The sequence below is a fragment of the Schistocerca americana genome, chromosome 5, assembly GCF_021461395.2.
Source record: "Schistocerca americana isolate TAMUIC-IGC-003095 chromosome 5, iqSchAmer2.1, whole genome shotgun sequence".
Classification (NCBI taxonomy): domain Eukaryota; kingdom Metazoa; phylum Arthropoda; class Insecta; order Orthoptera; family Acrididae; genus Schistocerca; species Schistocerca americana.
Window position 1 is genome coordinate 559,247,776 of NC_060123.1, and position 122,895 is coordinate 559,370,670.

The 122,895-nt window shown below is 44.2% G+C and overlaps 1 protein-coding gene across 1 annotated transcript; it reads left to right on the forward strand.

Annotated features, from left to right (window-relative positions):
- The first annotated feature begins 45,748 nt into the window (after nt 1-45,748).
- LOC124616527 (probable cytochrome P450 6a13) lies at nt 45,749-106,240 on the forward strand. Its single transcript, XM_047144842.1, has 7 exons — nt 45,749-45,971; nt 46,114-46,352; nt 59,559-59,821; nt 64,016-64,209; nt 82,113-82,334; nt 96,929-97,180; nt 105,965-106,240. The coding sequence occupies exons 1-7, from the start codon at nt 45,749-45,751 to the stop codon at nt 106,132-106,134; spliced, it is 1,563 nt and encodes a 520-aa protein (XP_047000798.1). The 3' UTR covers nt 106,135-106,240.
- Nucleotides 106,241-122,895: the final 16,655 nt, after the last annotated feature.

Below are 122,895 nucleotides of genomic sequence, written 5' to 3' on the forward strand. Positions count from 1 at the left end.
CCATTGCCACGTTTACATTTCTCCAAAATCAGCAACCCATGTGCCCATCAGCACCAAACAGCGGCCCAAGACGTGTGACCCTCACAGCTAGTGGCTATCGAATCAGCACAGCAGAGTGGCCCAAAGGAGAAACGCACAGAATCTTATTTTACGGCCCTCAGCCACCTAACTTTCAAAAATACTACATGTAGGGGACGAGTTATTGCTGTTGCCAATGTGATGGAAGAGAATGTCGCTTATTTAATGAAGGAAATTGGGAGATGCTGCAGAAACCTCCAACTTACGGCGTATAAAACGCACCTCAACAAATGATAGAGGTTGGTACTGCGATGGAGCAGTGTTTCATCGATTGGTTGGCTTCTTCAGGCCGAACACAGTGGTCGGCCAACTGAACTCGACTGGGTACAGCAAATTTTGGAGCGAAAGCAGTACGCTGGTCGGGCGGCGTTTTGATGTCTTGTTCTTTGATGTCCAAACAGAACAGACACAAACGTCATTCTCAGTTACTCCTTGGGGATGGCAGTGGCAGCACCGTATCTTCCACTCAGGACTATGAGGCGCCGGTTCTGCCAGCAGAGGCACGAAGCAGCTCGCAAGTTTACCTCTGCGGAAACTGCCCACTCCCAGGGGACTTTCGCCCTTCCTAACGAGATTCACTGATTGCCTCCTTCCGACGAAGAAGACCCAGAAGCCACACCAGGAGAACATCTTCTTAGTGAGAAAAGCAAAACTTTCCTCCTAGCAAATGTGCACAGTACTCTCCAAATAAAATTAACTGTGAAAAGGTGGCAAAAATGAATCAATATCATGCAGCACGACAGTAATATCACAACATAATTTTTCATAATGTAGACACACATTACCCCATTCAAAACTGCACATGAAACCGAATAAACACATTCAGGATTCACTGTAACAGTGAAGAAACATCATAAGAACATAAAAGATAACAGAGCAATGCAATTATGACGCTCTTCCACAAATTTTCAAATGTGTGTGAATGTGTGAATTCCTATGGGACCAAACTGCTAAGGTCATCGGTCCCTAGACTTACACACTATTTAAACTAACTTAACCTAACTTAAGCAACTTACACACACACACACACACACACACACACACACACACACACACACACACACAGTTACAAAAAGGTACGGCCAAACTTTCAGGAAACATTCCTCACACACAAATAAAGAAAAGATGTTATGTGGACATGTGTCCGGAAACGCTTAATTTCCATGTTAGAACTCATTTTAGTTTCGTCAGTATGTACTGTACTTCCTCGATTCACCGCCAGTTGGCCCAATTGAAGGAAGGTAATGTTGACTTCGGTGCTTGTGTTGACATTCGACTCATTGTTTGGTCAGGCATTGTTGGTGATGTCTTGATTGGGCCCCATGTTCTTCCACGTACGCTCAATGGAGCGCGTTATCATGATTTCATGCGGGATACTCTACCTGTGCTGCTAGAACATGTGCCTTTACAAGTACGACACAACATGTGGTTCATGCACGATGGAGCTCCTGCACATTTCAGTCGAAGTGTTCGTACGCTTCTCAACAACAGATTCGGTGACCGATGGATTGGTAGAGGCGGACCAATTCCATGGCCTCCACGCTCTCCTGAGTTCAACCCTCTTGACTTTCATTTATGGGGGCATTTGAAAGCTCTTGTCTACGCAACCCCGCTACCAAATGTAGAGACTCTTCGTGCTCGTATTGTGGACGGCTGTGATACAATACGCCATTCTCCAGGGCTGCATCAGCGCATCAGGGATTCCATGCGACGGAGGGTGGATGAATGTATCCTCGCTAACGGAGGACATTTTGAACATTTCCTGAACAAAGTGTTTGAAGTCACGCTGGTACGTTCTGTTGCTGTGTGTTTCCATTCCATGATTAATGTGATTTGAAGAGAAGTAATAAAATGAGCTCTAACATGGAAAGTAAGCGTTTCCGGACACATGTCCACATAACATATTTTCTTTCTTTGTGTGTGAGGAATGATTCCTGAAAGTTTGGCCGTACCTTATATATATATATATATATGCCCGAGGGAGGACTCGAACCTCTGGCGGGAGGGGCCGCGCAGTCCGTGACATGGCGCCTCAAACCTCGCGACACCTCCGCGCGGCGCTCTACCTCAATGCTGCCGTATCTTAATATGCCGATCAGTTTTCGTACAACTCAAAAAGAGAAAAATTAAATGCACTCATTCAGTCATATCAGCACATACATTCCAAAACCGCAGAGATATGCTCCTTCGTACACATTAATCGCTAATTTACAGAGACAAGGAAACACTTTTCATAATTGTGCAATGTGCCTTTCGGGCAAGGACTCAAAATGCTGCTTTGTGCACTGCAGATCGAAACAGTTTGTAGATTTTAGGTAAACGCTTTGAGTTTCATTAATGAAATACTGCATTAATAAATACTGTACTGTTCGGTGTCTTGTACATATTTGCTTGGACGAATCTCACACAGGCGCAATTGATAGCAGCTACCTGACAACTCGATTTAAACCAGCACGTTTGGCAAAGTTTTTACATAAGTGACACAACAAGTTTACTACTGATCTAATAAGAAACAGTTTGACTGACTAGGCTACACAAAATACCGATTTTTTTGTTGTATTTTAAAGTCAAATATGACTTACAGATAGAAGTTGAAGGGACTGCTAATATCTATAATCACTGCAACGATTATTTTTGCGTTAATTTACTATAGAAAGAAGTCCGTAGATACCGGATATCTTTGTGCTACACTATGTGTGGAGAACAAGGGGGCATGTGCCTTCCAACAGGATCACGTGTAGCAAAACACTGTAATGTTAAAACCAACCGTCGGGTCGATGACTGCCTTACTATCAGACAGGACAATTCTAGCCAGCATCCACTTACATTTTACGAATAGAGTTCGATGCTAGCTTAACATCCACTTCTGTCTTCTAAAGTTATTTACGGATTTATAATCTGTCATGGGCGTTGGTGTCATCAAGTAAGTTACCTTGTTCAAACTAAAGTACAACGAAGGCCAACAGTTAATGATTATTCTACAACATTTGTTCATTATTGTTCTTAATTACTCGGTGTCAGTCGTTACCTAGGTTATTTTCCTGTAATGAGACACAGCAAAATGGATCAATAATCCTAAATAAGTCCTAGGAGTGAACAACACTTGTTCAAATTCGTTTTGAGGTAAGTCACAATCTTTTCCGGTACCTCTAGCTGTTGACGAAACTCACAGATCACGTATTTACTATCACATTAGCTAACAAAAATATTTCCTAAGGCTTTTAATTTTTTCAGAGATCACTAAGTCGAAATTCAGTGCGCTGTGAATAATTAACCTACATCGAAACAAGTAAGGCAGATTATCTCGCCAGTTATAAAGATTAGATATTTTTTGCGTGCAGAAAAATTAGAATGAAGGTCGCATTTCTGTAATTATCTTTGATGTGTTTAGATAACGGTCCCTCTAGTGTATCAGACAAACCTAGATCGTTTATATCATACACAGATCGAATAAATCAAATGATCCCCTCACGATAACGTTTTGTGATGCATAAAGAGTAGGTAGAAAAGCACAAAGATCGAAAGTTACAAATACAAGATTAGGTTACAAAAGAAACGGTCGGCGTAAAATTCCATGTGTAAAATCAACGATTGTATTTGTCCCTGATAACGAATAGTAGTAGTTGTATCACAATTAATTGCGACAACTGACGCAATCGAAAGAGGCAAAACCGTTCAAGTAAATAAACAAAGAACCTTTTTGAGAGATATCTGTGAATGTGTGGCACACACTGACTTAAGTAGGAAATATTCTCCTCTTTACATGAAATAAATTTGAAACGTGAACTTTTCGATTAAGTTCTCATACAATTGAGCTCACATTTCGCTCACGACCTACATCACAGAAAATAGAACTTTGCGTCGGTTCGTTAAATGTTACAGTTTTCTGTTCACTGGTATCGACATCTGTGTAGATACTCTGCAAGCCACCGTACGGTGCGTGGCGGAGGGTACCCTGTACCACTACTTGTCATTTCCTTTCCTGTTCCACTCGCAAATAGAGCGAGGGAAAAAACGACTGTCTATATGCTCTCATATGAGCGCTAATGTCTCGTATCTCATTTTCGTGGTCTTTACGCTCAATGTATGTTGGCGGCAGTAGAATCGTTCGGCCGTCAGCCTCAAATACCGGTTCTTTCATCTGTTGTATGAGGTTCCTTTTTGTCGTCCTTCCATTTGGATGAAACACTCCTCTCGTCTCTGCTTTCAGACACAACTGACTCATCTGTCAAAGCTCGACAAGGCTGTGAAATCTACTGATTTACGGGAGTTCTATAGATTTTTGAGAAGACCAGAGGATTGAAGTCAGGTGATCTAGGTGGCCAACGTACAGGTTGTGGTCGACCTGTCCGTTTTGGACCATATTGGATGGTTAGATGTCGCCATATATCGGCGACAAAATATGTCGGAGCCCCATCATACTTGTACCGCATTCCTCAGCTATGCGCGAGGGGAACATCCTCGAGGAATCCTAGAAGATTCCGCCACCAAAAACGAAGCTACTCTCGTATATGAATGTGTGGCTCAGTGCGACGATCACTTTCTACCCATAACCGCACACAGAAAGAGATACGTTGCTGGTCGAGAGATTCATGAAAAGTATGTGGGTTTACGTCAGATTTGATGCAGACTGAAAAAGTTAACATTATCGAGTAGATTTGTGCCGACTAGAAAAACACTTCGGCATTATCGCAGTTGTAACACCGGTTCCGGTCAGATCACTGAAGTTAAGTGGTGTTGGGCTTGGCTACCACTAGGATGGGGGCCGTCTGATCTGCCGAGCCCTGTTGGCACGCGAGTTTCATTCAGCCCTCGTGAGGCCAGTTGGGGAGCTACTTGATTCAACAGTAGAGGCTTTGGTCGCGAAAAGTTCCTTTAATATGACCTGGTGGGGATACGAAACGCTCGAGCAGTAGTCAAGAATGGCTCGCAATAGTGTTCTGTACGAAGTCTCCTTCATAGATGAACTGCACTTCCCTGACACGCTCGAAACAAACCGAAGTCGACTGTTCGCCTCCACTATTGCCGTTCTTACGTGCTCGTTCGACTTCATATCGCTTTGCGGCTTTACACCTAGGTATTTAGCCGACGAGACTGTGTCAAGCGGCAAGTTGTTAATGCTGTATCCGAACATTGAAGTATTGTTTTTCCTGCTCATCTGCATTAACATAACATTTTTCTACAATTAGAGCAAGCCACCGTTCATTACACCAACTAGAAATTTTGTACATCCTCATACAGTCGCTCTCCACCTCTCAACGACGTGAGGAGTCGCCAGAAAAGAGACGTGCTTCAAATTCCATATTAAACTGTAGGTTCTCTTTCCTCGTATGGATAACTGGGATCGTTAGGGACACGCAAGTCACCGCAGCGGCGTCCAATTGAAAGACTTGCCCCAGGCCGTTGAGCCACACGAAATTATTTCTATACAGTCACTGAACGACGGCATCTACCCGTACTCCACACGGTGATCAGCAAACAGCCGCATAACTCGTCTGTCAGATCATTTATGTATACGAGATTAGCGCCCGCTGCTTCGCTCGCGTATACTGTCTGACCTGCAGAGATCTTTCCTTTTATTTAATTGAATTTTTGTGTTGTTCACATATTGCAACACCTAAGGATTTCGTGTTAATTAACGCCATGTAAGTAAGGTTTTCTTCCGAATGTACTTTGACGAAAAAGCGATGCCTTTTGCTTTCTTGTGGTGATACACTACTGGCCATTAAAATTGCTACACCAAGAATAAATGCAGATGATAAACTGGTATTCATTGGACAAATATATTATACTAGAACTGACATGTGATTACTTTTTCACAGAATTTGGGTGCATAGATCCCAAGAAATCAGTAACCAAAACAACAAACGTTTTCAATTGGTGAGAGATCTGGAGAATGTGCTGGCCAGGGCAGCAGTCGAACATTTTCTGTATCCAGAAAGGCAAGTACAGGACCTGCAACATGCGGTCGTGCATTATCCTGCTGAAATGTAGGGTTTCGAAGGGATCGAATGAAGGGTAGAGCCACGGGTCGTAACACATCTGAAATGTATCAGAGGTGACTGAGACGTGTAACCTCTGGCACCCCATACCATCACGCCGGGTGATACGCCAGTATGGCGATGACGAATACACGCTTCCAATGTGCGTTCACCACGATGTCGCCAAACACGGATGCGACCATCACGATGCTATAAACAGAACTTGGATTCATCCGAAAAAAGGACGTTTTGGCATTCGTGCGCCCAGGTTCGTCGTTGAGTACACCTTCGCAGGCGCTCCTGTCTGTGATGCAACGTCAAGGGTAACCGCAGCCATGGTCTCCGAACTGATAGTCCATGCTGCTGCATACGTCGTCGAACTGTTGGTGCAGATGGTTTGCTGTCTTGCAAACGTCCGCATCTGTTGACTCAGGGATCGAGACGAGGCTGCACGATCCGTTACAGCCATCGGATAAGATGCCTGTCATCTCGACTGCTAGTGATACGAGGCCGTTGGGATCCAGTACGGGGTTCCGTATTACCCTCCTGAACCCACCGATTCCACACTCTGCTAACAGTCATTGGATCTCAACCAAGGCGAGCAGCAATGTCGCGATACGATAAACCGCAATCGCGATAGGCTACAATCCGACCTTTATCAAACGTGATGGTACGGATTTCTCCTCGCTATATGAGGCATCACAACACCGTTTCACCAGGCAATGCCGGTCAACTGCTGTTTGTGTATGAGAAATCGGTTGGAAACTTTCCTCATGTCATCATGTTGTAGGTATCGCCACCGGCGCTAACCTTGTGTGAATGCTCTGAAAAGCTAATCATTTGCATATCACAGCATCTTCTTCGTGTCGCTTAAATTTCGCGTCTGTAGCACGTCATCTTCGTGGTGTATCAATTTTAATGGCCAGTAGCGTATTTCCGTAGCAATTTTAATCCCCTAACAAATGTTTGTTTATATCTAACCTAGAAGTGAAATACCAGTTTTCAGGAGTTAAACTTTAAAATTTTTTAATGCAACTAAGTATTTTCATAAAATTTTTGATCCCCTATTGTGCACCTTTAGGGGTTGAATTTCCAGAAACACTGAAACACGTATTTTTTTATTTCTAACTGAGAAGTCAAACTTAAATTTTCATAGATTTAGATTTAAAAATACGTTCATAATAAAATATTTTCACAAAAATCTCATCCGCTATTTCACTCGCTTAGGGGTTTAATTTCCAAAAAACAGTGAAACACCTATTTTTAATTTGTAGCTGAGAAGTCAAATAACATTGTTCAGAGATGTAGCTTTAAAAATATTTTAGTAGTTCTTTAATAATCATATGTTTTCAATGAAAGCTTTCACCCAGTATTTCACCCCCCGATAGGGCAAAATTTCTAAAAATGCTGAAACACGTATTTCTTTATTTCTGACCGAGAAACGAAATACCAATTTTCGTAGGTCTAGCTTCAAAACTGCTTTAGTAGCTACATTTTCCAAAACAATTCCATCCCCTGTTTCACCCCCTTAGGGTTGGAATATCGAAAAATCGCTTATAAACGAAGCCTATAGTATAAGGTCCACATCTTCGCCAAATTTCAAGTTTCTGTCCGTAGCGTTCTGGGCTGGGCGATGTTGAGTCAGTCAGTCACTCAGGACACTGCCTTTCATACAGTATATATAGATAGAGAACAAGAGTGATCATGCCACAATACCCCGGGCACACCTGACGAACCCTTGTCTGTGACGAACATTCGCCGTCGAGGATAACATACTGCGCTCTGTTACATAAAAAAGTCTTCGAGTTACATTTCTGGGAACCCATTCCGTATCCTCGTTAACATTATGCAGTGTGGCACCGTGTCAAATGCTTTCCGGAAATTAAATATGGAATTTCCCTGTTGCCCTTGTAACGCCGGAAATGCATATCCTCCTATTTCCATCTATTGTACTATAAACTTTTTTTCCTTATTTTATAACCTGAAGATATGACATTTCGGTGTCTTTATATATTGTATTTGTTTTACAATTTATATATATATATATATATATATATATATATATATATATATATGCATTTACGTCGATGTATAATTGGTTTGTTGTGTGAATATTATTTGTATTTTTACGCTGAGTCTGGCCTAGGGAAAACAATGTTATCGAACGATTACATCGATAGGTAGTGTGAAGTACCAAAGTGTTTAGGATCTTTGGTAGTGTTAACTATGCCGCAGCCGCCCGCGGTGGTCTCGCGGTTCTAGGCGCGCAGTCCGGAACCGTGCGACTGCTACGGTCGCAGGTTCGAATCCTGCCTCGGGCATGGATGTTTGTGATGTCCTTAGGTTAGTTAGGTTTAAGTAGTTCTAAGTTCTAGGGGACTAATGACCACAGCAGTTGAGTCCCATAGTGCTCAGAGCCAACTATGCCGCATGGAGCGCGGCCAGGGGGAGTCTGGCTGGAGTAGGGCGGTGGAGCAGGTGTGTTGCGTGACGCTCCCGCGAGTTGCCGCGCTTTCGGGGTTTGGCAGCACGTAATTGCGCTCGACTTGCTATGATGGTTTCTGACACGGTGTCGCGGACGGGAAGCATTAGCTGGCGCACATCAAGAGCCCGTTTCGCCTGGTGACCGTGTCGAGAAGAAGGCGCGCCAGCATCCAGCTTCTGCAACAGCGACGGCCGGCAATGAGTGACTGTCGCCACCTCCTCGATCGACAACTTCAAACCTTCAATCAACCAACAAGGAAGACTGGAAGCACGTAAAGTTTTAGAACTGTATGGCAGACCTCAGCTTTTCAAACTGTTAAATTTTTCTCACTAAATTACAGTAACGCAGCATGAACCTTTGTTGCTCATTGTCCCAATTGCATTACCAAGCAGGGTTCCTTCCTTTTCCGCAATGAACCCGAGCGTCGTTGAAATTCAAACGCCAGTATTAAAGTAATATCATTCCATTTCACTGCTTTAATTTCAAAGTTCAGTTAAAGTATTCATAGCTGGCTACAATATTTAGATTACGCAAGCACAAATTAAGAGTGCGAGCTTTGTTACCATATTTTAGCTTACCTGTGACTGCAGCTCAGCTTAGTACATACTAAATTTTACTATTGTTAATTGTTCAGAATCATTTAATTCAAGTTCAAAGATAAATCTCTTATTTCTAAATTGCGTAGATTCAAGTAGCTTTTGAAATGATTGTTGAGGTAGCCCAAGACTAACCTTATTTTATTGAATTTCGTAGTGCTTCAGAAACAAAGTTCACTATTAATTTCAGTCACTAAATTAACTTTCAGTTTTCCAGTTTTATTAATTCTTTTGCTAAATTGAGTCAGAGTGTAACGAAATTTATTACTTCTGACAAACATTCAATTTTCACACAACACGTGTCAACCTTCAGTTGCCACGCTTTTAGTGCTAATTATATGTTCATTAATCTTTCATTTTCAGTTATTATAGTAGTTGTCCATAGGACTGGCGACCGTAATTTTCCGCAAATCTCAAATATCTAATTAACGCCAATTAATTGTTAACGTAACGACCGCACATTTACTTTCTTTATTAACTTTACCCCTTTTCAAAATTAATTTCCACCAATTTCATTTGCCGGCCGAAGTGGCCGTGCGGTTAAAGGCGCTGCAGTCTGGAACCGCAAGACCGCTACGGTCGCAGGTTCGAATCCTGCCTCAGGCATGGATGTTTGTGATGTCCTTAGGTTAGTTAGGTTTAACTAGTTCTAAGTTCTAGGGGACTAATGACCTCAGCAGTTGAGTCCCATAGTGCTCAGAGCCATTTGAACCAACCAATTTCATTTGCATTTTTCCTTTCATTTAGATGTAACCCTTTCCTCCCTCTTTACCGACAGATTAACTTCGGTGACGATTGCTTTTCCCAAATTTCCATTAGGTACACGCGGTTTAATTTTTCACTGTCATTAAGGTCGATAAGTGAGGGGGAGGTTACACCCTTCATCCATGGTTCGCAGGATACCGTGCGGGAAAAGGGCGAGCTGACATTCGCACGAGCGAAGCTTTCTGAGTCCATACTGATTTGTGAACATGAGCTTTTCCGTATCACGAAACTGAACTGGCAACACGATCAAGGACTCTGCAGCAAACCGATGTCAAGGACAGTAGTCTATAATTTAGCGGGTCTGTTCTTTTATCCTTCATATATAAGGAAGTCGCCTACGTTCTTTTCCAGTCGCTTGGGACTTTGCGCTGGGCAAAAGATTCGCGATAAATGTAATCTAGCCTTAGAGTAATCACTGTGAAACCGATATGAGATTCCAGAATTTGAGAGTTATTTGTTTTCAGCTCTTGAGATGCTTCGCTACACCAAGGGTGGCAATTACTATCCTCTCCGTAAGAGAGTCTGTGGGACGGTCAAACGACCGTATGTTTGTACGCTCTTCCTGTGTGAATGAGTTCTTAAGTGCGAAATTTAATACTTCAACTTTCCTTTAGCTGTCTTCTTTTGCCACATTAGACTGGTCAACGAGTGACTAGGTAGAAGCCTTCACTTAGTGATTTTACTAGGACCAAATTTTTTTGGGTTCTCAGCAATCTTTTTCTAAGATTTGACAGTGGCAGTTGTATGCTTCGTGCGTCGATCGTTTTACTGACGTACGAATTTCTACTAACCTTTGGTCTGTCGACATTTGCACGTTCTTTTTTGAACCGGGAGTGCTAGTGTCTGCTTCCTCAACATTTTATGAATTTTGTGTTCAATTTTAATGGCTTCATCAGCTTGCCTATGCTGCTTATTGTCGTTGTTAACAAATTTCCCATTTCGTGAAAAGCTTTTCTTGCTATTGCCAGTCTATATTTCATGTCCTCTCTTGTTCTCTCACTTACTTCCATACAACATTATCAAAAGCTTTCTCCGAACCAATGAATGCTATAAACATCTACATCTACATCGATACCCCGCAAGTCACCTGACGGTGTGTGGCGGAGGGTACCTCTCCCCCATTTCCTGTTCCATTCACGCACGGGATGAATGATTGTCGGTAAACCGCTGTATTAGCTTTAATTTCTCAAATTTTCTCGTTGTGGCCGTTTCGCAAAACATATGTGGGAGGAAGTAATATGTTGACCGACTCTTTCCGGAACGTATTCTCTGGGAATTTCAGTAGTAGCTCTTCAAAGAAAAAAATGGTTCAAATGGCTCTAAGCACTATGGGACTTACCATCTAAGGTAATCAGTCCCCTAGACTTAGAACTACTTAAACGTAACTAACCTAAGAACATCACACTCATCCATGCCCGAGGCAGGATTCGAACCTGCGGCCGTAGCAGCAGAGCGGTTCCGGAGTGAAGCGTCTAGAACCGCTCGGCTACAACGGCCGGCAGTAGCGCTTCTCTTGCATAGTCTGCCACTGGAGTTTGTTGAGCATCTTTGTAACGTTCGTGCTCTAACTAAATAATCCAATAACGAAACGTTCTGCTCTTCGTTGGATCCTCCCTATGTCTTCTATTAATCCTACCTGGTAAGGTAGCAACCACATTTCGCAGGAAGCTACATTCATCCTCTCCCATTTCGGCTTTAACCAATCGTTCCATCATTTTGTACAGAATAGTGAACAGTCCCCAGGAATCGGTGATACAAGTGTTATGCAAGCCATTTATTTCGTGGATGACCTACATTTCTTAAAGGTTCTTCCTATGAATCTCATTCTGGCATCTGTTTCTCCTACTGTTTGTTTTATGTGGTCATTCAACTTCAGCTCGCTCCGGATGGTAACTCCTAGATCTTTTATCGTGGATACTGCATCCAGCAGCTGTTCTACAGCAGTGGATTTTTCTCCCATGTCCGTATATTATTTTACATTTACGAGGGTCGTCCACAAAGTAAGTTCCGTTTCTATTTCTATACGCGGCAGCGCTACGATCGTAGTTCCGAGCATTCGCGGCAGTTACTCTGACTCAAGGAGAATACATGTACGCCATTTTCAGACCGCTGCTGCCGACGCGTGCTTTGTAGTGCTTTTTTATAATGTCAGCCGTAATTGAAAATGCCACCGCGTGTGAAATAAGATCTGTGTATCGTTTTCTAAATGCAAAGAAAGGTAAAAAAAAGGAAATTCATCGGCAAATCTGCGAGGTTTATGGACAAAATACTATGAGTGATTCAATGATTAGAAGATGGGTCAGAATGTTTAATGATGGACGTGATCAAGTGCATGATGAAGAACGAAGTGGACGCCCGTCTGTGGTTACTGACGGGGTGCGTTTGATCATCCTCCGTACAGATCGGACCTCGCTCATACCGACTTTTAATCTCTTCTTACACCTAAAATCTGTCGTTGGTGGTCAGCACTTCAACGATGATGAGCTGAAAGAACATGTTACCACATGGTTGAATGCACAGGCGGCAACCGTATATGAAGAAGGCATACAAAAACTTGTGCCACGCTATGACAAGTGCCTACAAAATTTCGCAAGCTATGAAGAAAAGTAGTTTGACAGTTGTAGATTTTTGTGCAATAAATATTTTTTCTGTATCTGTACATGTTTTATATAACCAAACGGAACTTACTTTGTGGACATACCTCGTATTTACGTTCAGAGTCAACTGCCAGTCCATGCACTATTGATCAGTTCTCTGCAGGTCCTTCTGCAAAATCGACACACTGCTCTGGCGTTGCTACCTTCTTACAGACAACTGCATCATCTGCTAACAGTCTTATGGGGCTTCAAATGCTTTCTTCTAGACGATTTATATACATTGTAAGCAATAACAATCTTGTCACTCTTCCTTGGGGTGCTCTTGAAATTACCTTTAAATCTGTCGATTTTTTTCCGTTCATTTTTATTCACACTATCTTGTAAGGTAAGTCATCAAGTCATTATTGCCTCGAATGTTTATACAATTCTCAGGAAGTCAGTTCCACCTTCTCCCAGTTCGACTGCACATAATTCGTGTTTAGTATTTCTCAAGCATGGTTTGGAAATACACCTATCAGTACCTGCCTTCTCGCAATTTTGTGTTGTTATTACATTCTTCTTGAAGTCTTTGGCTGTTTAACGAGTGTCATGTACACTGAGCTGACGAAAGTCATGAGACACCTGCTAATACCGCGTAGGACCTGCTTTTGCCTGGTATAGCCAGCAGCTCTACGTGGTATGGAGTCAACAAGTCGTTGGATGTCCGATGCAGAAATTTTGAGCCATGCTGCCTCTATGTTGTTGTTGTCGTGGTCTTCAGTCCAGAGACTGGTTTGATGCAGGTCTCCATGCTACTCTATCCTGTGCAAGCTTTATCATCTCCCAGTACCTACTGCAACCTACATCCTTCTCAATCTGTTTAGTGTGTTCATCTCTTGGTCTCCCTCTACTATTTTTACCCTCCACGCTGCCCTCTAATACCAAATTGGTGATCCCTTGATGCCTCAGAATATGGCCTACCAACCGATCCCTTCTTCAACTGCCTCTATAGCCGTCCATAATTGCGAAAGTGTTTTCGGTGCAAGATTTTGTGCACGAACTGCTCTCTCAATTATGTCTCACAAATGTTCTATGGGCAGCCAGATCCTTCACTCGAATTATTCAGAATGTTCCTCAATCCAATCGCGAAAAATTGTGGCCCGGTGACACGGCGCATTGCCATCCATAAAAATTCCATCGTTGTTTGGACAAATGAAGTTCATGAATGGCTGCAAATGGTCTTCAAGTAGCGCGACATTCAGAGGACCCAGTGCATTTCATGTGAACACAGGCCACAGCATTATGGAGCCAGCACTAGTTTGCACAGTGACTTGTTGACAACTCGGGTCTACATCTACATCTACATTCATACTCCGCAAGCCACCTGACGGTGCGTGGCGGAGGGTACCTTGAGTACCTCTATCGGTTCTCCCTTCTATTCCAGTCTCGTATTGTTCGTGGAAAGAAGGATTGTCGGTGTGCCTCTGTGTGGGCTCCAATATCTCTGATTTTATCCTCATGGTCTCTTCGCGAGGTATACGTAGGAGGTAGCAATATACTGCTTGACTCCTCGGTGAAGGTATGTTCTCGAAACTTCAACAAAAGCCCGTACCGAGCTACTGAGCGTCTCTCCTGCAGATTCTTCCACTGGAGTTTATCTATCATCTCCGTAACGCTTTCGCGATTACTAAATGATCCTGTAACGAAGCGCGCTGCTCTCCATTGGATCTTCTCTATCTCTTCTATCAACCGTATCTGGTACGGATCCCACACTACTGAGCAGTATTCAAGCAGTGGGCGAACAAGCGTACTGTAACCTACTTCCTTTGTTTTCGGATTGCATTTCCTTACGATTCTTCCAATGAATCTCCGTCTGGCATCTGCTTTACCGACGATCAACTTTATATGATCATTCCATTTTAAATCACTCCTAATGCGTACTCCCAGATAATTTATGGAATTAACTGCTTTCAGTTGCTGACCTGCTATATTGCAGCTAAAAGATAAGCGATCTTTCTTTCTATGTATTCGCAGCACGTTACACTTGTCTACATTGAGATTCAATTGCCATTCCCTGCACCATGCGTCAATTCGCTGCAGATCCTCCTGAATTTCAGTACAAATTTCCATTGTTACAACCTCTCGATACACCACAGCATCGTCTGCAAAAAGCCTCAGTGAACTTCCGGTGTCATCCACAAGGTCATTTATGTATATTGTGAATAGCAACGGTCCTACGACACTCCCCTGCGCCAAACCTGAAATCACTCTTACTTCGGAAGGCTTTTCTCCTTTGAGAATGACATGCTGCGTTCTGTTATCTAGGAACTCTTCAATCCTATCACACAATTTGTCTGATAGTCCACATGCTCTTACTTTGTTCATTAAACGACTGTGGGGAACTGTATCGAACGCCTTGCGGAAGTCAAGAAACACGGCATCTACGTGTGAACACGTGTCTATGGCCCTCTGAGTCTCGTGGACGAATAGCGCGTGCTGGGTTTCACACGATCGTCTTTTTCGAAACCCATGCTAATTCCTACAGAGTAGATTTCTAGTCTCCAGAAAAGTCATTATACTCGAACATAATACGTGTTCCAAAATTCTACAACTGATAGACGTTAGAGATATAGGGCTATAGTTCTGCACATCTGTTCGACGTCCCTTCTTGAAAACGGGGATGACCTATGCCCTTTTCCATCGCTTTGTGGGGTTTGCGCCACTCGAACCCTACCATCAGGTCTTACTAACAAGGGGAGGCCGCCAATTGTGAAATTCAGATTCGATTCATACAGCGCATAATAAAAGCTCATGGCCAGAGGTGTAATGTGGCAAAGCACCAAGATGCACTTCTCAGCCGTTGTCGAGAAAATCGACAGTTAAAAGAAACCGTTGCGGTGAAATATTCTCTACGATTAATAGTTTTCTACAGCGTCGTGGCGCAGCGGTAAGCGCTTGGGTTTGTAATCCGAAGGTCGCCGGATCGAATGTCGCACCATGCAACTTTTTTTTAGTATTTGTTTCTTGTAATTCAAATATATATATTATTATTATTGGTGTTTTGCCCTTAAAGAGCGCATTTGGACTAAACTACATGGCCAGTTCCTTTTGCTGCCTTCCTTGCTGCCCAAACTTCCCTCATTCGCTCGCTGTGTTTCTGTTTCCGGTCCTCTGTCCATGCTTCTTGTCGGCTTCGTGTCTTCGGCTTCATCTTGATTGCCTTTTTGGTTGCCCATATTTCTTTCATCTGGCTGTGATCTTGCTTTCGTTCTTCGGTCCATTTTATGCCTGTTCGTTTGTCGCATTGTATCTCATGTAGTTTACTTTTCTTAATGATGTTTCTGAACTTTATTCTGTCGTTTATTGTGTCTGCTGTTATGTTGAGCTGGTTCAGGTCGTTTTCTACCTCTGCCACCCATTTGTTGTTTCTAGTGGTTACCCAGTCAAAGATCTGTTTGGTCAGCCTGTGTGATGGCATTCTGTATAGGTGTCCATAGAATTGTAGTCTGCGTTTTCTAATCTTTTCTGTGATTGTCTCCGTATGTTTGTACAGTTCCTCTGTAGGTTTCTTGATCCATATTCCATTGTTGTTAGTTGCGCCAAATATTTTCCTAAGTATTTTCCGTTCTACTTTTTCTAATTGTCTGATACGTGTATGCCCTCGGATTAGTGTGGTCTCTGCTGCATATAGTGCCTCAGGGAGCACCACCGTGTCGTAATGGCGTAATTTGGCTTTTTGTGAGATAGACTTCTTGTTGTAATGATTCCACACTACTTTGTATGCCTTGTCCAGTTTAGTCTTTCTTTCTTCATTTGAGTCTCTGTTATGTCCACTCATTTGTAGTGTTTCACCGAGGTATTTGAAGTTTGCTGTTTTGTAAATCGTGCTATACTTTGTGTTCAGAGATGAGAGTTTCTTTGTGCTCATAAACTGTGTCTTTTCGTAAGAGATCTGTAGTCCAGTTTTGGAAGCGATTTCGTGCAGTTTTTCAATAGCGTCTTTTGTTTCCTTTATACCTTTCGTGACAATTGCCAAATCGTCTGCAAAAGCCAGGCATTTAATCTGTAGGTTTTCTAAGGTTATCCCCTGTTGTGATGTTTCCCATTCTTTTATGACCTTATCTAACACCAGATTGAAAAGGAGAGGTGAGAGGCCATCGCCTTGTCGGACACCTGTGCGAATTTCGAAGGGCTGTGATAGTTCCCCACAGAACTTTACTTTGGAGGTCGTGTTGGTTAAAGTTTGCTCTATGATAGCCCGTGTTTTGTTGTCTACTTTGTATTCTGCTAGAATTTTGAAGAGAGTTTTCCGGTCGATAGAGTCGTACGCCTTTTTGAAGTCAACAAAGGTAATGATCAGGTTCTGTTTGTGTTGTAAAATCATTTTCAGGTTCCAAATTTGTTCCGCACAAGACCGCCCTTTACGGAAGCCTGCTTGGTATTCCCCAATCAAGTGGTCGGTTTGGTATTCTAGTCTGTTCAGTAAAGCTTTAGAGAGCATCTTGTATGTGACCGGTAGTAGGGATATTCCTCTGTAGTTGTTCGGGTTAGTCTTGTCACCTTTTTTGTGTAGTGGGTGTATCAGGGCAGTTTTCCAGTCGTCAGGAATTTTCATGGTCTTCCAGATGTCTTCCAAGATCCTGTGGATGTCTTTGGTGAGTTCTGGGTCTTGTAACTTCCAGATTTCCGCGATGATGCCATCTTCTCCTGGTGCTCTACGATTCTTGAGTGACTTTATTATTTCTTTAACTTCTTCTAGAGTTGGAGGTTCACTATCTGGATTGTATGTGCTCGTTTCTGTCATCATTTCTTCCATGGGGGGGTCTGTGTTGAGCAGTTTTTCAAAGTACTTTGCCAGAATGTCACAATTGTTTTTAGTATTGGTTTCTAGGGTTCCATCCGGTCTTCTGAAGCACAAGTTGGGTGGTTGATATCCAGTCATATTTTCTCTGAACGTTCTGTAGAAGTTTCTTGTATTGTTCTTCATGAAGTCCGATTCGATCTCTGTCAGTCGCCGTTTGTCATACTGTCGTTTTTCACTGCGAATGATTTTGCTTGATTGCTTCTGTGTTTTCAAGAAGTTCATCCAATTCTCTTGGGATTTATGGCAACTAAATTTTTTCCATGCACTGATTCGTTGGTCAATAGCTTGGTCACATGTGTGGTTCCACCAACGGTGTTTCCGTGTTCGTGGTGCTTGTGCTAGTTTCATGGCCTCTCGGATTCTTCGTGAAAGTTGTGTCCAGTCTGTCGTTTTCTCCATTTTAATTTTGTGTAATATTTGTGTCTGGTTTAAAGTAACGTATTCTGGATCTGGTCTAACAATTTTGTTCTTCTGGAGCTTTTTCTTGGGCAAAAGACGAATCCTGATCTGTAGTAGGTGGTGGTCTGAGTCGAAGTAGCCTTTACGGGTGTCTATGTTCAAAATTTCTTTTTGTGAGTCTTTCTGCACTATTACGTGGTCGATTTGTAGTTCTTGCTTTCCGCTGGGGAATTTCCATGTGGTAAGTTTTCGTGTTGGTTTCTTAAATTTTGTTGACATAATGGCGAGGTCGTGGCTTTTGCAAAAGTCTATCAGATGTTTTCCGTTTTTGTTGGTGTCCTTGTGTGGAGTATGTTTTCCTGTGATATGTCTGTATATCTTTTCTTTTCCGAGTTTGGCGTTGAAGTCTCCCAGTATTATTTTGACTCTATGTGCAGGAATTTTTCTGATAGTTTCTTCCATTGTCGTCCAGAAGTCATCAATTTCGTCAGGGTTTTTCCTGTTGTAGTCATTAGTTGGTGCATGTGCGTTGATTATTGTGTAGGATTTATTGGCTGATTTCACTGTGATGGTGCTGATTCTTTCGTTTGGTGACGAAAAGTCGATTATGCTGTCCGTGATGGACCTGTGTACTGCAAATCCTGTGCCAAAAAGCCTTAGGTTTTTCAGTTGTCTCGATGGTTTTCCTTTGTATATTCTGAAATTCTCCGTGTTGAAATGGTCTTCGTCTGTGAATCGTGTTTCTTGCAGTGCACATATTTTGATTTGAAATTTTTCGAGAGTGTCTGTCAGTTGTTTCATCTTTCCTGTCTTCATCAGTGTGTTCACGTTGAGTGTGCCGATGTAGTGTTTGCGTTTGGTCTTGAGGGAGTTTGAGAAGCTCCGATTCTTCTCATGATGTCCGTGAGCCCCCGGAATCCGATGCTCACGACAATCCCAGTCTATTGACTGGGGCCCGGGGTAATGAGATTTTTCTCGTTGTACCATCATGATGTTTAGTAGTTGGATGTATGGCATGCTGCCGAGTACAACCTGACTTTCCAGATCAGGAGGTTGGTTGAGGCCGCCACTGACATGTGGAGCAGACGCCTTTTGTAGCCGCCCACTGTGGGAACAGACGCTACTAGTAGTTTTGGTCCGCCCCGAGTATTTCATTTCCTCGGTACCACCTATATCTAGGAGGCATTCCCCTATCCGCCACCTGGGGAGGCGCTCGGTTGCGGGTCTACTAACCGCCCCGACAAATATATATATATATATATATATATATATATATATATATATATATATATATATATATATATATATCAGTTGCAACAATTATGCATATAATAAGTTGTTGAAAGTCGTTTGTCGTGGAAAAACTGGCGACTTCGAACATCATTATGTTTTCCGCAAACAAAGTTGTATTTCACAAATGTTATTAATTGTCTTCATAATGTTAACCACGTATAGTTAACGGAAGACGTAGTAACAATATTCCGAAACGAATAGGTATAGCGTACGTCAAACGTTCGAATTGGAATAGAGACCCCACTAACACAAATTCGCTGTGGCAGGTATGAAATATAAACTCCGTTACTCGCTCGTTACACTTGAAGGACAGATGTTGAATGGGCCGAAACGAGCCGCCGCATAACAGCGTAGTTGCGTGCTAACTTCGAAAGAAGGTAGATGCGGTCCCTAGCGCAACTTATAACATCGTCGAAAATCAGTGCGGACGGGAGAGCTTTGGTACACCCAGTTGAAAAAACGGAAAAATGGAGGCGGTACAATTGGAGAGCGATCCGCCTTCACCAACATGCATAAGCAATTCATTAATAGTTTATATATATATATATATATATATATATATATATATATATATATATATATATATATAATTACAAAAAACTAATAATAAAAATTTGCTCGGCGCGAGATTCGATCCGGCGACCTTCGGATTACGAACCCGAGCGCTTACCGCTGCGCCACGACGCTGTAGAAAACTGTTAATCGTAGAGAGTATTTCACCGCAACGGTTTCTTTTAACTGTCGATTTTCTCGACAACGGCTGAGAAGTGCATCTTGGTGCTTTGCCACATTACACCTCTGGCCATGAGCTTTTATTATGCGCAGTATGAATCGAATCTGAATTTCACAATTGGCGGCCTCCCCTTGTAAGTGAAATCAGAACTCATCTGACCAGGCTACTCGTTTTCGAGTCGTCTAGGGCACAAGCGATATGGTCACGAGCGGAGGGGAGGCGCTGCCGGTGATGTCGCGCTTTTAGCAAGGGCACACTGCTGCCGTAGTCCATCAACACCAAATTTAGCCGTTCGTCGTACGTCCCACACTGATTTATTCACACACTGTTGCTTGTCTCTACGCGAACGTCGGGGCTCTCGGTCGTCAAGTGAACGCCATGGGTCACTGCATTGTCAGTGGTGAGAAGTAATGCCTGAAATGTGGTATTCTCGGCACACTCTTGACGTTATGGATCTCGGACTATTGAATACCCTAACGTTTTCCAAAATGGAACGTCACAGGCGTCTAGCTTCAACTACCATTTCATGTTCAAAGTCTGTTGATTCCCGTTGTTCGGCCTTAATCACTTGGGAAACTTTCTCACATGAATCACCTGAGTGAAAATGACAGCTCTGCCAACGTACTGCCCTATTTACCTTTTGTGTACGCGACACTGCCGCCATCTGCATACGTCCATAACGCTATCCCATGACTTCTGCCCCTCAGTATATGTCGTATACCTAGGTGGAACAGTTTTTTCATCGTTGATTTTCCAAAGTATCGTCTGCTCCACGAGCCTTGTTTTGACTTAGTCTTTCAGCACTTTGTTAGATTTTTTTCTGTGATGATGGTGATTCGCTTATTTTCAAACCAGACTCCAACCAGCAATATTCGTGAACCAATAAAGCATGTATACTATTGGCCATTAAAATTGCTACACCACGAAGATGACGTGCTACACACGCGAAATTTAACCGACAGGAAGAAGATGCAGTGATATGCAAATTATTAGCTTTTCAGGGCATTCACACGAGGTTGGCGCCGGTGGCGACACCTACAACGTGCCGACATGAGGAAAGTTTCCAACCGATTTCTCATACACCAACAGCAGTTGACCGGCGTTGCCTGGTGAAACGCTGTTGTGATGCCTCGTGTAAGGAGAAGAAATGCGTACCATCACGTTTCCGACTTTGATAATGGTCGGATTCTAGCCTATCGCGATTGCTGTTTATCGTATCGCGACGTTGCTGCTCGCGCTGGTCGAGATCCAATGACCGTTCCCAGAATATGGAATCGGTGGCTTCAGGAGGGTAATACGGAACGCCGTGCTGAATCCCAATGGCCTCGTATCACTAGCAGTCGAGATGACAGGCACCTTATCAGCATGGCTGTAACGGATCGTGCAGCCGTGACTCGATCCCTGAGTCAACAGATGCGGACGTTTGCAAGACAACAACCATCTGCAAGAATAGTTGGACGACGTTTGCAGCAGCATGGACTGTCAGCTCGGAGACCATGGCTGCGGTTACCCTTGACGCTGCATCACAGACAGGAGCGCCTGCGATGGTGTAGTCAACGACGAACCTGGGTGCACGAATGGCAAAACGTCAGTTTTTCGGATGAATCCAGGTTATGTTTACAGCATCGTGATGGTCGCATCCGTGTTTGGCGACATCGCGGTGAACGCACATTGGAAGCATGTATTCGTCATCGCCATACTGGCCATACTGGCGACACCCGGCGTGATGGTATGGGGGCCATTGGTTACACGTCTCGGTCACCTCTTGTTCGCATTGACGGTACTTTGAACAGTGGACGTCACATTTCAGGTGTATTACGACCCGTGGCTCTATACTTCATTCGATCCCTGCGAAACCCTACATTTCAGCAGGATGATGCACGACCGCATATCGCAGGTCCTGTACGGGCCTTTCTGGATACGGAAAATGGTTGACTGCTGTCCTTGCCAGCACATTCTCCAGATCTCTCACCAATTGAAAACGTCTGGTCAATGATGCCCAAGTAAGTGGCTCGTCACAATACGCCAGTCACTACTCTTGATGAACTGTGGTATGATGTTGAAGCTGCATGGGCAATTGTACCTGTACATGCCATCCAAGCTCTGTTTGACTCAATGCCCAGGCGTATCAAGGCCATTATTACGGCCAGAGGTGGTTGTTCTGGGTACTGATTTCTCAGGATCTATTCACCCAAATTGCGTGAAAATGTAATCACATGTCAGTTCTAGTATAATATATTTGTCCAATGAATACCCGTTTATCATCTGCATTTCTTCTTCGTGTAGCAATTTTATTGCCCAGTAGTGTAGATGTAGATATGTCAACACGCAAGTATTACAGAAAAGCAACGTGAACTCAAATGGAAGTCGCTGGAGGAAGTTTTTTTTCATTTTTTTTTATTTTTATTTTTTTAACGGAACAATAGTGAGAAATGAGTTTCCTCGTTTGTGTGTTACGACCCGAGACAGGTCGCGATATTATCAAGAGGTCGAACGGAGAATGGGGGTGAATGGTGCTTTAGAGCGTGAGGTTGCTAGCCGACCGTTTTGGCCGAGCGGTTCTAGGCGCTACAGTCTCGAACCGCGCGACCGCTACGGTAGCAGGTTCGAATCCTGCCTCGGGCATTGGTGTGTGTGATGTCCTTAGGTTATTTAGGTTTAAGAAGTTACAAGTTGTAGGGGACTGATGACCTCAGAAGTTAAGTCCCATAGTGCTCAGAGCCATTTGCACCATTTGACGTCGCTAACGAAACATAATTCAATTAACAATGATTTATCGTGGGTGTGGACGTCCGCCACAGCCTCAGCACTCTCGATGAGTGAAGCTACACTTAGGCTTGGCCCCAGATATCTGCATGCCCTGTTATCGGTTGCCGAGATGTCGCTTAGGCGGAAGTCCCGGCAGCAACAGGAAGCACCTGAGTGACGGTGCCAGTATGCAGCCGCTAACGCGGTACTTGTACTCCCCAAAAAGCGGTGACAAAGGTGCTCAGCGTCTAACAAAGAACGTCTTGAGTGCGAGGTCGCAGGTTCAGTCTTTAGTGAGGTTCATTTGAAAGCATCGTGTTGGTAATTATGACACGACAGCTGCTAATGACTAACCCTGTGCACCAGGACGACAGAAAGTGAGTCTCCGGGAGTGCAGATGGTTCAAATGGCTCTGAGCACTATGGGACTCAACTGCTGAGGTCATTAGTCCCCTAGAACTTAGAACTAGTTAAACCTAACTAACCTAAGGACATCACAAACATCCATGCCCGAGGCAGGATTCGAACCTGCGACCGTAGCGGTCTTGCGGTTCCAGACTGCAGCGCCTTTAACTGCACGGCCACTTCGGCCGGCGGGAGTGCAGAGATCAGCCTCCTATGGGATGTATGTATTACACGCCGATGGACATCGCCGACATTCAAAAAAATGTTCAGAACAGACCAAACCGTGCTCCATGAACACCGAATGAAACATTGCGCGCCACAGTGATCACAAAGGTTCACACCATAAAGATCGAAGGCGGGCTCCTAGGGAGTCACAAACTCCGCACAACATTCAGCTAGGTATCCACATTTAAGGATGCGTATACACGCTGTTTCCGTAAGAGCGAGCAAAAATTTAAGACATCATACAGGATGCTACACTGAACAATTTGAGGTAGGGAAACTGGGGTCGGAAAAGCCAGCTTATGGGGGTAATAGGAATAAAATCACGTTACTATGTACTTTGTTATTTACATTAGATACAGTTAACTGCAAATATCATCACTGACACAATGAACGTGCCATTGTCTCTTACAAAACGTGCTGAAACTAATGTCGATCAACATCAATGCAGGCATGACATCGGCGAAGAAGATACTGACGCACCTTGACAAATATCCCTGGTGTGTTTCGAATCACATCAGAGGCAGATACAATTCTGGCAACTAATTCCATCTCCGTATCCACTGCGGGCTCATACACAAATGAGTTTACATATCCGCATAGGAGACAATCAAGGAATCAAGGAGATTCAGGTTAGGTGACCTCTCGGGCCATGGAATAGGACCTACCCCTCCAATCCGGAGACCAGGAAATACAGTATTGAGGTGACTGCGGGCATCCACACTGAAGTGAGGCGATGCACCGTCGTGTTGTATCCACATCCTCTCACGAACAGCCAACGGTACGTTCTCCAACAACTCAGGCACAGCTCTTTGCAAGAAACCTCAAGTATGGGTGGCCTTTCAGGCGGCCTGGTAGAGGATATGGACCAATGAGATTGTCACCTATGATGGTACCCCAGATATTCACAGTAAAACGTACTTGATCTTGTGACTCTACTACAGCGTGAGGTTTTCCCTCATCACACATATGGCTATTCTTGCTGTTCGAAATACCATCACGACCAAATGAGGCCTCGTCAGTAAACAGCACAATTTTGAGGAAATCTGGACGATCAATCCATTATTGGGGCAATCACGGACAGAATGCGACCCTTGGCGCAAAGTCAGTCACAAGCATTGCGTTGACTCGTTGTGGATGATATGGGTGTAATGTAATTGTTGTTCGTGGAGTACTCGCCACACAATCTTATGTGCAGCGCCCATTTCACGTGCAAAACGACGAGTACTTGTACTGGGTCCACTGCAACAAGTTCCAGCACTTGCTCTTCAAAATCGGGTGTGCGAGTGTTCCTCATGTTGCCAGGTCCCTCGTTTCTTCTTTCCAATGAACCAACCTCCCGCATTCGTCAATCGATAGAAATGAACGTCGTGACGGATTGTGACTGTTAGGAAATCGTTTCCTGTACAGCCTTTCAGGAGTGAGAGCATTGCAACGTACTTCCCCACACACAAGGTGCATGTCAGTGAGTTCTGCCAAACTGTACCAGTACTGCTCCATAGTATTGCACTGTACTTCTCTGAATAGAACTGAGTAATGAATGGGCCTGTCATTGATTCATAGCACGTTCTGTCTTGGGACAATGTAAATACAACAGAGCCACCTTGTGTTCAAATGTGTGTGAAATTTTATGGGACTTAACTGCTAAGGTCATTAGTCCATAAGCTTACACACTACTTAACGTAAATTATCCTAAGGACAAACACACACACTCATGCCCGAGGGAGGACTCGAACCTCCTCTGGGACCAGCCGCACAGTCCATGACTGCAGCGCCTTACACCGCTCGGGCCACCTTATGGACAAGTAACGTAAACAAAGCCTGCATCATGAATGCTTAGCAATCAGGCTGGTCTCCTTGTTTCTTTGCAGGAAATAAAGAATGTACATGTAAATAAACAGCACAACCCATGTAAACCTGTACGGACGTTAATTGTAAATATTCTGGAAAACAGCTGTAGACAAGTTTAATTCCGTATCTCCTTAAGCTGCGTTCTCCGACCACAGATTCCCTACCTCAATTTGTTCAGTGGAGCGTTCTCTATGTCCTGTTACATTTTTGCACGCGCTTCCGAAAACACCCTGTGGAATCATATTGGTGGAACGGGATGATGAGAACTGATGGAATGTGATTGCACGAAAACGAATGCGAAACAGTTTGTTGTGGGGCTTATCGTGAAACTGGCTATCCTTTAAGGCGTTGCTGCACATAGTGCTATAGTATGCTTTATAGGCACAGAGGAAACAACTTCCAGAGGCTGAATTTGACCAGTGGTTCTGGGTGGTTGCAGTTGTCATGTCACACTTTTCAAGAGGGACAGTTTGCGTGAAAGGAGTATGATTTTATACGCAGACTAGTAATCAAGCAAAATCATGTTATTTTGACCAGCTATTAGACAAAGGCAGTGCACATACCATAGCCGGCCGCGGTGGCCGTGCGGTTCGAGGCGCTCCAGTCCGGAGCCGCGCTGCTGCTACGGTCGCAGGTTCGAATCCTGCCTCGGGCATGGCTGTGTGTGATGTCCTTAGGTTAGTTAGGTTTAAGTAGTTCTAAGTTCTAGGGGACTGATGACCACAGCAGTTGAGTCCCATAGTGCTCAGAGCCATTTTTTTGCACATACCATAGTTGTAGTTCTCGTATTTTCATTTTCCCTCTCTTGCTGCTGTGACGTAAATGTTCTCTTCCGCCCTTGCAAGATCACGCACACGAGAAAAAATCATAAGTAGCAGAGCAACTCCAACTTCTCGCAACACAATAAGTAACTTTACAGCCAATTTCTCATCCAGATTAACAGTGGGCATTATGGTATACGAATGTGTTAAGCCATTGATGTTAGTTGATCTTGATACATCTTTCTTGGTGTCTCTAATTTCCTGTTCCTTTCATATGCATTTCCTTTCCAAATCCAGATTGGTCGGAGTTGAAAACAAATTCCTTACTCAACGATGGGATACGTTTATTTACCTCACCTACAAATTTTTTGGCGGATTCCGCAGTTTGCTGTGCTTCGTCAAGTTGACACTTTGCTTGAAATTTCGTTATCTTACGTCTCCCAGTTTTGTAGAACTGTTTGAAGTTATGCAACCGTCCACTACCTCTCTTGAATCAGTATAGTCTACGTCGCTCGTAATTTGATGCACGTAACGTAGTAGGTCACTATCATGCATTTCCTGCAACTTTTATTGGGCATCCTTGAAATGCACAAACACCAGTTTTTGTAACAAGTGCGCCTTGTCCTCACTTGAATATCTGCAGTTTTTCTTATGCACTACACCTTCCTTCACATTGCTGCTGAAATCTGTTCATAATTGTTTTTTTGCTACGCTCCGTATGATCTTTCACGCAAGGAATTACGTTTCGAACCAGACCCTTGGACAACGTTTGTCCTTTACTGGAGACGGAATATGCGGCTTCCTGTGCGACAAGGATGATGAATTACGTGCTGCTGTTTTAATATCATTTTCACTTGTTAAGCACGTATCGTTATCATTGTACTTCTCATGTCCATTGTCCGCACAGTCGAACGTATACGACACCACACATTCCACTGACTCTCTTGCAGAAATCCTAATATTTCACCAGCCACTTCTTGGGTTCCTTTCTGACCAAATGTCAACTTCGACAACTGTTGTAGTAGAGTTAATACAATGTTGGCTCTATTTATCGTTCCAGTGCTCTGTTTTGCATCAGCATCACCAGTACTGTAGCACTGTTGTGAGTTACTCGTCGACTAAGCATTTCAACAATGCTCCATAGCCTCATGTTGTGTTCACAGTTGGATACCTCCAATCCCGGCCCCTGTTGCTATTACCTGCCGATAACATTATTGCGTGGTAGACAATATGTGGGACATCAAATACCGTAAACATCATTGGCCTTTGGCGACATCGCACTCAAGGTGTTCCTTGTAAGTCGAACAGCTTGCAGACGGGCAGAGCAACTCTTCATCCAAGGACGATCGGCCCGGTCCCCATCCTCAGTCAGTCACCGTTGTGTCCGGCAGAATTGCGGCTTGCAGATCAGAAGACTCCTTCACTGCCAGATGGCTGTGGAGTTGCAGCAGTTGACTGAAAGTTGGCGAGAGCATGTAGACACTTGTTGATTTCACCAGAACATCCTGCAACCGAACAGAGCTGTCTTCTATCGGTATCCGTAATGCAGATGAAATGGCCTTGAGAAGGGCGGATGTTTTATAGCAGGCGAAGAAGTAATCCCCACCCACAATGGTGACCGAATCTGCCCTCGATTTCTGAGCCTGTTAGCGGTCTGGCTGCTCTAGTGTCTAACTGAAGTGCTGAATCAGTTGTTCTTGGCTTCTCCCTCGCATAGTCTGATGAAATCAGCTCATAACTATCTTGCACTTAGGGTCACACGTGTGGATATTCAGTTACCGTTGCATAGCCGGCAGACGCGCCCTACCTAGCCGTCTCCATCGGTACCGTACTTCACAAAATATACTTTTTGAAAGGAATCATTGCCGCGATGAGACTTTAAGTGTTTATTATCTATTTATTTCACTATCGTGATTTCGGCTGTCGAAAGTTTAGAGAACCGGCGTTTTCGACGGACTGCATATCGATCCTAAATTCGACAACTTACAGAATACGTACTTAACTGTCATAGTTACTCTTTTCAAAAACCGTACTTGAGTGGTCTGCTGACTTTTCAATGTCGTGGTACACTATGTTAGGTTTGAACGATATCTATAACCGTAATGAACACACGTGCACGACAGTAGCGCACCTTTGGAGTTAGATAAGCTTTTGAATGTCTTCTCGTGTGGGAAGTCCTTGATGTGAGAGTAATTCGTGATACCTGTAGAACCGTGATTGATAAGAATACAAAAACTGAAACTGACGTTTTCATATCAGATAGATTCGGCGATACGCACGTAAAACACAAGTGATTCCGCCCGCGAAGTTGCTGAGCGGTGCCGTCTGAGGCCTGGTCGTCGCCAATCCAGTGGTGAGTACATGCTGCTGGAATACCTTTCCTGGGCGACACATTCCTCTTCTCCGTCGCACTACTAGTTTGATTCTGACACACTGCCTTGAATCCATTGTCTTTACTTTTCTTTTGCTGAACTAAAGCGAAAAATTGATATAAATGGACACCCTTTCCTATACATATTTCTATCGTTTTGGCGGTTGAGACGAGTACGCGAAGAGCTCGGTGTCATATACTTAAATATGACATACATATACTTCTGTTGAGGAAAGAGAAGGGCAGAGTCATACCCGGTACTGGAACAAGGTATATTCCTCTCGAGTAGTAGTAAGAGGTTTGGCTAGTTTACTGAGACCTACTTGAAAGCAAGCCTGCACCTGCCTCTAGTGACGTCACAGCCTGAATGCTATGCGCAGGTACGGGCGCATCTGTGGTGGCACTTCTAGTTGCTATTTCCAGTATGAAATTATGGTGCTTAAGTATGAACCGTTATATATTGACCATTTCATGCATATTATATTGCGATGTAAAGCAACTGAGAAGGGGGAACAAAACTATAAACACTTCAGATAAATTAATTTAGGCACAAGTTACCCTCGCGGCGATTGTCATTTTCGTACCGGACGTATATAAAGTGCAGCTCTCACGGAGGTCCAATGTAGGCTGCAATCATCGTATGGCAGCGAAACTTGGTTAATATGCTAATACTTCAACGCGGAACCGATTTTCGCTGGAGAACAAATTAGTTCCATTTCTGACAAGCAGGTGAAAATCTGGTTATGTATTCGTATGACGGTATGATATAGTTCCATTTCCGACCACAAGGTGAAAATTTGACTCGTACCCTATTCGTATGACAGTATGATATCCACGTTCTCATTTGACAAGCAATAATGCGAGCGGACAGTATGGTTGTCGAGAAGAGAGTCCGTGATCTGTTTCATGTGAACGGCAGCACAATTACAGTACTGCATTGCTAGGGTATCGTCGAGTGAAAGGTCTGAGGAGAGTCCCGATGTCATTAAAAAAGTCAAAGAAGATGATAATGGTATTCGAAAACACGAGTGGGCTTGGTATGGCATCTGGAAGAGGCGTTCTATCCCGGTGGAAGTTACTGACGATGTTGCTGTTGCTGTAACTGACCATTCAGCACGTGCCCCGAGTAGTACCACTGCTTGTGCAGTGCCACGAGAGTTGTCCATCTCACGGACAACAGTAGGGGAAGTTTTGCGGTCTATTTTACACTGGTACCCGTGCAAGATCCAGACGGTGCAGTAACTGGAACCTTATGGTCCGCACCAACGTTCTATGCTCATCGGTTTCTGACACTGATCAAAGTTGATGACATGTGACCGAGTAAAATACTATGGAGTGGCGAGGCACTACAGGCTGCAGGCACCACACACTGCAGTGAATACACTGAACTGCCGAATATGTGGTATTGTTAAACCGCCTGTTGTGCTATAAGAGCCATTGCAATCGCCGTATGTGCCAATATAGTGTGGATTCACATGCAGCTTCATTCTCTATCCATTCTTGTGTTTCTCCAGCCAGTAGTCTAGCTAGCACAACTGTGAGTAGGGAGTTAAAAAGAATATGGTACAGTAGTCGAGCCACACATTTTTCTAGATAAAGCTAAGCGAAGCTGAAGGTGGTGTAAAAAGCGACGGCAGTGGACAGAGAATGACTAGGAATACGTGATTTGGAGCGATGAATTATGCTATAGCTCGTGGGAATACGATGAGGGTTTGGGTTTGACGAATGCCTGAAGAATGTTACCTGCCATCATTTGTAGTGCTGACAGTTAAGTACGGAGAAGGCGGTGTTATGGTCTGAGTCTGTTTTCCGTTGGTAGGGTGTGTCCCCTTATATTGCGCTTACGGAAACGTTACTGCGTACAGTAGAGGAACAGCTCGGAGAGGATGATTAATTGTATCAGCACGACAATGCAGCCTGTCATAAAGCAGCGGCTGACAGACAATCGTTTGGGGCAAAAACATTCCTGAGATTTATTGGCCTGCACGAAGTTCCGACCTGATCCCAATGGAACATCTCTGAGGTGAGCTAGAAAGTCGACTTCGTTTCAGACCTCAGCATCCACCATAACAACATCTATAATGGCTGACGCGCTGTTCATTGTAAGTGGGGACTCCAGAAGAATGATGGGAGATAATATAATGCAGCACTCCACGAGCTTGAAGGATGACGCAGATGTGTCAAGTTGTCACTGGCACCTCACACATCCATGTATACTATGTGGTTAAAAGTATCCGGACATCCCGAAAAACATACGATTTTCATATTAGGTGCATTGTGCTGCCACCTACTGCCAGGTACTCCATACCAGCGACCTCAGTAGTCATTAGACATCGTGAGAGAGCAGAATGGGGCGCTCCTCGGAACTCACAGACTTCGAATGTGGTCAGGTGACTGGGTGTCACTTGTGTCATACGTCTGTACGCGAGATTTCCACACTCCTAAACGTCCCTAAGTCCACTGTTTCCGATTTGATGGTGAAGTGGAAACGTGAAGGGACATGTACAGCTCAAAAGCGTACAGGCCGACCTCGTCTGTTGACTGACAGAGACCGCCGACAGTTGAAGAGGGTCGTAATATGTAATAGGCAGACATCTATCCACACCGTCACACAGGAATTCCAGCCTGCATCACGATCCACTGCAAGTACTATGACAGTTAGGCGGGAGGTGAGAAAACTTGGATTTCATGCTCATAATCCACACATCACGCCGCTAAATGCCAAACGACGCTTCGCTTGGTGTAAGGAGCGTAAACATTGGAAGATTGAACAGTGGAAAAAACGTTGTGTGGGGTGACGAATCACGGTACACAATGTGGCGATCCCATGGCAGGGTGTGGGTTTGGCGAACGTCCGGTGAACTTCATCTGCCAGCGTGTGTAGTGACAATAGTAAAATTCGGAGGCTGTGGTGTTATGGTGTGGTCGTGTTTTTCGTGGAGGGGGCTCGCACCCCTTGTTGTTTTGCGTGGCACTATCACAGCACAGGCCTACACTGATGTTTTAAGCACCTTCTTGCTTCCCACTGTTGAAGAGCAATTCGGGGATGGCGATTGCATCTCTCAACACGATCGAGCACCTGTTCATAATGCACGGTCTGTGGCGGAGTGGTTGCACGAGAATAACATCCCTGTAATAAAGTGGCCTTCACAGACTCCTGACCTGAATTCTATAAAACACCTTTGGGATGTTTTGGAACGCCGACTACGTGCCATGCCTCACCGACCGACATCGATACCTCTCCTCACTGCAGCACTGCGTGAGGAATGGGCTGCCATTCTCCAAGAAACCTTCCAGCACCTGATTGAACGTATGTCTGCGAGAGTGGAAGCTGTCAGCAAGGCTAAGGGTGGGTCAAGACCATATTGAATTCCAGCATTACCAATGGAGGGTGCCACGAACTTGTATGTCATTTTCAGCCAGGTGTCCGGATACTTTTGATCACATAGTGTATCTCTTGCTGAAGTGGAACCTAGCAAGAAATCCTTAGATAAAATAATTAAACGATGCAGCTACTAGAAGAAGCGCAGTGACGAGATATCTAGGGGTCTCGTGGACGAACGTCGTTACTTTGCACATGACAGAGGAGGCAGGCAGAAAAGGCACTAACACAATGAACAGAACTGTAGCCATCGGAAATGGGCGATTTCGACTTCCCTTGTACATAATCAGAGCATACCGCCAATCTATAAATAGCATCAGTCGTAGGATATGACGCGAGGATTTGGACTCACAGATTTCAGGATGTGAAGTCAGCCTCATTAGTCAGAAAAGTTAAAGGAGGAGCGCTACTAAGATTAACGGGCGCCTACTGCAGTACCCCAAACCATGCACTGTTAGTAACTCTACGAATATGGCACTGGATTTGGAAATTAGGAAAAGGGGAGCACTTTATTCGTTAAAGAACGGCAATCAGATAGAAGTACGAAGGATACTTTGAACTGCGATTAGTACAGAAATGTTAATACAAGATAGTATATTGCGACTGTGGCAAAATGAATGGGACCCGTTAGGCAGGGGAAGGAGGACATACGAACTTTTCCCAACATGAGGGAGGGACTGAACATGTGATTTCTTCAGCCATCGAGTGGACTGATACATTACCTGACTGGTCATGGCCCGTACACTACGTACCTTTATAAAATTTTAAAAAGGCAAACTAATGATAGTTGTGCCTGCAACAATGTGGGCACTCCAGAGCCAGCATTGCGGGATTGTGCGCTCTGAGAAGACGCAGCCGGTAATGGTCGTCAGGCATTAAGAACGCTGGATCCCCAGACCAGCACTGAGGAGCGAGTCAACCTGGCGCATCTTGGACGGTACTGCACCCGCAGTATCCAGGAAAGCCAAGGAAGACTTCACATGGTACTCAATCGCACGGCTGTACGCTGCCATTCCGGCTGGACTAGACAGATGGAGAGAAGAGAGCTGAAGTCGGCGACCACTGAAGAATCTACATCGCTTTCACAAGCTGCGACATCGTCGCGAAAAAACACAGTGACCCGTATATGTAATAAGTTTCCATTAATTTACGTCTATGGTCACAATCTTTTCTGTTTAACAGATTACCGGTTTCGGTCTCATAAAAACAAAGTCCTAATGCACTGCAGCCATAGTGGCATTGCCAAATGTTAAATGCGGAATCAGCACCAGCATCGTCAAATACATATAAATCACATCACATGCACGAGTCATGTTGTCAGTAAAACTACTGTTTAAAACAAGTAGTGGCATTGTCAAATGCTAAATGCGGAATCAGCACCAGCATCGTCAAATACATATAAATCACATTGTAAGTAGGCTGTTTATGTTTTCTTATTGGCAACGTTACATAGCGCTCTGTGTGAGAATCACTGGCTGTGCTGTGTGCAGTCTGTGGCTGGTTTGCATTGTTGTCTGCCATTGTAGTGTTGGGCAGCGGCAGCTGGATGTGAACAGCGCGTAGCGTTGCGCAGTTGGAGGTGAGCCGCCAGCAGTGGTGGATGTGGGGAGAGAGATGGCGGAGTTTTGTAATTTGTCATGAACTGCTATATATATTATGACTATCAAGGTAAATACATTGTTTGTTCTATATTAATATCTTTCATTTGCTAACTATCCCTATCAGTAGTTAGTGCCTTCCGTAGTTTGAATCTTTTATTTAGCTGGCAGTAGTGGCGCTCGCTGTACTGCAGTAGTTCGAGTAATGAAGATTTTTCTGAGGTAAGTGATTTCTGAAAGGTATAGTTTAATGTTACTCAGGGCCATTGTTTTGCAGGGATTTTTGAAAGTGAGATTGCGTTGCGCTAAAAATATTGTATGTCAGTTTCAGCACAGTCATATATAAATTGTTCTAAGGGGACGTTTCAACATCACATGCACGAGTCATGTTGTCAGTAAAACTACTGTTTAAAACAAGCTTGTTTTAAACAGTAGTTTTACTGACAACATGACTCGTGCATGTGGTGTGATTTATATGTATTTGACGATGCTGGTGCTGATTCCGCATTTAACACTTGACAATGCCACTAAGGCCGCAGTGCATTAGGACTTTGTTTTTATGAGACAGATCTGATGATGGTCATTAAAGACCGAAACCGGTAATCTGCTAAACAGAAAAGATTGTGACCATAGACGTAAATTAAAGGAAACTTATTAAATCTACATTGCGCTGATGCAAGTGAATACGGGACTCTGAATTCTAAGACGTGGCAGTGGGGCACGGTAACGTTGCTGACGCTGCCCTAAGCCCAAGGAATCCGGCAGCCAATGCTGTTGACCGGGGCATTATGAGGGGGGTCCAGCAGCGGAAACAAATTCGAACACTTTAGATACATCCTAAGAAATGAACAGAACAGAATCTGTACTACTTAAGTAGCGATAATAGCTGGATAAATGTAGCCTTACAGTGGTAGAGAATAATTGGTAGTAGTAAGTAGCATTTTTGTATAATTACAGTTGTTTAAAATATTTATAGGTACTAGAAGCAAATAATTAACACATACATTCATTACTATACATTAAAATGTTATTGTATGGACTATGTTAGCTTTCCAGACTTCAGCTTTCCAGGCATATATGTGAAGAGCAGATAATTAAATAAGTAAATAATAATCATTACCTTCTCTGTTTTCGGCTATTAAGGAAGAATATGCGACCATTCCTCCACAGACATTCAGACATCGAAAGTGACCCAACAGAGTTCAAGCTGTCATAAAGGCGAAGTGTGCACACACCACACATTAATGTCCACTATTTGGCGCCCAGATACTTTTTATCCGATAGTGCATATGCGCTTCAGCTGTACAGGTATTAAAAATTACTTAGTTAAATATAAAAATGCAAAAGCATTGGCTCAATTTGCTCAACTGAGTCGAACTGTTTAGATTTGGTGACGGATATCTGCGGGAACAATAATGTTGTGACTGTGTTGATGTAGGAGCTGCTGTAATTCGACCAGACGTCGTCTTCTGTGGCTACAAAACCTGCCCCAGATAGGAAAGACCGGATGGAATGGAAGTAAATGACTGTAAAAGGAATTTGTGTATGTCTGAGCAAATAAATGAGAGAGTGGATTGGAGAAGTGAATTTTGCATTTATTATGTACAGTATTGGTGGGCAGCGTGGAGGGTAAAAATCGTAGAGGGAGACCAAGAGATTAATACACTAATCAGATTCAGAAGGATGTAGGTTGCAGTAGGTACTGGGAGATGAAGAAGCTTGCACAGGATAGCGTAACATGGAGAGCTGCATCAAACCAGTCTCATGACTGAAGACCACCACCACCACAACAACAACAACAACATGTACACTGAACACCCGAAACATTACGACCACTGCCCACCGCGACGTCGGATGCCATCTGGTGGCTTTGCGGGCATGTGATACGGTAACAAAAGTATGTAAGCGGAGCAGACACGGATGGGGAATCATCGGAACGAAGATACAGGCTGCAAATGGAGAAATCCATTGAGATAAGCGACTTGACAAAGGGCAGATTACTATTGCGCAGAACTTGTGAACGAGTATTTCGAAAATGGCGAAGCTAGTCGTACGTTCCTGTGCTGCTGTTGTCAGCATGCACGGAAACTGGTAGAAGTACAGAGAAACTACCACTACGAACTAAAGGGTTGGATGTCCACAACTCTTCTCGTAATGTGCGTTTCCGAGGCTTGTCTGATCTGTAATGTGAGATTGATGGTGATCTGTGGCATCTCTGCTGAAAGAGTACAATGCTGGTGCAAGCACAAGTGTTTTGGAGAACACTATACTTCGTACATTGTTGAACATGGAGCTCCGCAGCAGACCACCGCTACGTTCACCCAACAACATCGCCAATTACGATTGCAGTGGGCACGGGACCATCGGGATTCGACTGTTGATCGCTGGAAAGGCGTCAGATCTTCCGGTAAATCACAATTTTACTAAACTAGGTCGATGGCCGCCTCCACAAACGCCGAAATCGAGGTGAACGGCGGCTCGAAACGTGCAGCGCGCCGCGGACTCAGGTTGGTGGGAGCAGTATTATGCTGTGTGAGACATTCTTCTACGTTTGCATGGAACCTGTGGTAGTAATCGAAGACACGCTGACAGTTGCAAACCACCCGCAACCCTTCATACGTGAAGTCTTCCCCGAACGCGATGTCATCTTTTAACAGCATAATTGTCCATGTCTCGGAGTCATAGCCTTGACTCGCTTGCCCAATTGTACCGTTCAGACGAGTTGCGTGTGTTCATGTAAAAATGAGTACAAGGGAGAGTACGTGGTCTTATGTTGTGTTTTAGGTTACCCTCATTTTGTGTGCTGTAACACCATTCGCCTCACACAGTCATCGTACGGGCGCTGATGACCGTGATGTTGAGAACCCTCCAGATGCTGTAACAACAACAATAACAACAACAAAATAACAACAAACGTGTTACAGTAGTTTGAGAAGCATTATAGTGAACTCATGCTGAAGTAAAGCGACCAAATTCGCCGGATGCAAGAACTATGGGACCCATCTGCGTCGCTATAGGACGTCATAACCGCGTACATTAATCAATGGCCGGTTATTTACGTGTATTACATGATCTTTGCGTTGACATCTCATTCCACATAGTTTCACAAACCTACCTACAAACTGTCGGCTCACTGATACACGGAATTAGTGATGTATTTCGTTCTAAACACGGACAAAGAAGCTATTAAGCAGGTGGTCATATTGTTCAGGAAATGTATTGCGAGGGTTGGGGTGATAAAATAGGATGAGTAGGCACTGGCCATGCTTATGGTGGGGTGTGAATGCTAGAGGGTAGTGACGCTGTGCCACCTGGAATGGGACTGGCATTACAAAAGGGTGTCTAGACGAGAGAAAGTGATGTGGGAGGGGTTGTTGGAGTATGTGGCTGTGGCATTATGATTGTAGCGTTCTTTAAAAAAGGTTTTGTGTTTTTGTTTGCCGATGAAAATGTACTGCGTAATGTTTGTGTCATACAAATTTACTGTGTGACGTGTTGTTGAGCATATGACTTAATCCGCAAAACCAATACCCAGTTCTCATAATGAAATCAATGCCTCTAAAATTTACCCAGTTTTGTGAGCACGTAGTTCTACGGCCCTGTATAATAAACTGATAAAATTCCCTGTGCAAATAAACAATGAAATAAATTTGCCTTAGTTCTAGAGTCGCAACGGATGTAATCTGTGTATTCTGCGCTTTTCATCAGTAGGCATATAAAATATACAGTCTTGGCACAGTGAATTGCAATGCCGACCGTAAAATAGCTTCATACAAATAATATTAGTAGATCCGTTGGTAAATGAATAACCTTGCAAACTGGATATTGAGCCAGCGCTGTGCAATGCTGGCCGCATTGAAGCTGTTACAAACATTAACACTTTTCTGATTCTGGCACATTAATATTGTTCTGACTTTGATTGAAAAATAGCTTCTTTAAAAAGATATTCATTGGGTTCAAATAAACACGACATGGAAGAGAATGAGGTACTGATAAGGGGATATCCTAAGAGCAAATGCTTCAGTTTGGAAATTGTATTCAAAATAAAGTTTCTCCTTTACAAAATCTGATATGAAACATTTTACATTAACTTTAAAATCAGTGAACTTCTCAACTGTTCTACAATTATCACTTACTGTCGCAATTAAAAAGACTTGGATTGTTACATGACAAAAAGTCTGACATCATTTGACTAAATAAATTCCAAAATTTAACTTCTCTGTATCAGGATTACAAAGCACACAAACTATTACAAATTGGGTATACCAAATCAACCTATACATTAAATCTGATGGAGAATATTTCGTTCCTACATTCAAGGTTCAGCACCAAAAATTTGCGAAACCCACATTGCGTTGTTGCATACTTAAAACTAAATACACATAATTTCACTTTGTTATTATAGTGTGTGCAATAATGCCAAAGTGGAGTAGAATAGCATCATAAAAAAATAGCACATTACATGGTATCAGCAACGACAAAATAGCGTAGGAAATAAATGAATATAAGTTGTATAGAGGCTGTATACAAAAGGACACAACTTCTTATTACGAAGAAATGTTTGAATTACCGTTTGCAGTGGTCAGACCACCCAAGGGATGTGACCCACTGGGGCTGGACACACGTCAAAATAAATGTTGTCTCTTCCAGTTGTTGTTGTCATGTACACCCGTAAGAAAACAGAAAAATGTGCAAAGCCTAAAGTTGCGGTAAGAGAACCGACCCGCAAGATTCTCCCCACCCGGCACGACGCCACCTAATAAAACGCTGAATAATCAAGGAATCGTGGAAACAAGGTGACAATAGAATTTATATGAACATTGGAAGTGTGTCAAGTAAAAGTCTGGTGTGTTTTATAGATATGTGAACCCGCATGTAGAACCAAAATAAGCATAATTTGCATAAATTGCTGGTAATGCAAATAAAAACTTCTGCAAGACTAATGCCAAATATCATAGTTCCTGAAAAGTAGCAAAAAAATTTTTAAACAGAGGTGAAATATGTTGAAAACATGTATAAATAGCAGTAGTGTGCTATCTTCAGAATGCAAGACATCGAACTGAAGAAATAATTTATGTCATCAAAATTGGTGCATACCAGTAGTGTAAATGAAGTAGCTGGTTACATAGAAATTTCGTAGAATAAATGCTGCAAAATTTTCTTCTGAAATTCTTGCTACTTACATAAGCGTGCGTATAGCTGCGTTCATAATCGCAGCCTATTCTTGGCGCTAAAACTTACCTTATTGGTATTTCTGTAATTCTCATTATTGCTATACTACGCAAATTGAAATTCAGTACATATCATTCGGGTGTTGCATAGCTACAAAAGAGTTATAAAGAAAATAGACAAATTCAGTGTATCAGTGACAGAACCGTGTAACGACGCATCCCGGGAAAGCAAAATCGTATAAAAAGTAATTTGTGTGATGGCAGAATCTCCTTGTTGTATTTACATCGCGCAACATAACTAATCCAGCTCTGTGTTTCGCTTGGCATAATTATTTTCATATGAATGTAGATGTGATTATTTTTGGACATCGATGTTTTCAAATAAATATGCTTGACAGTTAGGTGCTGGTGGTATTGAAACCTGGTTATTTTGTTGTTAACTGATTTGCTGCTGATGACTTTGCGATTAGTTTCGTAGGATCTGTGCGAAGCTTTTAAATCAGATGGGCATTGCGAGTAAAAGGAAACAGATTTGACGTCAGTGGGCCTGATATATGTGGAGGAGAGTTTTGTTTTGGTCGGCGTAGCGCTACATCGCTTTGAAGTAAGCTGTGGCGTGCAGCTGTGCAGCGCGACGGTATTGTTGACCGCATCGCTGCTGGTTTCAAGGACGGCGTGCCACTTACTTGTCGCAGATATCATACTGTCTGTATTCTCAATAGGCTGTGCTTGTGCTATCCGTTGCCATTGACCTTGATTAATTTGTAACATTTGAGAAATCTTCGCATTATCAGAACTGTTTTCAGTTTGTATAGGATAACATTGCTGGGTCGGTAAATCAAAACCTGCGTGTTTGCTTGTATTAAATAAACGGCGAATTGAATATAAAATATTTTTTCCCCTTCCGTAATCTGATGCAAAAATAATTTAGAACTGTTTTTGGCATTATCCTGACGGCCTGTATCGTTAGATGGAACTGATTGATCGTAGATAAAATAATCTTGCTCACTTAAAATGACATCTGCAAATATACTGGTCTTCTGAATATGCTTTCTACGGCGTTGCTTTCGTGGCTTAGGCTTTTCTGTACTGGTGCTGAAAGTATTACTCTGAGCAGTTTCACAAATTTTATCTGAAATATCACAAATATTGCTTGGCAGTGTAAGGTCAGCAGTGCCAGAAGATGATATTTTTTATGAAAGCTACTATCAATTGTAGTTCTCTAACGTAATCAGAGTGAATATGCTGTTCGTTAGAATTAGAAGTGGGCTGTTGAAATTAATTCGAACTGTTGTGAGCACCATTCATACGGACTGTGACATCAGATTGGGCTGGTTTAGCGTCGATAATAAAACTCTGTTTACTCAAAATAACATCTGCAACTGTGCTGAAGATCTGAACCTGACTTCCACGACTTTGCTGTGTTTTATTTTCTGTAGTAAAGGGCGTCGTCTTCTTGTAGCTGTTAGTTTTGGGTTCTGACTGTAGGTTGTCATATTTATACGTAGCTGCTTTGAAAGAGATAAACGGAATGGTGGTATATTGCGTGGTTTCACAGGAATCCGTAGCAATAGTAGATCGAACAGAAGTGTTGTTAGAAAAAGTTTACTTCTCAGAATGGGCTGATAAGTATATCGGTGGGCCCTGAGGGGTATACGTAGTTTGCTTTGCGCAGCATTAATTGCACAGTTAGGCCGTAGTGGTCGTGCGGTTCTAGGTGCTGCAGTCTGGAACCGAGCGACCGCTGCGGTCGCAGGTTCGAATCCTGCCTCGGGCATGGATGTGTGCTATCCTTAGGTTCGTTAGGTTTAATTAGTTCTAAGTTCTAGGCGACTGATGACCTCAGAAGTTAAGTCGCATAGTGCTCAGAGCCATTTGAACCATTTGAGCCAATTGCAAAGTTAAATGATTCAATATAAGGGAAATTGTCTCGGTTTTCAAAGAATTTTGCGTTGTGACGCAGTGACAACTCATCATTTTTGATATGCGTCACGGAAGGAAACAAACTCTGTTCTGTGACGAGACTGAATGTGGCGTCTGATGTTTGATTGTTCGCGTCATTAATCTGAGGAAAATAAAAGTTATTTGTTGAGGATTGATCTGGCTGTATGAATCTGGTCTGCAAATCGATCGGTGGGGAATAGCAATGAAATTTCTGACGTGGGAAACTTAGTTTTGTTACCAGATTTGGTAGGCACAATGTGTTCATTAATGTTTTCCTAAATTACCAAACTGCTGGTGCTGAAGGTAGCGTCAGAGGAAAAAATGACGATTTCATGTCGCTTAATGTAGGTCCTGGTTAATTTCTTGTAAAATTTTGCTCTGTGTTGTCGATGGGTTTTTTAATAGGATGTGACATTTGCGACGTGGCAACGTCTGTAACAGAATTTATACTAGCGCCTACGTGGGTTATGCGACTATTGATCAACTGCTGTTCTACTTCCTGTCTTTGTAATGCTAATGACTGTAAAAACTGTGTGTAAAAACTGTGTGCTTAAGGAGGAAGACTTTGTATCGTTTTTCTGAGGTCTCAGTGTGAACTGTAAGACGTGCATCTAATCGAGTGTCTGGTTGATCTACCTTTCATTAACTGATTGGATTTAGTAGGTAAGCTTTTTGTAGGTTTCACTACATTAATGTCTTAAAGCATTAATGTCATCTCTCAATGGTTTGGTAGTGTCTCCGCATTGATTGGCTATGGCTTCAATTTTATCGGAAAGTCGTTTTTCACTGGCCTTAACGGTTGTCAGTTCAGTCGTTTCTGTGTACGATTGAAGCTCGTCACGTATGCTGCAAAATTGTTCATTGAACTGAGTGGTGGTATCAACTTGTTTATCTCGTATTTCTTGTATCACGGAACATTGTTCTTCTCGTATGATGGGAAATTGTTCATCATTTTTGTTATTCTGTTTAACCATCGTTTGCATGAGAATTTGAAGCATCGCTTCCGTATTCTCTTCAACTGATGTGTCGGGGTCAAAATGGCTCTGAGCACTATGGGACTCAACTTCTGAGGTCATCAGTCCCCTAGAACTTAGAACTACTTAAACCTAACTAACCTAAGGACATAACACACATCCATGCCCGAGGCAAGATTCGAACCTGCGACCGTAGCGGTCGCGCGGTTCCAAACTGTAGCGCATAGAACCGCTCGGCCACCCCGGCCGGCATGTGTCGAGTGTCACCTGTGTTGTGTTTCGTGGTGCGGAGACATCATCTACAACCATGGACGTCTCGTTTGTTGCAATATCTGCATAATTACTGCTAATGGAATGTGACGGACGTTTTACAAACAGATTGAGTACTTTCCACTGCTTTGCCTCTGACATACTATTGGTATTGTGACTCACTGTACAAGAACTGGGAAGTTTATTGGCCGGATTCGGTAAAGAATCGTGTTCTGACACCTGCGGGCTAGAAACAATTACCTCAGCGTCGTCCGCTATGCCGGAATCGACAGACAGAGCAGATGATAAACTAGGTGAAATCAAATTGTCGGTAAAGTATACATTATTTTGAGAAACGGAATTCAGGTTTCCTTCTTCTTCTGCTCGCCGCAGAGCGGTTACTATCATTCTCAACATTGTTGTCAATAATCGGAAAATCGTCTATTTCGGTATCTCTAATTTTTTCAATAGCGCCGGAAGCTTAACACTTTTGCGCGGCGTCTTAACAGATGCAGAGTACACAGCCAAAGACAAAAAAATATTGAACAATCACATCAGTGGAAAACAAAGCGGAGCATAAGAATGCCGATGAACTGTGGAAGAACTTTTGTACAAGTTAGTAAATTGCGTTTTGAAAAAGACTGTTATAGCTACAGAGTGGTTGAAAGAACAGAACCTGACTATTTTAAATATCAAGGATTTCACAGAGCGAACGACTGGCAGAGCTGTTGCCAAGTATAATATTCTTTATAAAAAAAGGTTTTGTTTGTCAATGAATATGTAATGCGTAATGTTTGTGTCATGTATATTTAATGTGTGATGTGTTGTTGAGCAAATGACTTAATCCGCAATATCAATACGCAGTTTTCATATTGAAATTAATCCTGAAATTTATCCAGTCTCACGAGCACCCAGTTCTATGGCCCTGTATAATAACCTGATATAATTCCCTGTGAAAATAAACAATGAAATAAATTTGCATTAGTTATAGAGTCGCAACGGATGTAATCTCGGTGTTCTGTTCTCTCCACAGTAGGCATAGAAAATATTCAATCTTGGCATAGCTAAGTGCAATGCCAGCCGTAAAATAGCTTCATACAAATAATGTCAATAGATTGGTTGATAAACGAATAACCTTGCAAACGTTCAGTGAAAATACTGGATATTGGGCCAGCACTGTGCAATGCTGGCCGCATTGAAGCTGTTACAAACATTAACACTTTTCTGATTCTGGCACATTAATATTTTTCTGACTCTGATTGAAAAACGATTTCTTTAAAAAAATATTCATTGGGTTCAAATAAACACGACATGGAAGAGGATGAGGTACTGATAAGGGGATACCCTAAGAGCAAATGCTTGTTTGGAAATTGTATTCAAAATAAAGTTTCTCCTTTACAAAATCTGATATGAAACATTTTACATTAACTTCAAAATCAGTGAACTTCTCAACTGTTCTACAATTCTTACTTACTGTCGCAATTAAAAACACTTGGATGACAAAAAGTCTGGCATAGTTTGACAAAATAAATTCCAAAATTTAACACTTTTGTATCAGGATTACTAAGCACACAAAATATTACATATCAGGTATACCTAATCAATCTATACATTAAATCTGATGGAAAATACTTGGTCCATACACTCAAGGGTCAGCACTGTAAAAATTAGCGAAATCCACATTGTGTTGCTGCATACTTAAAACTAAATATACAAAATTTTATTACCTTACAAATTTCTTCCAGTTGCTTTATCTTTGAGTTACAGTATCAATTCATTGCTCTTCTCTAATTGCCATGGACAATGGTCACATTGTTAGCGATCAATATTACTTCAATTCTTGATGTTCTTATAGCCTTACAAATTAATGATACATACTTCACACTTTTATAGAAATAACTACGACCTGACATTTACGGACTCTGTGTGAGCACAACCAACACCATTCATCACTTCAATTTATAAAAACTGTATTATGCTGCGTCCATAGACCAGCAGCTAAGTTCTCACAGCTAGCCACTAGCTTTAAGCATTACATCCTACCTATACAAGAGTGCAACGGCGACTGCTACGGCGCTCAGCGCGCCCCTACTTAGAATCGATTCTGCCACTCAGCCAACATCTTTGATTCAGTGTTGTCAAAGATACAGTCTCTTCTACATATGACAATCGTTTCAGGTCATTTTTCATGAATTACACTCCTGGAAATTGAAATAAGAACACCGTGAATTCATTGTCCCAGGAAGGGGAAACTTTATTGACACATTCCTGGGGTCAGATACATCACATGATCACACTGACAGAACCACAGGCACATAGACACAAGCAACAGAGCATGCACAATGTCGGCACTAGTACAGTGTATATCCACCTTTCGCAGCAATGCAGGCTGCTATTCTCCCATGGAGACGATCGTAGAGATGCTGGATGTAGTCCTGTGGAACGGCTTGCCATGCCATTTCCACCTGGCGCCTCAGTTGGACCAGCGTTCGTGCTGGACGTGCAGACCGCGTGAGACGACGCTTCATCCAGTCCCAAACATACTCAATGGGGGACAGATCCGGAGATCTTGCTGGCCAGGGTAGTTGACTTACACCTTCTAGAGCACGTTGGGTGGCACGGGATACATGCGGACGTGCATTGTCCTGTTGGAACAGCAAGTTCCTTTGCCGGTCTAGGAATGGTAGAACGATGGGTTCGATGACGGTTTGGATGTACCGTGCACTATTCAGTGTCCCCTCGACGATCACCAGTGGTGTACGGCCAGTGTAGGAGATCGCTCCCCACACCATGATGCCGGGTGTTGGCCCTGTGTGCCTCGGTCGTATGCAGTCCTGATTGTGGCGCTCACCTGCACGGCGCCAAACACGCATACGACCATCGTTGGCACCAAGGCAGAAGTGACTCTCATCGCTGAAGACGACACGTCTCCATTCGTCCCTCCATTCACGCCTGTCGCGACACCACTGGAGGCGGGCTGCACGATGTTGGGGCGTGAGCGGAAGACGGCCTAACGGTGTGCGGGACCGTAGCCCAGCTTCATGGAGACGGTTGCGAATGGTCCTCGCCGATACCCCAGGAGCAACAGTGTCCCTAATTTGCTGGGAAGTGGCGGTGCGGTCCCCTACGGCACTGTGTAGGATCCTACGGTCTTGGCGTGCATCCGTGCGTCGCTGCGGTCCGGTCACAGGTCGACGGGCACGTGCACCTTCCGCCGACCACTGGCGACAACATCGATGTACTGTGGAGACCTCACGCCCCACGTGTTGAGCAATTCGGCGGTACGTCCACCCGGCCTCCCGCATGCCCACTATACGCCCTCGCTCAAAGTCCGTCAACTGCACATACGGTTCACGTCCACGCTGTCGCGGCATGCTACCAGTGTTAAAGACTGCGATGGAGCTCCGTATGCCACGGCAAACTGGCTGACACTGACGGCGGCGGTGCACAAATGCTGCGCAGCTAGCGCCATTCGACGGCCAACACCGCGGTTCCTGGTGTGTCCGCTGTGCCGTGCGTGTGATCATTGCTTGTACAGCCCTCTCGCAGTGTCCGGAGCAAGTATGGTGGGTCTGACACACCGGTGTCAATGTGTTCTTTTTTCCATTTCCAGGAGTGTATATTACAAAATCTGGTTCCACGTCCAAGTGTGCCCCTCACAAGATGAAATACGGAATGAGTAGCCAGTGTTATTTGTTGGAGAATACAGGTTCGTTGAAAGGGGTGGATAGTTTTGAGAACTTGGATTACGAAAAGGATTACAGTTCTGCTGTGGGTGCGGGACGTAAGGAATCGTTTGGATGGAGTGGTGCTTCGATATGGCGGTTGAGGACGGTCAGTTTAGGATCAGTGGGAGCAGACTTAGCTACGCTTTCTTAGGACTGGGTTGGGCGATACAGGTTGCAGTTTCTAAAAAAAAAGGCTCCGATTTTAGATTTATAACGACTTCACGCTATTCATAGTTCCTTCTTCTACATGCTTACTGTGAAAAAGAATGCTAGATCGATAACGGTCCAGAGATAAAAAAAATATATATGTTTTAACAGCTAAGGTGAAATCATCCTATGGAGGATTACTGAGTCACAACAGCTGCGTCATCTTTCATGAAGCAATTGTTGTCCATTAGAATGATCATTTATTGCATAACATCCAGAAAGTTATGTAGCCAATAGCTGTTAGTAAATGTTGCAGTAGTGCTATTACTATAAACTTCCTGCGTCCACTCCGACATCTTCCATTTCAGGCTGTCGTCAGCAAGGCAACACGAGATCTGCTGGTCCGCGCTAACACCACCATGAGCGTCATGGCGACTGTGCTGGAGTCTTGGTGGGGTGCGGCGACGGGCGTCGTTCTAGTGCTGGCCGCCGCAGTTTACCTCTACTTCCTCTCCTGGTATTCCTACTGGACGAAAAAAGGCGTCCCACAGGCGGAAACAGTTTTCCCTTTCGGAAGCCTAGGAAAAGACGCTTTGTTCGGAAAGATGAGGATTGAACTTAAGCTACACGAAATCTACAAGCGACATCGAGGTGCGTATGGACGTTCTAAACTGCTTCCGTTTCTGTAATCTTCTCTATTTCAGTTATTGTTTCTTGCGCTTTTGTTGTTGTTTCTGTTTCCACGGTGCTTTTCCGCAGAAAAGTGGTTCTGCACAGCTTTGTCTTGCCATAGATGAGCGCTTCCTTGGGTTTTACGCACTCTACGCACCAGCCTTCCTGGTGTTCGACCCGGATCTGATTCGCGACGTTCTGGTCAAGGACTTCGACGCCTTCCAGGACAGGTGCATACCGTTCGATGACAGCGAGCCGCTCAACCAACACCTGCTGTTTCTCAACGGCAGCAAGTGGAAGAGGCTGCGCTCCAAGCTGACCCCGGCGTTCACCTCGGGGAAGTTAAAAATGATGTTCGAGGTGAGCAGAAATAAAATTTTTAAAACATGGTGACGTCTAACAGCAATTATAGAATATAGCACGACAGTAAAATGTAGCGATACATTTTCTGGAATGATATCAACTTTTATCAGTTCTGTGTAAAGTGAGGTTAAATTTTGTTTCTTCGCGAGGTAAATTTCCTTAACTATCCATGTTTGCTAAGATATGACGTATATACGAGGGTAATCCCAAAAGTAAGGTCTCCTATTTTTTTATAAGTACATAGACCTGTTTATTTCTATAATGGTTTACATCGGTTTACAGCTTGAACATTTAGCTATTTTTCGATATAATCACCATTTCTGTCGATGCATTTTTGTAGAGGCTGTGGAAGTTCTCGTACGCCCATGTCATACCAGCTCGCCGCCATGCTGTTCATAAAGTTATGAACTGGCGTCATTGTTGCTTGATCTCAGGTGTTAAGTGTTATGCCCAGGTTTCGTCACCCGTGAAAATTGAGCCCAGAAAGTAGTCCTGTTCGGCTGCTAGGCGGTGAAGAAATGCGCGGGAAGCATCAACACGTTGCCGCATGTGGTCCTCAGTCAGCATGCGTGGCACCCATCTTGCGCACACCTTCCGGTAGTTCAATGTTTCCGTTAAAATTCTGTGAGCGGTGCTTCGGAAAACCTCAGGAACCAACGTGCAGAGATGATCCAGGGTGATCCGCCGATCTTCACGCATGCTTTGCTCAACCTTCAACACTGTCTTCTCCGAAATTGAGGGTCTCCCGCTCCTTTGTTCGTCGTGAATTTCGGTCCGACCAGCTGCAAACTCTCTACACCACTTACGAACATTTTTGACATCCATGCACGAATCACCATACACTTTCGTCAATTGGCGATGGATTTCAATCGGCGTAGTGCCCTTTGCGTTCAAAAACCGAATAACTGCGCGCAATTCGCACTTGGCTGTTAACATCCAACGGGAACTCCATTCTCAACGGCTGCCAAGCCGACAGCTCCTCAGCGTAGCGTGCGCATGTTTACACACAGCGCGTGAAGCACTCTTCATAATAGTGTGACCAACTGCCACATAAACAGAGTTCTGTACATATAAAAAAATAGGAGATCTTACTTTTGGGATTACCATCGTATTTTGTAGTAGTACAGATGAGGATTCAGAGCACAGAATTCAAGTCTCACGGTAGCCGAACTGCCGCCTGACAGTAAACTGTAGAATTACTCAGTTCCAAAATGTTTCATTCAGAAGAAATGATTTTGGTTGCTTCAAGTGCAGTCATTACAAAGAAACGCAAAATACACTGTGCAACATAATTAAAGGGTCAGTTTTTCGAAACCTCTTAATTATCTGCTATTGCAACACAGAAGTTTGAAATTTGGCTCAAAGGTGCGTACAACCTTTCTCTGCAAGGGTTTTGCGTGGAACCAGGCAACGTCACCTTCGGAGTCGGCGACGTTTCAAACACCAAGGTGTCGATACATGAGAAAAATACCAGAGCTCGAAAGTTCTAGGCGCTTCAGTCCGGAACCGCGCTGCTGCTACGGTCGGAGGTTCGAATCCTGTGTCGGGCATGGATGTGTGTGGTGTCCTTAGGTTAGTTAGATTTAAGTAGTTCTAACTTCTAGGAGACTGATGACCACAAATGTTAAGTCCCATAGTGCTTAGAGCCGTTCGAAAGTTGATCTTAGGTGTAAGGGGAGTTAATGATGCCACGTGGGTACCATATTTCGCCATAATTCTGCACAATGTGTCTATGGGCGTCTCACACGATAGAAAGGTGGTCACATCGACTCCGACCCACATTATCACCCTTTTGTGATGATGACCAGAACAGCGACGCCCAGAGTTGAAATCACGCAGTTTTCTTGCGGCTGGCCGAGGGAAACATTTCAGACCACCGTTCATAATCGACACGAAAACGCCTCAGGGGGTGCCATGAAGGGCGTCAATAAAACCACCATAACCCATCGGGCGTTGATTCCCACACATTTCGCGGTCGAAAACGACTGTTGGCAGCGCAACCTTTGACACTGCTGCCACCCCCGGACGATTCAACCCTTCTCCAAGGACATCGTGGGCCTGCAGTCCCAATGAATGTGATCGTATCTTTATAAATATCACTCAGTGTTTGTTGGTATATGACGTAATCAAATAAAGAAATTGTATTTGAACTTAGTCACCTGAGCTTGACAAACCATACGGCGGCTACAGACAGCTGAAGACAAAGGTCTGTGCGTCCCTCGAGAAAGAAGGCGTTAAGGTTCAATGTAAAACGAATAACTTCAGCTCTCTGCAAACGCCAGCTTTCTATCTTGATTATGTGCTGGAAGTTAGTTGTAGAGACGCTGTAATTAAGTTATTAAGGGAACTGCTGGCCACACTTGTTGATATGGTCTTCAGTTCAAAGACTGGTTTGATGTTGCTCTCCACGCTAATCTATCCCGCACAACCCTCTTCTTTTCTATTCTGCTATTGTAGTCTACGTGCATTTGAAACTGCTTACGGTATTCAAACCTTCATCTCCCTCTACAATTTTACCTCCCCTCCCCCCTATCGTTACAAAACTGACGATTTTGTAATGCCTCGGTATGTGTCCTATCAAACAGTAAATAATTTACCCGAGGCTTCTTTTTTGAACTCACCAGTTTTTATTTGTTTCGTCAGTATCATTGATAAATATTCCCCGTTACTTAAAATGCGTCTGCTTCGCTCAACGATAGAGAAAGACTCATAGGTTCAGATTTTTTCAGGCACGAGGACACGCACAAAAGTGTGGATACGTGCACGCAAAACGGATTGTCTATGCCGACAAGTTAGTCTACTTTGCGGTGCAGATACGACTGTGCAGAAAATATTAGGTAGTATATTAGGTGATATATTTGCGGGAAGACTGTTATGTGCAGAGAATAAACAACTATCACACTGAGGTGGTTGCATATTAAGGTAGTAATTATCAAAATATCTGTGACTACACCTTTAACACACTATATACACTGAAGCGCCAAAGAAACTGGAACAGGCATTCGTATTCAAATAGAGAGATATGTAAACAGGCAGAATACGGCGCTGCGGTCGGCAACGCCTATATAAGACAACAAGTGTCTGGCGCAGTTGTTAGATCTGTTACCGCAGCTACAATGGCAAGCTATCAAGATTAAGTGAGCTTGAACGTGGTGTTACAGTAGGCGCACGAGCGATGGGACACAGCATCTCCGAGGTAGTGATGAAGTGGGGATTTTCCCGTACGACCATTTCACAAGTGTGCCGTGAATATAAGGCATCCGGTTAAACATCAAATCCCCGACATTGCTGACGCCCCCAAGAACAGGACCAACGACGACTGAAGAGAATCGTTCAACGAGGCAGATGTGCGATCCTTCTGCAAATTGCTGCAGATTTCCATGCTGGGCCATCAACAAGTGTCAGCGTGTGAACCATTCAAGGAAACATCATCGATATGGGCTTTCGGAGCCGAAGATTCACTCGTGTACCGTTGATGACTCAAGACACAAAGCTTTACGCCACGGCTCGGCCCGTCAACACGACATTGGACTGTTGATGACTGGAAACGTGTTGCCTGGTCGGAGGAGTCTCGTTTCAAATTGTATAGAGCGGATGGACGTGTGCGGGTATGGAGACAACCTCATGAATCCATGGAGACTCCATGTCAGCAGGGGACTGTTCAAGCTGGTGGAGGCTCTATAATGGTGTGGGGCGTGTGCAGTTGGAGTGATAAGTGACCCCTGATACGTCTAGACACGATGCACGTACGTAAGCATCCTGTCTGATCACTTGAATCAAAAATGGGTTCAAATGGCTCTGAGCACTATGGGACTTAACATCGGAGGTCATCAGCCCCTAGAACTTAGAACTACCTAAACCTAACTAACCTAAGGACATCACACACATCCATGCCCGAGGCAGGATTCGAACCTGCGACCGTAGCAGTCGCGCAGTTCCGAACTGAAGCGCCTAGAACCGCTCGGCCACCGCGGCTGGCCGATCACCTGAATCCATTCATGTCAATTCTGCATTCCGATGGACTTGGACTGTGGCACAGCAGCAGTTTATGTTAAAGTAGCTCATCAATCCTGGACAGCGTCCACCACCGCCAATCGCGCCTGTTCATCCTGAAGATGAAGACTGGGACTCATACTACAGACGTTTACAGTTCCACTTCTAGGCGAGTAGCATAATCGATGTTGCTGAACAGAATTATTTTCTGCTCCTTTTAACCTCCGAACATTGTGTCTTCAACAAAAATTACGTTCTCAAGATAAACGTGAGTGTTTAGGTTTGTCTGAAATCAATAATTTGCTCTCTAAGTGTTACGAGCAGAATATATAACAACTACGCTCGCATTTTTTCATTGACAAGAAGTTGCACCAGTTATAAACGATATAGGCACAGAGCTGAAGCATAAATGTTGGTTTTTGTGTGAAAACCAAAAGTATTAACAATCCTATGCTAAATCTTTATTGTGTCATGTAATAATTACTCAAGCACCCGATAAAGATATTTTTGTACAGAGGAACTGAAGTTAACAACACTATTAACAATAGCAAGAGCGTATGAGATATCGATGCAACATAGCACTATTTTGAGCTGTCGTATGCAGCACAGCAACATTTTGATGAAGTGAGGTTGTTTCATAAAATGAAATTCCCATTCACACCACAGTAAGCGAGATCAGCTCGGGTGTTGACCTTCATCGTCCTTCTCCGCATTCAAAGCCTGACATCTTTCTAGGGATAAAGCCCAAACAACAAACCAACAGCATTTGATAGACAATCCTCACGTAGTCCCTCTAACATCAAACCTCGCTGTAAAAAATGGTTCAAACGGCCATGGGACTCAACTGCTGTGGTCATAAGTCCCCTAGAACTTAGAACTACTTAAACCCAACTAACCTAAGGACATCACACACATCCATGCCCGAGGCAGGATTCGAACCTGCGACCGTAGCGGTCGTGCGGTTCCAGACTGTAGCGCCTTAAACCGCTCGGCCACTCCGGCCGGCAAACCTCGCTGTAGAAACAGCAGGAAGCGATATCTGGAATTCCCAGATTGTTTTGCTAAACATACGTACATTCAGTTACCGCAGAGAAAAATGCACTTTATATAGTTCCGCAAGCAATGACATGTGATGGAAGTTTCCAAAAGCCACACCACGTCGCACTAACAACGCCACAGCAGTGTAAACATGTTATAGCCACAGTTGAACCCTTTCACACAGCGCCTGCAAAAGTTTTCTCTCTCAGTAATGATCGACAACCTGTTAATGAAATATCTTGGAGATAGCGGTTCACTAGCTTCTACCACACATATATAAAAAAAAAGTTTTGTATCATCCCGGTTAACAGGACTCCTGAAGTTAGACATTGACATTGGGTATTGTATCAAAGACACAGTCCCTTTGACTGTTCAGAGATGTCACTAACCCCGCCCAAAGATGTAAACAACCATGAATGAGCAGCGCCTATTAGATAGAGGGCGCCCCACAGCCGATCAGTCCAGTCATTCCACCAGGAAGGAGGTACACAGCTCGTGTTGTCTGTAGTTCAACCATGCTTAGATGGTCAATACCGCAGTTGGATCGCGTCCGCATTGTTACTTTGTGTCACGAAGGGCTTTCTACGAGAAAAGTGTCCAGGCGTCTCGGAGTGAAACAAGTTCTTGTACCGCGCACCGCGGAATTTGAATCCGCGCCAGACGTCATGGACGTCGAAGACCCTAGAGGTCGCTGCACCGTAAGCTGTGGCGGCGCGCGCCTCCTGGCCCGCTTTTAGTGTGGGGGCGCCGCAGTGGAACACGTGGTCCCAGCGGACAATAGCGGCGCCCCCGATAGCGTACTTAAGCACCGGCCACTCGCTCAGCCAGTCCCCTCCCCCCCTTTATGAGTCCTCTCCCTCCTTGGTTCCCCTGCCCCCTTTTCGCTTTTTCCTCTCCTCCCTCCTTATTTTACCCCCTCCTCCAGGTCCCCCCCCCCCCCCCCCAATCTGCCTTTGGCTCGGGAGTGCCATATTTGTGCCGCCATTTTCGTGCAGTGTTTTACAGTGTGTTTTTTTCCAGTGAGTGTTCCGTGTTGTGTCCTTTGGGAAGTCTAGCGAACAGCCATCATACTGTCGCTGGGTGTGATTTTTTATCTCTTGCGAACAGAAACCAGACTGTCGCCATGTTTTTTAATTGTGTGTCTACTATGTTACTTGTCTGATTCCTGTGTATTTTATCAACATTGCCAACCCCTTTTGCTTTCTGTTTTAACTTTCCGCATTTTTTACATTTTTACCCCATTTTACACTTTAAGTCACCATTTTATCGCCTGTTTTTCCTTGTTTCTTTCTTCTTCCGTTTTTTAAAAAAAAGTCTGTAGGCTGTAGAGCAGCGTACTAAGCTGCTGCCAGCCCGCCCCCTTTGGGGGTATCGAAAATCAATAAAGAAAAAAAAAAGCTCAGCAAGTCAGTCTGATCTCGCTTACGTCGGTTTACACCTCGCTTGCGCTAGACTGCTTTCTTCCTGGTTCGTGTACGAGTTTGTTTCCTTGTGACTCTGTTGTTCGGTCTTGTCGTATTCGTTGTGTCCTACGGTGGTCGTGTCCGTCCTTTTCCCTTGTGCTGTTGTTTACGGGCCTCTCTGCGGGTCCCGCCGCGCCTTCCGTCAGTGCTACCCCGCCACCGTCCTGGTCGCAGTTACAACACAAATCGATGTTGTTCGGAAATGGAGGAGGTAAAGAGAGAAAGGAACTGTCGATGACATACCAGGCTTGAGCCGCTCAAGGGCTACTACTGCAGTGGATGACCACTACCTACGGACTATGGATGGAGGAACCCTGACAGCAACACCTCAATGTTGAATAATGCTTTTTGTGCAGCCACATGACGTCGCGTTACAACGCAAACTGTGTGCAATAGGCTGCATGATGCTCAACTTCACTCCCGACGTTCATGACGAGGTCCATCTTTGCAACCACGACACCATGCAGCGCGGTACAGATGGGCCCAACAACACGTCGAATGGACCGCTCAGGATTGGCATCATTTTCTCTTCACCAACAAGTGTCGCTTATGCCTTCAACCAGACAATCGTCGGAGACGTGTTTGGAGGAAATCCGGTCAGGCTGAATGCCTTAGACACACTGTCCAGCGAGTGCAGTAAAGTGGAGGTTCCCTGCCATTTTGGGGTGGCATCATGTGGAGCCGATGTACGCCGCTGGTGGTCATGGAAGGCGCCGTAACGGCTGTACGATATGTGAATTCCATCCTCCGACCGACAGTGCAACCGTAACGGCAGCATATATATGAAAAGCGAGCCATCCACTTGCATTCTTAGTAGTGCCATCACGTCAGGCACAAAACATTTTTGATATGCTCGGTATTTCATTTTTCGGTTTTCAAACAGTAGATGAGATTAACATGGTACCAGCAGTTGTACTATTCAGTGATCTGGATTGCACAGTTTGCGACTGACTTCTTTCAGGATAACGACATCGCTCGACTGGAGTGGCCAGCATGTTCTCCAGACATGAACCCTATCGAACATGCCTGGGATAGATTGAAAATGGCTGTTTACGGACGACGTGAGCCACCAACCACTGTGAGGGATCTACGCCAAATCACCGCTGAGGAGTAGGACAATCTGGACCAACAGTGTCGTCACGAAATTTTGTATAGTATGCCACGTCGAATACAGACATGCATCTGTGGTGTCACCGCCAGACACCACACTTGCTAGGTGGTAGCCTTTAAATCGGCCGCGGTCCATTAGTATACGCCGGACCCGCGTGTCGCCACTGTCAGTGATAGCAGACCGAGCGCCACCACACGGCAGGTCTAGAGAGACTTACTAGCACTCGCCCCAGTTGAACAGCCGACGTTGCTAGGAAAGGTCCACTGACAAATACGCTCTCATTTGCCGAGACGATAGTTAGCATAGCCTTCAGCTACATTTGCTACGACCTAGCAAGGCGCCGTATTCAATTGATAATTATTATGTGAAGCATGTATCATCAAGAGCGATGTTCTACAAGTGTGGATTAAAGTTAAGTATTATATCAACTACGTACTTTATTTGCAATTCTCAAGATATTGTCCTGTTCCAGACCTCACGCCAGTCAGCGTGTAATTAAACGCGTGCATTTCGGCCTCCTCTAGAAAAACAGTGTTGGCTCTTCTGCCAACACTACACATCAATGCAAGAGGACGTGCTTCTGGGTATTAGAGGTATCGGTGTGTACAGCAATCTGGACCACCAACTCTGAAGGTCTCGCTGTATGGTAGTACAACATACAATGTGTGGTTTTCATGAGCAACAAAAAGGCGGAAATGATGTTTATGTTGATCTCTATTCCAATTTTTTGTACGGGTTCCGGAACTCTCGGAACTGACCAGGTGCAAAACTTTTTTTGATGTGTGTAGAAATCAGAAAAGCTATACTCATATTGGTTCTTCGTGTCTTCAGCAGACATCGCAAGGGTCACAAGCCTACTGCAAGCAATGCATGCTTCTGCGCGATAAACGCACAGTAACGGCGATATATGAAAAGCGAGCCATCCACTTGCATTCTTAGTAGTGCCATCACGTCAGGCACAAAACATTTTTGATATGCTCGGTATTTCATTTTTCGGTTTTCAGACAGTAGATAAGATTAACATGGTACCAGCAGTTGTACTATTCGGTGTTCCAGTCCTGTTTTCTCTGGTCTTAAGGTGTGGAAATAATTGTATAGCTCGTACTCTGCTAATGTCTCATGCAGAACCTTGCTACTTCAGAGCCAGACTAATGCCAGTACCTTTGTGAGATGACCTTGCAGTGTCCGAAGATTCGCAAGCGCACCGTCACAAGGACCTTGCCGCTGACGTGCAGTAGGAGACAGAAACATGGCGGCCTGGTGGCTGAAAGACACTTCTAATCGTCTTGTGCTAAAGTCTGTACGACACTTACGCAATTCTTTCGTTACCTGCCTGTTTACTTGATTTTTTATTGGACAATGTTTTAAATTGCTATACTAATGATTATTGGCAGATCTGCTTCACCCTCGACTATTGGGACTATTCTCTTGGTGTGTTTCACAATTTACGACGACCCGGCATGGATTGGAATTATGAACTGTCAAGTTACAACGGACCTATACTTCCAGTTAATTAGGATTTTTTTAAAAATGATTCTTGCACCTAATAGTCCTTGTTGTTTGGAAAGGTATCTGTTACGAAGGATAATGAAAATCCGAATAAGTGGAGCTACAGCTACAACCGAACAGCTATCGCGTGACTACTTTCACCGATAACGATCGAACGAAATGTTAACAAAAAGGGAAAAAATAGGAAATAGTGAAATTTGGAGTATATAAACTGGATCTGTTATGAGAACGGAAGCCAAAGCATTGACTCGATCTCAGATGTAAAAAGACAGTTAATACCATGAATTAAAGTTAATCAGAAAACCAGCAGAATAATTTGCACTGAACACAAGCACGCAAAAGTTAATTGATTGCAAAACAGTTCGCTAAATGAGTAGCTATGCGTTACTCACTGTAATGCTGTTACTGATTTCAGAAGTCCAGATGTTCATAAATACTTGTTTTCTATTGTGGCAAGTTATTTCTGCAAAGTTCGTAATGTTTCATATAGCGAAGAATAAGTAATTTGACATTACACTGTTGCGTAATTTTCAAATGTGAACAGAGTTTGCAGCGCAGACAAAAACATGAAATGTATTATTCCCAAGTAATGTTTCGTCAATATTCATTTAAATTATGCTTTTACTCTTTTACTGTTGGTAATTATTCTTTAACTAGCTATTCTACCAAGCAACAAAGTTTACTGGCGTTAAATGACAGTTCTAGGAAGTTCTCCGTTTTGTAAATAGCACTTCTTTATCTTATTTATCAAAATAAATAAGCTTCTTACTTTCAGTATTTTACTATTCTTTCACTAGTGGTATTCTCACATCAATATTAGTGATAAGGTAGGACTCTGTTAAGTAAATGATTGACGTAAAGTTCATTTATACTATAGCAGTTTCTGCACTAAACACTTTGTTATTGAGTTAAGAAAATCTACTAGGCTGGCTGGCCTTGAACAATCTAAAGATGAATGTGGTCGGATCTGACTTTGATGTGTTGGTGCTACACGATTTAAGGCATTATTAGTCGACAATGTATGGCCTCCCTTTATCGTCGCTCAATGTAACAAGTCTGAGGCCACAGAACTCTTCTTCAATATTAATTCCTCCTGATGACAATCTACCGTTCCCATTTAAAATCATAGAATATGCCTGGCTGCTGGCCGGAGTGGCCGAGCTTTTGTAGGCACTACAGTCTGGAATGGCGCGACCGCTACAGTCGCAGGTTCGAATCCTGCCTCGGACATGGATGTCCTTAGGTTAGTAGGTTTAAGTAGTTCTAAGTTCTAGGGGACTGATGACCTCGGATGTTAAGTCCCATAGTGCTCAGAGCCATTTGAACCATTTTTATGCCTGTATATATACGAAGATAAAAAAAAATTGCATCACCCCAGTTCCCAGAACTTCTGAAGATAGACGTTGAGTCCCTTTGACTGTTCAGAGATGTCACTAAACCCGCCCAAAGATGTAAGCAACCATTCATGAGCAGCGCCTATTAGACGGAGGGGGTCCCACAGCCGATCAGTTCCAGTCATTCCACCCGGAGGAAGGTATACGGCTCGTGTTGTCTGTAGTTCATCCATGCCTAGACGGTCAATACTGCGGTTCGATCGCGTCCGAAATTGTTACTTTGTGCCAGGAAGGGCTTTCAACAAGGAAAATGTCCAGGCGTCTCGGAGTGAACCAAAGTGATGTTGTTCGGACATGAAGGAGATACAGAGAGACAGGCACTGTCGATGACATGCCTCGCTCAGGCCGCCCAAGGGCTACTACTGCAGTGGATGGACGCTACCTACGGATTACGGCTCGAACGAACCCTGACACCAACGCCACCATGTTGAATAATGCTTTTCGTGCAGCCACAGGACGTCGTGTTGCGGCTCAAGCTGTGCGCAATAGGCTGCATGATGCGCAGCTTCACTCCCGACGTCCACGGCAAGGTCCATCTTTGTAACCATGACACCATGCAGCGCGGTACAGATGGGCCCAACAACACGCCGAGTGGACGGCTCAGGATTGGCACCACGTTCTCGTCTCCGATGAGTGTCGCATATGCCTTCAACCAGACAATCGTCAGAGACGTGTTTGGAGGTAACCCGGTCAGGCTGAACGCCTTACACGATACGTGAGTGCCATCCTCCGACCAACAGTGCAATCATATCGGCAGCATATTGGCGTAGCATTCGTCTTCATGGACGACAATTCGCACCCCTGTCGTGCACATCTTGCAACTGACTTCTTTCAGGATAACAACATCGCTCGACTAGAGTGGCCAGCATGTTATCCAGACATGAACCCTATCGAACATGCCTGGGATGGATTGAAAAGGGCTGTTTATGGCCGACGTGAGCCACCAACCACTCTGAGGAATCTATGCCGAATCAACGTTGAGCAGTGGGACAATCTGGACCAACAGTGCCTTTATGAACTTATGGATAGTATGCCACGACGGATACAGGCATGCACCAATGCAAGAGGACGTGCCACTGGGTATTAGAGGTACCGGTATGTACAGCAATCTAGACCACCACCTCTGAACGTCTCGCTGTATGGTGGTACAACGTGCAATGTGTGGTTTTCATGAGAAATAAAATGGGCGGAAATGACGTTTATGTTGATCTCTATTCCAATTTTCTGTACAGGTTCCGGAACTCTCGGAACCGAGGTGATGCAAAACTTTTTTTGACGTGTGTATTAAAATCTTGCAGTTTATTCCTTACATTCCGGCGCACCACGTCTGCACTTGACCGCAAGTCGCTAGCATCTCTCACCGCCGACTACTTCTGACCGACTCCGCGCATAACGCGCCCAGCGACACTACTCCTCACTTCAAACCTGTTCTTTGGCTCTGTTCAGTCGCAAACTTTCCTGACCAGGCCAGCGTTTCTGCTACATCTTAATTACAATACTCTTTTTTAATCAGTTCATTGGAGATAATTCTTTGACATTTAACTATATGACAACGTTAATGAAATAATAAAAGGTACCTTTGACAGAAATTATATCAAAGCTACATTATGGTTGCAGAATAAACTATGCGAAAAAAGTATCAGGCACTGTTTTGTTGTGTTTCATGCTGATTACAGTTTATCCATATTTTCTGTTTAATAGAGACTGTGTTGCACCTTAGTGGCCGTAACAGTGGCCGCTGCAACTATTCCGCCCCACTATGAGCTAAAGCTCTTTCTCTAATGCTCTCGTAGTTAACGGGACGTTAAGCACTTAGCTATCGTCTTTTCTTCAACGCGCCCCTTCTCTGTTATACACCTCAGGGAAGACATATCCTTGTAATGAGCTGTTCTATTGTTTTATTATAAGTCCTACGACACAACTGATGCTCAAGTTTCTTAAATTATTTTGATACAATTCGAGAGCGACTGCGCCCTCCATTATCTGCAGATGTTGTGGGCGAAAAGACGGATGAGCACGATACAACAGTAGAACCCTACAAAATTCGCTGTTGGGGGACAATGGCACACTAGCATGTGTTCGCTTCGTACCGTATAAACATCCTCCATACCAGAATACCTCTTCAAGACTTTGTCGGCCACCGTGGTTGCCTCTGACAGCGTGAGTTTTCCCGGAATCAAAGTATGCAAGATACACACTTATCACAGTGACACATTTAATGCCCAGTGCTTAAAATGTCCTTGGAGATGCAGTGTCCCACACAACGGGTATTCGCGACCTGTCCATTGTCAACTATCTAACTTATTCTGTGCTCCGCTGACACACCGATGGCCAAAACATTTGTCGACGTCCTGGTTACGTGATCCGGAACTATTCCAATCGCATTTGTGGCAGGAGCATCCTTTCTCCAAAACAATACCTACATGTAACTGAGTTGCTCATTAGCGTACTAAATATTCTTGCTTTGATCTGTTCCTATAGTTTGTTCCTCTCGAACCTGTCACTCGAAGCCAAATTTATTCCTGAACATTTTTGCACATGTCATTTACCCCGAAAGTAAAAGGAGAGCTTGATATGATTGTACGTTGGAACTGTCATTCGACTGTAAATTTACTTCTGGACGTCTTTGTACATATGTCATTCACCACGTCATGAAATGTAGAGCTTCATATGGTTGTACATTTGCCGCTTGCAGACGATAGACAGATGCGGCCGTGAGATGGTGGAAGTCCTGGACGACGCAGTGAGGAGTGAGAAAGTTGTAGAGATTCGCGACGTTTCGGCTAGGTTCACGATAGATGTCATCGGGAGCGTCGCCTTTGGCGTCAAGTGCAACTGCCAGCGCGATCCGGACGCTGAGTTTCGGGTGTGGGGCCGCAAACTGTTCGAGTTCTACACATCGGACAGGGTGGAACAGCTGTTACTTGCTGTCCATCCACCTACTGCGAAACTCTTCAGGTGGGTAACAGCAGCGTTATTGCAAGACACTCTGAAAGCCCTTGCTATCTGAAGACGTCTACAAAACGTAAAACAATGATCCACTTTAGTTTGTTCTTCGTATATCCATAATTGAAACGGCCGACTTGGGACGTCAGCTAGTACAATATATGTTAAAAATGACGAAATTCCTCCAGCTGTATTAAAGTGTTGGTTTTATTGGCAACTAGTTTTGATGTTGTTACAAGATCGTCTTCAGGTCCATCCTTGTTGACAGCAACCGTATGTGTCTAATATTAGTAGTTGCCAATAAAACCAACACCTTAATACAGCTGGAGGAATTTCGTCATTTTTTAACTTTAGTTTGTGTTCGGCCATTTTGCCCGGAATATATCCGTTAGTGTTTACGTCATGTCGCTCATAAACATACAATTCTATATATTTTCTCCACATCAGTCCATTTTCTGTCGATATAGAGCGTTATTCATAAGTACTCTGGGGTTTCAGAAGACGACAACGCGAAAATTAGAGGATATATTGGCAATTGACACTTCGCAGTGGATAGAGTATCTCTCCAGTTTATAACGCACATTGCAGGTGCTCAGTATGGGCACCGCTTGTGACACGGCAAGCGTCAATACGTGCTTGTTATTCATTGAAGACGTCGATACAAATTCCTTGGGAAGGCGCGAGTGCGTGCTGCTTCCAGAAATCTTTTCATTGGGTTGCCTGTCTGCAGGTGAGAGCTCGAAACCAAAATATGGAGTAGATGATTTAACTACATACTCTAACATGCTTGCTCCCTAGTACAACATCGCCATGGCAAAAATTACGAATATGAACTTGGACGGGTGTTCTATCCGCAGGTATGTGTCTGGTGTTTGCTTTGAAGGAGTCGTCTTCTGAAACCTTGGAGGTACTTGTGGGTAACCCTGAATTACAACAACAGAGCTTTCTGTTCTGTGTCGATGCAGAACTATTTGAAGCTGATGAGAACTGTTACTATACTTGAAAGGGATCTTAAATATTACTAACAGGCAGGAAAAAATCTTGGAGCTCTCTATGAAACCTCAGATTCTTAAATTTTCACTGATATCAGCGAAAGGTATCATGTCCGCATAAGCGGATTCGTGTGTGCGTCACTACGAAATTGTGAAATATCCTCTCTCTGTCAAATCGTTGTACAATTTGGAAAGCGTTGAATCGGGATCTCTGAAACAAAAATACTTAGCTCATAGATAATCTCATATGTCTGTTTATGTACATGGACATGTCTTTATTAACGGAGAAGCTACTAATTTTTTTTGTTTTTTACAAAAATGCGTGGCACACATCTGTCTGTATGTCCTTTATTATTAATACAGCCCCAACAGAACTGCAGCATATTAAAAGAACAAACAGGTATCGGTGCTCAACAGGTGGTGTGTCAGATGCGGCTTTCACGTCTGATTCACTACCCCTTGAGTACCGATGCCTGTTAGTTCTTTTAACGTTCTGAAGTTCTGTTGGGACACTATTAACACCACTGCTATGTAGGTATGACATGACACATAAATAATATAAGAACTTTTATACAGTTATGACCGTTATTAAAGAAAACTGGTAGTGATAACTAGGGGCATAATTTCTATCATGCATTTTATAAAATATTTAACAGCTCTTCGTAATCCCCGTCAGATTTTTTTTTCATGACAGTACCTTTTTCTTTCGACTTTTGTCACAAGATTCTGAATAATTATAGGTGATTGATTGTATTTGTTCATAGTCCTTTGAATGGAAATCCTAGGTCGTAATTTAAATGTGGAAATTTAACCAAATTTTCATGCAAGCCTCACGGTATCCAAACAGGAATCCCGGAGCCGACACACAGCCAATCTAGATGTCTTCCGATCTATGTAACTTCTATCCGTCTAGATTCAATAACGTTTCATGTTCTCGCCTTAAACGTCCCAGGAAACTACGCTACTCAATATTCAAGGTGTGTATTAAAAAAATTCATGGGGTGTTTCCAGAAACCCATTTTCACATAATTATCAAAGAAAAGATAACATAAATTGGAACACAGAACGTAACATATTATTTGGTGATTATATAATATTGCGGTACTCCAACAGTATCTAAAAAATTTTAGAAGATAAGTCTCGTGGAAGATGTAACAAATTTAATACTGCCCCATATTTCCTCTGCGTTGACATTTGTGATAAATTTTTGTGGGTGTTTTGATGTTTTGATGTTTTTCGGCGAGAGAGAATCAGTTTGACATGTTCTTGTGGCTTATCCATACTATTTGTGCAGATTTACTCTCACTAATCATGGAACTAATCAGTGTTATTGAATCAGAGTAACAGCTTTGCTTCCTCTGGTATACATGATTCTGATACAGCCTTCAAATTTTTGGGTTTTACGTTTTACTGTCACACGGGAATTCCTTCTGAATACGAGCTCCGTGTTTTAAACCTTTTTTTTCTGAAGAAGCGCAAAAGTTAAACCCTCTCTTCGTGTAAACGTTCCTGGAGGCTAGAAATGGTGATGAACTTATAAACTGCCTAAACGCAGTTTTGTTTCGTCTTAGTCGCTGTGTTTTGTTATTAACGGAAACCTCTTTCTACGGTCTTTTGACTACACGAAACCGCTAAGTAACTCTCTAATGGAGATAAAAGTGAGTTTGCATCCTCAGGCATTCCTTTATAGCACCCTGTGTCTCCAACCGTGGACGAAAAACAGAACCTTGAGTAAATCCCGCAGTCCGTTGACAAGCTTCCAAGGGCCACTTCGACCTTAGGAAATCCGCCCGTTATCATTTTGCAGTAAGGTGGTTCATCTGCGTGGACCACATCTACACTGACGAAAAATCAACGTGAAATTCCATACACTGAAGATATGCTATGAAGTAGCCCGCAGTGAACAAAACATGCTAGTGACCGCTATTATATCGTTTAATCTTGATACATAAAACTGACGAATTTCATTTAATTGATTTCTCGTGTATGAATTGGTCCATTAATTTAGAGAATGGTGTTGATAAATATTTTGGTTAAATCGGTCTTTCCAATTTATTGTTGGTTAAATAACACTGAACAGTTAAAAGTATCTCCGCCGACGTTTTTCTCCGTGGTACATTAAAAAATATAATTTCACAATTACAATTCCCAATTTTAAAAAAATTACACTACTTTTATCTTGAAACTAGGCAATGTATTTCACTACATAAATGGTCTCTTCTACTTCTACGGAATAAAGTTTCAGTTGCAATTTTGCAGTTTCTATGAGTATTAGAATAGAATAGCTTCTTATCAGGCAAACAGAACGGCAGCTAATCACGAATACAGGTCACAGGTATTTGATTAAGATTTAGATAATATAACAATAATAATAATAATCAGTGATCGTGCAGTTGGCCAAAATTGAGTTCCTTGCTATTGCGGCCCTTAAACTGCGCATTCTTATAAAAGCCAGATGCACGGACCATCTGCAATTTATCAGGATCGATTAGCAACATAGCACACTGTAGACTGATGTCGCATTTCCTAACGATGGCTAAAAAGAAACTATTTACCAATTACATTAGTTCTTTAACATCACTAGCGTAAATCATGCACATGGCAGTTTTAACCAGTTGTATCTCAGAAACTGTTAAGAATAGATCATACATTTACGATTAAGTCTGTTTCCCTTCAAAAGGACAACAATACTATGTCTTAGTATCCACGTGGATGCATCATGTTTGCACCATGGGAATAATAATATCCGTTTCATTGAATGTGCACCCAAGTGTTTTATGCAGTTGTACTGTTAGCACTGGGGGACTATCCAAGGAAAGCTTTTGTATGTCCATCCCTTTAGCAGGAGGTCTCTGGGGCGACGGCCATTTACTATCGTGACAAACAAATAAAAACACCTACAGCCGTCCTTTCAACAATTGAGTACGTCATCTTCAGGCACTGAAGCGTTGAAACTGGTAGCGACAAAATAAAATAAAATCATAAGGACGGCTGTAGGTGTTTTTATTTATTTGTCACGATCCAAGAAAAGCGTTCACCTTTCATCTAGAACCACCCCATTGCAGTGCATAGAATTAAAAGTGAAAACTTTGCTACTATTTTATAGCTACAAATGGCGTTAGTGTCTTCCATTCTTCACAACTTTATCAAAATGCCACTAACTTTTATCACAGCGTTACTAATTTCGTTGTTTGCTGTCTACCTCATCTTTCAGGGCGATTGTAGGCAGAAAGGAAGTTCTCAAGTACTTCGAGGATATGGTGAGGGATACAGTGAACTACCGGGAGAGTAACAACGTAGAGCGCAATGACTTCATGCACATGCTGATACAGCTCAAGAACAGAGGCTTCATGGATGACGAGAAATCTGGTAGTGCAAAGGCCCATGACGACAACGACAGTAACTGGAGTAAGTGAACGACATACACCACAACAATAATGATGAAATATGTATTTTATTGTTAACTTATAAATCATATCTGAATTTCTTTCAATAAACACGTATTACAAAAAACTGGATCGAAATAATCGCAAATGGGGATCACGCAACCATACGGTCCAGTGACACTAAAATGACCACTGGCTATGTTACACGTCGTCAGTATCCACAAACAGGCTGCAGGCGGCAGCGCTAGCAGAGGAGGGTATACAAGTATGTCAGAGGGACGCGGAAAACACACTATCCAAAACCGCCGCCGAGGCAACAGTTGTGTACGACGGGATATAGATGGCAAGGGTGAACGACGGCTGCAGAGATGTGTACGGACGAACAGACGTGCAACTGTTGAACATCTGACCGCCCAGATGAACCAAGGGTCTCCTCAACGAACGTTGCTGCATATAGGCCCCCGCAGTAGGAACCTGGTTCATGCACCCATGCTGACTGCTGTCCTTCGGCTACGAAGGCTGAAAGTTGTACACAGACGCTGCAACTGGACATCCACTGAGTGACGACAGGTGGGCTTTTCTGATGAACCACGTAGTATGTTGCATCAGGCGGATGGTTGTTGGCATGTACAGCGCGAAAGCAAACATCTTGTAAACAGGAGGGAGCTTTATAGTCTGGGGAACATCGTTGTATCCCCGGGTTCCCTCGTCATTCAGGAAGGCACAATGGGTGAACGCAAGAAAGTATCTATCCTTGGAGACCGTGTACACCCCTATAATAAATTTGTTTTTCCTCAGCATACAGTGTATGTGCATGATGCAAAGAGCACCAGGATGAGTTCTCCATACTCCCTTAGTCCACTAAACTCCCCAAATTTAAACCCAATCCAGAAACTGTTGGATCATCTCGATCGGGCTGTTCGCCGATCCTCAACCGAAAAACACAGCGCTGTTGGACACGGAACGAAGTCGGCATGGCTCCACATCCTTGTCGGTATCTTTCAGAACCTCACTGACGCTCTTCCTGAACCTCTTCTAGCGGTGGTTATTCAGGCTTTAGGCATGCGGTCACACAATGTGTAATACTGGACAGTGTAATACTGGACAGTGTAATACTCTTATTTGTATTGACTCCTTACCTGGGCAGTTGTGTGTGCACATTCTTTTCTACGTCCTAGAAGGACATTCACTATTTTTTTTATTATTCTGTCATCAATCTTCCGAGTGTTTTGTCGCAACCCATCAGAAATGGTTCAGATGGCTCTAAGCACTATGGGACTTAACATCTGAGTTCATCAGTCCCCTAGAACTTGGAACTACTTAAACCTAACTAACCTAAGGACATCACACACATCCATCCCCGAGGCAGGATTCGAAACTGCGACCGTAGGAGCCGCGCGGCGCCGCACTGAAGCGCCTAGAACCGCTCGACCACAGCGGCCGGCTCAACTCACTGCCGTTTTCTCTCGTCTCAGTCTCTTCATCTCAATGTAGACCTGCACACCATTTCTTCAATTACTTATTCTCTGTATTCTAATCCGCGTTTCTCCTACACTTCCTCTAGCACCATGGAAACTATTCTCTGATGTCCTGACACATGTCCTATCGCCCTATTCTCTCTTCTAGTACATGTTTTCTATACATTACTTTCCCAGTCGATTTTGCGGAGAACCTGCTTTTTTATCTTATCAGACTACTTAATTTGCAACATCCAATTGTAACTCCACACCTAAAACGCATCGATTCTCTTCTTTTCAGATTTCTCCACAGTTCATGATTCATTTCCATACAATGCTGCACCCCAGACGAACACGCTTAGGTATTTAATACTCAAGTTAAGGCCTATGTTTGATATGGGTATTCATTTTATAGCGAGGAATGGTCTCCTCGTCTGCGATAGTCCCCTTCTAATATCCATTTTCATCTTCTGTCAAGCATTATTTTGCTTCCAACACTGCATAACTCCTCCACATGGTTCACTACCTTCTCCCCCACAGTTTCGTCTTTCTTTCGTTTTTTCTCAGTCCACAGTCTGGCTTCGGTAGCTGTTTATCCTATTCAGCTAGTCCTATAATGTTCCCGCGCTTCCACAGATGACAATAATGTCATTAGTGAGTCTTATCGTCGACACCCGTTCACCTCAAATAATAATCTCACTTATGAACTTTTATTTTATTTAATGGACATATACTATCAAATAAAAACCATCTGGACGCCTATCAGAAGAAGACATTAATATGGGGTGTGTCCAACTGCCGTTTACGACGGCTTGAACTCTTCTGGGAACACTTTCATTGAGGTGTCTGAATGTCTGTGGATGACTGGCAGCCGAAATCAGACAAAGTAGTAATGTTGGATGCTGGGGTCTGGAGCGAAGTCGACGTTCTAATTCATCCCAAAGATGTTCCACTGAGTTTCGATGGGGACCATGGGTAAACTATTCCATTTGAGAAATGTTATTACCCATGAAGCATTGCCTCAGAAATGCTGCTTTATGAGAAGGTCCATCGTCATCCTGATACAAACTATCATCGTCTCCAAACCCTTCCTCTTTTACAGGCAGTACACAATTCTGTAAAGTGTGTTCACATCCTTTTACCTTAACCTTTTCCTTAAGCACAATATTGCGATCGCACTGCAACTACGAAAAACAACCCGATACCATATAACCACCTCCTCCGTGCTTCGTTCTTGGCACTACACATGATGGCAGGTAACATTCTTCGGGCTTTCACCAAACCCTAAGCTTTCCATCGGACTGCCACAGGGCACAGCGTGATTTACCATTCCAAATCACTCGATATCAATCATCCACTGTCCAGTGGCATCCCTCCTTACACCAAATGAAACATTCCTTAGTGTTGACTGCAGAAATACACTGTTGTTGTTGTTGTGGTCTTCAGTCCTGAGACTGGTTTGATGCAGCTCTCCATGCTACTCTATCCTGTGCAAGCTTTTTCATCTCCCAGTACCTACTGCAACCTACATCCTTCTGAATCTGCTTAGTGTATTCATCTCTTGGTCTCCCTCTACGATTTTTAACCTCCACGCTGCCCTCCAATACTAAATTGGTGATCTCTTGATGCCTCAGAACATGTCCTACCAACCGATCCCTTCTTCTGGTCAAGTTGTGCCACAAACTTCTCTTCTCCCCAATCCTATTCAATACTTCCTCATTAGTTATGTGATCTACCCATCTAATCTTCAGCATTCTTCTGTAGCACCACATTTCGAAAGCTTCTATTCTCTTCTTGTCCAAACTACTGTATTTATCGTCCATGTTTCACTTCCATACATGGCTACACTCCATACGAATACTTTCAGAAATGACTTCCTGACACTTAAATCTATACTGGATGTTAACAAATTTCTCTTCTTCAGAAACGCTTTCCTTGCCATTGCCAGCCTACATTTTATATCCTCTCTACTTCGACCATCAGTTATTTTTCTCCCCAAATAGCAAAACTCCTTTACTACTTTAAGTGCCTCATTTCCTAATCTAATTCCCTCAGCATCACCCGACTTAATTACACTACATTCCATTATCCTTGTTTTGCTTTTGTTGATGTTCATCTTATATCCTCCTTTCAAGACACTGTCCATTCCATTCAACTGCTCTTCCAAGTCCTTTGCTGTCTCTGACAGAATTACAATGTCATCGGCGAACCTCAAAGTTTTTATTTCTTCTCCATGAATTTTAATACCTACTCCGAATTTTTCTTTTGTTTCCTTTACTGCTTGCTCAATATACAGATTGAACAACATCGGGGAGAGGCTACAACCCTGTCTTACTCCCTTCCCAACCACTGCTTCCCTTTCATGTCCTTCGACTCTTATAACTGCCATCTGGCTTCTGTACAAATTGTAAATAGCCTTTCGCTCCCTGTATTTTACCCTTGCCACCTTTAGAATTTGAAAGAGAGTATTCCAGTCAACATTGTCAAAAGCTTTCTCTAAGTCTACAAATGCTAGAAACGTAGGTTTGCCTTTCCTTAATCTTTCTTCTAAGATAAGTCGTAAGGTCAGTATTGCCTCACGTGTTCCAGTGTTTCTACGGAATCCAAACTGATCTTCCCCGAGGTTGGCTTCTACTAGTTTTTCCATTCGTCTGTAAAGAATTCGTGTTAGTATTTTGCAGCTGTGACTTATTAAGCTGATAGTTCGGTAATTTTCACATCTGTCAACACCTGCTTTCTTTGGGATTGGAATTATTATATTCTTCTTGAAGTCTGAGGGTATTTCGCCTGTTTCATACATCTTGCTCACCAGATGGTAGAGTTTTGTCAGGACTGGCTCTCCCACGGCCGTCAGTAGTTCCAATGGAATATTGTCTACTCCGGGGGCCTTGTCTCGACTCGGGTCTTTCAGTGCTCTGTCAAACTCTTCACGCAGTATCATATCTCCCATTTCATCTTCATCTACATCCTCTTCCATTTCCATAATATTGTCCTCAAGTACATCGCCCTTGTATAGGCCCTCTATATACTCCTTCCACCTTTCTGCTTTCCCTTCTTTGCTTAGAACTGGGTTTCCATCTGAGCTCTTGATATTCATACAAGTCGTTCTCTTATCTCCAAAGGTCTCTTTAATTTTCCTGTAGGCGGTATCTATCTTACCCCTAGTGAGATAGGCCTCTACATCCTTACATTTGTCCTCTAGCCATCCCTGCTTAGCCATTTTGCACTTCCTGTTGATCTCATTTTTGAGACGTTTGTATTCCTTTTTGCCTGTTTCACTTACTGCATTTTTATATTTTCTTGTTTCATCAATTAAATTCAATATTTCTTCTGTTACCCAAGGATTTCTACTAGCCCTCGTCTTTTTACCTACTTGATCCTCTGCTGCCTTCACTACTTCATCCCTCAAAGCTACCCATTCTTCTTCTACTGTATTTATTTCCCCCATTCCTGTCAATTGCTCCCTTATGCTCTCCCTGAATCTCTGTACAACCTCTGGTTCTTTTAGTTTATCCAGGTCCCATCTCCTTTAATTCCCACCTTTTTGCAGTTTCTTCAGTTTTAATCTACAGGTCATAACCAATAGATTGTGGTCAGAGTCCACATCTGCCCCTGGAAATGTCTTACAATTTAAAACCTGGTTCCTAAATCTCTGTCTTACCATTATATAATCTATCTGATACCTTTTAGTATCTCCAGGGTTCTTCCATGTATACAACCTTCTTTCATGATTCTTAAACCAAGTGTTAGTTATGATTATGTTGTGCTCTGTGCAAAATTCGACCAGGCGGCTTCCTCTTTCATTTTTGTCCCCCAATCCATATTCACCTACTATGTTTCCTTCTCTCCCTTTTCCTACACTCGAATTCCAGTCACCCATGACTATTAAATTTTCGTCTCCCTTCACAATCTGAATAATTTCTTTTATTTCATCATACATTTCTTCAATTTCTTCGTCATCTGCAGAGCTAGTTGGCATATAAACTTGTACTACTGGAGTAGGCGTGGGCTTCGTATCTATCTTGGCCACAATAATGCGTTCACTATGCTGTTTGTAGTAGCTTACCCGCATTCCTATTTTCCTATTCATTATTAAACCTACTCCTGCATTACCCCTATTTGATTTTGTGTTTATAACCCTGTAGTCACCTGACCAGAAGTCTTGTTCCTCCTGCCACCGAACTTCACTAATTCCCACTATATCTAACTTCAACCTATCCATTTCCCTTTTTAAATTTTCTAACCTACCTGCCCGATTAAGGGATCTGACATTCCACGCTCCGATCCGTAGAACGCCAGTTTTCTTTCTCCTGATAACGACATCCTCTTGAGTAGTCCCTGTTGTGTCGGTATCTGGGCCGACACCGTGAAGTTGAGATGGCTGAAAAGGCAAGCTAGACTAACGCAGACGGGCGTGAAGTACTGGAACAGGATACGTAATTAATGTTAGGAAGAAAAGTACGGAGCAGGTTTAATACTTAACTTTACTCAATCATTGTGGTACATTGATCTTGACGATACACAGGAGACTTTAAGTACAATCACTGTATGGCTAATGGCGCCTTGCTAGTTCGTAGCCATTAACTTAGCTGATGGCTATTCTGTCTCTCGGCTAATGAGAGAGAAAGGCTTCGTACATCTGGTCGGTAGCTAGGTTCTCGTACAACTGGGGCGAGTGCTCTCTCGTATCACGAGACCTGCCTTGGTGGTGGCGCTAGGTCTGCGATTACACAGTGGCGACACGCGGGTCCGACATGTACTAACTGGACCGCGGCCGATTTAAGCTACCACCTAGCAAGTGTGGTGTCTGGCGGTGACACCACAGTCCCCGCCCGGAGATCCGAATGGGGGACTATTTTACCTCCGGAATATTTTACCCAAGAGGACGCCATCATCATGTAATCATACAGAAATACACTACTGGCCATTAAAATTGCTACACCAAGAAGAAATGCAGATGATAAACGGGTATTCATTGGACAAATATATTATACTAGAACTGACATGTGATTACATTTTCACGCAATTTGGGTGCATAGATCCTGAGAAATCAGTACCCAGAAAAACCACGACTGGGCGTAATAACGGCCTTGATACGCCTGGGCATTGAGTAAAACAGAGCTTGGATGGCGTGTACAGGTATAGCTGCCCATGCAGCTTCAACACGTTACCACAGTTCATCAAGAGTAGTGACTGGCGGATTGTGACGAGCCAGTTGCTCGGCCGCCATTGACCAGATGTTTTCAATTTGTGAGAGATCTGAAGAATGTGCTGGCCCTGGCAGCAGTCGAACATTTTCTGTATCCAGAAAGACCCGTACAGGATCCGCAACATGCGGTCTTGCATTATCCTGCTGAAATGTACGGTTTCGCAGGGATCGAATGAAGGGTACAGCCACGGGTCTTAACTCATCTGAAATGTAACGTCCACTGTTCAAAGTACCGTCAATGCGAACAAGAGATGACCGAAACGTGTAACCAATGGCACCCCATATCATCACGCCGGGTGATACGCCAGTATGGCGATGACGAATACACGCTTCCAATGTGCGTTCAGCGCGAAGTCGCCAAACACGGATGAGACCATCATGATGCTGTAAACAGAACCTGGATTCATCCGAAAAAATGACGTTTTGCCATTCGTGCACCCTGGTTCGTCGTCGAGTACACCATCGCATGGGCTCCTGTCTGTGATGCAGCGTCAAGGGTAACCGCAGCCATGGTCTCCGAGCTGATAGTCCATGCTGCTGCAAACGTCGTCGAACTGTTCGTGCAGATGGTTGTTGTCTTGCAAACGTCCCCATCTGTTGACTCAGGGATCGAGACGTGGTTGCACGATCCGTTACAGCCATGCGGACAAGATGCCTGTCATCCCGACTGCTACTGATACGACGCCGTTGGGATCCAGCACGGCGTTCCGTATTACCCTCCTGAACCCACCGATTCCATATTCTGCTAACAGTCATTGGATTGCGAGCACCATTGTGGCGATACGATAAACCGCAATCGCGATAGGCTACAATCCGACCTTTATCAAAGTCGGAAACGTGATGGTACCCACTTCTCCTCCTCACACGAGGCATCACAACAACGTTTCAACAGGCAATGCCGGTCAACTGCTGTTTGTGTATGAGAAATCGGTTGGAAACTTTCCTGATGTCGGCACGTTGTATGTGGCGCCACCGGTGCCAACCTTGTGTGAATGCTCTGAAAAACTAATAATTTGCATATCACAGCATCTTCTTCCTGTCGGTTAAATTTCGCGTCTGTAGCGCGTCATCTTCGTGGTGTAGCAATTTTAATGGCCAATAGTGTATGTGGGATATAAGGAGCTGCTCTACCACTGTGCCCCATTCTTTTTAACTTTCGAACTCACGAGTGGTTTCTTCTGCTGGTTTCATGAGGTTTTTTTATAATGGCCCTCCGGAATGTTCGACGGCTGCCTTGTATTTGTTTAGGTGTGGTTATGTAATTTTGAGAACATTTCTCGCGGAGAAACAGCTGTCTGACCAAAAGTACTTTAATATGGATTAAAAACTGTCTCGACCGGAATAAAATATTTATTTACAGCGGTTATCGGTTTCTGTCCGAGTGTGACCATCTTCAGACCTTTCATCGCCGTCACTTTCCATCATGCCATAAACGGTCTGAAGATGGTTGCGTGTTGCCCTAAACTGTTAACCGTTCCAAATAAATGTTTTATTGCGGTCGAGATTGTTGTTCGTTCATTTTTAGCTGTGGTTCTTTCTTCGCATTTTCACTTCAGAGACACCACCAGCAATCGACTTGGGCAATGTTAGAAGGGTTAGTAGGTTCATTACTCGGGTAACACCCAGTGACTGCTCCACGTTCGAACACAGTGACCTCTCCTCACCAACCCAATCTGCGTCTCTACTGATAACATAATGCTGCCTGCCATGTTTTATATTGGCCAGTGTGCCTCTCGTGACATCTAGTGGTCAGTTACCCATTACACAGTAGTGTCTGGACACTCTTGATCAAAAATGGCTCTGAGCACTATGGGACTTAACTTCTGAGATCATCAGTCCTCTAGAACTTAGAACTACTTACACCCAACTAACCTAAGGACATCACACACATCCACGCCCGAGGCAGGATTCGAACCTGCGACCTTAGCGGTCGCGCGGTTCCAGACTGAAGCGCCTAGAACCGCTCGGCCACTCCGGCTGGCTACACTCTTGATCAGGTAGTGTTCATGTTGAGCAATATAGGAGAAAGACTGGGTCCTGTTTGGCGCCCCCAGTGCTCGCAACACTTGTTTCTTACACTTCTGTGCTTATTGTTCCCTCTTTGTACTGGTCGATATTGAATGTTACTTTTCTTTCTTTATATCGAGCACAGTTACAGAAAGACGGAATAAGTTTGTAAGAGCCGTTAAGAAATTGGCACGATGTGAGAGCACGACTGATGTTTAAGAAAGGGTATTAAAGATGGAGCAGTACTTCAATTGGACAGGGTAGGAAACGAAACTGGATGTGATTTAATCTACATCTAGATCTACATCTACATGGATACTCTGCAAATCACATTTAAGTGCCTGGCAGAGGGTTCATCGAACCACCTTCACAATTCTCTATTATTCCAATCTCGTATAGTGCGCGGAAAGAATGAACACCTATATCTTTCCATACGAGCTCTGATTTCCCTTATTTTATCGTGGTGATGATTCCTCCCTATGTACGTCAGTGCCAACAAAATATTTTCGCATTCGGAGGAGAAAGTTATTGATTGGAATGTCGTGAGAAGATTCCGTCGCAACGAAAAACGCCTTTCGTTTAATGATGTCCAGCCCAAATCCTGTATCATCTGTGTGACACTATCTACCATATTTCGCGATAAAACAAAACGTTCTGCCTTTCTTTGAACTTTTTCGATGTACTCCGTCAGTCCTATCTGGTAAGGATCCTACACCGCGCAGTAGTATTCTAAAAGAGGACGGACAAGCGTAGTGTAGGCAGTCTCCTTAGTAAGTCTGTTACATTTTATAAGTTTCCTACCAATAAAACGCAGCCTGTGGTTAGCTTTCCCCACAACATTTTCTATGTGTTCTTTCCAATTTAAGTTGTTCGTAATTGTAGTACCTACGTATTTAGTTGAATTTACAGCCTTTAGATTTATCGTGTAACCGAAGTTTAACGAGTTCCTTTTAGCATTCATGTGGATGACTCCACACTTTTCGTTATTTAGGGTCAACTGTCACTTTTCGCACCATTCAGATATCTTTTCTAAATCGTTTTGCAGTTTGTTTTGATCTTCTGATGACTTTATTTGTCGATAAACGACAGCGTCATCTGCAAACAACCGAAGACGGCTGCTCAGATTGTCTCCCAAATCGTTTATATAGATAAGTAACAGCAAAGGGCCTATATCACTACCTTGGGGAGAGCCTGAAATCACTTCTCTTTTACTCTATGACTATCCATCAATTACTACGAACTGTGACCTCTCTGAGAGGAAATCACAAATGCAGTCACATAACTGAGACGATATTCCATAAGCACGCAATTTCACTACGAGCCGCTTGTGTGGTACAGTGTCAAAAGCCTTCCGGAAATCCAGGAATACGGAATCGACCTGAAATCTCTTGTCAATAATTAAGAAAAGTGGTATTTGCCAGAAGCGATAAACAAATATTTGGAAAACCAACATAAAAATGGCTTGTTGATTATTTTTATCATTTCGTTGGCTTGACACACATTTTATTACTGCGGTGAATGTAAGGGGCAGTCATATGAAAACCGAACAGCCGCCACAACAGGACCATGGAATGCTCTCATTCTGGGACAAATCTCATAACAACGCGTGTGATGATTGCCTTCGAATGGAACCATGCCACGGTCTCGTTGGGGCGGCTGTGCAGTTATCATTTGATTGCCCCCTCGTTGCTCTAAATGGATTCAAACCCGACATCGCAAAACGTAGTATTCGACCGAGTCACAGTAAGTGGCGAGAAACACAAACAATATGAAATTAGAATTATATATTAATACCTTCAGCTGCTGACGGGCGTTGATACATATCAACGTGGACAGGTGAAGATGTGTGCCCCGACCGGGACTCGAACCCGGGATGTCCTGCTTACATGGTAAACGCTCTATCCATCTGAGCCACCGAGGGCAGAGAGGATAGTGTGACTGCAGGGACTCTTTCGCGCACGCCTACCGCGAGACCCACATTCTCACATTAAATGTCCACACACTACTTTCGTAGTGTCCCTCCTACCAAACACACTCATTAGTAGTGGAAGACATTGTTACCAATTCCCGTAACAGTTCTGGTAATATGTGTAATATGGGTAACATGTGTTCGAAAGAACAGACACCATATCCACAGAAGTATATAGTTCTGGCAATACCAGCCATGACTTCTTCTTCTGTGCGGATGCACACATATTACCCGAACTCTTACGGGACTTGGTAAGCATGTCTTCCACGAGTAATGAGTGTGTTGGGTAGGGACACGACGAATGTAGTGTGTGGACATATAAGGTGAGAATGTGGGTCTCGCGGGAGGCGTGCGCGAGATAGTCCCTGCAGTCGCACTATCCTCTGTGCCCTCGGTGGTTCAGATGGCTGCCAGCACGGTAGCTCAGCGTGTTCGCTCAGAGGGCTGCTCGCCCTCTGTAAAAAAAAACAGAGTAAAGGAATCAACGATCAACTTGAACGAATGTCTTGTGACGTCTGGCCAGACCAAACGCAACGAACAATACCGAACAAAATGAAAAAAAAAAAAAAAAAATGGATAGACCGTCTGCCGTGTAAGCAGGATATCCCGGGTTCGAGTCCCGCAAGGGGCACACATTTTCACCTGTCCCCGTTGATATATATCAACGCCCGTCAGCAGCTGAAGGTATTAATATATAATTCTAATTTCGTTCTAGACTGCTGCAGGTCACCATATCCATATAAGTACAAACAAAAGGGGTGATTACAGAATATCGGAACAGTTATGAGACTAGTTTAAGAATGAATTTGAAAACTGATTCAGTACGACATCTATGCTGGATAGGCGTCGCCAGAAGGTAGGTGGCGTCCGTTGTTACATAAGTATCGTAGCACTGTCACTGTTCCACAACACATATACACTCCTGGAAATGGAAAAAAGAACACATTGACACCGGTGTGTCAGACCCACCATACTTGCTCCGGACACTGCGAGAGGGCTGTACAAGCAATGATCACACGCACGGCACAGCGGACACACCAGGAACAGCGGTGTTGGCCGTCGAATGGCGCTAGCTGCGCAGCATTTGTGCACCGCCGCCGTCAGTGTCAGCGGTTTGCCGTGGCATACGGAGCTCCATCGCAGTCTTTAACACTGGGAGCATGCCGCGACAGCGTGGACGTGAACCGTATGTGCAGTTGACGGACTTTGAGCGAGGGCGTATAGTGGGCATGCGGGAGGCCGGGTGGACGTACCGCCGAATTGCTCAACACGTGGGGCGTGAGGTCTCCACAGTACATCGATGTTGTCGCCAGTGGTCGGCGGAAGGTGCACGTCCCCGTCGACCAGGGACCGGACCGCAGCGACGCACGGATGCACGCCAAGACCGTAGGATCCTACGCAGTGCCGTAGGGGACCGCACCGCCACTTCCCAGCAAATTAGGGACACTGTTGCTCCTGGGGTATCGGCGAGGACCATTCGCAACCGTCTCCATGAAGCTGGGCTACGGTCCCGCACACCGTTAGGCCGTCTTCCGCTCACGCCCCAACATCGTGCAGCCCCCCTCCAGTGGTGTCGCGACAGGCGTGAATGGAGGGACGAATGGAGACGTGTCGTCTTCAGCGATGAGAGTCGCTTCTGCCTTGGTGCCAATGATGGTCGTATGCCTGTTTGGCGCCGTGCAGGTGAGCGCCACAATCAGGACTGCATACGACCGAGGCACACAGGGCCAACACCCGGCATCATGGTGTGGGGAGCGATCTCCTACACTGGCCGTACACCACTGGTGATCGTCGAGGGGACACTGAATAGTGCACGGTACATCCAAACCGTCATCGAACCCATCGTTCTACCATTCCTAGACCGGCAAGGGAACTTGCTGTTCCAACAGGACAATGCACGTCCGCATGTATCCCGTGCCACCCAACGTGCTCTAGAAGGCGTAAGTCAACTACCCTGGCCAGCAAGATCTCCGGATCTGTCCCCCATTGAGCATGTTTGGGACTGGATGAAGCGTCGTCTCACGCGGTCTGCACGTCCAGCACGAACACTGGTCCAACTGAGGCGCCAGGTGGAAATGGCATGGCAAGCCGTTCCACAGGACTACATCCAGCATCTCTACGATCGTCTCCATGGGAGAATAGCAGCCTGCATTGCTGCGAAAGGTGGATATACACTGTACTAGTGCCGACATTGTGCATGCTCTGTTGCCTGTGATTATGTGCCTGTGGTTCTGTCAGTGTGATCATGTGATGTATCTGACCCCAGGAATGTGTCAATAAAGTTTCCCCTTCCTGGGACAATGAATTCATGGTGTTCTTATTTCAATTTCCAGGAGTGTAGATGATCTGCAGAAACCGAGCGTAACTCTCTCAGGATGTTTGCAGGAGATGCATTCGTATAAGTGGAAGTCAACCAGATATGAAATGCAAGAAGACACACTACAAAGGGAGACAGCCGATCCTCAACATAGAGAAGAGTAATATAGTGCATTAACGTCGGTGACACGGTACAATTTCTGTAACTACGAGAAAGGTGATCAGTCACTGGAATGGATGACACCTGTGCGATATCTACCGGAATTTTTTCGTGATCAGAGATACATGAGCAACTGAATTAGAAACGTTTGCGGTAGACTGAATTATCCTTGCTCATCACCTTGTGTCGCGGAAACCACAGGATAGCGAAAGTGTCTGGATCCCCAATTGCTACATGACCGTGTAGTCGCCACTTGAAGTCTCGGGATGCTACTACAAGGATCTTACGTCTCACTCGATGACGTACGAGATGAACTTCATAGAAGTCGTACGATGTATGGGTTAAACAAAGCACCCTCAATCCCGTGCTTGTTCGTCAAAGCATTGTGGGAGGTTAGGTGATCGGACGGTCGGAGTATTTACAAGAAGTGTTGAAATTTGGGAATTTTAGGTAACGTCTTATGGGACTAAACTGCTGAGGTCATCGGTCCCTAAGCTTACACCCTACGTAATCTAACTTAAACTAACTTATGCTAAGGACGACACACACACCCATGCCCGAGGAAGGACTCGAACCTCCGACGGGGGAAGCCTCACGGACCGTGACAAGATGCCTTAGACCGCGCGGCTACCCCGCGTGGCCAAAAGGTGTTGAGATTCAGTTATTAGCATATTCCATGGCTCATATGCGAAGTCTTGTTACAATGTGGAACGAATCCATTTCAACAACTACTTTACACTTTCTAAGAGAAAATTATGACAACATGCTGACATTTTGCTGACTGTCTAAGGTACTTTTTTTAGTACAGTGGTTTATCCTCTGCAGATCATTCTGTCTTTTATCGTTTAGTAAAGTGACAAGAGGATCAAATGAATTTCAAAATTATTTACACGAGATGTGGTACTGACCCTAAACAATAAAATGTTTGAAGTCCTCGACATGAATACTAAAAAAAATCCGTTGAATTTCAGTTACACAATAAAACATAGAAAATTTAAACATTGTCGAATCAACTAAATACCCAGGAACTACGATCAGGACTAACTTAAATTGGAATCATCACGCAGAAAATATTGTGGAGCACGCGAACCAAATATTGTATTTTAGTGGCAGAAAACTTAGGAGATGCAAAAAAAGGAGACTGCCTGCACTTTGATGCGCGATATGGGATTCCTAGCAGATGGGATTGACAGAGGACATCGAATAAGCTCAAAAAACGGAAGCTCGTTTTGTATTGTCACAAAGTAGAGGAGAGAGTCGCACATGTGTGGTAAGCGAGTTGGGTTGGTCACCACTAAACCAAAATAGTTTTCCGCAGCGGCGAAGTAACCAACTTTCTCCTCCAAATACTAAATTATTTTTTTAACTTCCGCCTTCATAAGGAATAATGGATCACTGTAATAAAATAAAAGAAATCAGACCGCTCACGAAAATGTTTACTTCGTGAGTGGAACAGTTGAGAAATGGTCTAAAGGTGGTTTTATGAACCCTCTGCCAAACACTTAAGTCTGAATTGCAGAGTAATCATGGTACATGTAGAGGTGCTCTCTTACACATTATGAAACTCTGCAGTTTATTAAAAAGAATAGTCAGATAGATGTTATTTTAGTTTCTTGTTTCAAAGAGTGTAATTCCTTTTTACGTACAGACGTATATTAGTGTCACCAACGATACAGCTGTCGAATAAAGGACATGCGGATGTCTGTGTACATCTCAAAGCAAAACTAAAAACAATCTTACCCATGTGCTGTAACTGATGCATCTACTAAGATTTAACAGAACTTAGCATTCACTGACATAATGACCCGCATACGCGACCCATGGCAACCAATCGAATTATTATGGCTAACGTTTAATCCACGTTTGAAAATGTGCTCCCTACATACATTATACACTCCTGGAAATTGAAATAAGAACACCGTGAATTCATTGTCCCAGGAAGGGGAAACTTTATTGACACATTCCTGGGGTCAGATACATCACATGATCACACTGACAGAACCACAGGCACATAGACACAGGCAACAGAGCATGCACAATGTCGGCACTAGTACAGTGTATATCCACCTTTCGCAGCAATGCAGGCTGCTATTCTCCCATGGAGACGATCGTAGAGATGCTGGATGTAGTCCTGTGGAACGGCTTGCCATGCCATTTCCACCTGGCGCCTCAGTTGGACCAGCGTTCGTGCTGGACGTGCAGACCGCGTGAGACGACGCTTCATCCAGTCCCAAACATACTCAATGGGGGACAGATCCGGAGATCTTGCTGGCCAGGGTAGTTGACTTACACCTTCTAGAGCACGTTGGGTGGCACGGGATACATGCGGACGTGCATTGTCCTGTTGGAACAGCAAGTTCCTTTGCCGGTCTAGGAATGGTAGAACGATGGGTTCGATGACGGTTTGGATGTACCGTGCACTATTCAGTGTCCCCTCGACGATCACCAGTGGTGTACGGCCAGTGTAGGAGATCGCTCCCCACACCATGATGCCGGGTGTTGGCCCTGTGTGCCTCGGTCGTATGCAGTCCTGATTGTGGCGCTCACCTGCACGGCGCCAAACACGCATACGACCATCGTTGGCACCAAGGCAGAAGTGACTCTCATCGCTGAAGACGACACGTCTCCATTCGTCCCTCCATTCACGCCTGTCGCGACACCACTGGAGGGGGGCTGCACGATGTTGGGGCGTGAGCGGAAGACGGCCTAACGGTGTGCGGGACCGTAGCCCAGCTTCATGGAGACGGTTGCGAATGGTCCTCGCCGATACCCCAGGAGCAACAGTGTCCCTAATTTGCTGGGAAGTGGCGGTGCGGTCCCCTACGGCACTGTGTAGGATCCTACGGTCTTGGCGTGCATCCGTGCGTCGCTGCGGTCCGGTCACAGGTCGACGGGCACGTGCACCTTCCGCCGACCACTGGCGACAACATCGATGTACTGTGGAGACCTCACGCCCCACGTGTTGAGCAATTCGGCGGTACGTCCACCCGGCCTCCCGCATGCCCACTATACGCCCTCGCTCAAAGTCCGTCAACTGCACATACGGTTCACGTCCACGCTGTCGCGGCATGCTCCCAGTGTTAAAGACTGCGATGGAGCTCCGTATGCGACGGCAAACTGGCTGACACTGACGGCGGCGGTGCACAAATGCTGCGCAGCTAGCGCCATTCGACGGCCAACACCGCGGTTCCTGGTGTGTCCGCTGTGCCGTGCGTGTGATCATTGCTTGTACAGCCCTCTCGCAGTGTCCGGAGCAAGTATGGTGGGTCTGACACACCGGTGTCAATGTGTTCTTTTTTCCATTTCCAGGAGTGTATATTACAAACTGGAAACACGTAGTCAAAACGAAACTTGATAAATAGTAAGGATATTAGGTTGCTGTCTGCTTTTCACAAGAACATAGCTAAAGTGGGCACAGAAATACCCACCTGATACTTCTGCCGGCCGGGGTGGCCGAGCGGTTCTAGGCGCTACAGTCTGGAACCGCGCGACCGCTACGGTCGCAGGTTCGAATCCTGCCTCGGGAATCGATGTGTGTGATGTCCTTAGGTTAGTTAGGTTTAAGTAGTTCTAAGTTCTAGGGGACTGATGACCTCAGAAGTTAAGTCCCATAGAGCTCAGAGGCATTTGAACCATTTTTTTGATACTTGTTTCTGTTAGTCTCTGAAAGCGCAAAATATTCATCGTTCCTCTAAATTTGGCAACAGCCGACCATTTTCTTGTAACTGCAATATATTAAAGCTGTCTCTAATGCTTTCTATCGAGGCTGCTCATTGTTAAGGTGCTTTGCTAACGCCGATGGATCTCACTACCTTGACTTTCTTTCATGTTCTCCAACTGTTCTACGGATATCCTCCTCATTCCTTATCTTATCAGTCGACCTAATTTCCAAGATTTGTCTGTAGCACTACATCTCAAATGCTTCGCTCTTTTCTGTTCCGGTTTTCCCACAGTCCATGTTTCAGAACCAAACAATGCTGTACTCCAGACGTACATTCTCACACGTTAGTTCCTCAAATTGAGGCCTATGTTTGAAACTAGTAGACTTCTCTTGGCCAGAAATTCCACTTCCTCCGATGACTTTCGAAATTTCGACAGAATGTTATCTATCTCCTCTGCCTTACTTGATCTTAAGTTATCCTAAGCTCTTTTAAATTCTGATTTTAATACTGGACCTATCTTTTCCATGTCGAGTCCTGTTTCTTCCTCCATCATGTCATGAGACAAACTCTCCCCCTTCAGTGTACCCTTTCCACTCATCTGCTCTCACTTCTGCAGTTAACAATGGAATTTCATGCACTCTTAATCTTACCGCCCTTGCTTTTAATTTCACCGAAGAGTGTTTTGACTTTCCTGTATACTGAGTCAGTCCTTCCGACAATCATTTCTTTTTCGATTCATTCACATTTTTCGTGCACTCATTTCTCCTTATTTTCCCTGCACTTCGTATTTTATTCCTATATGATTTGTATTTCAGTATTCCTAAATTTCCCTGTACATTTTTGTACTTGCTTCTTTCGTCGATCAACTGAAGCATTTCTTTCGTTACCCATGATTTCTTCGCAGTTACCTTCCTTATACGTATATTTTTCTTTCCAACTTCTGAGATTGCTATCTTTAGAGATATCCATTTCTCTTCAACTGAACCGCCTACTGAGCTATTCACTATCTCAGTATCTATAGCCTCAGAAAACTTCAGGCGCATCGCTTCACTCCTCTTCAGTATCCCGCTTCTTTGAACATTATTTCTTCCTGACTAGTCTGTGGTACCGTACCTCACACTATATACTCGCCTTTTCCTTTGCAGAGCTGTCGCAGAGCGAGTTGGCATCTCAGGCCGTGCTATTCTTCTCGGCGGGCTTCGAGACGTCGTCGACGACGATGAGCTACGCGCTGTACGAGCTGGCCCTCAACCCGGAGGTGCAGCGGCGGCTCCACCAGGAAGTGGACGAAACCCTTCAGAGGACGGGCGGCCGCTTCACGTACGACGCCGTCATGGGGATGCCCTACCTCGACAAGGTCATCTCAGGTGAGTGCTGCAGCCCTAGCAGTTAATGACGCAGGACCCAGCATATTTCGCGCAGCACTGCAAGACAGTCCGTTCGCACTCATCTTCCCCATCTTACTGTACTTTTATACACGTTGCAAAGATCGTCAGTATATACCGTACACGCCTAGGAAAATTACATTATGAACAGTAATAGCCTGCCCGATTAGCCGAGCGGTCTAACACCCGGCTTTCCGGAGCGGGAAGGAGCGCCTGGTCCCCGGCACGAATCCGCACGACGGACTTCTGTCGAGGTCCGGTGAGCCGGCTAGTCTGTGGATGGTTTTTAGGCGGTTTTCCATCTGCCTCGGCGAATGCAGACTGGTTCCCCTTATTCCACGTCAGCTACACTATGTCGGCGATTGCTGCGCAAACAAGTTCTCCACGTACGCGTACACCACCATTACTCTGCCACGTAAACATAGGGGTTACACTCGTCTGGTGTGAGACGTTCGCTGGGGGGTTCCACCGGGGGCCGAACCGCACAATAACCCTGGGTTCCGTGTGGGGCGGCGGAGGGGTGAAGTGGACTGCGGTGGTCGTCATGGGGTGGTGGACCACTGCGGCTGCTTCGGGGACGGAGCCTCTCTGTCGTTTTCAGGTCCCCGGTTAACATACATACAACAGTAATAACCACAGTTTTGTGCATTCCAGATTCTACAAGCCGCTTCATCGATCCGTAGGCACACCATACCGATTCCTTGGGGTCTGTGGAGAGGGTTGTAGTGAAATCTGCCTCTGATGTTCTCTCCTGGTTCCCCAGTTGCATGGAAGACTCCTGTGTGTCGAAGGAGCATCACCGTTGCCTCCTTTATAAAAATAAACATGGATGTTGCAAAGAGAGATCTTACGAAACTCAGCTTGCTCTCAACGGCGCTGGAGAGTGCCGTTGAGATGGGCGCCCATGTTGATGCCATGTTGCCTGAGTTCAGGGGACATTCGATACAATTCCGCACTGTCGTTTAGTGAACAAAATACGAGCTCACCCAGTTTCAGACAAGATTTGCGGCTGGATTCTGCAGGCCACCTGATGGTGTGTGGTGGAGAGTACTTCTGGTAGCACTATCACTTACACTCTTCCCTGCTCCATTCACGAATGGCGTGTGGGAGAAATGATTGTTGGTGATCCTCCATATAAGGTTCAATTCCTCGGATTTTCTAGTTGTTGTTAATTCACGAGATGTCTATGAAAGGAAGTAAAATGATGCCTGTCTGTTCTCAGAATGTACTCTCTGGGAATTACAGTAGTGAATGTCGCCATGATGCAGTGCTTCTGCCCCTGGAGTTTGTTGAGCCTCCCCGTAATGCTCTCGCACCGACTACACGATCCCACGACAAAAAGCTCCGCTCTGTTTCGGATTTTGTCTCTCTCTTCTATTATTCGCCAAGGGTCCCAGATTGATGAGCATTACTCAAGAATCGGCTGAAAAAGTGTTTTGTAGGACACTCATTATGTGGATGAATTACATTTCCTTACGATTCTTCCAATAGATTGAGCCTGGTCCCTGCTGTTGTCTCTCCATTTGTAGAGAGAACTCCCGCGACCATCCCTGTTTCTGCATGCTGGCCCACATCACCCTGGTCCTGGCCCGATCAGCGGTGTGAGACTGTGCTTCCGCTCTGATGATGTTACTGTTATATTCGCCGAGCGTACTCTCTCAGCAGTCCACTTGCTGGGGTTGTTCACTTCAGCCATCTATGCTGCGAATTTTTGGTTACCAACCGCAGACTGTCTTAGTGCGTCGAACGAAGGATGCGCAATGAGGTGTCGTGATACCGAAGACTTTCTTGAATCTGCCTTGGAAATATTATCTAGAATCGGTCATTCATTGGGAAGTTTGTCTTCTCCCAGTTTGGTGCCAGTAGGTAGCGTAAGAACTATGGCCCATCATGAAATGTGTCATTTTCCCAGGAGGATACAGGTGCTGCACTCTCAGTCTCGCTTTTGTGTCAGGGAGGGCGATGTTTGGACATCATCGTATCATTTCTGCTGCAGGAAATTGCAAATTTCCTCTTTGCTTGTGGTCCGTACACCTCTTGCACGGCCCAGTCACAGGTGGCAGCTGGGAGCACTAGCAGTAGAGAGTACATGAGGCACGTCGGGGGAAAGCGGGAAATAGTGAAGTGGTTGTCGTAATGCAGAAAAGGAGCGATTTAGCTAACGTTCCAAACGGGCATGATCAGGCCAAAGGTGGAAACACTTCTGAAACGGCTGAGTTTGTAAACAGTTCGCGTACCGCCGTGCTTAAAGTACACAGTGAATTACAAAATGGCGCTATCCGAAACCAGCTCCATGGCGACTGTGGTGGACCACGGACCTTAGATGGCAAGGGCCAACGACGGCTGCAGGGATGTGTACGGCGAATACACGTGCAGCTGTTGCGCAACTAACCACGCAGATGAACCAAAAGGCTACCAACAGTATCATCTCAACGACCATTCAGCGAACATTCCTGCATATGGGCCTCCACGGAAGGCACCTGGTTCATGCATCCATACTGACTTCTCTTCACGGCAACGAAGGCTGCAATTTGCACTCCAGTACCGCAACTGGACGTCCAGTCAGTGGCGACAGGTGGCCTTTTCAGAGGAATCAGGTTTCTGCTCCATTGGACAGATGGGCGTTGACTCGTACAGCGTGAAACGTCTGAAAGCAACCACCTTGCAGCCGGGTGGGAGCGTAATGGTCTGGGGAATGTTTTTGCAGTATTCTCTGGATGATCTCATCTTTCTGGATGGCACAGTGGATCAACACAAGTATACATCTATCCTTGAGAACGATGTCCACCGCTACACGCAGTTTGTTTTTCCTCGCCACGATGTCATCTACCAGCAGGACAATGCAACGTGTCACTCAGCTCCCATTGTGCGAGCGTGGTTCGAAGAGCGTCAGGATGACTTTACCATATTCCCTTGGCCACCAAACTCCCAAGATTTAAGCCCTACCGAGTATCTGTGGGACCACCTCGATGGGACAGTACTCACCATGGATGCTCAATCGAGAAACAAAAATATTCAAAGGTGTGTGAAATCTTATGGGACTTGACTGCGAAGGTCATCAGTCCCTAAGCTTACACACTACTTAACCTAAATTATCCTAAGGACAAACACACACCCATGCCCGAGGGAGGAGTCGAACCTCCGCCGGGACCAGCCGCACAGTCCATGACTGCAGCGCCCTAGACCGCTCGGCTAATCCCGCGCGGCAATCTAGAAACCTAGCGCAGTCGACGTGGCTCCATATTCCTGTCGGTTCTCCCAGAATCTCACTGACTGTGTTCCTGTACGTCTCGCAGAGGTCTGCTTTGCTGAAGACGGTTATCCAGGCTTTCGACCGGTGGTCACTTTAACGTAAATGTCGTGCGACTAGGGCCTCCCGGTGGGTAGACCGTTCGCCGGGTGCAATTCTTTCGATTTGACGCCACTTCGGCGACTTGCGTGTCGATGGGGATGAAATGACGATGACTAGGACCACACAACACACAATCCCTGAGCAGAGAAAATCTCTGACACAGCCGGGAATCGAACCCGGGCCCTTAAGATTGACATTCTGTCGCGCTGACCACTCACCTACCGGGGGCGGACGGTTACTTTAATGTGACTGTACAGTGTACATCCCGCATTGTTTCTTTATCCAGTACATTGCCTCGTAAAGGAAAAGTAGTGGCTCTTGTTACGGTAGCCGACTTAAACGGTCTAGAATTTGGGATTTCAAGTAAAAGTTCCTCCAGAACTTATGTCCAATGACAACGTAATCAGAGGACGAAGCAGTGATAGTTCGGGATCAGGGTCATGGTCTCTGTCGGTCCGTTACGGCCAGGGGATATCGGCTGGTACGTACTTCTCAATTCAACAACTTTATCAGCAGCCGTACACTTCAGATTATTTTATTTCGAACGCTACCAGTTTCGGCTATTCATTTTGCCATCTTCAGGCCGCATACGCTTTTTCGTATCAGCAAGTTTATCGTATTATGGCACCATTCCCAATTGACAGAAGACAGCTAGAAACAAGCGTGGGAAAAGGACTAAAAAAGATACCATACAGAAACGCAGGTCCAAAAATAAAAATTAAATGGTCTTCACCACGTTGCTTTGACGGTTAAAAGGTAAAATGCGGTGGAAAGCCTGCGCGTCTTTTGCTTAAACGGCCGATAAATCAGACGACAAACCTAAGCGGGAACGTAAACGGTTAAAAAATGGGCATTCCATCAGGGAGTGGCGGCCAGTTAAAACTTGGGTGCCATGTGAACAAAGTGGTGGGAGAGCCACTTATCAAATGACGATGGCTAAAAAGGCAGTGCCCAATACGCACCGAGTTAAAATAACCTCCTTCCGACAGCAGCGCCGAAAGGAGGATGACCAAGCCACTGCAGTGTGCGAGAAAGTGTCATCACTAAGTAACTGTAGTAGGATGCATGATGACTTAGAATTTCTGGTGTGAGGAATAACTGCTTGCTCTAAATGTGTAAAAATGTAAGTTAATGCATATGAGTGGGAAAAACAATCGTGTAATGTTGGAATACAGTATTAGTGTTGTTCTCTACATACATAAACGACCTAACGGACAGGGTGAGAAGCAATCTGCAATGTTTGTCTGTTTTGTTTTGCAGCTTTACATAGTCGTGTCGTTTAAATATCTAAGCGTAATACTGCAAAGTGACAGGAAACCTAAGGTGGGTTGCAGGGAAGCCGAATTATTGACTTCGGTTTATAGAGAGAATTCTGGTAAAGTTTAGTTCATATACGAAGGAAACCGAGTGGAGGACACTATTGCTACCCATTCTTAAGTACTCCTAGAGTGTTTTTGGATCCCCTCTGGCTCAATTACAGGAAGAGACAGATGAAATCTAGAGGTGTCCCGCTAGATTTGTTAGTGGTAGATCCGATCAACAGGCGAATATTACGGACACGCTCCGTAACCGCAAATGGGAACCTCTGGAGGGAAAATGTCGTTCTTTCGCGAAATATTATTAAGAAAGTTTAGAGAACTGGTATTTGCCCCCGGAATTTGCTACGGAAGCAGAACAATCCCACTGTCGCTAACATACAGAATGTCCGTAATTAAAGTTTCAGTTTCAAAACGCTATAGAAAGAGAATCACTGCTCAGAATGACGTCAAATTTGAACAGCATATTATTGAAACAGGGGGAATATGACGATTATCGTTTGAGTTGCACATTACGTCATCAGTACTATTTAATGGGCATGAATGCCCAATTTCGGCAGTCGACAGTTGCGGCACTGCTACCGTCAACCACGGCAGGGTCGTACCCAATCAGATGGGAAAAATAGGATTTTAATTGTGCCTAAACCAAAACCCCATGAAAAGCAGAATAATATTGCTTTCTAATTTTCGCTAGACATGTTCAATATGTTGTCCACCCGCCGCCTTAGCCGAGGGCACTAATGCACTGCTTCCTGGACTCGGGTAGGCGCGTCGGCCCCGGATCGAATCCGCATAGCTGATTAACGACGAGATGTGGTTTTTAGACGGTTTTCCACACCTCACTAGGTGAATACTGGGCTGTTCCCCACGTCCCGCCTCAGTTATACGACTTGCAGGCATTAGAAAACGTTCGCATTATTTCATGGCTTACAGTAGACACAGACAGCCGGGGTACACTTATTCCGTCCCGGGGGGCACGGGGTGGCGGTTGGAAGGGCATCTGGCCACCCTCTGACACTAACACCGCCAAATCCATAGTAACTAGGCCGACCCCGCGTTGAAGTGGGACAAAGGCCCACAGAAGATGGTGTCAAGTTGAAATCGAGAAGAACAATGTTCCACGACAGATCGGAATATCTCGGGGATCAAGTTCAGAATGCGTTGCGCAATGCGTGCCTTTAATTCAGCTAAGTATGTAATTGGATCACTTAACACAATACCTTCCAGATACCCCACAGTTACAAGTCAGACGGATTAAGACCTGAACGGCCAGACTGTAGGGAAATGACTGCTGATAATTATAGAATTTCCCAATGCCCGTGCAGCAGCCGTTTCACTGGGTGTACAATGTGTGAAGGAGCGCCGTCTTGCATTAAGATGATCCTACCCACACATTCACTTTGTTGCAGGGTTAGTGCACAAAGGACTTTGATAATATTTTCCAGTGATGGTACAGCTAACAGAACTCGCACGACTCATCTACTCGAAAGAATACGGCCCGACGATAAACGATGCCGTCAACGTGCAGCACAGAGTTACCTTTGCAGAATGATGTGGTAGCGGTTAATGAGCATGCAGATTTTCCGTTGCCCATATTCTGCATTTCAGCGTATTGACATGTCGATGGAGATGGAAATGGGCTTTGTCTGTCCACAAAATGTACCTTGGCCATTCATTACCCACTTCTATACAAGGAAGAAATTCCAGAGTGAACGGTAGTTCTGCTGGCATGCAAGCAGGATGCAACTCTTGAACATTGATGATTTGGTATGGATAGAAATGCAGGATGTTTCGTAAGATTTTATGCATTGTGCTGACAGGCACGTCCAGCGTTCGGAAAATTCCCCGTGCACTGCAGCTTTACACGGCACCGCTCGACTCCTGCAACGCTGCGGCTTCTTCTTCGACAGACGTCGGATCAACTGCCTTCCTCCCTCTGCCACATTGCACTCCAAAACAACCTGTCTTTTCGAATTTTGTAATCAATTTCTTCAGCCCCTTAGCAGTTTGAACCAATCCTTTTTTTCATACCCTTGAGATCCGCGACTTTCTGCAGAGCTGCTGGACCACGGTCACCGTTTGTGTAAAATAGCTTTATCTGCAGTGCCCGACCATTCATGGTGACAGTCATGTTAGGCATCCCGGACGCAAACTGAGGAACAGCCGTGTGCCGCGCATTTGTTGGTGATGATGATGATGATGATGATATTTGGTTTGTGGGGCGCTCAACTTCGCGGTCATCAGCGTCCGTACAAAGGTCCCAATTTTTTCACAATCCAAATTAGCTACGGTCACGAATGATGATAATGATGATGAAATGATGAGGACAACACAAACACCCAGTCGCCGGGCAGAGAAATCACCAACCCGGCCGGGAATCGAACCCGGGACCCTGTGATCCAGAGACAGCAACGCTAGCCACTATACCACGAGCTGCGGACGCGACTGTTGGTGTGCATATTCTGACGCTTACACCGCCATCTGTTGGTAAAATTTTCGTTATTTTTTCTCAAGATGTTTCTGCCTGCGTCTATAATATGGTATTTAAAATTGACGTCATTCTGAGCAATGGTTCTCTTCCTGCAGCGTTTTGAAACTGGAACTTTAATTATGGACGCACTGTATATCTCTCGTAAGGAGTGCAAAGGTAAGATAAGAGAAAGCAGAGCTCGTACGGTGGCCACGGTCGTTTTACCCTCTTTCCGTTTGCAGTGGAACAGGTAACGGAATGATTAATAGTGGTACAGGATAACCTCCGTTTGCGAAGTATATATGTAAATATAAATATAGATAGGTCTTTGATGGTACATCTAAACGATACATAATATTAAATTCCTCCTGAACAGGCCATGAAGGCCCAACGGGACCGACCGGCCGCCGTGTCATCCTCAGCCCATAGGCGTCACTGGTTGCGCACATGGAACGGCATGTGGTCAGCACACCGTTCTCCCGGCCTTATGTCAGTTTCCGAGACCGGAGCAGCTACTTCTCAATCAAGCAGCTCCTCAGTTTGCCTCACAAGGGCTGAGTGCAACCCGCTTGCCAATAGAGCTCGGCAGAACGGATGGTCCATCCATCCAAGTACTACACCAGCCCGACAGCGTTTAACTTCGGTGATCTGACGGGAACTGGTGTGACTACTGGGGCAAGGGCGTTGGCCTCTACACCATATATAAGAGCTAAATCAAAGCAGTAGGACAATTGTTGTTGTGGCCGGCCGAAGTGGCCGTGCGGTTAAAGGCGCTGCAGTCTGGAACCGCAAGACCGCTACGGTCGCAGGTTCGAATCCTGCCTCGGGCATGGATGTTTGTGATGTCCTTAGGTTAGTTAGGTTTAACTAGTTCTAAGTTCTAGGGGACTAATGACCTCAGCAGTTGAGTCCCATAGTGCTCAGAGCCATTTGAAGCCAATTGTTGTTGTGGTATGCCGTCTACTCATCTGCCGAGGTGCAGAATTGTGTCTCCTTGAGTGATTCGTGATGGAACATACAGCGGCACTTAGCTAAATAAACTGCAGATCTTTTCTGCTGAAGACGGGATCATATCTTTGTATACTGCGTTCCAAACGGAAAACATATAACAGTACAGTGATGTTTGGTGTTTTCACACCTGTCCAACATACTTTAAAGATCTATTCTGCTAGATTGTTAATTGTCAAAAATGAATTCGTTTACAGTCCTCTACAGGGGAGACATTTTTCTTGAAAGTCGTCTCCCAGGTGTCGGCGGATAAAAAAAAATGGTTCAAATGGCTCTGAGCACTATGGGACTCAACTGCTGTGGTCATAAGTCCCCTAGAACTTAGAACTACATAAACCTAACTAACCTAAGGACATTACACACATCCATGCCCGAGGCAGGATTCGAACCTGCGACCGTAGCGGTCGTGCGGTTCCAGACTGTAGCGTCTTTAACCGCTCGGCCAGTCCGGCCGGCTGTCGGAGGATAAATATGATATTGCAGTGCCTACGTTATTCCGAATTACGATGCAATATTCCTTCGGATATGCATATCGTATCGTAACAGGCATAAGGCTAGAACTGTAGTGTCAAACCGAATCGTCTGCGCTGCAGAAGAAGACGTGGTGTCCTCTTAAAATACATATCTGTAAATTAGACAAACAAGTTATCGCCTAAGGTGTATGCGATTTTGTAATCGATTTCCGCAACTTTTTCTTTTACGATGGAAATGGAAATACCGTGTGGCTAGGGCCTCCAGTCGTGTAGACCGTTTGTCTGGTGCAAGTGCTTCGAGTTGACGCCACTTCGGCGACTTGCGGTCGATGGGGATGAAATCATGATAATAAGGACAACACAACACTCAGTCCCTGAGTGGAGAAAATCTCCGACCCAGCCGGGAATCGAACCCGGGCCGTGAGGTATGACATTCCGTCGCGCTGACCACTTTTTTTTTCTTCCATTTTGTTCGGTATTGTTCGTTGCGTTCAGTCTGGGCGGACGTCACAAGGCATCCATTCAGGTTGATCGTTGATTCCTTTACTCAGTGCTGAGCTACTGTGCCGGCTGATATTATGTTCTATTTTGTTCGTTGTATATGTTCGGGGCGGACGACTCATGACACCCGTTCAGGTTGTTCGCTTATCCGTTCACACAGTTTTTTTTTATTGCAGAGGGTAGGTAACCGCCGGCCAGTGTGGCCGAGCGGTTCTAGGCGCTTCAGTCTGGAATCGCGCGACCGCTACGGTCGCAGGTTCGAATCCTGCCTCGGGCATGGATGTGTGTGATCTCCTTAGGTTAGTTAGGTTTAAGTCGTTCTAAGTTCTAGGGGACTGATGACCTCAGATGTTAAGTCCCATAGTGCTCAGACCCATTTGAGCCATTTGAGGTAGCTAACCGCCACTCAGCTACCAGGGGCGGACTCTTTTACAATTATTTGTAAAGAATACAGACAATTTTATTCTGTAATGTTGTTCGATTAATTCCTTGTAAAAATTGTCAGTGATCCGGATTGCGGGGCATTGCGTGATGTCAAGCGTTTTAGGTGAATGCTAAGTCGTTTACTTGGCCAGTACCTTTCACGTAAGCCACGCAAAGTCGTGCACTCGGTACTCCAACGAACCTCTAGAGTGCGCCATGTTTCTTCTGCAGGACACAGGGTTCGGTTTGACACTACAGTTCTAGCCTTATGACTGTTAAGTTTCTTGTTGGCATTTAGCTTTTAAACGATGAAGCTTAAGCATCAATTGACGATGCACGACTGGTACGTCAGAGTCGTGATGTACGTATGTACTCTATGGTATGTACCGGAGGTTCGTATTTTATTACTCTTTACTGTTGTTTATTGTAATGACCATTATAAGACTCTTGTAACATCTACCGTATGTAGAAAGAAAATTTTCTTATTTATCAGGTCACCAGATGATGGCGTAGCGTGGAAACGCGTCATGACAAGAAACAATAAATAAATTCACAATAAACCAGTGAATATTTTTGAGCAATATTACAGCATTTTTAAAGTATATTTGATAATCGCATTAAAACCTTCGTTATTTCCTGTCTTTTTGTCTCTTGAAGGAGTATATTTCGCCTTGACTGTCAAAAATGTTATTTTTTACGACTGACCAATTTCAATGGAAATACCGTTACAAAGTGGAAACTACAATCAGACACAAAATATCTTTTTACTTAAAATTTGGGAACGTGGAAGAACACACAAATATAAAAGTGCGAAAGACAGAAAAGAGTAAACACTCTCAGTCATCATAGGATAATATTATTTCTGACACTTTCGTCGTGTACATAAGAACTCATGCCCCTGTATACATCATCTTGTGAAACTACGGACACACATTCCACACACAGAACAATTTAAGCAGAAAAGAAGTTTGACGTAAGTTTCAGAATTAAACTTGCTCCGATTACAGGAACAGCTAAAACAGAAAACTAACATAGACACTGACTGCGCAGGGTAAACTCCAACAAACACCGACATACACATTCTTATACACGTATAGGAGAGACTTTGGTCCTTGCAGAGATAATGTCCATCGAGGTTACACGTTCTAAGCACAGAGGGCAGACAGATAAATCGCTACGGCGTGAATTTAATTAGCCTTCTAGGGTGAGATACGTAGTCGGCAAAAAATGTGTAGACGATTAAATGAAAACCATTATGACCAAAACGTAATGTTACATGAACACAGTCTGATTTAAAAATAGAACTTGAAACTACTTGCATGTCGCCTAATACATTACCTTAGAAAGTAAACTTTCAATCCTGCCCGCTTAAAATATGAGTAATACCTCCTATGGGAAACATCAGTTTCTTACCCAAGCCATAATTAATGGATGAACCACCCGTAGATGCCACCTCCAAGACTTTTGTCTTACGATTTATAACAGTCTTATTCAATTAACTATTACACTAAAATATCTTGAACTAATCCTCGAACGGCAACTGACATGGAAATCCCACTGACAAAAAGCCTCCAACAGACTAAAAATAGTAAACCTACTAACTAGCCGAACTTGGAGATTACATCCCTCCACTAACCTCCACACGTGCCAGGCATTGATCCGACCCATACCCTCCTACGCAAACGTCGCATGGATATCCACTCCACATAGTTTCTATCAGTCCGTTCAAGTCCTTGAGCGCCGAGCACTCTACCTCGCTTTTTAGATCAATTTACCTTCCCCATCTTGTAAACTTTACCATCTCATGTATTTCCCAACTCTCCTCACTCACAATGAGCACCACATAACGATCTGCAGCGCCGCAAACTGGCTTCCAATAACCCTATTGTCTCCCCTACAGTTTCCATTCCTAGTACCTTGCTGAGCCTATCCACATTCCACCAACCCTGTATCTCCCCATTCTCCATATCCTCTTCCAAAGAAAATTATGCTGTTCCCCTCTCCAATATTGATATTCCCTTAGCCACCCTGCCAACTGCAATTGCAGCCACCCATCCCCACCTCATCAGGTTTCCGCTGCCCCTTTGCCCCTAGCCACATTTTCTCTCCCTAATGACCGTGCTGTCGACGGGACTTTAAATTCTAATCTACCTTCCTTTCGCGTCCTCCCCATCTCCCCCCCCCTTCACTCCCCCCCTTCCCTCCTTGGTTTTATACCCAAAAACACCCCTGACAAATCCATTCCGTCTTTTCCTTCTCTATCGATACTACACATCAGCTGGGGTGCCTTACTTCTACAGCATGTTTTAAACGCACTTTATATTGTTTTAATTTTACCTTTTAGTTTTCCTGTTTTGATTTTAAAAGATGAAGTAAATCAAGCTTATTTTATGTGAAACCCTCATTAGTTCATCTTTTATAAATATCCCACCTATTAATTCGTTGTTTTTCATCTTGCGTTTATGTTACCTATCCTTTGTGTTCAGAGAGCGTTAACTGGAATGCTGACAGTCCACCCCATCGTCCGTATGGAATGAAATCACAATAAATGAAAAAGAATCAGTTTTTTCAGTTAAAATACACTCCTGGAAATTGAAATAAGAACACCGTGAATTCATTGTCCCAGGAAGGGGAAACTTTATTGACACATTCCTGGGGTCAGATACATCACATGATCACACTGACAGAACCACAGGCACATAGACACAGGCAACAGAGCATGCACAATGTCGGCACTAGTACAGTGTATATCCACCTTTCGCAGCAATGAAGGCTGCTATTCTCCCATGGAGACGATCGTAGAGATGCTGGATGTAGTCCTGTGGAACGGCTTGCCATGCCATTTCCACCTGGCGCCTCAGTTGGACCAGCGTTCGTGCTGGACGTGCAGACCGCGTGAGACGACGCTTCATCCAGTCCCAAACATGCTCAATGGGGGACAGATCCGGAGATCTTGCTGGCCAGGGTAGTTGACTTACACCTTCTAGAGCACGTTGGGTGGCACGGGATACATGCGGACGTGCATTGTCCTGTTGGAACAGCAAGTTCCCTTGCCGGTCTAGGAATGGTAGAACGATGGGTTCGATGACGGTTTGGATGTACCGTGCACTATTCAGTGTCCCCTCGACGATCACCAGTGGTGTACGGCCAGTGTAGGACACCGCTCCCCACACCATGATGCCGGGTGTTGGCCCTGTGTGCCTCGGTCGTATGCAGTCCTGATTGTGGCGCTCACCTCCACGGCGCCAAACACGCATACGACCATCATTGGCACCAAGGCAGAAGCGACTCTCATCGCTGAAGACGACACGTCTCCATTCGTCCCTCCATTCACGCCTGTCGCGACACCACTGGAGGCGGGCTGCACGATGTTGGGGCGTGAGCGGAAGACGGCCTAACGGTGTGCGGGACCGTAGCCCAGCTTCATGGAGACGGTTGCGAATGGTCCTCGCCGATACCCCAGGAGCAACAGTGTCCCTAATTTGCTGGGAAGTGGCGGTGCGGTCCCCTACGGCACTGCGTAGGATCCTACGGTCTTGGCGTGCATCCGTGCGTCGCTGCGGTCCGGTCCCAGGTCGACGGGCACGTGCACCTTCCGCCGACCACTGGCGACAACATCGATGTACTGTGGAGACCTCACGCCCCACGTGTTGAGCAATTCGGCGGTACGTCCACCCGGCCTCCCGCATGCCCACTATACGCCCTCGCTCAAAGTCCGTCAACTGCACATACGGTTCACGTCCACGCTGTCGCGGCATGCTACCAGTGTTAAAGACTGCGATGGAGCTCCGTATGCCACGGCAAACTGGCTGACACTGACGGCGGCGGTGCACAAATGCTGCGCAGCTAGCGCCATTCGACGGCCAACACCGCGGTTCCTGGTGTGTCCGCTGTGCCGTGCGTGTGATCATTGCTTGTACAGCCCTCTCGCAGTGTCCGGAGCAAGTATGGTGGGTCTGACACACCGGTGTCAATGTGTTCTTTTTTCCATTTCCAGGAGTGTATTTTTAGGGCCCTTCCGCAGGGATCGTAGATTTTAAGGTCCTTCAAAATGTTAATTATATTAGGTTTCTTAGCTACACGCTGTACTGATTATACGCCCGTGCTTCGCTCCGGAAGTGAAAGAACGACCTACGCACAGCGTCGCTTTTTAAGTTTCCGTACCTCAACTGGTAAAAACGGACCTCTTATAGGATCACTTTATCAATAAATTCGTTTTTCCTAGGCAAGAAGTCAAATATGAATGGAACATATCGAAAGGAGCAAAGCAGTTTCGTTAAATTTTTAATACAGAAAGCGAAATCAGTAAATCGTTATATCCTAGCCAAGTAAATTCAGCATTAGTTTGTATTTGTTAAGATGAAACTGCAGCGTTTAATTCTGTCACTGACCTAAACTTCCGAAAATACTTGTCATTGACAAGTAAGGTGAACAGCCGAGGTTCTAAGGCGAGTAGACTTTTTGATAAAGAAACGCTATACATGTCCTCAAGGTACGTTCCACGAAAATTGGTCTAGCAGTTATCTTGACTAGCGTGTTCAGTTTTGGAGATTGGCGTTTTCAAATAGAGAAACAAACAAACACGACGGTTTGAGATAAAACTTTAAATCAAGAGTCTTTTTTCATTATCTGATTTTGATGAAATGAAGCCTATACGTTGCCCCAGGCTACAATGAAGTTGTCTTTGAAAACCATATGAAAATTCGCCTAGTAGTTTTGGAGATCAGCGTGTTCAAACAGACAGACTTTACTGTTTCATTATTGGTATATACATTTAGTGTTTGTAATAAGGAGACTGGATTTCCTAAATCATGTCAGATTTTTAGGAAATCTGATTGCAATTGGCACTTGAGAAAGATATTTCAACAAAAATTGGCCAATTGTGGAACACAAAGTTTTTAACAATCATGGCGAAATGTATTCCTTCAAGACTGTGGCACTCTGCAGAAGTATATTTACTGCTTCTCTCTATTCGTATATTCAGTATGAATCAGTCAGCTAGTTTCTCAACGTCATTGGTTCTTTTGTTACAGAAACCTTGAGGAAGTACCCGCCGGTGGCGTTCCTACCAAGGAAGACCACCCACCCGTACCAGATTCCGGGTAGCAAGGTGGTGATTGACAACGACATGGCGGTCATCGTTCCCAACTACGCACTGCACCACGACCCCAGGTACTTCCCTGACCCGGAGCGTTTTGACCCCGAGCGCTTCTCAGAGGAGGAGAAAGCCAAAAGGCACCCCTACGTGTACCTGCCGTTCGGTGAGGGGCCACGCAATTGCGTAGGTAAGTCTTAATGCACTCCACCTCGTTTGTATGTTTTGTCAAAATCAACGGAAAAACCGCAGAAGTTTAGTTTAAGGTTTTTCCCAGAGTAAAATTAGTTGATTTAGCCACACTTGTGAAGTTTTAAAATCTATCGGAAATTTTGTGCAATTTTTTGGGTTGCACATTCGATAGTGGAAATAAGCGTTTGGCGTCAATGGCCGGGAGGCCCTTTGGGGGGCAGGTCCGGCCACCTTGGCGCAGGTCTTATTACATTCGACGCCACATTGGGCGACCTGCGCGCCGGATGAGGATGCAATGATGATGAAGATAACACAACACCAAGTCCCTGAGCGGAGAAAATCACCGACCCATCCGGGAATCTAACCCGGGCATGTAGGACAGCAATCCGTCACGCTGACCACTCAGCTATCGGGGCGGACACATTCGATAGTAAAATAATGTGACTGACGAACGTGTCGTATCTGGAAACAAGAGGTCCAAAGACACAGAATAAGTTAGTACTCTTGGCTGCACACCTTAGGCTTCAGGGACTAGAATATCTGCTCGAAGCCATGATGTTCTAAAGCAGTGATATTTTGTCTTGTCTCCGAACGAACCTATGTAGTTTGTTATGACAATTGAAGTAAGGCCTTCTCATATTAGCCTGTTTTTGTATAAAATAAATCGTGCAGAACAGTATATGGTTGTTAGAAGCAACGTCGTCCTGCACTAAACACATGTTCTACAAAAAATCTAGTTTCACTTCCCACTTGTCAGATGTAAGCGGAGCCTGTACTCACAAATGCTTACGCTCTCTATAAATCATGACCACATAATCAGATATTCGAATAACATGTCACAGTTGTAAAATAACATATAAGTAAAGATTTCATTCAGATGACTAACAAGGGGAGGCCGCCAATTGTGAAATTCAGATTCGATTCATACTGCGCATAATAAAAGCTCATGGTCAGAGGTATAATGTGGCAAAGCACCAAGATGCACTTCTCAGCCGTTGTCGAGAAAATCGACAGTTAAAAGAAACGGTTGCGGTAAAATACTCTCTATGATTACTGATTTTCTACACCGTCGTGGTGCAGGGGTAAGCGGTCGGATTCGTAAGCCGAAGGTCGCCGGATCGATTCTCGCGCCATGCTACCTATTTTTTTTAGTATTTGTTTTTTGTAGCTCATATATATATATATATATAATTCCCGGCAATCAGTTCCAACAATTATGCATACAATAAGTTGTTGAAAGTCGTTTGTCGTGGAAAAACTGGCGACTTCGAACATCATTATGTTTTCCGCAAACAAAGTTGTATTTCACAAATGTTATTAATTATCTTCATAATGTTAACCACGTATAGTTAACGGAAGACGTAGAAACGGTATTCCGAAACGAGTACGTACAGCGTAAGTCAAACGTTCGAATTAGAATAGAGACCCCACGAACACAAACTTGCTGTGGCAGGTATGAAATATAAATTCCGTTACTCGCTCGTTACACTTGAAGGACAGATGTTGAATGGGCCGAAACGAGCCGCCGCATAACAGCGTAGTTGCATGCTAACTTCGAAAGAAGGTAGATGCGGTCCCTAGCGCAACTTATAACATCGTCGAAAATCAGTGCGGACGTGAGAGCTTTGGTACACCCTGTTAAACAAACGGAAAAATGGAGGCGGTACAATTGGAGAGCGATCCGCCTTCACCAACATGCATAAGCAATTCATTAATAGTTTATATATATATATATATATATATATATATATATATATATATATATATATATACGAATTACAAAAAACCAATAATAAAAAAAATTGCATGGCGCGAGATTTGAACCGGCGACCTTCGGATTACGAACTCGAGTGCTTACAGCTGTGCCACGACGCTGTACAAAATTATTAATCTTAGAGGGTATTTCACCGCAACGGTTTCTTTTAACTGTCGATTTTCTCGACAACGGCTGAGAAGTGCATCTTGGTGCTTTGCCACATTACACCTCTGGCCATGAGCTTTTATTATGCACAGTATGAATCGAATCTGAATTTCACAATTGGCGGCCTCCCCTTGTAAGTAGACAAAATAACCACCCAGACGGTACTGCACTTCTACCATGTTCTTTCTCAAAAGTAAAAATCTTTTTATCCTTTTACTGGCTTTGAGTCTGATTCAGCTTCAGTAGTTACTCAGAACGTTCCCAATAACAGCACTGTCACCGCTGAGTTTCATCAAAAAGACGAGAGAGATGTCAAAGAAAACATGTCACTGCAGGACGTAGCCAAACTGATACTGTAACACAACTGCGACTTCCACTACTCTAAGACAAAGCGGACGATCTTGGTAACAGCGTACCGTCAAAGTTCTATATCAGTAAATAGGAAATTAAAATTCACCGTGATGAAGTTCTGCGCTGAGTGCCCACTGTTCGACAGTTTGCGACGTGCTGGAAGGCTCAGCAATTACGGGCCGATGCTATGACTCAAGTTTCATGTCCAGTTAGAGCAGAAAACTATTAATGCAACCAACAGTATACGCCCATTCCAAGTTTATTTTTTCTGAATATGCACAGCTTTTTTATTGCATATAGGAACACGTACACACACATACACACACAAACACATGTACACAGGCACACACACACATACACAGACGGAACACATAAAATGTGTGTATGGCTTATACAGTCGGTCAGCTTCTTTCAGTTTAAACTTCACTTTGCCGTGCACACAAACGTGTGTTGTTTAAAATCTCTTATCTTAACAGGGCCCTGAAGAATAAACAATATTTAGATACAATTCATCATCTAATTTATACATGTTTATCAGTAATTCATACTTGTTAAACCCCCTCCCCCCCCCACACACACACAGAGCAAATCATAGCGTAATCTTTCAATAATCTTCCGATTCAATACAGCAGTAACCCTTCTGCCAAGTACAAGCAAAAGATCCCTGAGAAACTACCTTCGAAACTAATCACAGTCCATGCTCAAATTCGTTACCAAATTTTCTCACAATCAAATTAAAATTTCCACAAACCTCGTCTCCAACACTCACACGTCTTCCTTCCGACACGGCAACCCCTATTCTTTTGTTTCAGCAACGATATTTCCCCAATCTTGATAACATTTTACATAGATAAAATATATTTCCAACTGGGCCATCAAATTACAGTATGTACAGAATAATATTTTCAGATCATCATCATCATCTTGGACAGTTTCCAGCCACTGGCTGGGTCTGTCGGGAACACAAGCCTCTCCATCGTGTTCTGTCTTTCCACCATTCCCCCTCTTCCACCTTCATCCAGTTCTCTCCTCTTCTCATCACACATCCCTTCGCTCCCTTCACCCATCTATCTCTTGGTCTTCCTCTGGGCCTCTTCCCCTCCAGTTGCAGATCAAACATCCTCTTTGGAATTCTTCCCTCATCCATTCTCTTCATGTGTCCATACCACTGCAGTCTTGATTTTTCTATCCTGTCCTGTACTGGTTCCTCCTTTAGTCTTTCCCTCACATACAAATTTCGCAATAGGCCTAGCAAGCCAGTAGTGGATAAATCAACTGCTTTTAAAAAGGGAACATGCAATATTTTCAGATAATATTATAATTACAATTTAGACAATATTTACAAATTTACAGCTTGACACAACACATACATTAACAGCAAGTGGGATAATTCACAAAATAATAACGAAGAATGAACAAACGATTACAGATATAAGTCTGTTTTTTTTCCTTATTGATTTTCGATTCCCTCCTAAGGGGGCGGGCTGGCAGCAGCTTAGTACACCGCTCTTCAACCTACAGAATTTTTAAAACATAAGAAGAAGAACAATAAAAGCAGGCGATGAAATGGTGACTTAAATTGTAAAACGGCGGAAAATTGTGGAAAGTGAAAACATAAAACAAAGGGTTGGCGATGCTAATAAAATACACAGGAAGCAGACAGGTAAAATAGTAGACAGACAATTAAAAAAACACAGCAACCATCTGGTTTCTGTTCGCAAGAGATATAAAAATCACACCCAGTGACAGTATGATTTCCGTTCGCAATACTTTGGAAAAGACGCACAACACTTAACACTCACTGGAAACATTGCACTAAAAAGTCGGCACAAAGACGACACACCACAGCCAAGGGCAGATGGGTGGGGGACCTGGACAGATGAGGGGAAAAAAGGGGGTGGAGAGGAAAACCGTGGTGAGGGGGGGCAATTGACGGAGGGAGAGGACTCATAAGAGGGGGGGGGGCAGGGCAGACACGAGAGGGAGTGGGGAAAGGAAGAGGAGGGGAATGCAAAAGGACTCGGGGGAGAGAAGGGAGGCAGAGAGAGGTTAGGTGGGGAAAAAACAGTATGGAAGGAGGGGGGGGGGGGAGAGAGGGGGCCTGGGAAAAGAACAGAGGAAGGGATGCAGAGGTGAGGATCAGAGTTGATAGGAGGGATAAATGGAGGGAGAGAGGGCATCATCCAGGAGAGGGAGTCGATGGAAGCCACCTTGGGAAAGGAGTGTAGAGATGGAGGGTAGGGGGGACACAACGGTGAAGGCGAGGCAGAGGGCGGGGGTAGGAGTGAAGAGGAGCAACCAGGGGATGAGGGGGATCAAGGTGGCAGGAGGTGTAGAGTACGCAGATATCTTCGAGGAATAGGAGGATATGGAGGAAAGGAATCAGGTTGTAGAGGATCTGCGTGGGGGATGGGTGGCGCATATGGAAGGCGAGGTGGAGTGCATGGCGCTCAAGGGTCTGGAGGGACTTACAGAATTTATGTGTGTGTTTGTGGGGAGGGGGGGGAGATAGATCTGTGTGTACGTAGTATTAAAAATCTCCATTTCAAATTATGCAATATTAGCTCAATGTGTGTGTGAAAGATACATCATTCAGCGAGATCGTCAAGATTGAACATGGTACATAGACTACAATGGGCATGTCGTATGTTTACCTACGAGGAGCGCTCAATAAGTGATGCAACATATTTTTTTCCGGGCAATTTCGGTTGAAAAATTGCGCGATCTGTTGTGGGACATGGAGAATATTCCCGCTTCATTCCCTGTAGTTTCATGAAGTTTCGATAGGTGACAGCGCTATATGTGGCCTTCAAAATGCCGTCGTGGAGTTTCTTTTGGCGGAAAATCAGAGCATAGCAGACATCCGTAGGTGCTTGCAGAATATCTGTGGAGGCCTGGGAGTGAATAATATTCACGGTGAATCTTTCAGCGAGGCGTCTGTCATCGTCGCAATAAGCACACGCAGACCTGTCCTATCTCTAACGTGCCAGCCGACTGCACACAGCTGTGACTCCTCCAATGTTGGAATGTGCCGACACTCTCATTCCAAGTGATCGACGGATCACAATCAAACACCTGGCAGCACCAGTTGAGAGGTTTCTCACCGCCTAACAGAAGACCATGAAGAGGAAAGGAGGAACATCTGAGCAGAATTCCCTCCGTTTTATGTGGCTGGTCTGACCATTTTTTGTCGAACATCGTTCGCATAGGTATCACTGAATGTATAGTGATACATGAAGATGCAACAGATGCCATGAAACTCAGATCTTTACAATATACATGCCTACAGCTTCATGACGTCTACAGTGCACTGAGTGGCTTGTAAGATGTCAACTTCTGCACATGATGTTGGTTACCGGTAACACTGAAGCTTGCTGATTTCTGGTTTGTTGTTCTTGTACCGTACTGAGCTCGCACTGCCTCGTGTTGTCTCCAAATATTGTCGCTCCTAACCATAACCTTTTCAGAGGAATCCCCAGCAGCAACTTTTTCATTGTTTCTCGAGAGTAGCATTTCTGCTGCTACCATCAGTCTTTGGAAGTAAAGAGTCTTCTCGGCTCGTTTGTCTTACTTGTGAAACGACATTTGTACCTGCCATAATATTTGAGTCGTGTTTCAGCTCTCCGAGACACGTTGTGTAATTAACCTGGCCGTGTTGCGTGATGCAAACGTGGCTCGTATCCCACTATTTTAAACTTTTAATTTAAGTGAATGAGGATCGTTTGAATACAACAGGTCGTGAAAGTTCGTCTTTGGTCCTTGACTGACGAAAAACAGGTACGCAGCTCCCTAGCCTGTCTATTTATGCATTACCTTTATGTAAATTTTATACTTTGTCCATTTCACATACGTTTGTCAGCGCTAGAATTGCTATATTTTATAGTTGCTATTGAAGAGATTATAATTTCGAGCTCATGGTAATGTTACATGTAGAATGTTGTAACCAAGAAATATGTTTAGTTACAGGGTCGTAGATTTTCTCTCTTACATCAGCGCATATCAAAAAGAAGATTAAATGGTCTATCAGTTCAATACACGTTAACAGGCACCAAGCACTAATTTCTGTTTAAAACGCCCAAGAAATTCTGGTACAACGGTTTTCAGCTATAAATATTTTTATACAGTGTTACAAACTAGTGCAGATACTCACGACATGTCATTATAACGAATGAAAGATGATAAGTGAAACGATCTATACAGGGTGTTACAAAAAGGTACTGCCAAACTTTCAGCAAACATTCCTCTCACACAAACAATGAAAATATGTTATGTGGACATGTGTCCGGAAACGCTTACTTTCCATGTTAGAGCTCATTTTATTACTTCTCTTCAAATCACATTAATCATGGAATGGAAACACACAGCAACAGAACGTACCAGCATGACTTCAAACACTCTGTTACGGGAAATGTTCAAAATGTCTTCCGTTAGCGAGGATACATGCATCCACCCTCCGTCGCATGGAATCCCTGATGCGCTGATGCAGCCCTGGAGAATGGCGTATTGTATCACAGCCGTCCACAATACGAGCACGAAGAGTCTCTACATTTGGTACCGGGGTTGCGTAGACAAGAGCTTTCAAATGCCCCCATAAATGAAAGTCAAGAGGGTTGAGGTCAGGATAGCGTGGAGGCCATGGAATTGGTCCGCCTCTACCAATCCATCGGTCACCGAATCTGTTGTTGAGAAGCGTACGAACACTTCGACTGGAATGTGCAGGAGCTCCATCGTGCATGAACCGCATGTTGTGTCGTACTTGTAAAGGCACATGTTCTAGCAGCACAGGCAGAGTATCCCGTATGAAATCATGATAACGTGCTCCATTGAGCGTAGGTGGAAGAACATGGGGCCCAATCAAGACATCACCAACAATGCCTGCCCAAACGTTCACAGAAAATCTGTGTTTATGACGTGATTGCACAATTGTGTGCGGATTCTCGTCAGCCCACACATGTTGATCGTGAAAATTTACAATTTGATCTTCAGAATCGAGGAAGTACAGCACATACTGACGAAACTAAAATGAGCTCTAACATGGAAATTAAGCGTTTCCGGACACATGTCCACATAACGTCTTTTCTTTATTTGTGTGTGAGGAATGTTTCCTGAAAGTTTGGCCGTACCTTTTTGTAACACCCTGTAGATGGTACATTTAGATCTGCGAGTGTACTTTGCTTGTTGCACGAGTAACAGATCCTAGGGACACACGACAATACATTTCTCTCTGTTTTGCGTCATAGGTTGTTACCATTGACTGAGTTCTTTAGTAGTCTCGAAACTCCCGCTGACAGTAGCTAATGTCACTATCGCAATTTAGCAGGCGGTTGTTCCCCCACGTTACGTCCGCAGCTCGGTAGCTCAGCGTGTTCGGTCAGAGAGCTGGTTGGCCTCTGTAATAAAATACTGAGTGGAAGGATCAACAAACGAACTTTAACGGGTGTCATCTGACTTCCGCAACGACCAAATACAAAAAAAAGTTGCTGCCTCTGGATCACGGGGTCCCGGGTTCGATTCCCGGCCGGGTTCTCTGCCCGGGGACTGGGTGTTTGTGTTGTCCTCATCATTTCATTATCATCATCATCATTTTTAACAGTGGATAGATTGGACTGTGAAACAAATTGGATTGTGTAACAATTGGGACTTTGTACGGGCGCTGATGACTGCACAATTGAGAGCCCCACGAACCAAAACATCATCCCCCTCCCACGTTACTGAGTGTGGAGCCGCAGTTCATTCAATGCCAGGAGCACTATTGTATGGAGTTTACGAGCAAACCCCCACTGAAAATATGTGATGATATTTATTATGTTTTCAATTACAGTTGGTTCAAATGGCTCTAAGCACTATGTGACTTAACACTTGAGGTCATCAGTCTCCTAGACTTATAGCTACGTAAACCTAACTAACCTAAGGACATCACACACATCCATGCCCGAGGCAGGATTCGAACCTGCGACCGTAGCAGTAGAGCGATTCCGGACTGAAGCGCCTAGAACCGCTCGGTCACAGCGGCCGGCCCAATTAGAGCAAGGGCAGCGATTATTGTGAGAATAGTAGTGATGAATAAGATAATGAACCGAGTGATCGTGGCAATGAAAGTGGTGAAATAGCTGTAAATGCTCGAAAATTCCTGCACTTGCTTGGAGGGAACCACCGGCAAACATCATAGCTCCACATGAACTACGTATGCCGCCTTACGGAACACAATGGTCGTCTTGTAAACGAAATTCTGTTATTGTGTTTCTCAGCCTCCGATCACACAAAATTATGTAATTTAGTTTCCTTGTGTAGTGATTCCTTTATACTTTTTTTATCTGCGGTCGAGGTTTCTTATGAATATGTGTCCTCTGAAAGCATGCTTGCATGGGAAAGTTTTGCGCTGCTAACACGAACGTCTTCACCATCGTATTATACGTACTATAGCAGTCTTAATGTAAAACAATGTTATTGCCATACTACGAATAAACTTAAAAATAATGAAACACAATATGTTCGATTTTCTGTTCACAGGCATGAGACTGGGCCTCCTGCAGTCTAAAATCGGCCTCGCTCATCTGATGTCAAAGATTGAATTCCAGAAATGCGATGAGACTAAAATTCCAATTGAATTCGATCCACTAACCATAGTGCTCATGCCCGCAACTGGGATTCACCTTCGAGCGAAGAAGAGATCTGTGTGAAGAGTGAAGATTAACTGTCCTAACAGAAACGTTTACGAGAAGACAACATATTCTATATCCGTGTAACACGTGTACCGTCAATAAATCTCTAAAAGCCATCATTTGTCTGAACAGCAAGAATCAGTGCGCGACTCCTTCAGTTGTGTGTACATGGTTGTGACTGAAAATAAAAAGAAATAGGTAAATGTCTTCTTTGACTCTGATATCAAGAGGTAGAGGTCTAGGTGGGGAGCCACATGTAGCCCCGTAGCCTACTAGACTAAGACAGGCTGTGCAATGTCCAGTGAATCCATGATAAGCTGCGATTAGATAAATACCAACAGTGCGTGAATGTGTCAAGCATTGGCAGCCTTGGCCTTCAGACAACAGATCAGCGGTATGTCTTATCGTGATGTGTAGACTTTCGTCCTCTGATTGCACCTCTCTTACAGACTAAACGCCGTTTATTGTTCTTATCCCAGAGCAGAAAGTCGAGAAGACAGCTGTGTTGTGTTTTTTACTAGTGCTGTCATTCTATAATCGTTCGATTGTAAAACAAAAAGTCAAAAATACGTTCGCTGCGTTGAAATGTTTACAGAAGATGCTCTTGTTGCGAGAGAAAGGTTGTTTTCTGAAAGCAATAATAAAACCCTGTTAATATGAGTACAGTGTCGTATGACATGTTTTCATACGGCGCAGATCAAGAAACAACGGAAGTGGCAACACAATATAAAACAAGAAGACAAAAAATAAGGGGAAGGAACCAATTTATCACCTAATGCGCTACCAATCAGTCGCCATTGTTTACGATTTTAACAACCACTGTGAAGGATGTCTTACCATTTTGAAAGAAACAATCCTTTAGATAAACGTGAGATGTGCAATCAAGAATTAAAATCAGTTTTTGATGCTAGCCTCGAAGGGTGGAACACGGAGAAAGAATGAAAGATGAGAGACAAACACTTATTTTTTTAAAGTGGATCAGAACCGGTATCGAACCATCTGTCCTTGGTACCAACGGTGTAAAGTTTACACAATAAGTGTGCTCGCTGCTTGTTAACGTTAGTATATGATTCGAGCTAACGTAGTAATATGGAAAGTATCTGTACCTAAATAAAATAAATTTAATTTTAATACCTTTGTTTCTGAAAAGTTTCAGCTGCATTTGATAATTTCTTCGCAAATGATGTCTTCGGAAGGAAGATGCTGATTGAAAGTGTCCAAAATATACCAATGTCCATAATTTTTTTTTAAATACAAAAAGATAAGTTTGTTTTATTCAGGTGACTAGTAGACTGCACAGTAAAAAAAACGCATTCTTCCATTTACTGTTGTCACATTATTCTTCTGATACAGTTCAAACTCAAATTAAACGGAGTCTATTATCTTTCACAAACAAATTCAGATATACTACTTCTAAAAGTAAAAGACTTAGATTACGAATGTTGGTGAAAGTAAACATTATACTTCTAAAATAACACAGTGAACAGCTTGTCCTGACTTCTCATCATTTTGAGATATGACATTGTACAGAGCAATGATATTGTTACCTGGGATAAACTAAATTGGGAAAAGGTTTGTATAAAAGAAGACTGAGGTATTTAAAAAAATTACTGTTTCGTTAATGCATATTTTCTGTTTAAAGCATGGTATATATTTCCAATCATTTCACGCATTTCCTATTTCTTTTGAAGTTCTGTTTCCTGTCGTACAAGTATACAGTGCAGACACCAATCACAGCCCATACGGAAGCAAGAAGAGTATAGCCACACGAATCGCGTTATATCACCCACGAGTCACACATTGTTACAGGCGATATTGTATCCAAGGCGACACCCCTGCCTTGTGTGTTCATACATTTCTTAGGTAGTCAAATTTATCTTCCCTCAGTTCGGCTTCAATAAATCGCTCCATTCTTTTGTACATAATTCGTTTTAATGTTTTACAAGCATGGCTGGGAGGTACTCACATCTGTCAGACCATGCATTCTCGCGTATTATGCTTACTACACACTTCATGAAATCTTTAAACTCGTAATCTCCGCTCACACGCCCTGGCGGATGCATTGGTGCCTACCGACTGCCGTGTTATCCTCTGCCAATGACGTCACAACACGTAATAGCTCGCCGTTGTCTGTTTTCGTGACCTGGAGCCGATGTTACTCGGTCAAGTAGCTTCTCGATTGACATCACGAGGCTGTCTTCACCTAGTTCTAGTCCTGACACCACGGAAAAATCCCTGGGAGAACTGGGTTCAAAAATTGTTCAAATGGCTCTAAGCACTATGGCACTTAACGTCTTAGGTCACCAGTCCCATAGACTTAGAACTACTTGAATCTAACTAACCTAAGGACATGCCCGAGGCAGGATTCGAACCTGCGACCGCAGCAGCAGCGTGGTTCGGGAGTATCTCGTACACCACGCATACTGGATGGAACAGTTTTATCATTCTTGTTTCTCCCGGGTATATTAATAATTCTCAAGGAATATCGTCTACTAGAGGTTTCTTGTTTTGCCTCGGCCTTTCACTGCTTTCTCAAATTGTTATTGCGACCTCAGTTCATCCCCTTTCCATAACACTGTCTTCAAATTTCTCACCTTCATAAAACCAAACCCCTTCTATATATCTTCATTCTTCAGCCTTGCCTTCGTTGCTTCGTAGTGTGGTCCCATCTGAGCACTTGATTTCATAAAGCTACTTACTTTTTCTCCTGAGGTTCAAAAAATGGTTCAAATGATTCTGACCACTATGGGACTTAACATCTGTAGTCATCAGTCCGCTAGAACTTAGAACTAATTAAACCTAACTAACCTAAGGACGTCACACACATCCATGCCCGAGGCAGAAAAAAATGGTTCAAATGGCTCTGAGCACTATGGGACTCAACTGCTGTGGTCATAAGTCCCCTAGAACTTAGAACTACTTAAACCTAACTAACCTAAGGACAGCACACAACACCCAGCCATCACGAGGCAGAGAAAATCCCTGACCCCGCCGGGAATCGAACCCGGGAACCCGGGCGTGGGAAGCGAGAACGCTACCGCACGACCACGAGCTGCGGGCGCCCGAAGCAGGATTCGACCCTGCGACCGTAGCGGTCACGGGGTTCCAGACTGAAGCGCCTAGAACCGCACAGCCACCCGGCTTCTGAGGTTCGTTTAATTTTTCTGCAGCCGATGTATATACACCACAGCTTTTTTTCTAGTTCACTTTTCTAGGATTCTTTAATTTCCGCATTTATTTATTACTAAGACTGTAGAATTAAGCTGTAGATGTTTATCGTTATATAGCGTGTCACATTGAGAGAAATATAGACTCTATAGAATATAACGACTCGTTTTAGAATCACAAGACGTTGGCGACATTCGTAACACTAATAAATTCCCATAGTCATGCAACCATCTGCAGTCTTGCAGTTCTCATTCAGTCATTCCTGCTTCGCCATTTTACACTTTCTATGAATCTTATTTTTTAATCGTATATATTGCCTTTTCCCTGCCTCGTTTGCTGCATTTGTGTGTTTTCTCTTTTACTAAATAAACTTTTACATCTCGTGTGTTACACAAGGATTTCTACTAGCCTTCGTCTATTTGTCTAATGTTCGTCCCGATCCCTTCAGTAGCTCATTTCTCAAAGCTCCTCACCGATTTCATTCCTATTCCTTATTTCAAAGTTGTTGCCTAATAAAAATGGTTCAAATGGCTCTAAGCACTATGGGACTTAACATCTGAGGTCATCAGTCCCCAGGAACTTAGAACTACTCAAACCTAACTAACCTAACGACATCACACACATCCATGCCCGAGGCAGGATTCGAACCTGCGACCGTAGCGGTCGCGCGGTTCCAGACTGAAGCGCCCAGAACCGCTCGGCCATGTTGCCTAACACCCTCTTTTAAACTCTCAACAGTCCGTCGTTATTTAAAATCATTCAAGTAAAATCTCCATAACTTCGCACCTGTTTGAAAATTCTCAAGCTTTAGTCTACATTTCACGACCAATAAATATTGGTCGGAGACTACATCCATTTCAGGAAATGTTTTTTGAAGTTTAAAAACCCGGTTTCTGAATCTTAGTATTACCATCACATAAACTATCTGTAACCTTTTGGTGTTTGCAGGAGTTTTCCACGTACGCAACCTTCTTTCGTGATTCTTAAAACACTGTTAGCGGGGGCTAATTGTGCTCTGTGCATAATTGTACCAGGTAGTGGCGTGGCGTTTTGTTCTTTTCCCCCATTCCACGTTCTCCTACCACTTTTCCTTCACTTACCTTTTCCCATGTTTAAATATTAGTCTCCACAACAAAATTCACATTTGTTGATGGACAAGGAACATTTAACACCTAATGCAAACAACGACAAATGTTACATAAACGTGAACAGCAGTATGACGACAAACATGTCGTTTCTTAACTGGTAACGGCGCTATTTATGCAAATAAACAGCATTATTGAAAGTGGCTGGTTGCCGATTTCTCCTCTGCAAGAATCAGCTTTTGAAAACATTCTTATTGACACTTAGTACAAGTCAGTTTCCTGAAATGACATTTATAACGTTCTTAACAAAGTATTTATTTTATAATTTGCCTCATTACGTTTTGCGGTGATGGAGTGAGAAGCATAATTCTGTGGTATCAGAATACCTTCTCAAATTGTTGGATACGAATCAGTTATGTACAGAGATATATTGTTTTTTCATTCTTGGCACTTAGAACGTTTTCCATTTCCACTCTTCAAGTGATTATTAGTGAGCAGTCATACAGTCTCTAGACTTCTATGGAAACAATCGATTTCGTCAGCCACTGCTCCGAGAGTCTTCCCGGACTGAACGAATAATACTTGTTGTATCAGCAGGGGGTACACAAAGGCGGAAGATGTCACGTACGAACGACACTCACCGCTACAAATTAATTGTCAGCGAAATAAAAGAAGGCATAAAACAACGACGACTATAGTGTCAGGCCTACTGCGCATATTATCATTTGATCGCCAAAGTTGGCAGCGAGAAGAGTAAATGTACCAGCAGCTAGAAATGCAGAGACCTCTATCGGTTCAGTACTAGGAAGGCGAGAAAGCAAAGAAATGGTATCTTACGGACTATGAGAATCTACGGACTATAAGACGTACCTTAATTCTTAAACTTTTTTTTAAATAACATTTTTACCGTTTTTATTATTAGATTGCAAAGCCAGAAAAATTCTTCGTTTATAAAACCGAACTGTCGTGTAAAATCCCTGAGAATCGCCTTCTGAAATTTCTTTTTCTTCATCATCATCTTCCTCTTCGTCGTCATTGTCGTTCTCATCGTATACAGGGTGATTCACGAAGATATGCAAATATTTTAATACGCTAGTCTACAAGTAAAACTAAAGAAAAAGTTCACATAACTATAGGTCCGCAAATGATTAGTTACCGAGTCACGGCTAATTGAAGATTTTGCCTGAAATTTAGCAACTTCAATATGAAGCCATCACAAAACTGTACGAGGTTAAAGTAAAGCAAGATTTCCATTTATTTTGTTGTTATTGATCTGATGAATGTAACAAAATATGTCCCAGACGTGTATGTGCAGAAGTTTTACAGAACAAGCAGAGAAGCAAAGCAGTAACTTCCTAAATTTTTAGTTTACTAACTACTCAGCCCAATCTGTTTTTTAAATTCCATACAATTGCACTAAGTTTTCAAAAGAAGTTGTAGAGAATTTAATTTTGGAAAAATGATGTTAATAACGTTGACTGAAACTGTAATGGTTCAAATGGCTCTCAGCACTATGGGACTTAACATCTGAGGTCATCAGTCCCCTAGAACTTAGAACTACTCAAACCTAACTAACCTAACGATATCACACACATCCATGCCAGAGGCAGGATTCGAACCTGCGACCGTAGCGGTCGCGCGGTTCCAGACTGAAGCGCCTAGAACCTCTCGTCCACAACGGCCGGCCTGAAACAGTATGAATGTGTCAAATAAGCTGCTTTTATTAATATCATAGCACAGGTGAATTCATTTTAAACTCCAAAAAAGAAGCTCAGTGTCAAGGAAGTTGTGCAGTACACATACAATTTCAGAATACATTCACAATAAATGTTCAAAAATCTCTCGTCGGAGTTCAGTGCATTTAGCTGCACGTGTATGAACAGATTTTATTGCTCGTTTCAGTTTAACAGTGTCATTCTTAATTTCGTCTATTGCATTCATAATGTTCTGGAAAACTACTGCAGATTCACATCTGGAACATGTTTTATTAGATTCTCCAGATAAATAACAACAATATAAATGGAAATCGTGCTTTACTTTAACCTCGTACAGTTTTGCTATGGCTTCGTATTAGCGAAGTTGCTAAATTTCAGGCAAGATCTTTAATTAGACGTAACTCGGTAACTAAACATTTGCAGACCTACGTTTATATGAACTTTTTCTTTATTTTGAGTTGTAGAATAACATATTAAAATATTTGCAAATCTTCGTGAATCACCCTGTATATCTTCACTGCCATCGAGAGCGTTACTTGTGCCGCACTTCTTGAAAGATTTAACAATAATGTCTTCTCTCACTCTAGACCACGACTGTTTTATCCACTGACACTATTGTTTGATTGTTGGTTCTTTTAAGGCTCCCTTCTGCGTGAATTCATGTTGGGTTTCATCCATCATCCGTTCGTTCCATTCCTCTCTCACGTTCACTTTAAATGGTTTATTTATCGAGCTGGCAATTGTGAAGTTAAGTCCTCCCGGAATAACAGCAAGCTCTGTATTTCCCTGTCTCAATTTGTCTTGCACAGAATTTTTCAGATGACTACTAAACTGATCTAGCAAAAGAAGAGAACTCTTCTTCAATAAAGGACCTTTCCTTCTCACCCACTTTCCGTTAATCCATCATTTCATACTAGCCTCGTACATCCAACCCCTGTCATACACGTGACCAACAGCACCTAGTGGTATTTCGGAATGTTCTGACTCTGTTTTGCGCTTGAAAATTGCATTAAGTTTAGTAGAGTCAGCACAACATAAAAGGACTACAGTGCAGTGCATTTTTTCATGTCCACTTGTTTTTATAGTTACAGCTTTAACACCTTTCATGGCAACAACCGCGCGGGATTAGCCTAGCGGTCTAGGGCGCTGCAGTCATGGTCTGTGCGGCTGATCCCGGCAGAAGTTCGAATTCTCCCTCGGGCGTGGGTGTGTGTGTGTTTGTTCTTAGGATAATTTTGGTTAAGTAGTGTGTAAGCTTAGGGACTGATGACCTTAGCAGTTAAGTCCCGTAAGATTTCACACACATTTGAACATTTTTTTTTTTGAACATGGCAACAGTTCTGTTACTCGGCACATAAAATGTCAGACGAGTTTCGTCGATATTTGCTATTTGGCTTCGTTGAATAATAAAGCGATGGGAAGATAATATTTTTTCTTCATACTCTTGTGACATTTTCTGAGCTATTTTGGATTTGGTTCGCATTACGAAACCAGCTAAAGTAAAAAATATCGTACTGTTACCAATAATACAAATCACTTTCAGTTTAAGTTTTCTTGCACCGTAGACTGCAATGATCACAGGCTAGAAAGGTTTCTGGGTTTGTGATGAGGGGGTGGGAGGGAGACAGTGTTAGCAAGCTTGTGAATCCCCACAACTCATGTTCGTCGCATCGGTGCACTGATGCTGCCAGTTGAATCCAAGGTTGCCAGACAAGGACACGCTTCCCGCGGTATCGAATATAAGGCCATTTTTAAGACTGGTGGGAATTTTAAATAAAACACTGGACATTTTTACATTAATTTCGAGTGTAAGACGCACCTGAATTTTGGACGCTGTACAAAGACGGAAGCTCACGCATCTTATTTAATCATAAGTAAACAGAAATAACAATTTCAAATCGCATTTCATTTCATGTATAAGACACTTATGATTCAGGAGGAAAATACAGGGTGTTTCAAAAATGACCAGTATATTTGAAACGGCAATAAAAACTAAACGAGCAGCGATAGAAATACACCGTTTGTTGCAATGTGCTTGGGACAACAGTACATTTTCAAGCGGACAAACTTTCGAAATTACAGTAGTTACAATTTTCAACAACAGATGGCGCTGCAAGTGATGTGAAAGATATAGAAGACAACGCAGTCTGTGGGTGCGCCATTCTGTACGTCGTCTTTCTGCTGTAAGCGTGTGCTGTTCACAACGTGCAAGTGTGCTGTAGACAACATGGTTTATTCCTTAGAACAGAGGATTTTTCTGGTGTTGGAATTCCACCGCCTAGAACACAGTGTTGTTGCAACAAGACGAAGTTTTCAACGGAGGTTTAACGTAACCAAAGGACCGAAAAGCGATACAATAAAGGATCTGTTTGAAAAATTTCAACGGACTGGGAACGTGACGGATGAACGTGCTGGAAAGGTAGGGCGACCGCGTACGGCAACCACAGAGGGCAACGCGCAGCTAGTGCAGCAGGTGATCCAACAGCGGCCTCGGGTTTCCGTTCGCCGTGTTGCAGCTGCGGTCCAAATGACGCCAACGTCCACGTATCGTCTCATGCGCCAGAGTTTACACCTCTATCCATACAAAATTCAAACGCGGCAACCCCTCAGTGCCGCGACCATTGCTGCACGAGAGACATTCGCTAACGATATAGTGCACAGGATTGATGACGGCGATATGCACGTGGGCAGCATTTGGTTTACTGACGAAGCTTATTTTTACCTGGACGGCTTCGTCAATAAACAGAACTGGCGCATATGGGGAACCGAAAAGCCCCATGTTGCAGTCCCATCGTCCCTGCATCCTCAAAAAGTACTGGTCAGGGCCGCCATTTCTTCCAAAGGAATCATTGGCCCATTTTTCAGATCCGAAACGATTACTGCATCACGCTATCTGGACATTCTTCGTGAATTTGTGGCGGTACAAACTGCCTTAGACGACACTGCGAACACCTCGTGGTTTATGCAAGATGGTGCCCGGCCACATCGCACGGCCGACGTCTTTAATTTCCTGAATGAATATTTCGATGATCGTGTGATTGCTTTGGGCTATCCGAAACATACAGGAGGCGGCGTGGATTGGCCTCCCTATTCGCCAGACATGAACCCCTGTGACTTCTTTCTGTGGGGACACTTGAAAGACCACGTGTACCGCCAGAATCCAGAAACAATTGAACAGCTGAAGCAGTACATCCCATCTGCATGTGAAGCCATTCCGCCAGACACGTTGTCAAAGGTTTCGGGTAATTTCATTCAGAGACTACGCCATATTATTGCTACGCATGGTGGATATGTGGAAAATATCGTACTATAGAGTTTCCCAGACCGCAGCGCCATCTGTTGTTGACAATTGTAACTACTGTAATTTCGAAAGTTTGTCTGCCTGAAAATGTACTGTTGTCCCAAGCATATTGCAACAAACGGTGTATTTCTATCGCTGCTCGTTTAGTTTTTATTACCGCTTCAAATATACCGGTCATTTTTGAAACGCCCTGTAGATTTCTGATATAAATACAGCTTACTGTTTCAAATTCGTCTATAATCGCTACAAATTCTAACAAAATATGTTATTTCCTATGATAAATTATGTGCATGGAAAAATACGTGTTTCAAGACAGCAGGATCACACATTTGATTTTTAGAACGTTGTGCATACGAGGGAATACAAAGATCAACTTGTTTGAAAACTTTGTAGGAGGATATACGGGGGTTGGAACTTTAATAGTGGCAACTATTTATTTGCAGCTCGCACAAAATAGATACCTGTTTCAAAGATTTACTGGCCTTCAGAGTAGTCACCAGCATTGTGTATAACCCGTTACCAGCGATGTGGAAGTCGTAGGATACACTTAGCAGTGCCAGTTGTGTTGACAGTTCGAGCGGCGCGGTCTATTGCCCGACGAATTTGCAGCAGTTCTGAAGCGAATGCCGTGGTCAGGTCCTGCAGAAAGTGTCATCACTTCTTTCGCTATGTTGTTCATTTTTGGAACACAACTTACGACCAGCTTAGAGACAGAAGTGATGACACTTTCTGCAGGATCTGACCATCATTTTGCAGGACAATGCTCAAGCACGTACAGTGCAAGATCTTACTGATATGTTTGACTGATGGGGCTGCTAAGTGCTATACCATCTATTGCACTCCCCTGACTTAAGCCCTCGTGAGCGCAACTCGATTTGTAAACTGAAGGCAACACTTCACGGCATTCGCTTCAGAACTGCTGCAAATTCGTCGGACAATACACCGCACCGCTCGAACTGTCGTCACAACTGGCACTGCTAAGGCTAGGCGCAAATTGAGAAGCGTATAGCACGTGTGACGTGACACGACACTGCAGAGCGACACGCACGTGCCGCACGGGTCGCGCGGGTGCAGCGCATATTGCGACGCGTACACCGTACTTCGCACGCGCCGACTGGCGACGCTCTGCGCTGACTGAACCGAAGCGCGCGCAACCTCTTATCTTTCTCAAACGATTTTACGGAAACTGTTCTCTGAAAATATATGATTTTTGCCTTACTTGGAGCGTCATATGTCAGCTTCGTGACGAAGTGCCCATCACCTCGCTAATGACCATTCTTATTGTGATGTACACATTTTAGTAAGACACTACGCAAAACTCAAAAGGTTTGCAACGAAAATTAGGGGTCGCTATGATTTTGCGTTTGGTGCGTATTACACCATATGTTGCTGCGTATGAAATTTAGCTAACATGCTGAATTTTTGTTTAGACTTGGGAGAAGGTCTCTATCTGCCTCCGATCTCGAGAAAATGGATCCCATGTAGCGCGCTCACTTCCGATCTCACGCCCGCGAGAATGAAATACTCGCAACATCTCTCTTATCTCCTAAACCGCTCGAGAGATCGAAACGAAAGTTTGGCGAATGATAGCACACAAGGAGGAGAGTGTTTTGCCAATTATTAAACACACGGAACTTTCTTATCTATGGCGGTATATCACTACTTATACTTCTTTTTTTATTTATTTCACTCCAGTGACTGTAATTTTTTAAGAGTTATCTTCAGCTAACGAAACAGGAGCTTCCTAGTATGAAAATAAACATGAAATTTCTTCTTTTATGTTACTGCAAACCGATACTATGAGGTTTTTCGTAAGCTATTGAGCTCTGTGATTGCCAGTTACTTGCTTAATGAGGCCCTCCGCTTCGGAATTCTGTCTCAATAGCTGCTGTGAGATGAGTTTGGCAAATTACATTGTGACAAAGGAAGTACAATTAAACCAGTCACCAAGAGAAATGTGGCCTTTCCTCATAAATGTTGACGCTTCTTTGAATGAGAAAAGGTTAACAACTCACACAAAAACAGATTGGCAATTCTGTTGGAATTTTTGGTGGAATCCTCGTAACCCATCGTATTTTTAACACTGAGCGACTGGAATGGAAACTTAGCAAAGGATTTTATTCCTTCTCTTGACCTGAGCAGTATTAAAATAATGACGAGCGTTCCTTCAGGCGGAATGATAGGCACATGCCAGATACTGTTTACTCACCTAGGGCTTGCCAAACTCACAATGCGTGATCGCGAATAAGATAGTTGTTATTGAGAAAAATAAACAATTGATCTGTCGCACAACACAATGGTCAGTGTATTGTCAGCAGCGAAGGATAATGCGCGCAACAGGAATGTACAAGCTAGCCATGTGTGCCTTGTGAGATGGAGTTCGAAAAACATTGTCATGAAAGTAGATCTGCTTTTGTCAGCAGCACATTTCAACAAATTAAATATAGCTAATCATAACACTCTTTTAGGATATTCCTACTTTCGTAATAATACCGTCCATTTTCTTTATTTGTGTAGCCTCTTGTTGTATAATTAGTTTATTAATGCTGATAATGACCATGCAACAACTGAAATGCTTTTTCTCATCACGGCGAACCAATTAAAAGATTGTAATTTCAACAAATAGCAAATAATCATAACACTCTTTTAGGATATTGCTACTTTCGTAATAATACCGACCATTTTCTTCTTTTGTGTAGCCTGTTGTTGTATATGGTTCAAATGGCTCTGAGCACTATGGGACTTAACTTCTGAGGTCATCAGTCCCCTAGAACTTAGAACTACTTAAACCTAACTAACCTAAGGACATCACACACATCCATGCACGAGGCAGGATTCGAACCTGCGACCGTAGCGGTCGCGCGGTTTCAGACTGTAGCGCCTAGAACCGCTCGGTTACCCCGGCCGGCTGTTGTATAAATAGTTTATTAATGCTGATAATGTCGATGCAACAATTGAAATGCTTTTTCTCATTACGGTGAACCAATTAAAACATTGTAATTTGTGACTGCTTTTCGGCTGTTTCTAGCTTGCAGTGGAAATATGTTCACATGCATGTAGTACAGTGTATCGTATTACATTATTACATCCATATCAGAGTAATCAGTGAAACTTCTATACTTCAGAACTTAGACGCTTTTTACCACAAGAACAAAGGGATCACACCTGTGGAGATTATCCCTTTCTAAATTTTTGTAACAGATCGTACAGATACGCTAGCTTAATAGGCAGCGAGAATATAACCTTGCTTTACTTTCCTGCCTTGATTCTTAATCACATGATTTTATAATATTCCTTGCTTCCTTATTCACTACCCTCTGTCCCTTCTTGCGATCTGAAAACATCGCGGAGGCATGTGGTGCAATTCCAGCGGCCAATGGCTCATCAGTTACTGAAGCATACATTTTTCTGACAGAAGAAAAACAAAACAAAACTATGCAGATATAAATAACAGAAAAGTATAACGTGCTAACGAAGAAAGCTGGAGCGTTTAAATGGCGAAAAACGAAACACTACCAAAAGGCAATAAAATTCAAAACACAGTAAGGCAAAATTTATCGTATTGGCAATACTACCACTGCTGATATGCGCCGTTCCGATGTGAGCATATGGCCGGGCTACTTTTCCGCTCCCCGCCTCAAATTTCCCACGGTGCTAGCGAGGCAGGCGCGACGCGCGGCGCGAGAAACTGTGTCTCAACCACAACGCCGCGCGATCTGGCGCAGGCGCGTGTCGCGTCCCAGTCGCGTCGCCTCGCAATTTGCGCGGTCCCATTTGAACCTGTGATGTTACAAAAACGCGCGCTGCGCTGCGTCGCGCCACACGCGCTATACTCGTCTCAATTTGCGCCTAGCCTAAGAGTATCCTACGACTTCCACATCGCTGGCAACGGGTTATGCACGTTGCGGGTGACTACTGTGAAGGTCAGTAAGACTTTGAAACACGTATCTGTTTTGTACGAGCTGTAAATAAATTGTTGTCACTATTAACGTTCCAACCCTCGTATAATTTGGAGTATTCCGATTTTACTGAAGTTGCAAGAGATAAAATTCATTCTCCACCAACACAAACTGCGCCGGACAAACATTGATAAACGATCTGGATGACTGGTTGGCAAAATAAAATTACCCTCAATACACCTGTAGTGTCGAAGATCTCCATATTTAATGATTATACATACCTGTGAGAAGCGTTCACAGAAAGGTGCAAACGGTTTGACTCCTGTGATTTGGGTGCCACGGATAGCAGAAACTCAGATGTCTATTGGTGCCTTTACTTCTGGCTGCTATCGCTGCTCCGTGCTCTTACTGCCTTTCACGGCTTCCTTAAGATTTTGCTGACCGGGGCGGATGCATTCATAACGCTCTCAGCCGTCTCGTCTCAAACAATTGCCGGGCAACGGCGCTGGCCTCGCGCAGAGAGCCCTGCATTGTTGAGAGCTGCGTCACGTCGCGATGCTTTTGTTTGCTCCAAGAGAGTGCGAGGGAAATTATCAGCGAGCAATGCTGAAAACTATCCAGTAGCAATAACAGGGATGACGAAGACAATGCCTGCGAGGATAAAGTGCCTTCGAAATTAAAAACAAGATAGGAAAAACACAACAAAAAATTAAAATTAGAAGGATAAGTGGAAAACGTAGTAAAATCGGTAAGTCAAGAGAAGTCTTCCGATACGTTAAAATAATGTAACACTGTTCTGGACGTAAAGACATTCGAATACTTTCTATACGCAGATCAATGGTCACTCTGTATTAGGGCACGAACAAGAGTTCATTTTTATATGTAACAGGAAACGTCGTGACTGATTCAAAGACTCATCGTCGCCCAGCCCAAACCGCTGAGGTCAGAAACTCGAAATTTGGCGAGGGTGTTCATTTTATGCTGTAGGCATCGCTTATGAAGAGATTTTTCGAAATACCGCCCCTGAGAGAGTCAAACAGGGGGTGAACGATTTTTTGAAAATACTTCGCTATTCAGGCAGTTCTGAAGTACGGAATTTGGCATTTGGTTTGTCGGTCAGAAATAAAAAAAAATTCAAAACCTATGGGGATGAAATAGTGGGTGGATGTTTTTTAAAAATAAATCGTTCTCAAAGAACTGCTGAAGCATTTTAAAGCTGCATTTATGAAAATAGAAATAAAAATTACGTGTTCCATTGATTTTGGGAACTCAATAGGCAGGGGGGTGAAATGAGGGATGAAAAGTTTTATGATAAAATTTCATTATGAAAGCATGCTCTCTTTTTGGTCAGAAGTACATTCGGAAAAGACCGTGCTTCTATGGCCTTAACTAGCGTGAACAGTTCAGAAAGTGCTGCAATTAGTATACTAAATACACTCCTGGAAATGGAAAAAAGAACACATTGACACCGGTGTGTCAGACCCACCATACTTGCTCCGGACACTGCGAGAGGGCTGTACAAGCAATGATCACACGCACGGCACAGAGGACACACCAGGAACCGCGGTGTTGGCCGTCGAATGGCGCTAGCTGCGCAGCATTTGTGCACCGCCGCCGTCAGTGTCAGCCAGTTTGCCGTGGCATACGGAGCTCCATCGCAGTCTTTAACACTGGTAGCATGCCGCGACAGCGTGGACGTGAACCGTATGTGCAGTTGACGGACTTTGAGCGAGGGCGTATAGTGGGCATGCGGGAGGCCGGGTGGACGTACCGCCGAATTGCTCAACACGTGGGGCGTGAGGTCTCCACAGTACATCGATGTTGTCGCCAGTGGTCGGCGGAAGGTGCACGTGCCCGTCGACCTGGGACCGGACCGCAGCGACGCACGGATGCACGCCAAGACCGTAGGATCCTACGCAGTGCCGTAGGGGACCGCACCGCCACTTCCCAGCAAATTAGGGACACTGTTGCTCCTGGGGTATCGGCGAGGACCATTCGCAACCGTCTCCATGAAGCTGGGCTACGGTCCCGCACACCGTTAGGCCGTCTTCCGCTCACGCCCCAACATCGTGCAGCCCGCCTCCAGTGGTGTCGCGACAGGCGTGAATGGAGGGACGAATGGAGACGTGTCGTCTTCAGCGATGAGAGTCGCTTCTGCCTTGGTGCCAATGATGGTCGTATGCGTGTTTGGCGCCGTGCAGGTGAGCGCCACAATCAGGACTGCATACGACCGAGGCACACAGGGCCAACACCCGGCATCATGGTGTGGGGAGCGATCTCCTACACTGGCCGTACACCACTGGTGATCGTCGAGGGGACACTGAATAGTGCACGGTACATCCAAACCGTCATCGAACCCATCGTTCTACCATTCCTAGACCGGCAAGGGAACTTGCTGTTCCAACAGGACAATGCACGTCCGCATGTATCCCGTGCCACCCAACGTGCTCTAGAAGGTGAAGGTGTAAGTCAACTACCCTGGCCAGCAAGATCTCCGGATCTGTCCCCCATTGAGCATGTTTGGGACTGGATGAAGCGTCGTCTCACGCGGTCTGCACGTCCAGCACGAACGCTGGTCCAACTGAGGCGCCAGGTGGAAATGGCATGGCAAGCCGTCCCACAGGACTACATCCAGCATCTCTACGATCGTCTCCATGGGAGAATAGCAGCCTGCATTGCTGCGAAAGGTGGATATATACTGTACTAGTGCCGACATTGTGCATGCTCTGTTGCCTGTGTCTATGTGCTTGTGGTTCTGTCAGTGTGATCATGTGATGTATCCGACCCCAGGAATGTGTCAATAAAGTTTCCCCTTCCTGGGACAATGAATTCACGGTGTTCTTATTTCAATTTCCAGGAGTGTAGATGAAAGCTATTTAACAGTCACCAAGACAAATCAGCTTTTTCACAATTGCATAGAAACAGATCTTTAATAGATTAATTTTTCAGCAGGCCTAATATATGTCAATAATAATTGTTTTTGTTGTAATTATTCTGTAAGCTACACTTGACTGATGACAAAATAGGTACTACATTTAAATGGGATTCCATGTAAAGGAATGTCCCGTTTGAGATGAGAGAGTTCAGTATCGATCGCAAGACTGAAACTAATAACTATAGAACCACTAAATAAATAAGTGTCGTGTGACTAGGGCCTCCCGTCGGGTAGACCGTTCGCCTGGTGCAAGTCTTTCGATTTGACACCACTTCGACGACTTGCGCGTCCATGGGGATGAAATGATGATTAGGACAACACAACACCCAGTCCCTAAGCGGAGAAAATCTCCGACCCAATCGGGAATCGAACCCGGGCCCTTAGGATTGACATTCTGTCGTGCTGACCACTCAGCTACTTTTTTTTTACGACCCTCTATACAACAGTCTAGTATCACAACCACTACACCATGGTGACTGTGCTTATCTAATTTTGTTCGTAACTGATCGTTGTCTTTGTTCGGGGCGGAAGTCCTATAACACTTGTTGAAGTTCTTTGTTAATACATTAACTCAGTTTTTTTATCGCAGAGGACGGCTAATCCTCTGACCGAACGCGCCGAGCTTCCGTGCCGGCACACTTTAATTACACAGAGCCTGGCAGCCGTGTAAATAATC

What these genes read in the sequence shown, in the direction of transcription:
- LOC124616527 (XM_047144842.1), top strand. Translation starts at nt 45,749, where the DNA reads ATGGCGACTGTGCTGGAGTCTTGGTGGGGTGCGGCGACGGGCGTCGTT. An exon ending in AATCTACAAGCGACATCGAG is followed by an intron (nt 45,972 to 46,113) that starts GTGCGTATGGAC and finishes GTCTTGCCATAG; the next exon opens with ATGAGCGCTTCCTTGGGTTT. An exon ending in CCTACTGCGAAACTCTTCAG is followed by an intron (nt 59,822 to 64,015) that starts GTGGGTAACAGC and finishes CTCATCTTTCAG; the next exon opens with GGCGATTGTAGGCAGAAAGG.